Below are 144179 nucleotides of genomic sequence, written 5' to 3'. Positions count from 1 at the left end.
ATTGCTTAACACGTTGGAAACATTTAGTCATGTAAATATCAATCTCAATTAATATATATAAACATGAAAAAGTTCGGGTCACAATAGTACCTACCCGTTAAATAAATTTCGTCCCGAAATTTTAAGCTGTCGAAGGTGTTGACGAATCTTCTGGAAATAGATGCGGGTATTTTTTCTTCATCTGATCTTCATGCTCCCAGGTGAACTCGGGTTCTTCAATGAATTGAAGTTTTTCATTGATTTGGATTTCGTCCAACGGAATAGTGAGATCTTCTTTAGCAAAACATTTCTTCAAATTCAAGACGTGGAAAGTGTTATGTACAGCCGCGAGTTGTTGAGGTAGCTCCAGTTGGTAAGCTACTGGTCCAACACGATCTATAATCTTGAATGGTCCAATGTACCTTGGATTTAGTTTCCCCCGTTTACCAAATCGAACAACGCCTTTCCAAGGTGAAACCTTAAGCATGACCATTTCTCCAATTTCAAACTCTATATCTTTTCTTTTACTGTCCGCGTAGCTCTTTTGTCGACTCTGGGCGGTTTTCAATCGTTGTTGAATTTGGATGATTTTCTCAGTAGTTTCTTGTATTATCTCCAGACCCGTAATCTGTCTATCCCCCACTTCATTCCAACAAATCAGAGACCTGAACTTTCTACCATAAAGTGCCTCAAACGGTGCCATCTCAATACTAGAATAATAACTGTTGTTGTAGGAAAATTATGCTAACAGTAGGTGTCGATCCCAACTGTTTCTGAAATCAATAACACATGCTCGTAACATGTCTTCAAGCGTTTTTATCGTCCTTTTGCTCTGCCCATCAGTTTGTGGATGATAGGCAGTACTCATGTCTAGACAAGTCCCCAATGCTTGTTGCAACGTCTGCCAGAACCTTGAAACAAATCTACCATCCCTATCAGAGATAATAGAGACGGGTATTCCATGTCTGGAGACAACCTCCTTCAAATACAATCGCGCCAACTTCTCCATTTTGTCATCTTCTCTCATTGGCAGGAAGTGTGCTGACTTGGTGAGACGATCAACTATTACCCAAATAGTATCATAACCACTTGCAGTCCTTGGCAAATTAGTAATGAAATCCATGGTAATGTTTTCCCATTTTCATTCCGGAATTTCAGGTTGTTGTAGTAGACCTAATGGTTTCTGATGTTCAGCTTTGACCTTAGAACACGTCAAACATTCTCCTACATATTTAGCAATATCGGCTTTCATACCCGGCCACCAAAAGTGTTTCTTGAGATCTTTATACATCTTCACCGCTCCGAGATGTATTGAATATCTGGTTTTATGTGCTTCCTTAAGTACCATTTCTCTCACATCTCCCAACCTTGGTACCCAAATTCTATCAGCCCTATATCGGGTTCCGTCTTCTCGAATATTAAGATGTTTCTCTGATCCTTTGGGTATCTCATTCTTCAACTTTCCTTCTTTTACAACCCCCTGTTGCGCCTCCTTTATTTGAGTAGTAAGGTTAGTACGAATAATTATATTCATAGCTTTTACCCGTATAGGTTCACTGTCCTTTCTACTCAAAGCATCAGCTACCACATTCGCCTTCCCCGGGTGGTATCGAATCTCAAAATCATAATCATTCAACAGTTCAATCCACTTGCGTTGTCTCATATTCAGTTGCTTCTGATTAAATATATGTTGGAGACTTTAGTGGTCGGTATATATAATACTTTTGACCCCATATAGATAATGTCTCCAAGTATTTAATGCAAAAACAACAGCACCCAATTCCAAATCGTGAGTCGTATAATTTTGCTCGTGAATCTTCAATTGTCTAGACGCATAAGCAATCACCTTCGTTCGTTGCATTAATACACAACCGAGACCTTGCTTTGATGCGTCACAATAAATCACAAAATCATCATTCACTTCAGGCAATGACAATATAGGTTCCGTAGTTAGCTTTTTCTTCAATAACAAAAACGCCATCTCTTGTTCATCCTTCCATTCAAATTTCTTCCCTTTATGCGTTAATGCAGTCAAGGGTTTTGCTATTTTGGAGAAATCTTGGATGAATCTTCTGTAGTAACCAGCCAATCCTAAAAATTAACGTATATTGATAGTGCTCCAAATGAACATATATTTAGTAGCAATATCGTTCCAATATGTAAAGTTTTTAAATGTAATTTCCTTATTTTTAGTTGTAATAGTTAAATAAATAAGTGCGAAGACGAAAGACGCAAATCGCTCGAAAATGAAGATTTAAAGACAAAAACGAAGATTTGAAAGACCAAAACGTCCAAAAAGCTCAAATGTACAAGATACAATTCAAAAGGTTCAATTTATTGATGAAGAACGTCTAAAAATGACAAGAGTACAAGTTACAAAACACAAAGTACAAGATATAAAATTGTACGAAAGGACGTTCGAAAATCCGGAACTGGGACATGAACCAACTCTCAACGCTCGACGCAACGGTGTAAAAATTACAAGTCAACTATGCACAAGAATAAAATATAATATTTAAATAATTCATAATAAGAATAATATTAAATAATAAAAAGTTGTTAATTGAGCATAGTTCAGGGGTCGTAAATGAAAATTTGAATTCTAATTTCCCTATAAAACGAACGATATGTTCGATGAATTAGAGAAAGACTTTTTTTTTCGATCAAATTTTTCTATCTCTTTTTTTCTTACTTTTCTATATCAATATCCAATATCTATATTTATAATTCTCTATCATAATGTTAATGTAATCAGATATAACAATAATCTTAATTTTAATTTTAAATTATGATAATAATAAGATTTATGATAGAGATCGTTTGAGTGTGTAAGTCGTTATTATGCTTATTTAAAATGAAGTACTCATGATGTTGGGCTAATTACTAAAATTGGGTTATTGAACTTTGGACCATAATTAAGGTTTGGGCAAAAGACCGACACTTGTGGAAATTGGATTATTGACTATTAATAGATGGGGGGTATTGTCTAATTGAGTGACAACTCATTGGAGTCTGTCGAACCTATCTTCAAATTAATTAACCTAATAATTAATAATGATTATGGTTGTCCTATTTAGTGACGTTCATATGGAATCTGTTATAATCATTTAATTAATCAATTGGGTTGGGTAATTGATTATTCATTCTGATCAAGTGGATGAATTAATATTCATAAACTAATTAAAACAGGGGTGGATTACATACAGTGATAACTGGTGTAATTGTTGACAGAAGTGATAACTGCGTCACAGTTTAAATCCTTAATCAGTTGGAATATTTGACTTCGGGTATAAGGGTAATTTGACGAGGATACTCGCACTTTATATTTATGACCGATGGACTATTATGGACAAAAACCAGATAGATGTATCAAATAAACCAGGACAAAGGACAATTAACCCATGGTAATAAATTAAAATCAACACGTCAAACATCATGATTACGGAAGTTTAAATAAGCATAATTCTTTTATTATATTTCTCATCGTATCTTTATTTACTGTCATTTTATTACTCGCAATTTTATTTTCTGTCATTTTATTTATCGCAATTTATTTTACGCACTTTAATTTTTGTCATTTATTTTTACACTTAAAATCGACAAACCGGTCATTAAACGGTAAAACCCCTATTTTATAATAATACTACTACTTATTTATATATATATATTTACAAATAAACTTAATAATATAGCGTTAACTTCACCAGCTCCCTGTGGAACGAACCGGACTTACTAAAAACTACACTACTTTACGATTAGGTACACTGCCTATAGTGTTGTAGCAAGGTTTAGGTATATCCCATCCGTAAATTAATAAAACTTGTGTCATATTTTGTAGTATTTCCTAGTAAAAATAATACTATTTCGTACCCTCACGCTACATCATCAAGTTTTTGGCGCCGCTGCCGGGGAGCGCTAAAACGCTATATTTTTAATTATAATAACATTGAAATAGAATATAATAATATAATAATATTGAAATAGAATATAATAATATAAAAATATTTAAGAATCTTTACGTAAATTTTAAAAAAAAAAAGTCGTATTTATTAAATACTTCAGGGGTATATTATGTAACTTATAATTAATAATTGCTATCATGTCGCTTTCATGTGAATAGTAAATTAATTAATTAATTTTCATTTACTATTCATGAATAGTAAATGAATTAAAAAAAAAAAAGTTTTTAAAAAAAATTATAATTATAAAAAAATTATTAATTTGTAAAAAAAAAATCGTTTTTTAAAAAAAAAAAAAAAAAAAAAAAAAAAAAATCGTTTTTTTTAAAAAAAAAAAAAAAAAAAAAAATTTCGTTTTTTAAAAAAAAAAAAAAAAAAAAAAAATTTGTGTAAAAAAAAAAAAAAATTCGTTTTTTTTTTAAAGAAAAAAAAAAATCGTTTTTAAAAAAAAAATTTGTAAAAAAAAAAAAAAAAAAATCGTTTTTTTTTTTTAAAATTTAAAAAAAAAAAAACGAAAAAAAAAAAAAAAAAAAACAAAAACGTAAAAAAAAAAAAAAAAAACGTAAAAAAAAAAAAAAAAAAAAAAAAAAAAAAAAAAAAAAAAATTTTATTAAAAAAAAATATATATATTTTTAAAATTTTGTCTATAAAAAAAAATGTTTTTTTTTTTAGTTTTATTACCTTTAGATTTTTAGACTATAGTCGCAACTTTTAGTATTAAGTTTAGTTTTTGCCATAGTTATTTTTACTTCTAGAATTTTTAGGCTTTGCCGTAAAATCCCTTAAGTGCTTATTCCTTAGACTAAGTTTTAGGTGCTTTAGAATTTTACGACGCCGTATTTCGCACTACTTTCTTATTTTTATTTTTCGACGCCTATTTTTCGACCTTTTATTTTTCGACGCGCAATCTATTTCTTTCTTATTTCTCGCCATTCTAGTTTTTAGGACTTAGAATTTTTTTCTACTTCTTATCTAAATTTCTTAAAATTACGAAAATTTATTTTAAGTGGTTAAATTAATAGACATCAAAATTTTCTGGTTCGTAGTAATAGTTGGATTTGTACGTGGACCGGGTTATTGGAGCCAAACAGTCCTCAATTATATTGAGACCAAACGAATCCTGCCCCTCTGCTGCATCTTTTGGCTATTCGAAACGTGGGCAAAATCAGAAAAGTCTATTAATTGGATAACTTATTATAATTTTTCTTTCCTTTTAAAAACTAATAGGATATTCAGTGAATGCACCGAGCAAGACGTTCACCACCTTTTGTACGTTCACCACCTGTAACTAGATCAAGACATTTAACAAATATAACCGCCGTTGATTTCTCTTTAGAATCGTCATCCAGTAGACCAAGTACTTTAGTTCAAATTTCCGATAATCCATTTTTTGAACCCGACTTCACAATTAAGAACCCGGAGCATATTCAAGGACAATTCCAAGATCCTGAACCACTAATTATTCCTCCTGAGCCACAAACCATTAAATCAGAATCCTCTAGTGATTCGTATTCAACAAATTCAATTATGGAAGTAACGGAACCTCTAAGTATGGAAGATCGAATGAGAGCCACACGCACGGGCCAAGGTCACGCCATTATTAAGCCAGAAGTTAATGCGTCAGATTATGAAATCAAAGGACAAATTCTACACATGGTAACTAACCAATGCCAATTCAGTGGTGCACCGAATGAAGATCCTAACGAACACCTTCGTACGTTTAAAAGAATTTGTACACTATTCAAAATCCGAGAAGTGGAGGATGAACAGATCTATCTCATGTTGTTTCCCTGGACTTTAAAGGGAGAAGCCAAAGATTGGTTAGAATCGTTACCTGAAGGGGCGATTGACACATGGGATGTTTTAGTTGAAAAATTTCTTAAACGATTCTTTCCGGCATCCAAAGCCGTGAGACTTCAAGGAGAAATTGTTACGTTCGCGCAAAATCCAAATGAAACATTATATGAGGCGTGGACAAGATTCGGAAGGATGTTGAGAGGATGTCCTCAACACGGATTAGATACTTTTCAAATAGTACAAATCTTCTATAAAGGCGTAGACATCGCCACACGAAAAGACATCGACATAACAGCTGGTGGTTCCATTATGAAGAAAACCGCAACTGAAGCTTACAAAATTATTGATAACACAGCCTCCCACTCACATGAGTGGCATCAAGAAAAAGATATCTTTCGATCATCTAAAGCGGCTAGAGCCGATTCTAGCCATGACTTTGATTCCGTTTCAGCAAAAATAGATGCTTTCGAAAGACGAATGGAAAAGATGAATAAAGATATTCACGCAATACGAATCAGTTGTGAGCAATGCGGTGGACCACATTTAACGAAAGATTGTCACATTGAACCAACGATGGAACAACGAGAGAATGTTTCCTATATGAACCAAAGGCCGGAAAATAATTATCAGAATAATTATCAACCGCCAAAGCTAAACTTTAATCGAAATCAAAACATTCTTTACAATCCAAATGGACCCAACAACAACTCGTACAACCAACAAGGTCCGAATAACCAACCAACTCAAAAGAACACTTTCAATCAACAAAGACCTGGCTTATATAAACCACAACAACAAACCGAAGAGAAAAAGTCAAATATGGAAGACGTGGTATTCAAGCTAGTTGAATCTCAAACACAATTTATTGAAACTCAAACCCAAACGAACGAGAGGTTTGATCAGTCATTAAGAACTCAACAAGCTTCCATTTTGAATCTAGAAAAACACGTAGGTACTCTTGCTAGCATGATGAGTGAGAGGGAACAAGGAAAGCTACCGAGTAATACTGAAGTAAATCCTCGGAATGAGAATGTTAATATGGTTTCAACGAATTCTGAAAAACCAGCACCAGAAGATGGGAAGGTTTTAGATGAGAGTAACAATGAAGAAGTTACACCACCACCACCCGAGTATGTAAAGCCAGTGGTGGCACCATACAAACCACCCATCCCGTTTCCAAGAAAAGGAGTTGAGTATGAGCAAGTGATAGGTAATAAAGATTGTGATACCTCTGGAAAGAAGAAGAAGAAAAAGAATAAGAAAGTGCAAGAAACAAAAGCCGTAAATATAAACCCGGTGAAGACAGTTCCACCAAAACCTCCACCTAGGGTAGGTGATCCGGGTGAATTTATTGTTCCTTGTCTACTTAGTGATTGTGTCATGTATGATGCACTAGCAGATTTAGGTGCAAGTGTAAGTGTTATGCCTCTTTCCTTATATAAGAGATTAGGTGTAGGTAAGTTAAGTCCAACGGATATGAGTGTTCGACTCTTTAATCAAACCATTAAGCACCCAGTTGGAATTGCTGACAACCTACCCGTTCAAGTAGGCAATTTAACCTTTCTAGTCGAATTTATTGTCATTGACATAGAAGAGGACCCAAACGTTCCTCTAATTTTAGGTCGACCATTCTTTGCGTCCACCGGGGCGTTATTTGATGTAGGAAATGGAAGAATGACACTTAAAAGTGGTAACAAATCTATCACCTTTATGATTCGAAAGTCTAAATCTCCACCAACTAAAACCGTTGAACCAGTAAAAACGATTGGTAATAACCATGTTGTTTTACCAACTCCAACGGTAGTGCTTAACAATAATAAAACGCCTAAGTGTGGGGAAAATGAAGTAAAACCTAATGATGACTTGATAATAAAGAACCCCGTTGTTGATACGAAATTAAATGACCCCGTTATTAACAGTTCAATGAAGAAACTTTTTAAACGGGCTATCGATGCTAGAAGTAAGGGGAACTTTAAGTTATGTAACCGGTTAGTATCCAATCTGTCGCCTAAAGAAAAGGCGAAACTAGTTGAATTTTGGGATATTACGGAAGAAGCCGGGCACTGGCTTAAAGAAAAAGTCACAGATAGGCAAGTTGATTATGGACCAAAAGAAATTGACGATGAAGTTAATCACAATTTCGACACCACAGCTACCTAAGTGTGGGGAGATTCAAATGTTCTAAAAAGAAGACGATGTTATCTAGAATTAGTTATTCTGTTCTCGTGTAGTTCCGAGAATGGAATCCGATTGGTCTTTTCCGCTAGCAGACACTAAAGAACTAGTTTTCTCCCCCCATTCTGAATTTTTGTTTTTTTTTAGGTTTTATATGAAATTAATATGCTTTTAAGTTTTGTGTGATATTTAAAAACAAAATTTACTTTAATTCATTAAGTTGAAAAAATGATTTCTAAAATTCGTCGTAAGTTGAAGACTAGGTCATTAAGCCGAAATTGCTTTACCCGAGGGCGGGGCGACAAATTTTGTTATCATTATTTTTAATTTTATTGATTTAAAGTATGCCAAAAATATTATACTTTATAAATTTTTGAAAAGTGGGGTTATAAACCAAACTTCAAATATATATATATATATATATATATATGTTTGTATTTTATCTTATGTACAAAACAGGGTAAAACAACGCACTTTCAAAGACTGTCATGAAGTTCAGCAAAAGCTACTGATTTTGACAAGACGCAAAAAAAAATCAAATGTGAAATAACAATATGTTTGCAAACTCGGTATTTTTAATAACTTTTCTACGCTAATCACCCTCATGAATTTATAATTGTAGTCTGATTTCATGCAAATGAGGGCATTGCATGATCTCAAGTGTGGGGAAGGGTTATAAATTCTCTCGGGTTTACACTTGGCTTATTTTCTAAATATTATGAAAATTTTAAAATTTTTTAACTAAATGAATTCAAAATCATGTTTATACATATTTATGAACGATAAAACTAGGTGTTAATGCCGAAATTATCGTTACCTCGGAAAGGACATAAATTGAGAAACAACCTAAAATGCTTGAATTCATTTAAAATGGAATAAATGAGAATAAAAAGGCAAAGAAAGAAACTAAGTGTGGGGAGAATGTACCAAGTTATTCAATTAAAAATTATCTATCACATATCTTTGTACAAGATTATTGTAGGTACTTTTGTTTTGGATGATACTAATCAGTTTTACCCGGTTTACTGTAATATATTTGAAAGAAAGATGGATCTACACGATGAATCAATTCCATCATTAAAAGGAAGTAAAGTCTTCCTAAAAAGACACGCGCTTCTTGATTTAGGTCAAGAAGTTGTCGTCCAGACCAGCTGTAGGTTGACGAAAAATCTAGAAAAGTCATCTCTAAAATCAGCAGGAAATCCACGGACCTCAGCATCAAACAGGGTCGCCAAGTGGTCAGATTTATCCTAACCATGAGAAGGATTTATCTCGTACAATGGGGAGGCACCGTGCAAATTAGCTTGATAAGACTAATGAATCAGATCCCCAGAAAGGATAATCTCCTTAAAGATTAAAAATCAGCTTTTAAGACTGATATTACTCAATCCTTGAGATTGACCTTAAAGATTGAGAATTCAAACTCATGGAATTCAATGATATCTAAACTCGAGCTTGAACGAGAAAATATTTTGATCAAAAATACAAACCGATTTGTTTTCTGAAAACCCATTTTCAATGCGTTCATTACCATTGAACGTAAAATCCTAGGAATTCACCTGGAATTCATTAGGTCACCTGAACCAAATCGGGTGTCAACCGTAAGAACGGTGGTTGCATAGCATGGTCGGAGACAGGACCTTGTGCCAGACCGAAAAATCATAGGATGATCTTTACTATCGCTCCTACCAAGGATAGTTCTAGCATCCGACACGTTAAAAGACCATAATCATCTGCATATCACGGGACATTGCCTTAACAGTTTCTTGTTCATCGCTTTCCTTTACAACCGGACGGTAGTTTGCCGAAAGGTAATATACGGAACACGTAAACTGGATGTGTGCTTTCCGATACCGGGATAGCAGTGGATTACACAAACCTAAATGTTTTTAGCCAAAATATTGATCCACAAATATATTTTGCAACACCAATGGTGGATCAAATCAGAAAACTTATCTAGGGTAAAATCTAGCTTGAATTTTCAAAAGATCAAATGTTTTCATAAAGATCCAATTTCCTTAAAGGATCTAAATTTTTATAGTCATGTGGGACTGTAAACCGCCTTTCAAATGTGCACTTTGCTTTGGAAACCGAAAGTAAATCGGCTATTTGATTGCAAGTGTCGTTGACCTAAACCCGAGGCAACTGTGGATGACACACCCACCTTTAACCATCATTACTGTCATTGTTTATACCGCTATATCAAAATCACTGATGTACAAAGTGTGATGAATAAAAAAGTGATTCATGTATGTTTTTATTTCAAGTTCTGTATTGCTTGAGGACAAGCAACGCTCAAGTGTGGGGATATTTGATAGTGCTCCAAATGAACATATATTTAGTAGCAATATCGTTCCAATATGTAAAGTTTTTAAATGTAATTTCCTTATTTTTAGTTGTAATAGTTAAATAAATAAGTACGAAGACGAAAGACGCAAATCGCTCGAAAATGAAGATTTAAAGACAAAAACGAAGATTTGAAAGACCAAAACGTCCAAAAAGCTCAAATGTACAAGATACAATTCAAAAGGTTCAATTTATTGATGAAGAACGTCTAAAAATGACAAGAGTACAAGTTACAAAACACAAAGTACAAGATATAAAATTGTACGAAAGGACGTTCGAAAATCCGGAACTGGGACATGAACCAACTCTCAACGCTCGACGCAACGGTGTAAAAATTACAAGTCAACTATGCACAAGAATAAAATATAATATTTAAATAATTCATAATAAGAATAATATTAAATAATAAAAAGTTGTTAATTGAGCATAGTTCAGGGGTCGTAAATGAAAATTTGAATTCTAATTTCCCTATAAAACGAACGATATGTTCGATGAATTAGAGAAAGACTTTTTTTTTCGATCAAATTTTTCTATCTCTTTTTTTCTTACTTTTCTATATCAATATCCAATATCTATATTTATAATTCTCTATCATAATGTTAATGTAATCAGATATAACAATAATCTTAATTTTAATTTTAAATTATGATAATAATAAGATTTATGATAGAGATCGTTTGAGTGTGTAAGTCGTTATTATGCTTATTTAAAATGAAGTACTCATGATGTTGGGCTAATTACTAAAATTGGGTTATTGAACTTTGGACCATAATTAAGGTTTGGGCAAAAGACCGACACTTGTGGAAATTGGATTATTGACTATTAATAGATGGGGGGTATTGTCTAATTGAGTGACAACTCATTGGAGTCTGTCGAACCTATCTTCAAATTAATTAACCTAATAATTAATAATGATTATGGTTGTCCTATTTAGTGACGTTCATATGGAATCTGTTATAATCATTTAATTAATCAATTGGGTTGGGTAATTGATTATTCATTCTGATCAAGTGGATGAATTAATATTCATAAACTAATTAAAACAGGGGTGGATTACATACAGTGATAACTGGTGTAATTGTTGACAGAAGTGATAACTGCGTCACAGTTTAAATCCTTAATCAGTTGGAATATTTGACTTCGGGTATAAGGGTAATTTGACGAGGATACTCGCACTTTATATTTATGACCGATGGACTATTATGGACAAAAACCAGATAGATGTATCAAATAAACCAGGACAAAGGACAATTAACCCATGGTAATAAATTAAAATCAACACGTCAAACATCATGATTACGGAAGTTTAAATAAGCATAATTCTTTTATTATATTTCTCATCGTATCTTTATTTACTGTCATTTTATTACTCGCAATTTTATTTTCTGTCATTTTATTTATCGCAATTTATTTTACGCACTTTAATTTTTGTCATTTATTTTTACGCTTAAAATCGACAAACCGGTCATTAAACGGTAAAACCCCTATTTTATAATAATACTACTACTTATTTATATATATATTTTTACAAATAAACTTAATAATATAGCGTTAACTTCACCAGCTCCCTGTGGAACGAACCGGACTTACTAAAAACTACACTACTTTACGATTAGGTACACTGCCTATAGTGTTGTAGCAAGGTTTAGGTATATCCCATCCGTAAATTAATAAAACTTGTGTCATATTTTGTAGTATTTCCTAGTAAAAATAATACTATTTCGTACCCTCACGCTACATCATCATATATGCTTCGGAGTTTTTGGGGTTTCCCACTTTTCAACGATTTCGATCTTTGCTGGGTCCACCTGGATACCTTCTTTGTTCACTATGTGACCGAGGAATTGAACTTCTTCCAACCAAAATGCACACTTTGAAAACTTAGCGTACAGTTTTTCTTTCCTCAACACTTCTAGCACTTTTCTCAAATGTTCTTCGTGCTCTTGATCATTCTTTGAGTAAATAAGTATGTCATCGATGAAAACAATGAAAAACTTGTCAAGATATGGCCCACACACTCGGTTCATAAGGTCCATGAACACAGCTGGTGCGTTAGTCAATCTAAACGGCATAACCATAAACTCGTAATGACCATAACGCGTCCTAAAAGCAGTGTTTGGAATATCATCCTCCTTTACTCGCATTTGATGATATCCAGAACTTAAATCGATTTTCAAATAAACCGACGAGCCTTGTAGTTGATCAAATAAGTCGTCAATTCTCGGCAGTGGATAACGGTTTTTGATGGTAAGTTTATTCAACTCCCTGTAGTCAATACACAACCTAAATGTACCATCCTTCTTCTTGACAAACAAAACATGAGCTCCCCATGGTGATGTTCTTGGTCGAATGAAACCACGTTCTAATAGTTCTTACAGTTGGCTTTGCAGTTCTTTCATCTCGCTGGGGGCGAGTCTGTAAGGAGCACAAGCTATTGGTGCATCTCCTGGTACAAGATCTATTTGAAATTCAACAAATCGATGTGGAAGTAGTCCCGGTAATTCTTTCGGAAATACATCGGGAAATTCTTTTGCGACGGGAACATCATTGATGCTCTTTTCTTCAGTTTGTACTTTCTCGACGTGTGCTAGAACAGCATAGCAACCTTTTCTTATTAGTTTTTGTGCCTTGATAGTGCTCCAAATGAACATATATTTTGTAGCAATATCCTCTCAATATGTAAATTATTTAGTTGTAATTGTCTTATTTTAAGTTGTAATCGTTTATATTAAATAAGTGCGAAGACAAAAGGCAAAAAACGAAGATTTGAAGATGCAAACATCCAAAATGCTCAAATGTACAAGATACAATCCAAGTGGTTCAATTTATTGATAAGAAACGTCTAAAAATGACAAGAGTACAAGTTGCGGAACGCAAAGTACAAGATATTAAATTATACGAAAGGACGTTCGAAAATCCGGAACCGGGACCTGAGCCAACTATCAACGCGCGACGCAACGGACCTAAAATTACAAGTCAACTATGCACAAGAATATAATATAATATTTAAATAATTATATAAATTATTTATATATTATATATATATATATATATATATATATATATATATATATATATATATATAATAAATATGTCGATAAAGCTAGGATCCCAAATTTGGTGAGCTGGCCTAGGGAACTCCGCACTCGCAGAGCTGTGAAGGCTTAAACCTCCGCACTCGCGGAGCAGCCAAAATCAGAAATGTCCTATAAATGCAACGAGCTTCTGCCGAGTTTTAAACACAAAAAAATAATAATAATAATACTCCTCTGTAATAATATATATATATATATATATATATATATATATATATATATATATATATATATATATATATATATATATATATATATATATATATATATATATATATATATATATAGTATAGTGTAGTTTTATATTAGATTAGTTTGGGTTATGTAAAGGTTATTTTACGAGCTCTAAAGTCGAAACTCTGTCCGTGTACCACTACGCTAATAACACCCACTGTAAGTTATGTTTATGTTATTTTCATTAATGTCTCGTAGCAAAGTTATTATTATGCTTATTTAATGCCGAAGTAATCATGATGTTGGGCTAAATACTAAAATTGGGTAATTGGGCTTTGTACCATAATTGGGGTTTGGACAAAAGAACGACACTTGTGGAAATTAGACTATGGGCTATTAATGGGCTTTATATTTGTTTAACTAAATGATAGTTTGTTAATTTTAATATAAAGATTTACAATTGGACGTCCCTATAAATAACCATATACACTCGATCGGACACGATGGGCGGGATATTTATATGTACGAATAATCGTTCATTTAACCGGACACGGGAATGGATTAATAGTCTATGGAATTATTAAAACAGGGGTGAAATTATGTACAAGGACACTTGGCATAATTGATAACAAAGTATTAAAACCTTGGATTACACGCAGTCGATATCCTGGTGTAATTATTAAACAAAGTATTAAGAACTTGTTACAGTTTAAGTCCCCAATTAGTTGGAATATTTGACTTCGGGTATAAGGATAATTTGACGAGGACACTCGCACTTTATATTTATGACTGATGGACTGTTATGGACAAAAACCAGACGAACATATTGAATAATCCAGGACAAAGAACAATTAACCCATGGGAATAAACTAAAATCAACACGTCAAACATCATGATTACGGAAGTTTAAATAAGCATAATTCCTTTATTTTCATATTTAATTGCACTTCTAATTATTTCACTTTTATTTATTGTTATTATATTTAATTGCACTTTTAATTTTCGTACTCTTTAATTATCGTAATTTTATTTTATTGCACTTTTATTTATTGCAATTTCATTATCGTTATTTACTTTACGCTTTAAATTAAGTTGTATTTATTTTTAATATTTTACATTAGGTTTTAACTGCGACTAAAGTTTTAAAATCGACAAACCGGTCATTAAACGGTAAAAATCCCCCTTTATAATAATAATATTACTTATATATATTTGTATTTTTATAAATTAAAACTAATATAGCGTTAAGCTTTGTTTAAAAGATTTTCCTGTGGAACGAACCTGACTTACTAAAAACTACACTACTGTACGATTAGGTACACTGCCTATAAGTGTTGTAGCAAGGTTTAGGTATATCCATTCTATAAAAAAATAAATATCTTGTGTAAAATTGTATCGTATTTAATAGTATTTCCTAGTAAAATATAAGCTATTTCATATACACCTCGCATAACATCAAGTATTTTTGGCGCCGCTGCCGGGGAACTTAAACGCCGAAAGCGCAACGCTAAAAATAAGAAAAAAAAAGTTTTTATAAAAGTTTTTGTTAAGTTCTTTTTATAAAAATATAAGTTTTAAAAATAATAAAAATATAAAAATACAAAAAGAAAAAAAAAATATTTATATTTTTAAGAGTTTATAATATTTATATAGTAAATAAGTATTTTTATTTTAGTTTTAAAATTAAATTTTTATTTAAGTTATATTTATATTTTTTATATTTTATAAAACAGAAAAACAGAAAAAGTAAAAAAAATAAAAAAAAAAAAAATCTGAATCTGCATAAAAATCGAACCTTTCTCAGCTGAAACTGAACCCTTCGCGACTCGCGGAGTATTTGAACTGGGTTCATCCGCACTCGCGGAGGTACCCTGACACGCCTGATAAACCCTAGTTTCGCATTTATTACGGTGTATTATTATTTATTATAATTAAACCCTAATTAGGTTTTTAGTATTTTATTATTTAGTTTATTTTTATTAATTAATTTGTATTTTTAAGTTTAATTAGTTTAAATAAATATATAAATTAATACTTTTATAAAATAAATAATATAAAAATAATATTTTTATAAAAATTATAATTTTATAAACTTTAAGTTTATTTTTATATTTTGTATCTTTTTATTTTTTTAGCATAATTTGTAAATTTTTTTTATCGTTCGTACTTAGTTTTAAATATAGTATTTGCCATAATTATTTTTATTTCTAGATTTTTAGGCTTTGCCATAAAATCCCTTAAGTGCTTTTTCTTTAGACTAAGATCTAGGTGCTTTAGAATTTTGCGACACCGTTTTTAGTTTTTAGTTCCTTTTTAAGTTATTGCCATTTGGGATATAGTATTTCTTGTAAGCTTTAATATTTTTAGACGCAACTTTTAATTCTTAGTTTTTAGTTCCTTTTTAAGTTTCGACACGCTACTTTCTTATTTTTATTTTTCGACGCCTATTATTTTTCGCCTTTTTATTTTTCGACATTTTTCGACGCGCTCTTTTTCTTTCTTATTTCTCGCCATTCTAGTTTTTAGGACATAGAATTTTTCTATTTCTTCTCTAAAATTTCTTTAAATTTCAACGAAAAATTATTTTAAATGGTTAAATTGATAGACATCCAAATTTTCTGCTTCGTAGTAATAGTTGGATTTGTTAGTGGCTGAGTTGTGAGATTCCGATTTAAAGGGTTCTGGCTCCCTGCTGCATCTATTGGCTATTCGAAACGTGGGCAAAAGCAGAAAAGTCTATTAATTTGATAACTTATATAATTTTTATTTTTATAACTAATAGGATAATTAAGTAAATGCACCACATTGTAGCTAAAATTTGGTAATAAGCGCATTATGGAAAATCTCGAGAATATTTTGGAAACTCTTTATGACATCCGAAATCAATTTAATTAATACTCTCAAACGGGTATTGATGACAATTCGTTCGGTCAATCTTGGATCACGAATGACGAAACAATAACTGGTTGTGAAATCTGTGGAGATTATCACTCAACATGGGAATGTTATTATTACGTTCCTATGGAAAATTATGCGCCCATGGAACCTGAATGGAATGATTATAAGGAATACAATTCTAATTGGGATTATTTCCAAGAATATATCTAAACTCAACAACCAAAAGACGAGAAAAATTATGTGCCTGAAAATTCTTTAGATTATATGAAAATCAAACTCGAAGAACTTGATTCTCAAAATGAACAATTGAGAGAGTTTGTAAATCGGCAAGCTGAAACTCTATCAGATTACACACCTGTTGATCTGAGGAGTCGTGTGCAAGAAAATCTCATATCATCGAATTTTGATGAATTCGAGAGCTCCGAAATCACCAACTATCCCGATGATACTTTTTATTCAGCTTTACCAATTTCACAACATATCGACACATTAGCCTCAACCGACGAAATCATCGATCCATCTATGGATGAAGAAGAAGTAAGGGAGACAAATTTGTACTCTTGGGAAAATGATAACGTTGAAAACTTTACCCCCAAGATCAAAGTGGTGGGACCGATAAGTACCGTTAATGAAGAAGAATCTACTTCGATCCCGAAATTCACCATTCCACAACCTTCCAACCCAATATTCTCAATAGATGAGTCATCTATCGAAGATGAACTACAAGCTGTAATAGATAATGACACCTCGGATTTCACCCAATTGGGTAATAGAGGTGAAACCTTTAATCCCGAGAATAAAAGGAAGGAAATGTTAGGAATTATCCACCCTATAATATGTATGTCGGTGTATATCAATCCATTTGACCAAGAACCAGAAAAGAGACATATCCATTTACTAAAAGCTACACTTAAAAAAGAATTAAGTAGTGACGATCGGGTGATTCTAAACTTTAAACCCATTGATATATTATACACCACCCGAGATGTAAATAACTGGCTCACTATTCTAATTCGTGGAACTTATTCTACCGACTTCACATGTCGTCAGCTAAGTGTGGGGAAGTCTAACCCCACATAACGTTAAATTAGGGGTTAGGGTTAGTGCATAACTCGTTAATAAACATGCATGATGAGTAAGGGTAAAAGACGCATTTTCAAAAATTAGCAAACAGTTCAGAAAAGCAACCATTCTTGAAGAAAAACATGTGTGATAAAACAAGAAGGAATGAACGATGAGGCGCGCCATCTATCATTCGACGAGCTTTGTAATTACAAACTAGGTATTTTCAATCACTTTTCTACACTAATCACCCTCATGAATTTATAATTAGAGTCTGATTTCATGCAAATGAGGGCATTGCATGATCTCAAATGTGGGGATATTAGGGTTATAAATTCTCTCGGGTTTATACTTGGCTTATTTTCTAAATATTGTGATAATTTTAAAATTTTTCAACTAAATGAATTCAAAATTATGTTTATACATATTTATGAACGATAAAACTAGGTGTTAATGCCGAAATTATTGTTACCTCGGAAAGGACATAAATTGAGAAACAACTAAAACGCTTGAATTTATTTATTAAGATATAAAAAGACGCATGAAAAAAGCCAAGTGTGGGGAGAATGTACCAAGTTATTCAATTTAAAAAATATCTATCACATGTTTCTGTAAAGTTATTGCAGGTGCTTTTGTTTTGGACTAAATTAACTGTTTTACCCGATTTATTGTAATACATTTGAAAGAAAAGATGGATCTACACGATGAATCAATTCCATCATTAAGAGGAAGTAAAGTATTTCGAAAAAGACATGCGCTTCTTGATTTAGGTCAGGAAGTTGTCATCCAGACCAGCTGTAGGTTGACGAAAAATCTAGAAAAGTCATCTCTAAAATCAGCAGGAAATCCACGGACCTCAGCATCAAACAGGGTCGCCATGTGGTCAGACTTATCCTAACCATGAGAGGATCTGTCTCGTAAAATGGGGAGGGCGCCGTGCAAATTAGCTTGATAAGACTAATGAATCAGACCCCCAGAAAGGATAATCTCCTTAAAGATTAAAAAATCAGCATTTAAGCCTGATATTACTCAATTCTTGAGATTGACTTTAAAGATTGAGAATTACAAACTCATAGAATTCGATGATATCTAAACTCGAGCTAGAACGAGAAAATATTTTGATCAAATTACAAACCGATTTGTTTTCTGAAAACCCATTTTCAATGCGTTCATTACCATTGAACGTAAAATCCTTAGAATTCACCTAGAATTCATTAGGTCACCTGAACCAATTCGGGTGTCAACCGTAAGAACGGTGGTTGCATAGCATGGTCAAAGACAGGACCTTGTGCCAGATCGAAAAACTATAGGGTGAGCTTTACTATTGCTCCTACAAAGGATAGTAATTGCATCCAACACGTTGTAGACCATGAACATCTGCATGTCAGGGGACATTGCCTTAATAGTTGCTTGTTCATCGCTTTCCTTTACAACCGGACGGTAGTTTACCGAAAGGTAATATACGAGACAAGTAAACTGGACGTGTTGCTTTCCTAATACAAGGTTAGCAAGTGGGTAACACAAAACCGCAAATGTTGAGCTAAAATTTTCAAATCTGAAACCCACAAAACCCACAAAAATATTTTGCAACACCGGTGAAGGGTTATTCCGGAAAACTTATCTAGGGTAAAAACTAGATTGAATTTTCAAATGATCAAATGTTTTCATAAAGATCCAATTTCCTTAATGGATCTAAATTTTTATAGTTATGTGGGACTGTAAACCACGTTGTTACTATCATTGTTTATACCACTGTATCAAAATCACTGATGTATAAAGTGTGTGAATAAAAAAAGTGATTCGAGTGAAGTGTGATTTTAATTTCAAGTTATGTATTGCTTGAGGACAAGCAACGTTCAAGTGTGGGGATATTTGATAGTGCTCCAAATGAACATATATTTTGTAGCAATATCCTCCCAATATGTAAATTATTTAGTTGTAATTGTCTTATTTTAAGTTGTATTCGTTTATATTAAATAAGTGCGAAGACAAAAGGCAAAAAACGAAGATTTGAAGATGCAAACGTCCAAAATGCTTAAATGTACAAGATACAATACAAGTGGTTCAATTTATTGATAAGAAACGTCTAAAAATGACAAGAGTACAAGTTGCGGAACGCAAAGTACAAGATATTAAATTATACGAAATGACGTTAGAAAATCCAGAACCGGGACCTGAGCCAACTATCAACGCGCGACGCAACGGGCCTAAAATTACAAGTCAACTATGCACAAGAATATAATATAATATTTAAATAATTATATAAATTATTTATATATTATATATATATAATAAATATGTCGACAAAGCTAGGATCCAAAATTTGGTGAGCTGGCCCAGGGAACTCCGCACTCGCAGAGCTGTGAAGGCTTAAACCTCCGCACTCGCGGAGCAGCCAAAATCAGAAATGTCCTATAAATGCAACGAGCTTCTGCCGAGTTTTAAACACAAAAAAATAATAATAATAATAATACTTCTCTGTAATAGTAATAAATATATATAAATATTATATATATATATATATATATATATATATATATATATATATATATATATATATATATATATATATATATATATATAGTGTAGTTTTATATTAGATTAGTTTGGGTTATGTAAAGGTTATTTTACGGGCTCTAAAGTCGAAACTCTGTCCGTGTACCACTACGCTAATAACACCCACTGTAAGTTATGTTTATGTTATTTTCATTAATGTCTCGTAGCAAAGTTATTATTATGCTTATTTAATGCCGAAGTAATCATGATGTTGGGCTAAATACTAAAATTGGGTAATTGGGCTTTGTACCATAATTGGGGTTTGGACAAAAGAACGACACTTGTGGAAATTAGACTATGGGCTATTAATGGGCTTTATATTTGTTTAACTAAATGATAGTTTGTTAATTTTAATATAAAGATTTACAATTGGACGTCCCTATAAATAACCATATACACTCGATCGGACACGATGGGCGGGATATTTATATGTACGAATAATCGTTCATTTAACCGGACACGGGAATGGATTAATAGTCTATGGAATTATTAAAACAGGGGTGAAATTATGTACAAGGACACTTGGCATAATTGATAACAAAGTATTAAAACCTTGGATTACACGCAGTCGATATCCTGGTGTAATTATTAAACAAAGTATTAAGACCTTGTTACAGTTTAAGTCCCTAATTAGTTGGAATATTTCACTTTGGATATAAGGATAAAATGACGAGGACACTCGCACTTTATATTTATGACTGATGGACTGTTATGGACAAAAACCAGACGGACATATTGAATAATCCAGGACAAAGGACAATTAACCCATGGTAATAAACTAAAATCAACACGTCAAACATCATGATTACGAAAGTTTAAATAAGCACAATTCCTTTATTTCATATTTAATTGCACTTTTAATTATCGTACTTTTATTTACTGTCATTTTATTTAAATGCACTTTTAATTATCGTACTTTTTAATTATCGCAATTTTATTTATCGTCATTTTATTTATCGCAATTTCATTATCGTTATTTACTTTACGCTTAAAATTAAGTTATATTTATTTTTAATATTTTACATTAGGTTTTAACTGCGACTTAAGTTTTAAAATCGAAAAACCGGTCATTAAATGGTAAAAACCCCCTTTTTATAATAATAATACTACTTATATATATATTTATATTTTTACAAATATAGTTTTTAAAAATATAGTGTTAAACTTGGCTAAGATCCCTGTGGAACGAACCGAACTTACTAAAAACTACACTACTGTACGAATAGGTACACTGCATATAAGTGTTGTAGCAAGGTTTAGGTATATCCACTCTATGAATAAATAAATAACTTGTGTAAAATTATTTCGTATTTAATAGTATTTTGTAGTAAAAATATAACTATTTTGTACCCCTTCGCTTTAACATCAAGTATTTTTGGCGCCGCTGAAAGCGAAACGCTATAAAAAAAGATTTTTAATTTACTTTTGTAAAATACGTTTTAATTTTTTTTTTAAATACAAAAAAATAAAATAATATATATATATATATATATATATATATATATATATATATATATATATATATATATATATATATATATATATATATATATATATATATATATATATATTTTTAAGAGTTTGTTTAAAATATATAAAATTATAAAGTTTTTATTTTTATTTAAAAATTAATTTTTTATTTAATTTTTATATATATTTTGTATAAATATAAAACAGAAAACAGAAAAAAAAAGTAATCGGGCCAAGGTACTGTAGCATCCCAATTTCTGGCATGGATCCACGGTCCATGCGACCGCATGGCTATATAACACAGATTTCATGCGACCGCATGATGCGAAAAGACAGGTCTGAAACATAAGTTGAACGAAATTAGGGTTTTAATTAATAATAATTATTAATATAAACCTAATTAGGGTTTTAATTATATATTAATTAGTTTTAGTTTTTTAATTTGTATTATTTAGTTTAATTAGTTTTATTAATATATAAAAATTAATACTTTTATAAATAAATAATATAAAAATAATATTTTTATAAAAATTGTACTTTTTACAACTTTAAGTTTATTTTTATATGTTGTATCTTTTTATTTGTTTTAGCGTAATATTTGTATTTTTCGTTCGTATTTAGTTTTAAGTCATAGTTTTTGCCATAGTTATTTTTATTTCTAGATTTTTAGGCTTTGCCGTAAAATCCCTTAAGTACTTTTTCTTTAGACTAAGATTTAGGTGCTTTAGAATTTTGCGACGCCGTTTTATAAATTTTAGTACTTTTTAAGTTATTGCCGTTTTGGATATAGAATTTCTTTAAGCTTTAATACCTTTAGACGCAACTTTTAATTCTTAGTTTTTAGACTTTTAAGTTTCGACGCGCTACGTTCTTTTTATTATTTTTTGACCTTTAATTTTTCGACGTTTTTCGACGCACTTTTTCTTTTTCATCGACGCTCTAGTTTTTAGGACATAGAATTTTCTATTTCTTCTCTAAAATTTCTTTAAATTTCGACGAAAAATTATTTTAAGTGGTTAAATTGATAGACATCCAAAATTTTCTGGTTCGTAGTAATAGTTGGATTTGTTAGTGGCGAGTTGTGGGCTTCCGATTTAAAGAGTCCTGGCTACCTGCTGCATCTATTGGCTATTCGAAACGTGGGCAAAATCAGAAAAGTCTATTAATTTGATAACTTATATAATTTTTATTTTTTATAACTAATAGGATATTCAGTGAATGCACCGAGCAAAACATTCACCACCTTTTATACGTTCACCACCTGTAACTCGATCAAGACATCTAGCTTATATTGTCGCCGTTGATTTTTCTTTAGAATCGTCATCCAGTCGACCAAGTACTCCAATTCAAATTTCTGATAATCCATTTTTTGAACCCGACCTCAAAATTGAGAATCCGGAGGATATTCAGGGACAATTCAGAGATCCTGAACCATTAATCTTTCCCCCGGAACCACCAATCATTCAAACAGAGATTGTCGAGGAACAGCCCATTAAATCTGAATCCTCTAGTGATTCAGATTCAACAAATTCAATCATGGAAAATCTGGAACCTCTAAGTATGAAAGACCGAATGAGAGCTAAACGTACTGGTCAAGGTCACACAATTACTCAACCAGACATTAATGCACCAGATTATGAAATCAAAGGACAAATCCTACACATGGTAACTAATCAATGCCAATTTAGTGGTGCGCCGAAGGAAGATCCAAATGAACATCTTCGTACCTTTAATAGGATCTGTACTCTATTTAAAATAAGAGAAGTGGAGGATGAACAGATGTATCTCATGTTATTTCCCTGGACTTTAAAGGGAGAAGCCAAAAATTGGTTAGAATCGTTACCTGAAGGGGCGATTGATACATGGGATGTTTTAGTTGAAAATTTTCTTAAACTATTCTTTCCGGCATCTAAAGCCGTGAGACTTCAAGGAGAAATTGTTACGTTCACGCAGAAGCCAAATGAAACTCTATATGACGCGTGGACAATATTTGGAAAGTTATTGAGAGGATGTCCGCAACATGGTTTAGACACTTATCAAATAGTACAAATATTCTACCAAGGATGCGACATCACTACACGAAAAGACATCGATATAGCAGCTGGTGGTTCCATTATGAAGAAAACCGCAACTGACGCTTACAAAATTATTGATAACACTACTTCCCACTTACATGAGTGGCATCAAGAAAAAGATATCGTTAGATCATCTAAAGCAGCTAGAGCCGATTCTAGCCATGACTTTAATTCCATTTCTGCAAAGATAGATGCTGTCGAGAGACGAATAGAAAAGATGACTAAAGATATCCACTCAATACGAATTAGTTGTGAGCAGTGTGGAGGACCACATTTAACAAAAGATTGTCTCAGTATTGAACAAACAATGAAACAAAGAGAGAATGTTTCATACATGAACCAAAGGCCTGGAAATAATTATCAAAATAATTATCAACCGCCAAGACCAATTTACAATCAAAGTTAGAATTATAACCGAAATGTTCCATACAACAACCAACAAGGTCCTAGCAATCAACAAGTATCCAATAATACTTACAATCAGCAAAGACCTATTTTTCAAAACAAACCACTACAAACCGATGATAAAAAGCCAAATTTAGAAGATATGATGTCGAAGCTAGTTGAATCTCAAACTCAGTTTTTCACATCTCAGAAACAAACCAATGAACAAAATGCTCAAGCATTTAGAAATCAACAAGCTTCTATTCAAAATTTGGAACAAGAAGTAAGCAACCTAGCAAGGTTAATAGGTGAAAGAAAACCGGGAAGTCTACCTAGTGATACAAATGCTAACCTCCGGAATGAAACAGCTAAAGCCATTACCACAAGAAGTGGTATTACACTTAAACCACCTAAAATGCCTGTAATTTATGATGACTCTATTCCTACTCCACAAGAACCACAATCTGATCAAGAGAAGGAAAAAGAACCGGTAGTTGAAAAGGTTAATGAAGATAACACAGTTAAGGCTAAACCTTATGTTAAACCATACCAACCACCACTTCCTTACCCGAGTAAAATGAGAAAAGAAAGACTTGAAGCCGAGCAATCTAAATTCTTGGATATGTTTAAACAAATAAATGTAAATCTTCCTTTCATTGATGTGATATCAGGAATGCTAAGATATGCTAAATTCTTGAAAGATCTAATCACAAATAAAAAGAAAATGGAAGAACTCTAGGCTGTTACTATGAATGCAAATTGTTCTGTAGTGCTGTTGAATAAGATACCAGAAAAACTCTCTGATCCAGGAAGTTTCACGATTCCATGTTTTCTGGGTAGTCTTAGTTCAATAGAAGCATTGGCAGACTTAGCTACTAGTATAAATTTAATGCCGTATTCACTATACGCTAAACTAGACCTTGGAGAATTGAAACCAACACGAATAAGTAAAATATCCTAGAGGGATAATGGAAAACATGCTAGTTAAAGTTGGTACTTTAGTATTTCCAGTAGATTTTGTTATTCTGGACATGAAAGAAGATTCTCGAGTTCCTCTCATATTAGGAAGACCATTCTTAAACACGGCCAAAGCAATAATAGACTTGTTTGGTAAGAAACTGACCCTAAGTATAGAGGACGAGAGTGTTACCTTTTCAGTTGATAGAGCAATGCAACAACCGCAATCTGCAGATGATACATGTTATTATATTCAAACTATAGATTCACATGCAGAATTGTTAGAAGAATTTTCAGAATTACAAGGAACAGGAGAATGTTCTTTAGGAGAAGGAACTGAACCAATTGATGAAACTGAAATGTTAGCTACACTTATGGCTAATGGATATGAACCAACAACAGAAGAAATTCAAATGCTAAAAGAAGAAGACAGATATCGATATAAATCATCGATAGAAGAACCACTGACATTAGAGTTAAAGCCACTTCCAAACCATTTAGAATATGATTATTTAAATGGTGAATCTGAATTACCTGTAATAATATCGTCTTCTCTTACAGAAAATGAAAAATCTCAACTCATTTCTGTGCTAAAAGCTCATAAACCAGCTATTGCATGGAAGATTCATGACATTAAAGGAATAAGTCCTTCGTATTGTACACATAAAATACTTATGGAAGAAGGTCATAAAACGTATGTGCAACGCCAAAGAAGACTAAATCCTAATATGCAAGATGTTGTTAAGAAAGAAATTATTAAACTGCTAGATGCAGGTTTAATTTATCTAATTTCTGATAGTCCATGGGTAAGCCCAGTTCAATGTGTACCAAAGAAGGGTGGCATGACTGTCATCACAAATGAGAAAAATGAGCTTATTCCTACTAGGACTGTAACAGGATGGCGTGTTTGTATTGATTATAGAAAATTAAATGACGCCACCAGAAAAGATCACTTTCCCTTACCTTTCATTGATCAAATGTTGGAAAGATTAGCAGGAAATAGTTACTATTGTTTTCTTGATGGTTTTTCCGGATATTTTCAAATCCCAATCGCACCCGAGGATCAAGAGAAAACCACATTCACGTGCCCTTATGGTACTTTTGCTTACAAACGCATGCCATTTGGACTTTGCAACGCCCCTGCAACCTTTCAAAGGTGCATGATGGCGATTTTTCATGACATGATAGAAGAATGCATGGAAGTTTTCATGGATGACTTTTCAGTCTTCAGTGAGACTTTTAAATCATGTCTAGTTAATCTTAAACGAATGCTTATTAGATGCGAACAATCAAATCTAGTTCTTAATTGGGAGAAATGCCATTTCATAGTTAAAGAAGGCATCGTTCTCGGTCATAAAATTTCAAAGGAAGGAATTGAAGTGAATAGAGCTAAAGTAGATGTAATTGCTAAACTTCCACATCCCACCAATGTTAGAGGAGTTAGGAGTTTTCTAGGGCATGCCGGTTTTTATCGACGTTTCATAAAAGATTTTTCTAAAATTGCCACTCCTATGAATAAACTCCTAGAAAAGGATGCTCCATTCATCTTTTCAGATGAATGTATCAAATCTTTTAATATTCTTAAAGAAAAACTCACTAATGCACCGATCATGATAACTCCAAATTGGAATCTACCGTTTGAACTAATGTGCGATGCAAGTGATTTTGCAATGGGAGCCGTTTTAGGAAAAGGATTGAAAAACAATTTCAACCTATTTATTATGCTAGTAAGACGTTACAAGGAGCACAAACGAATTATACAACTACTGAAAAAGAACTCCTTGCCATTTTCTTTACTTTTGACAAATTTCGTTCATATCTCGTTCTAGCAAAAACGGTGGTCTATACCGATCATTCTGCTCTTAGATACCTATTTTTAAAACAAGATGCCAAACCAAGATTAATCCGTTGGATCTACTCTTACAAGAGTTCGATATTGAAATCTGAGATAAAAAGGGAGCAGAAAATCTCGCCGCTGATCATCTTTCTCGTCTTGAAAATATTGAATTAGAAGTTCTAAATGAATCGGCCATACAAGATAACTTTCCTGATGAATATCTATTGAAGATATATTATAGTGAAATTCCATGGTTTGCAGACTATGCAAACTACTTAGTATGTGGATTCCTTGAAAAGGGGCCGTCGTACCAAAAACGAAAGAAATTCTTTAGTGATATAAAACACTATTTCTGGGAAGATCCACATTTGTTTAAAAGTTGTCCCGATGGAATAATACACCGATGTGTATTCGGAGATGAAGCCAGTCAAATCTTAAACCATTGTCACACAGGACCAACAGGAGGGCATTATGGGCCTCAGCTCACAGCAACAAAAGTTTACGATGCTGGATTCTATTGGCCTACAATTTTCAAAGATGCACACCTTCTTTGCAAATCCTGCGATGCTTGTCAAAGGGCCGGAAAAATAAGTCTACGTGATGAAATGCCACAAAATGTCATTCAAGTATGTGAAGTATTTGACATTTGGGGTATTGACTTTATGGGTCCATTTCCAAAATCTCATAATAATCTCTACATTCTCGTTGCCATTGATTATGTATCTAAATGGGCGGAAGCACAAGCTCTCCCAACTAACGATGCACGAGTTGTAGTCAACTTCTTAAAACATCTTTTTGCTAGGTTTGGAACACCGAAAGCTTTAATAAGTGATCGGGGTACTCATTTTTGTAACAATCAACTTGAGAAAGTTCTCAAAAGATATGGAGTAACTCATAAAATCTCAACCGCTTATCATCCACAAACAAGTGGACAAGTTGAAAATACCAACCGAGCTTTACAACGTATTCTAGAGAAAACCGTAGGATCAAATCTGAAGGAATGGTCCATGAAATTGGAGGATGCACTCTGGGCTTTTAGAACAGCCTACAAAACTCCAATTGGAACCACACCTTTCAGACTCGTTTATGGAAAAGCATGTCATCTTCCAGTAGAAATTGAGCATAAAGCATTTTGGGCTTTGAAGACACGTAATCTTGATTTACATGAAGCTGGACGTCTACGGTTAAGCCAACTAAATGAATTAGAAGAATTAAGACATGAAGCATACGAAAATTCGTTAATCTATAAGGAAAGAACGAAGAAATGGCATGATAAAAGAATCAGAAGTTCAAAAGAATTTAAGGAAGGAGACAGAGTTCTTCTTTTCAATTCACGATTCAAGCTATTTCCTGAAAAATTGAAATCAAGATGGTCTGGACCATTCGTAGTCAAAAGAGTTTTCCCGTACAGAATAGTAGAATTAATAAATTCAAATGGAATTGAATTTAAGGTTAATGGTCACAGAGTTAAACATTACATAGATAATCTAATGGAAGTTGAAGATGAAGTTAATCACAATTTCGACACCACAGCTAACTAAGTGTGGGAAGGTTCGAATCTTTTTAGGGTAATAGTTATTTCTGTTAGAGTTAGATATTCTGTTATCGTGTAGTTTCTGAGAATGGAATCCGAATGGTCTTTTCCTAGCAGACCCTAAAGAACTAGTCTTCTCCCCCCATTCTGAATTTTTATTTTTTTTAGGTTTTACGAGATGAAGAATTCCTTTGATCTGAACCATGGTCTAATGCTACACGCTATGATTACTAAACATAATAATGACACCCTTCTGAGTGAACTGGTATCATTCATAAGAGAAAAAATGGACGAAGTAAGAAAAGAACTCGGAAAAGATCATCATAAGATACATTTTGGTAAAGGAAAATCAAAATCTGTAACAAAAAGAAGAGCACGACACCTTGAAAGATGTTATAAATGCGGAAAATGGTCACACGAAGGTAAATGTTCAAATAATCAAACATATTCAAATACCGAATTTGTTACTCTATGCAGAAAAGGACCATTCATATGTTTAGAAGAAAAGATATTGAAGATTCGAGGTTATGCTTATGTAGCTATGGAGAACCAAATCACACGACTCTCATATGAGTCGGCTAAAGCAGGTCTCTGAGAATTCTTTCTCATAGGTAAGTATGTACAGTTTTTATTTATTTTTATTGCTTTTAACCTTTTGATAATAAATGCTGAATCGTTCGCTATAAAGTATTAAATTGGTATTTAATAAAATTAGGTATGCGTAACCGAAATTATTAATATCATACAAAAATTTATTACATCACTGCGAAATTTACCGTTTATTCTTAAGGTATAAATATATTTAATCAATCAACCCAAAATATTTCAGAAATTCGTCAGGAGTAAAACTAGGTAATATAGCCGAAATTACTTTACTGAAAAGAAGGGCGTATATTTTTGATAATATTTGATTGATTAAAGTGGGATAAAAGACCAAAAAGATTTTTAATTTTAATTTTAATTTTTTTATTTTTTAAAATTAATATATAAATATTAAATTATTATTGTAAACTTTTTAAAATCAATATATTTAAGTTTGTACATATTTAAAAAAAATAATATTTTTAATATAAGTTTGTATGTATAAAAACAAAAATATAATATAAATTTGGTGTGAATTTTTAATTTTATGCATTTTAAATTTAAGTTTGGCGTGAATTTAAAAACAAAAAATTACTTTATTTCACTAAGTTAAAAATTTGATTTTTAAAATTCGTCGTGAGTTGAAAACTAGGTCGTTGAACTAAAATTGCTCTACCCAAGGGAGGAACGAGAACTTTTATTATCATTATTTTTAATCTTATTGAATTAAAGTATGCCAAAAATATTTAAAAAACCCAAAAATCTTTACTTTTAAAACAACGCTTAAAAATGACAAATTTTAAAATTTTGTCGAGGGACGGACTAGGACAACGATCCGAAAAGACCTCGTCCTAGGTAACAAGGAAAACAAAATTTTTAAAATTTAATTAATTATTTGTTTTAATAAGTTAAGGTTTTATATATAAAAAAAAAAAAGGGACCTCATGCGATCGCATGAGATTTACCCTGTAACCTCATGCGATCGCATGAGGCAGGATATCTGGGCAGAAACATAAAGGCACGAGCTCTCTGTTCTGCCTTCTCCAACACACACATACATACGAACACATACACACATATCACCCTAAAATCACCAATTTTCACCCAAATTACACCAAATTTCTCACAAAACTTCGCTACAATCATGCCTAGGTTCGGATTTTTCAACAAGAAGGTAAAAATTACACCCCTAAACTCTTAAAATTCTTAGTTTTTATGATAATTACCAATATTTTACGTAATTTGATTTTGTTAATTTCTAGTGTAAGTAGAGTTAAATTGTTAGTATATTATGCATGTATAACCTAGATTGATGCTATTTAACATGATTTGAAGCCAAAAACTTCAAAAATTTTAGGAATCTAGGGTTTGTGTTCTTGAGTAATTTGGGGCTTTTTGATATAAACAGGTTATGGCCGATTTTTTTCATGAATTATTGCTAAATTAAGTAGTGTAACATGTTTAGGTAGCTAAATGATCCAAACTTTGATCCTAAACATGATTTTTGAGAATTAAAGTGGACTTTTTAGGTCTAAAATTCATGAACTTGATTAAATTGATGTAAATGCCATTTGAAACTTGTTGAATTACTAGTAATGGTTATTTTAACATGTTATTTGAGTAGAATGCTTATGAACTTTGTAAACCTTTTCATATATGCTTATTTGAAAAAGTATAGAATTGTGAAAATTGTGAAAATGTGTATAAGTTTAATTTTGATTAAACATGTTATTGTAATTGTTTCAAGTTGTTATTTTGCTAACACTAATGCATATTTAGATGCACAAATTTTGTGTTTAATGTGTTTTGCAGAGAAATACCGATACTGATGGTGCATCATCATCATCTAGACAACCTGCTCCAGAACCTGAACCAGAAATGCAATATGAACCGGAGCAACAACAGGAACAACAACAACAACAACCTGATCAACACGTACCTTATTATGATCCGCAACAAGAATATGTTGATGCCTACGTAGTATTTCCGATGCATCCAATAGTACAACACCCAACAATTCATGAAGAACAGTTGCATCCTAATCTGAGATTTAATCGAAGCTGGAAAGATTACCTAACATATCAAAGTAACAAATTCAAACTGGTACCGAAAAATGTAGAAGTGCCAAGGGTAATCGATTGGGAGCCTTTGGAAAGGGTCCAACTAGCTAACTGTGTTAGACTGCTACTGATCCAAAGGTATGGCAGCTCTTCTTTTCCCGATTGGGAACATTTATTCACTACTCGTAGGCCTGTATATAAAGAATGGTACGTTGAGCTTATGAGTACTATAGCATTAAATGCGGATGTAGATAGGTTAGATGATAGAAGTTTTCTTAGATTTATACTTGGCCGTAGGATGTATAGGATGTCCATGCTGGACATGGCCAGGGCTTTACAGATATATGCGCCCGCTGAATTACTATTACCCGATTGTACAAACTTGATTTATCATGGTGAAAGGGTAGATAGGAATTTTGATGCTAACGCCGTCTGGAGGCGTATGTCAGATTATAATGTTTTTGGGTGGGCAGGAACACACTCCTACTTACATATTAACAGAGCCGAGCTTCATATAATTCATAGATTTCTGGCTAACTCGATTACACAGAGTGGTCACAACAAGGAGAAAATGACCTTACATGATTTATTTTACCTTAAGTGTATTCGAGACCTAAGAGGCTTTGTTAATATCCCTTACTGTGTTGGTTTTTATTTGTCTAAGATGGTGGAAGGAATACAGGAAGGGGGAGTAATAGGAGGAGGTATTTTTGTTACTCTCATTGGAGAGTATTTGGGTGTAGATAGGGATCAAAGGAGTCCACTTTTGGTATGTAGGGAACAGGTTGAGCCTTTAGGATTGAGGGTCTATCAGGGTGCTAAGGTATTAAAGAGCAGACGCAACCAGGCAGTACCCTATGATGGTAATCATCCACAGGTAGAGAGAGGTTCAGATGAGGAAATGGAGGAAGCGGATGACATTAGGGAGGCTATGACTGACGTCTACCAGCGTATAGATGAGGTAGAAATGACAAACGAGGATAGATTTAGTCGGTTAGAGCAGTGGCAAGCTCGGAATGAGTACGAGCATTCTAGGCAACGACAGCATGATAGATGGGACTATCATCAGCGTCAGATCATGAGTCGGCTATCACCTTAGGATCACTACGTACCGACCCGACCCGCTTACTATCCTCCACACCAGCCCGAGATGAGACCACCATTTACTCTCTACGAACCTAACCAGGTCTACCAGTACACCTATCACCAACCATGGAACCCGACCGACGACATGAACTGGAACCCCTATTCAGATTGATATAGTTCCCGTTGGTGATTTCTATGATTTTTAATTTTTTTTATTATTTCTATTTATTTATGTTTAAACCTATGATATTGTGATACTTTTATTGTAATGTTTAATATTTTTATTATATTGTACTAATATTTCATATTTGATTTGAAAATGAGATGTTAAGTCCCATTTTAAATTACCATGCATGTTATTATTTGTATGTATGTATATTGTCAATTGTACATAACAGGGTAAAACAGCGCATTTTCAAAGACTGGCATTAAGTTCAGCAAAAGCTACTAATTTTGACGACAAAATAAAAAACAAATGTGATTTAACAACAAGACGAAATGAACAAATGATGTGCACCATTTATCATTCAGCAAACAAACGCCAATATGTTTGGAAACTTTGGTAAAATTTAATCATTTTTCTACGCTAATCACCCTCAATAATTTAAATTGTTACTGAGTTCTTGCAAATGAGGGCATTGCAAGATCTTAAGTGTGAGAAGGGATTAAATTCTTTCGGATTTTTAAAATTTTAACTTATACACCTGGTTACCATTAAAAATACTAGTAACGCAGTAGTTGTATTAGAATCTAGTGCTCTCTGATAATAAAGAACAGCCCTAGTCTTATATACTGACTACCCAATTCTAGTAAAATTTTTCAAAATTTTCAAATAAATGAATTCAAAATCATGTTTATACATATTTATGAACGATAAAACTAGGTGTTAACACCGAAATTATTGTTACCTCGGAAAGGACATAAATTGAGAAACAACCCAAAATGTTAGAATTCATTTAAAATGGAATAGAGGACAATAAAAAGGCAAAGAAAGGAAAATAAAAGCTAAGTGTGGAAAATTTTACCAAGTTATTTAAAACATATATCACATATTTTTGTACAAATAACTGAAGATACTTTTGTTTTGGACAATTTTATCAGTTTTACCCAATTTCTTATAATATATTTGAAAGAAAGATGGATCTACACGATGAATCAATTCCATCATTAAAAGGAAGTAAAGTCTTCCGAAAAAGACACACGCTTCTTGATTTAGGTCAGGAAGTTGTCGTCCAGACCAGTTGTAGAGTCTACGAAAAACCTTGAAAAGTTTTCTCAAAAATCAGTTGGAAATCCACGAACCTCAGCATCAAACATGGTCGCAAAGTGGTCAGACTTATCCTAACCATGAGAGGATCTGTCTCGTAAAATGGGGAGGGCACCGTGCAAATTAGCTTGATAAGACTAATGAATCAGACCCCCAGAAAGGATAATCTCCTTAAAAATCAAAAATCAGCTTTTAAGACTGATATTACTCAATCCTTGAGATTGACTTTTAAAGATTAAGAATTACAAACTCATGGAATTCAATGATATCTAAACTCGAGCTTGAACGAGAAAATATTTTGATCAAATTACAAACCGATTTGTTTTCTGAAAACTCATTTTTAATGCGTTCATTACCATTGAACGTAAAATTCTAGGAATTCACCTGGAATTCATTAGGTCACCTGAACCAAATCGGGTGTCAACCGTAAGAACGGTGGTTGCATAGCATGGTCGAAGATAGGACCTTGTGCCAGACCGAAAAATTATAGGGTGATCTTTACTATTGCTCCTACAAAGGATAGTAATTGCATTCGACATGTTATAGACCATAATCAAAAGCATGTCACGGGACATTGCCTTACCAGTTCCTTGTTCAACGCTTTCCTTTACAACCGGACGGTAGTTTACCGAAAGGTAATATACGGAGCAAGTATACTGGACGTGTTGCTTTCCTAATACAAGATTAGCAAGTGGGTGACACAAAACCGCAAGTTTTGAGCTAAAATTTTCAAATCTGAAACCCACAAAATCCACAAAAACAATTTTGCAAACACCGGTGAAGGGTTATTCCGGAAAAATTATCTAGGGTAAAAGCTAGATTGAATTTACAAAAGATCAAATGTTTTCATAAAGATCCAATTTCCTAAAGGATCTAAATTTTCATAGTCATGTGGTACTGTAAACCACAACATTACTATCATTGTTTATACCGCCATATAGAAATCACTGATGTACAAAGTGTGAAGAATAAAGAAGTGATTCTAGTATTTTTATTTCAAGACTATATTGCTTGAGGACAAGCAACGCTCAAGTGTGAGAATATTTGATAATGTTAAAAATGAACATATATTTCATAGCATTATCCCTCAAGAAAGACAAGCTTTTAGTTTCAATTGTTCTATTTACAAGTGATATCCGTTTAAATAATAAAAGGTGAAGACAAAAGACAGATTCGATGATTTGAAGACGCAAACGACCAAAAAGCTAAAAAGTACAAAGTACAATCAAAGTGGTTCAAATTATTGGTGAGAAACGTCTCAAAATTACAAGGGTACAAGCCGCAAAATGCAAAATACAAGATATTAAATTGTACGAAAGGACGTTTGAAAATCCGGGACCAGAGTCAACTCTCAACGCTCGACGCAACGGACTAAAAATTACAAGTGAACTATGCACATGAATATAATATAATATATAATTAATTCTTAAAATTATAAATATATTATATTATTATATAAAACCGTCGGCAAGGTAGGAAACAAATCAATGTGAGCTGGATTTACCTTCCATGCAATCGCATGGGATTAACACTCCTAGGCTATGCGATCGCATGGCCTACTTTTTCTGGCCACATTCCTATAAAAGGCAGGCTTTGCTCGAACTCTAAACACATCTTTTTCTTTCTTCATCTCTCAACGTATTATATATATATATATATATATATATATATATATATATATATATATATATATATATAATTTTAATTTTAATTTTAATTTTAATAATAATAAGGGTATGTTAGCGAATGTTGTAAGAGTGTAAGTCGAAATTCTGTCCGTGTAACGCTACGCTATTATTAATCATTGTAAGTTATGTTCAACCTTTTTAAATTAATGTCTCGTAGCTAAGTTATTATTATGCTTATTTAAGCAAGTAATCGTAATGTTGGGCTAAATATTAAAGACAGTGTAATTGGGCTTTGTACCATAATTGGGGTTTGGACAAAAGAACGACACTTGTGGAAATTAGACTATGGGTTATTAATGGGCTTTATATTTGTTTAATTAAATGATAGTTTGTTAATTTAATATAAAGATTTACAATTGGACGTACCTATAAATAACCATATACACTCGATCGGAAACGATGGGCGGGATATTTATAAGTACTAATAATCGTTCATTTAACCAGACACGGGAATGGATTAATAGTCTATGGACTTATTAAAACAGGGGTGAATTATATACAAGGAAAATTGGTGTAATTATAGTTTAAGTCCCTAATTAGTTGGAATATTTGACTTTGGATATAAGGATAAAATGACGAGGACACTCGCACTTTATATTTATAACTGATGGACTGTTATGGACAAAAACCAGACGGACATATTGAATAATCCAGGACAAAGGACAATTAACTCATGGTAATAAACTAAAATCAACACGTCAAACATCATGATTACGAAAGTTTAAATAAGCATAATTCCTTTATTTCATATTTAATTGCACTTTTAAGTATCGCACTTTTATTTACTGTCATTTTATTTAAATGCACTTTTAATTATCGTACTTTTTAATTATCACAATTTTATTTATCGTCATTTTATTTATCGCAATTTCATTATCGTTATTTACTTTACACTTAAAATTAAGTTATATTTATTTTTAATATTTTACATTAGGTTTTAACTGCGACTTAAGTTTTAAAATCGAAAAACCGGTCATTAAACAGTAAAAACCCCCTTTTTATAATAATAATACTACTTATATATATATTTATATTTTTACAAATATAGTTTTTAAAAATATAGCGTTAAACTTGGCTAAGATCCCTGTGGAACGAACCGAACTTACTAAAAACTACACTACTGTACAATTAGGTACACTGCCTATAAGTGTTGTAGCAAGGTTTAGGTATATTCACTCTATAAATAAATAAATAACTTGTGTAAAATTGTATCGTATTTAATAGTATTTTGTAGTAAAAATATAACTATTTTCTACCCCTTCGCTTTAACATCAATCTCTTTAATGTAAAGTTGTGCAAGTTTCTCCATTTTGTCGGTTTCCTTCATGGCGAAGAAGTGGGCGGATTTGGTGAGACGATCTACAATAACCCAAATAGTATCATAACCGTTCGCCGTTCTTGGTAGTTTTGTGATAAAATCCATCGTTATTCTTTCCCACTTTCATTGTGGGATTTCGGGTTGTTGAAGTAATCAGGACGGCCTTTGATGTTCGGCTTTGACTTTGGAGCAAGTTAGGCACTTTTCAACATAAGTAGCGACGTCCCTTTTAATGTTCGGCCAACAATATTGTTCTTTGAGGTCATGGTACATCTTATTGGCACTGGGTTGAATCGAATACCTTAACTTATGGGCTTCGTCTAGAATAAGGCTTCGCAAGTCCCCATAACTAGGCACCCAAATTCTTCCGGCGAAATATCGGAGTCCGCTCTCCTTAACTTCGAATCGAGAGGCGAGGACGTTCAAGCGTTCGAGAGAGATGTTTTCATCCTTGAGAGCCTCGTCTTGGGCTACACGAATTTAATTATTGAGATTGGTGTGGATGGTGATGTTTAAAGCTCGGACACGAAGAGGCACCATTATTTCCTTTCGACTTAAGGCATCGGCTACTACATTTGCCTTTCCCGGATGGTAATGAAGCTCACAATCGTAATCGTTTAAAGTTTTAATCCACCATCGCTGTCTCATGTTTAGTTTCTTTTGGTCGAAGATGTGTTGGAGGCTTTTGTGATCTGTGAAGATGGTACTTTTGGTTCCATAAAGTGTGACGACCCGGAAATTTTTGACCAAATTTAAACTTAACCTTTATATGTTTCCGACACGATAAGCAGAATTTGTAATGTTGAATCTCAAAAAGTTTGGAACTACATTCATGTAATCAATTACCCTTTGACCGTGTTTGACGATTCACGAACAATTATGAGTATATAGATATGTATATATAATATATAATATTAACTGAAAACATTAACAAAGTATTAGATATATGATACTTTACATGAACGTATTTGTTTCGATATATTTATCGACAGAATTAAGAGATAATATCAAATGATTGAATTATCAGATACATTATGATATGATTATGGGCCTATGTTATGAGGTCCACTGTGATTTAAGAAATCTATTCTTTTTGACAACATTCGGAAAATGTTAAAGTGATTTATAAGTAAGAACAAATGTGTCAATTAACGTGAACTAGACAAGGGTTAGTGAAAATTCCTGTTTAATTTCCAAGGCATGTTTTATAATATTTTCCTCGTGACCTTGATAAGATAACTATGTTAACTTTCATTTTATTTAATATAAAAATAAGAACGTGGAGTGTAAATAACTTAGATGTTGGATATCGACAAGTTAAGTAACTCGACATTTTTCATTAAGATGATTTCATGCGTTTATTCAACCTTTGGACTTTATCCCATGCTTCACCAACAGACTGTAATTTAAAAACTTGAAACCTATTATGAATATATATAATTCTACTTTTCTAAAATGTTTTATGATATAACGATTTCCATTATTTTAACCTTTTAACAAAATGATTCTTAAATATATTTAGTTTTGGAAAACAAAATTATCATATTTATTTGATTTAGTTTCAAAAGTACAAAAAACGTTTTCAGTTTAAAAAGAACTTTATTATTAAAACGTATATATCTTTTATAAATATCTAGAACCACTTTTGACAACTCATTACTTAACCAGTATGATAAAGATAACGATATTTATATTTTATTTTATTAAATATATATAACGATTTAAATTAATATTATATATATTTATACGCGTATTATACGTACATAGTTTTATACTTTTACTATACTTTAACTTTACCTTTACTTTACTTTTACTTTACTTTAACTTTAATAATTCATACTTTAATAATTCACTTTAATAATTCATACTTTAATAATTCACTTTAATAATTCACTTTAATAATTCATACTTTAATAATTCACTTTAATAATTCACTTTAATAATTCATACTTTAATAATTCACTTTAATAATTCATACTTTAATAATTCACTTTAATAATTCATACTTTAATAATTCACTTTAATAATTCACTTTAATAATTCATACTCTAATAATTCACTTTAATAATTCACTTTAATAATTCATACTTTAATAATTCACTTTAATAATTCACTTTAATAATTCATACTTTAATAATTCACTTTAATAATTCATACTTTAATAATTCACTTTAATAATTCAAAAATCTATTATAAATAGAATTCAATAGGTTTCATTATTTCATAGAAACTTGAAAATATATTTCTCTAAACTCTCTCAATCGATTTACATATATATATATATACATATATATATATATATATATATATATATATATATACATATATACATATATATATATATATATATTTGCTCTGTATTATTTCAAGATATTATTAGTATACATAAAATATTACGACGGAGTGCTGTCCGAGTGATTTCAAAATAGTTTTTTTTGAATGAGTCGAAGCTAAGGAAATTATGGGTTATAGCTATGGAGGTGATGGGTATGGTTCATGGGTATGCTCGTGAGGTCAATCTAGTGTTTATCATCTCCGTTGCGTCTACGTACTTTCCTGCAATATTGAATCTCAATATTGATACGTTCGTGAATCCGAGGCCAACCTTGCACTTGTTAAATGACGTTATATGTATTTTTACTACGAAATACAATATGGTGAGTTTCATTTGCTCCCTTTTATATATATTTTTGGGACTGAGAATACATGCGCTGTTTTTATAAATATTTTACGAAATAGGCACAAGTACTAAAACTAATTCTACGTGGGTTTAAACCAGAAATATACCCTTAGCTTGATAACATTAAACTACTTGTCTATGTACGGTAGGCGCGAATCCTAAAGATAGATCTATTGGGCCTGACAAACCCCATCCTGACTATGGGATGCTTTAGTGCTTCGAGGTTATTTTAAACACACCTGATCTGGTGTACTTCAGAGGGTAAAACATGAACATTAAGGCTTGTTACCGGGTGCCTACAACTTATAGAATACTTTTATACACTTGTGAGTGTACATATATTTATAAACGGAAATATTGTGGTCTATTAATATATTGAAATGATTGTTATGATAAACCTATGAACTCACCAACCTTTTGGTTGACACTTTAAAGCATGTTTATTCTCAGGTATTAAAGAAATCTTCCGCTGTGCATTAGCTCATTTTAAGGATGTTACTTGGAGTCATTCATGGCATATTTTGAAAGACGTTGCATTCGAGTCATTGAGTTCATCAAGATTATTATTAAGCCAATTATAGTTAGATGTATTATGAAATGGTGTGCATGCCGTCAACTTTCGTTGTAAATAAAGGTTATCTTTTAAAAATGAATGCAATGTTTGTAAAATGTATCATATAGAGGTCAAATACCTCGCAATGTAATCAACTATTGTGAATCGTTTATAATGTATATGAACGGGTCCTTTCAGTTGGTATCAGAGCGGTGGTCTTAGCGAACCAGGTCTGCATTAGTGTGTCTAACTGATAGTCGTTAGGATGCATTAGTGAGCCTGGACTTCGACCGTGTCTGCATGTCAAAAGTTTTGCTTATCCATTTTGTCAGAAATTACCTGCTTATCATTCTTAGTCTAGACACATCTTATTGCATTGATTGCATGAATAGTGTATAGACAAAATTCATATCTTAGCGTATCTGCTAATTCATATCTTAGCGTATCTGTTACTGTAAACTTTGCCTGACATATTCCGTAAATTCCTCCGTAATCTACGAAACCTTTTGCTCTATATAATTAGAATACCACCCGATAGCCGAAAAATCATTTCATATCGAAAAATCCTTTATTCAATCCAACGAAAAGGAATTTGTCATTAGTTCAAGTCCCTCGAATTCCGATATGGAATCCCACTCAAGTTCCGAAAGCAGTGTGACCAGAATGGATCAACCAATTAGCCATCATCTATTATGGATGAATTGGGGATGGGTTCGTAGCCTCCTCAATAATTGGAGACAAGAAGAAGGTGATCCCTTCCATCCACCACATTGCCCTCTTGGCGAAGAACCTGAAGCACTTACCGGCGAACCTATCCGAAACACCATTTTCTCTCTCATTTCCAGAGTATCTCGTCATGATTACATACTACACCAAATTCTAGATCTTATTTATCCGCTCGTCCGAACCGACAATCACCTCGGTGTAATAGAAGAAGTCAACGAGCTTCTCGCTCGGGTAGTGGCTTTGGAGAATATGGTGCAAAGGTTACAAACACCAGCAGCACCACCAGCAGCATAACCAGTACCACCATCAACAACATCAACAGTACCATTACCACCACCAACAACAACCGCATCGCAAACCTCAACTTCACAATCTGTCCCACGAGCATCGACGTCATATGCCATGTAGATACCAAGGAATACCACAACGATGAAGTATTGATTCATAACTTCATTGGGGAACATTCTATGACGATTATGTAATTTCTAAAGTTTAGAAATTATCTATCCTAGCCTTAACCATAAATCAAATGAGTTTAATTTAATATTAACTCATTAAATCTATAATACATCTGAAGAAATATACACATATATATTTCCATAAAGACTGTAATAAAATTCTTTTGTACAAAATATTAATTGTGAAATTTTTTTTAAACGGGTAGGTAATACCTGAGAGATATATAAATTCACAATTAATATGTTACATTCTTCGAATCTGATTCAACAAGTCATCCATTATACTCCCTACTTTCACAACAATATATATTCTTTTATAGAAATCAAAACAACCATACTCATTCAAAATCTAATTACATATTCTGATTTTGAAATCTCAGAATTCGATTCAAGATATAACCGAAATCATCACTCTTAGATTCATACATCTTTCAAAACTATACTTTGACTTCAAAACTGTCCTAGAACCTCATTTCTATTCATGGAACTCACAAAAATATTTGTATCATTCAAAATCTTAGAACATCATATGTATATTAACAATTACAATATGTGTTCAAACACTTCGAAATTCCTAAATACATGCGAGATGATGATCCAACCACACATTACCCACTGTCATGCACCAGAAAAGCTCTCGAAACCAAAGTTATAGTTTAACACGTATCCATGTCAGATCCTTTGATATTTATTACCAAATATAATTTTTCAATCGCTTTCCAAAATAGACAGTTTTGTCTCAGCTCCAGTAAATCACCTTCATTTGTTTATACGAATAAACCCTTCATCATGGTTACCGGGGAACCTTTCATATCTCGCCACATTAGCAGTAAACTTATCAAAAACTTCATTAACCTTCGACTTAAGCCTCTCCAAAAAGCCACTATACTTATTCATTAAAACCCCATCATGTACTCACCTACATCCTGTAACAATAATTGTCACACCAACTACTGGGAATTAGCAATCAGTATTTTGAATTTCGTGACAATTTTACGTTAAAAGTTATATGTATACATATAACGTCTATCTCCTAGACTTACATACTTCGAATGTGAATTTTCTGAAAAACATCCCAAACTATGAACTAGTTCTCCGAAATTGGAAAAATGCTGATGAAGCAGCAAAAACTGTAAACGAATTTAACAGTCAAAAGTTTGATGATAAAGAATAGTATGATGGTAAAGCTGAAAAAAAGAGAAGGTTTGAAACTGGAAAACGGATTGAGCAGACCATGAAGGAGGCTGTGGACAAATCACAAAGACTAAACCTGCCTTCAAAGGATCCAAATGATTCAGTGTCTACTGAAATCATTAGCAAACACCTTACTTCTTATTCTAAACCTTCACAGACAAATCTTCTTCATCATCCATCTATGTTAAGAATTCTAAGATATTATCGTATCTTTTATTATAAATATCTTCGATATTCCTGAAGATATTTTCACAACTATTCTTATCTGAAATCTTTTATCTCTTCGCAATATCTGCGTTACAACATAAAAAGAAACTGTGTTAGTTTTTAAATTCTGAAAAGAAAAAAAAAATTTCGAATTTAAAATAGGAATGTTTTTAAAGTAGTGTTGGGAACTGAAGCATGAGTTAGTATAATATAATGACACTTGATCAACGTGATTATATTACAGTAAGTCATGCTGAGTTTCTAATGGAACGTGATGATTCACAGAACATACCGTCATCATGTACTATTTACACGACTCTTACATTCTACCCAATTTCCAAACATATTAAGAACATATCATCTTGATAGCTCTATATTTTCAGATATTCTGGTAATTTGCCAAATCAAGATCATGCCATTACGATATTCTTCTTGGAACATTAACTATGTTCATCCAAAAATTCTTATCTACGAATTCTGGACCATTATCCGCTTGACTTAAGGCCGGGAAGAGAAAACGAAAGCATGAAGCTCCGAAATATAATGGAGAATATAAAGCCCGATAACAACCCCGAAATTATAAACCGTGTATATCAATGTGTATAGCAATATAAAGACACGGGAGAATGAAAAACACAATAACCCCAAGGTAATGGTAGAAGAAAATAACTTCCTCCGGTGGTAGATGAAAAAGAAGAATGACAGATATGAAAGTTAAGAGTATATCAAGAATCAATACTGGATGAAGCATATTAACGAATGCTTTAAAGTATGAATTAGGGAGAAAGACTAGAAGGTGTGAGCTGTGGAAATAAAGAAACGAAGGGGGTGGATTTATAGTAAAATATCAGACAGAGAAATCGAGACAGATTATCGCATTTAATCAAAGAAGATCATGATTTCCTTAATCGCCGAAGAACCCAATCTTATTGCAAAGATTTTCTTTAAATCCCATAAATTCTGGAAATCAATCATAACTACGTCATCGGTTAAAACAAATATACGTTTACTCATTTCACTCTCTTGCGATAGCTTCACTTATACTCTTCGCGTAATCAAATTGTTTTATCTATATTACTCAATGATGACAAAACTCTATTTATCAACTCATATTCATCATGAAAACATTTTTATAGTTAGCCATGACGACCTCGATCAAATTTCGGGACGAAATTTCTTTAACGGGTAGGTACTGTGACGACCCAGAAATTTTCGACCAAATTTAAACTTAATCTTTATATGTTTCCGACACGATAAGCGGAATTTGTAATGTTGAATCTCAAAAAGTTTGGAACTACATTCATGTAATCAATTACCCTTTGACCGTGTTCGACGATTCACGAACAATTATGAGTATATAGATATGTATATATAATATATAATATTAACTGAAAAATTAACAAAGTATTAGATATATGATACTTTACATGAACGTATTTGTTTCGATATATTTATCAACAGAATTAAGAGATAATATCAAATGATTGAATTATCATATACATTATGATATGATACCGGGCCTATGTTATGAGGTCCACTGTGATTTAAGAAATCTATTCTTTTTGACAACATTCGAAAAATGGTAAAGTGATTTATAAGTAAGAACAAATGTGTCAATTAACGGGAACTAGACAAGGGTTAGTGAAAATTCCTGTTTAATTTCCAAGGCATGTTTTATAATATTTTCCTCGTGACCTTGATAAGATAACTATGTTAACTTTCATTTTATTTAATATAAAATAAAGAACGTGGAGTGTAAATAACTTAGATGTTGGATATCGACAAGTTAAGTAACTCAAAATTTTTCATTAAGATGATTTCATACGTTTATTCAACCTTTGGACTTTATCCCATGCTTCACCAACAGACTGTAATTTAAAAACTTGAAACCTATTATGAATATATATAATTCTAATTTTCTAAAATGTTTTATGATATAACGATTTCCATTATTTTAACCTTTTAACAAAATGATTCTTAAATATATTTAGTTTTGGAAAACAAAATTATCATATTTATTTGATTTAGTTTCAAAAGTACAAAAACCGTTTTTAGTTTAAAAAGAACTTTATTATTAAAACGTATATATCTTTTATAAATATATAGAATCACTTTCGACAACTCATTACTTAACCAGTATGATAAAGATAACGATATTTATATTTTATTTTATTAAATATATATAACGATTTAAATTAATATTATATATATTTATACGTGTATTATACGTACATAGTTTTATACTTTTACTATACTTTAACTTTACCTTTACTTTACTTTTACTTTACTTTAACTTTAATAATTCATACTTTAATAATTCACTTTAATAATTCATACTTTAATAACACAATCACAATCATTTGTGAATAAAAAAGGCTGCCCCGGGAGAGTGAGTTTGTATGCCTGTTGCTTCTTTTGCCTCTCCATCCCTCGAGAGGATGTGCAGCAGGCCGGCGAGCGCCGGTGAAGAACACAAGGAAAGCAGGAGTTGATGAACAGGAGAAGGCCGCAATACATCTACCTTAGAATCTTGTATAAGAAAGGAAAGATTTAAAAAAGCAGACTAGAGGGGTGTGAAGAGTAGGGGGATCTCTTGTGCAAAGCAGAGACAGTTAGAGTTCTGACTATAGCTGCAACCTATCTCATAGTATCATGGGTTCAAATCCCATTTCCTCCGGAACAAAGCTTTTTCTTGAAGAGTTTGGGGGTCGCTGTGCCTGCTTTAGCAAGATAATACCATCGAATCTAGAAAAGTAAGTTTGATCGAGGATTGGAGAGGAGAGGTGGAAGAAAAGGCCTTACCCAGCAGCCAAGTAAGCTATCCACTTTAATAATTCATACTTTAATAATTCACTTTAATAATTTACTTTAATAATTCATACTTTAATAATTCACTTTAATAATTCACTTTAATAATTCAAAAATCTATTATAAATAGAATTCAATATATTTCATTATTTCATAGAAACTTGAAAATATATTTCTCTAAACTCTCTCAATCGATATATATATATATATATATATATATATATATATATATATATATATATATATATATATATATATATATTTGCTCTGTATTATTTCAAGATATTATTAGTATACATAAAATATTATGACGGAGTGCTGTCGAGTGATTTCAAAATAGTTTTTTTTTTTTAATGAGTCGAAGCTAAGGAAATTATGGGTTATAGCTATGGAGGTGATGGGTATGGTTCATGGGTATGCTCGTGAGGTCAATCTAGTGTTTATCATCTCCGTTGCATCTACGTACTTTCCTGCAATATTGAATCTCAATATTGATACGTTCGTGAATCCGAGGCCAACCTTGCACTTGTTAAATGACGTTATATGTATTTTTACTACGAAATACAATATGGTGAGTTTCATTTGCTCCCTTTTATATATATTTTTGGGACTGAGAATACATGCGCTGTTTTTATAAATGTTTTACGAAATAGGCACAAGTACTAAAACTAATTCTACGTGGGTTTAAACTAGAAATATACCCTTAGCTTGGTAACATTAAACTACTTGTCTATGTACGGTAGGCGCGAATCCTAAAGATAGATCTATTTGGCCTGACAAACCCCATCCTGACTATGGGATGCTTTAGTACTTCGAGGTTATTTTAAACACACCTGATCTGGTGTACTTCAGAGGGTAAAACATGAATGTTAAGGCTTGTTACTGGGTGCCTACAACTTATAGAATACTTTTATACACTTGCGAGTGTACATATATTTATAAACGGAAATCTTGTAGTCTATTAATATATTGAAATGATTGTTATGATAAACCTATGAACTCACCAACCTTTTGGTTGACACTTTAAAGCATGTTTATTCTCAGGTATTAAAGAAATCTTCCGCTGTGCATTAGCTCATTTTAAGGATATTACTTGAAGTCATTTATGGCATATTTTGAAAGACGTTGTATTCGAGTCATTGAGTTCATCAAGATTATTATTAAGCCAATTATAGTTAGATGTATTATGAAATGGTGTGCATGCCGTCAACTTTCGTTGTAAAGAAAGTTTGTCTTTTAAAAACGAATGCAATGTTTGTAAAATGTATCATATAGAGGTCAAATACCTCGCGATGTAATCAACTATTGTGAATCGTTTATAATGTATATGAACGGGTCCTTTCATAAAGGTAGTGTCTCCACATTTTAAGTGCAAAGACAACGGCTCCGAGTTCGAGATCATGTGTCGTGTAGTTCCGTTCGTGGATTTTCAATTGTCGGGAGGTATAAGCAATAACCTTCTTTTGTTGCATCAATACGCACCCAAAGCCATGTTTCAAGGCATCGCAATATACAAAAAATCATCAATGCCTTCGGGAAGCGACAAGATAGGGGCGGTGGTTAACTTTGTCTTCAAGATTTGAAACGCGGATTCTTGTTCGGTTGACCAAATGAATTTCCTTCCCTTTTGAGTTAACGCGATTAGAGGACGTGCAACCAAAGAGAAATTTTCGATGAACCTACGATAATACTCGACGAGGCCCAAGAATTGTCGAATGTGAGTAGGAGTAGTAGGGGTTTCTCATTTACTAATGGCTTCGATTTTCGCGGGATTGACCTTAATACCTTGTTCGCTTAAAACGTGACCAAGAAATTGAACTTCCTTCAACCAAAATTTACACTTGGAGAATTTGGCATAGAGTCGTTCTTGTCTCAAGAGTTCGAGAACAAGTCAAAGGTGTTGTTCATGCTCTTCTTCGCTTTTAGAATAGACCAAGATGTCATCAATGAATACAATAATGAACTTGTCGAGATACGGTTTGCACACGCGGTTCATAAGATCCATGAATACCGCCGATGCATTAGTTAGACCAAATAGCATGACAAGGAATTCGTAACTACCATAGCGAGTCCGAAAAGCGGTTTTAGAGACATCCTCCCCTTAACCCTTAGTTGATGATAACCCGAGAGAAGATCGATTTTTGAATATACACAAGACCCTTGTAGTTGATCAAAGAGGTCGTCGATGCGCGGAAGAGGATATCGGTTCTTAACCGTCAATTTGTTTAGTTCACGATAGTCGATGCACAATCGTAGGGATCCATCCTTCTTCTTAACGAATAAAATCGGAGCGCCCCATGGTGAATGGCTAGGTTGGATAAAACCACGGTCAAGTAGTTCTTGAATTTGACTTTGCAATTCTTGCATTTCGGATAGAGCAAGTCTATACGGTGTACGTGCTATGCGTGTGGCTCCCGGAATAAGATCGATTTGGAATTCTACTTGCCGATGAGGTGGAAGACCTGAAAATTCGTCGGGGAATACATCGGAAAAGTCACTAACAATTGGCACATCATTGATATGCTTCTCATCAGTCTCGACTTACTTAACGTGGGCTAGGATCGCGAAACAACCTTTACAAAGGTATTTTTCAACTCTAATGCACGAGATGATATTGTGTTGGATCTTACGGTCGAATTAAATTGGTGAAGATGGCGAGTATATGGAACAGTTATATAACGGATTACATATAAACATGTTTCAAATAATTCAGAAAAACAGAAACACTTGAATGGTTTGAGGGGTTGTAGGATTTACGTGAGGTCTCGAGTTCAAGCCCGGTTGATGCCTTTTCTTTTTCTAAAGCTATTCCTTTTGAAGTATAATCTCCATTACTATTATTATTATTTTTATTGCTATTATTATTATTATTATTATTATTATTATTATTATTATTATTATTATTATTATTATTATTATTATTATTATTATTATTATTATTATTATTATTATTATTATTATTAATTATGTTATTGTTATCATGTTAAGTATTATCATCATTGATATAAATATTACTAATGTTATTATCATTAACCAAGCTAAATATTATTATTATCATCATTATTATTATTATTAATACTATTATTATTTTGATTGTTATTGTTATTATAGTTATTATTATTATTACTAACATTAAGTATTAGAATTATTATTTAGTATTATTGTTATTATCATTAATATTAATAGCATTTTCATTACTAATAGTAGATTATCACTGCATATTATTATTAATAAGTATTACTATTACTATTATGATTTGAATTATGAATTGATGTTATAGAAGCTTTAGTTATTGGATCACAAATTAAACATGAAAATCTTGTTTATGATTAACATAAGTATTGATATTAATATTATCACTAGTAATGAAATTGCTATAATAATAATTATTATTATGTATTATGTATTTTTATAAAAATTATTATATTCATTATCATTATTAATAAACTTTGTATTTAAATAAGAATTTCTGTTATTAACATTATTATAGATTTAACATTAAAACTATCATTAATATTATTATTAATAAAATCACTAATATCATTATCATTATTATTAACACTAGTATTATCATTATCATTATTTTAATCACTACTAATATTAATTTAGTATTAATATAATTACTATTTAAACAAACAAATGAACTATATATATATAAAATATTTGATACATATAATGTAACAAAAGTATATAGTAATAATGAAATATATAAATTAATAATATAAAAATTATATCAATAATAATAATCTATATATTGTTAGATTACAAGTATATGTTTTAATAAATATACGAATGATATAGGTTCGTGAATCCGAGGCTAACCTTGCACTCGTTCAATGACGATATATGTATTTTTACTATGAAATACAGTAGAGTGAGTTTCATTACTCCCTTTTTAAATGCTTTTGTAATATATATTTTTGGGACTGAGAATACATGCGCTTTTATAAATGTTTTACGAAATAGACACAAGTAATCGAAACTACATTATATGGTTGAATGGATCGAAGCCGAATATGCCCCTTTTAACCTGGTAATCTAAGAATTTGGTAACAGACCCCCAAATTGACGCGAATCCTAAAGATAGATCTATCGGGCCCAACAAGCCCCATTTTGGAATTTGGAATGCTTTAGTACTTCGAAATTTATTATGTCCGATGGGTGTCCTGGAATGATGGGGATATTCTATATGCATCTTGTTAATGTCGATTATCAGGGTTCAATCCATATGAATGATTTTTGTCTCTATGCATGGGACGTATATTTATGAGAAATAAAAAATGAAAATCTTATGGTCTATTAAAATGATGGAAATGATTATTTATGTTAAACTAATGAATTCACCAACCTTTTGGTTGACACTTGAAAGCATGTTTATTCTCAGGTATGAAAGAAATCTTCCGCTGTGCATTTGCTCATTTTAGAGATATTACTTGGAGTCATTCATGACATATTTCAAAAGACGTTGCATTCGAGTCGTCGAATTCATCAAGATTATTACTAAATCAATTATAGTTGAATATATTATGAAATGGTATGCATGTCGTCAACTTTCGATGTAAAGAAAGATTTTTTTTTTAAAAATGAATGCAATGTTTGTAAAATGTATCATATAGAGGTCAAATACCTCGCGATGTAATCATATGTTATTGTATTCATTCTTATGGATTAGGACGGGTCTTTACATGTGGTATCAGAGCGGTGGTCTTAGCAAACCAGGTCTTGCATTAGTGTGTCTAACTAATAGTTGCTTAGATGCATTAATGAGTCTGGACTTCGACCGTGTCTGCATGTCAAAAGTTTTGCTTATCATTTCGTGTCGAAAATTACCTACTTATCATCCTTAGGAAATTATCTGCTTATCATTCCTAGTCTAGACACATCTTACTGCATTGATTGCATGAATAGTGTATAGACAAATCCATATCTTAGCGTATCTGTTATTGTAGACTTTATCTGACACGTTTCCTTAATTTCCTCCGTAATCTACGGGATCTTCTGTACTATATTAGATATTCTATATAATTAGAATATTATCCGATAACCAAAAATCATTTCATATCAAAAATCCTCTAACTGATCATAAAAGATGGATCCTACACCTAGCTTGGATTCCATTAGTTCTCGAAGCAATTTCGAGATGCGTATTGAAGTAGACTTCGAAGTCAATGAACCCGAAGTGTCTCCACCATTTAGCTATTTTTCTTTCTGGAGGAGATGGGGGTGGGTCCGAGACTTACTCACTCGATGGAGAAATGAAGAAGGTGAGCCCTACCACGAACCAAACTTACCTCCTAACATCGGAGAAAACGATGTACTCACCGGTGAACCTATGCGCAACACTGTATTCACCCTTCTTGCTAAAGTTTTCCACCTTGAAGGTCGCATTACTGCAATCTCAGAAAATATTCAACCTCTACTTCCGAATACCAATCGAAGAGGAATATTAGAAGAAGTTAGGGAACTTCAAATTGATAATCAAGATCTATCGAATCAGATGAGTGGATGGATAGAAATGATAGAGGGTAGGATAGAAACCCTGACAAGAATGGTACGTGATCTACAAGCTATACTTACTACACCAACATCATCACCAACCTCAACACCAATAACACTTGTAGCATCGACAGCAACAGTACCACCATCAGCAGCACCAGCAGCATAACCGGTACCAACAACAACAACATCATCACACGTCTCAACCTCGCAATCTATACCTCAAGCATAATCATCGTTCTACGACTCGTTCTACATAAACTATCTTCGTTCTTCATGGCGATTATGTAATCTCTAATGTTTTAGAGATTATGTACTCTAGTTCTAGCCGTAAATCTGATGAGTTTAATATCACATTGACTCATTAAATCCATGATTACATCTGAAGAAAATATATATGTATATATGTTTTCATAAAGATTGTAATTAAAAATTCTTTTGTACAAACTGTTAATGGTGAAAATATTTTAACGGGTAGGTAATACCCGAGGAATATTTAGATTTCACATTAATAAATTACACTGTACCTTCTTCGAATCTGATTCAACAGTCATTTACTATCCTATTTACATCCACAGATATACGAATCCGTTCACCACGAAATAACCAGTTTCATTCAATTTCATATTTGGATTTTGACTTATCAGAATCCAACAAGTGGCATAATGAAGAAAACATTGGACAAAATAAAATTTGTTAGAAACAAACAAATCAACTATGAGAAATTTTGTTAAGAATCCATGCTAACTGTTCCTAGCTAACTGATTACATTTTATTTATCGCAATTTATATTCCCGCAATTTTATTTATCGTCATTTAAATTCTGTTATTTATTTTACGCACTTTAAATATCGGGACACGTATACAAGGTTTTGACATATTATATCTATATATATTATTTGGAATAATCATAGACACTCTATATGTAGTAATGATCGAGTTAGCTATACAGGGTTGAGGTTGATTCTACAATAATATATATACTTTGAGTTGTGATCGAGTCTGAGACATGTACACGGGTCACGATACGTGTTAATTAATTCGAATATTAAATATATATATATGAATTATTGGACTGTTACTGTGGACTATCGACTGTGGACTAATAACATTGGACAATTAAAATGAATTAAAATATTGATTATAACATATGAAACTAAATATTTCTTCAAGTTTGCCACTTGATCTCATCTTAAACCTCATTTGTATCTTGACGATTACAATCTGCATTCAAACCTTTCATGATTCTTGAAAACACCTCAATCGAAAGGATGAACCAACCGTACTTTACCTACGGAAGAAAAGATTGATGCATATAGTTATGCACCTGAAAAACTCTCGAAAACTGAGTAAACGTTTAACACGTAGCTGTGCTAATTCCTTTAACGTTGTTATTACCGAAAATAACTTTGCAATCTCTTTCCAAATTAGCAAATTTTGTCACAGCTCCAGCAAGTCAACTTCGACTTTTATTCGAATTAGCCTTATTATAGCCTTGATATATAAGTCTGCCTTTCGTCATCGTTATCGGGGAACCTTTTATATTCTGCCACATTAGCAGTAAACTTACCAGTAACTTCATTACTCATTGGCTTAAGTTTCTTCGAAGAACCATTATATTTGTTCATTAAAACCTTATCATATATTCGTCTGCATCTTGTAATGAGTATTGCCATACCAATTACATGAAATAAGCAATCAGTATTTTGAATCTCGCAACAATTCTACAACAACAGTTATAGGTATACATATAACCTTTATCTCTTAGAATTATGACCTTCCATTCTGAAATTTTGAAAAGCACCCAGTCTACGAATCAATACTCAGAATGCTGAAAAAGCTGAATGAAGCAGTAAAAACTGTAAATGATCTTAACAGCCAGAAGTTTGATAATAAAGAATAGTATGTTGGAAAAGCTCAGAAAAGTTGGAACTAGAAAACGAATTGAGCTAACCACGAATGAAGCCAAGGACAAATACAAGGACCAAACCCTATATTCAAATAATCCAGATAATTCTGTATCCAATGAAATCTTTAGAGAAAACCTTGCTCTATACTCATATTAAATCTTGTGAAAAAAAATTTCTTCATCAACCTTCGATCTTAGAAATTCAGAAAATATCATCATAAATATCTTCGATATTTTCGAGGATATTTTCATAATTATTCTTATCTGAAATCAGCTATCTCTTTGCGCTATCTGTATTACATCATAAAGGAAACTGTTTTAGTTTCTAAATTCTGTAAACTTTCGAGTTTAAATTCTGAATGTTATTGAAGTAGTGTTGGAAATTGATGCATGAGTTAGTATAATATAATGACACTTGATCAACGTGATTATATTACAGTAAGTCATGCTGAGTTTCTAATGGGATATGATGATTCACAGATCATAACGTCATCATGTGTCATGTTACATAACTCTTTTATTCTGCTTAATTTCTGAACATATCAAGAAAGTATATTCTTGATAGTTCTATTCTCAGTGATTCAAGTAATTTGACAAATCAAATTGTGCGATTACGTTCTTTCTTGTTTAGAACATTAAGATCATTCGAAACTCCATACTTACAAATTCTGGACCATTACTCGCTTTACTAGAGATCGAGAAGAGAATAAAAAGGTAAAGAGCTCCAAAATATAAGAGAAAATATAAAGCCCAATTACAACACGTAGGTTACAAACCGTGGATATTAATACGAATATCAATATAAAAACACGGTATAATTAAGAATAGTATCACCCCAAGGTAATAGTAGAAGTAAACAGATTCCTCCGGTGGAAGTTGAAAAAGGAGAATGATTGTTGCGATAGTAAGGATAAGGACAAGGATCAGAACTAGATTAAGCATTTTCACAAATCTTTTGGATGTATAAACTAAGAAAGAAAGTATAAGAATGGTGAGAACAATGGAACAGAAGAGCTTAATTTATAATGGAAATATCAGACAGAGTAATCGAGGCAGATCACCGTATTTAATTATAGAGATCTTAATTTCCTTATTCGCTGAAGAATCAAATCTTTCAAATTTCGAAGATTTTCTTTAAATCCCTTGAATTCCGGAATTCAACCATGACTACGTTAAAAGTTATGATGAAACTTATTTTCCTCATTCCACTAACTTGTGATAGCTTCACCTATACACTTCAAGCAACCGAATCCTTTTATCTACATTATTCACTAATGATAAAACTCTATTTATCAACTTGTATCCGTCATGAAAACCTTTTTATGGTTAACCATGACGACCTCACTCAAATTTCGAGACGAAATTTCTTTAACGGGTAGGTATTGTGACGACCCGGGAATTTCCGACCAAATTTAAACTTAACTTCATCTGATCTCGATACGATAAGTAAAGTCTGTAAAGGTGAGTCTCAAAATTTTGGAACTGTTTATATGAAATCAGTTAACCTGTGACTATTCCCGATGATTCACGAACAATAGGGTGGAAATAAATAAGTAAATATATATATATATATATATATATATATATATATATATATATATATATGTAAATATAAATATAAATATAAGTGTATATATTAAATTGAATTAATATAATACCATTTAATCATTTGAATTAAATACGTAGAGTAATATACAAAATAATTAAAATGTTATTAAAATAGATATATATAAATATATATATATGAATTCAGTACACAATTAATATGATATGTATGTTGTAGTATATCTAATATAGATAGATATTAAATGTTCAAATGTATTACTATAAGTATTACTTAATTAATAAAATGTAATATCATTACATTAAATTTAATTACGAGTTAATATATAGTTACTATATTACTTTCATTATTAATATTGATATCAGTATTATTAATAGTATTAATTTAATATAGTATATATATATATATATATATATATATATATATATATATATATATATATATAAGATTTGATATGAATAAATTGTTATATCAAAATTAATATTATTACTTTCATTATTAGTATTAATATTATTATTTGTATTATTAATATTGTTATAAAAAAATTGAAACATGTGTTATGTTAATATTAGTATTATTATTAGATATTATCAATTAGAGTTATTATTATTATTATTATAAGTTATCAATATTATTATTATTAGTAAAAAAATAATATAACTTATTAATATTATCAATAATAACATTCTTATTAACAATTATTGTGATCATTATTATTATTAATATTATTATTAGTATGATAATATTAATCGTATTATTATTTATTATATCATTTTTTTATAGATTATATTATTATTATTAGTATTTTGATTATTAATAATATATATTTATATATATAACTAAATACGTATAAATATATAACAGCTAATGAATATATAACGGATAAATAAAGGAACTCGGATATATTGCATAAAGTTATACACATGACGGTAATACAGCACGTAATAGTTAACCACAATCAATTTAGTTTAATTACTGCTCCTGATTGGTACTATATCTGTTACATATTCGAATTCCATACAGCTATACAACAAATTCTGTTATCGATCTATCTCAGTTTTCACCTTTTTAATATTTTCTATCTGCTACAATTATTAAAGAATGAATTCGTTATACAAATAAATCAACAAATGTAGTAATGTACATATTTGAATATCCTTTCATTATCAAAAATCAATTCGACAATCAGCTTCTTTTAAATCAGTTAAAGCCTTCAAATTTTTTTAAAACATTCAAACCGACGCCTCTGTTCTTGTTCATTATTCTCAAACCTCGATCTCGAAAACCATTTCAAAATCTATGATTGCAGTTCTGTTAGGAATCTTTACTTTAAGCTATCTGCAAGATTTGAACCTCCAATTCGTTTTATTGATTTCAAATTTGGGAGTCAAAGCTTACGAGTAAAAAGTCAAACGGAGGTTTAAAGATCAAATTGAGTATTTATAGTTTGTTTCTGTTAAAATTTATGAATTCTAAAGTTTCTGTGAATCATTTAAAACACTTTTCATTTTGTAATTATCATCTTAACGCGTCTGAATTTCAAAAATCAAGTTTTGGGTTTAGTGTTCTTCGTGAACTGAAACAGATATATATTTACGTTTATAATCTATTTTATTTTTTTTCTTTTTCCTCTTCTGATAATTCAAGTCTAACACATATGCGTTCTATTTAAAATTCCAAGTGATGAATCAAAATTGATATTGTGTTGGATCTTACGGTCGAATTAAATTGGTGAAGAAGGAGAGGATATGGAACAATTATATAACGGATTACATATAAACATGTTTCAAATAATTCATAAAAACAGAAACACTTGAATGGTTTGAGGGGTTGTAGGATTTACGTGAGGTCTCGGTTTCAAGCCCGGTTGGTGCCTTTTCTTTTTCTAAAGCTATTCCTTTAGAGGTATAATCTCCATTACTATTATTATTATTTTTATTGCTATTATTATTATTATTATTATAATTATAATTATTATTATTATTATTATTATTATTATTATTGTTATTCTTATTATTATTATTCTTATTATTATTATATTATTATTATTATTATTATTATTATTATTATTATTATTATTATTATTATTATTATTATTATTATTATTATTATTATTATTATTATTATTAATTATGTTATTGTTATTATGTTAAGTATTATCATCATTGATATAAATATTACTAATGTTATTATCATTAACCTAGCTAAATATTATTATTATTATCATCATTATTATTATTAATACTATTATTATTTTGATTGTTATTGTTATTATAGTTATTATTATCATTACTAACATTAAGTATTAGAATTATTATTTAGTATTATTGTTATTATCATTAATATTAATAGCATTTTCATTACTAATAGTAGATTATCACTGCATATTATTATTATTAATAAGTATTACTATTACTATTATGATTTGAATTACGAATTGATGTTATAGAAGCTTTAGTTATTGGATCACAAATTAAACATGAAAATCTTGTTTATGATTAACATAAGTATTGATATTAATATTATCACTAGTAATGAAATTGCTATAATAATAATTATTATTATGTATTATGTATTTTTATAAAAATTATTATATTCATTATCATTATTAATAAACTTTGTATTTAAATAAGAATTTCTGTTATTAACATTATTATAAGATTTAACATTAAAACTATCATTAATATTATTATTAATAAAATCATTAATATCATTATAATTATTATTAACACTAGTATTATCATTATCATTATTTTAATCACTACTAATATTAATTTAGTATTAATATAATTACTATTTAAACAAACAAATGAACTATATATACATATATATATATATAAAATATTTGATACATATAACGTAACAAAAGTATATAGTAATAATGAAATATATAAATTAATAATATAAAAATTATATCACTAATAATAATCTATATATTGTTAGATTACAAGTATATGTTTTAATAAATATACGAATGATATAGGTTCGTGAATCCGAGGCCAACCTTGCTACTCCCTTTTTAAATGCTTTTGCAATATATATTTTTGGGACTGGGAATACATGCGCTTTTATAAATGTTTTACGAAATAGACACAAGTAATCGAAACTACATTATATGGTTGAATGGATCGAAGCCGAATATGCCCCTTTTAACCTGGTAATCTAAGAATTTGGGAACAAACCCCCAAATTGACGCGAATCCTAAAGATAGATATATCGGGCCCAACAAGTCCCATTCTGGAATTTGGAATGCTTTAGTACTTCGAAATTTATCATGTCCGATGGGTGTCCCGGAATGATGGGGATATTCTATATGCATCTTGTTAATGTCAATTATCAGGGTTCAATCCATATGAATGAATTTTGTCTCTATGCATGGGACGTATATTTATGAGAAATGAAAAATGAAAATCTTGTGGTCTATTAAAATAATAGAAATGATTATTTATGTTAAACTAATGAACTCACCAACCTTTTGGTTGACACTTGAAAGCATGTTTATTCTCACGTATGAAAGAAATCTTTCGCTGTGCATTTGCTCATTTTAGAGATATTACTTGGAGTCATTCATGACATATTTCAAAAGACGTTGCATTCGAGTCGTCGAGTTCATCAAGATTATTGCTAAATGAATTATAATTAAATATATTATGAAATGGTATGCATGTCGTCAACCTTCGATGTAAAGAAAGATTTTTTTTTAAAAAACGAATGCAATGTTTGTAAAATGTATCATATAGAGGTCAAATACCTCGCGATGTAATCATATGTTATTGTATTCGTTCTTATGGATTAGGACGGGTCTTTACATCTTTCGAGCCTTCGGGTCTCTTCGCGTGAAAAGTATTCGGTGATCATCTTTTCCTTTAAGTCGGACCAAGAGAGAGCGTGGGCTTCATCGGTGCCCACCGATTGTACATACGTATTCCACCATGTGAGAGCGATACTAGCGAAAGTGTGGGTGGAATATTTGACCTTGTCTTGGTCCCGACAACTGCTTATGCTAAAAACGGCTTCCGTTTGCTCAAACCATCGAGTGAGAGCAACTGGTCCTCCAGTCCCATCGAAAGTGTGAGGTTTGCACCCCATGAAAGCTTTGTAGGAGCATCCCTCATTTGAGTTACCGGCTCCATTGTTGTTACTGTTGTGGTTGTTGTTATTGTTGTTGTTGGATGAGTGTCCGGCCATGGCCGCATCTACGGCGGTGGCTATCATTCGTTGAAGAGCTTGTTCGGGAGTTTCATTGCGTGGAATTCAGCGAGGAGGCATTGTTCCTTCAAGACACAAGAATATCGTTGATTAGTATTCTCAATAATACTAATCGTGATATGAAATAAAGATAGAAAATTTTTCATGACTCGCCCTAAATTCTTTATGTTATAATGTCAGAACGTCCATATGAGTCACCGTAATATAATCTCGGAAATTATATTACCCTAATTCATATGTGCATTCGACATTACCTCATAAAGTCAAGGTGGCGTGTCAATCAAATTAAACTACGTGAGATTAAGATGAAATAAGAGTTATATACGAATAGAAGAGTTCGAGTATAAATGCACAAGTAGTCAAGTAATTCCTACTTCAAGTCTATATGCCGGTTGTAGTCTAGACTCACTAATGTACCCTATGACTCGGGGTTGACACCAATGAACTCTAAATCCCTACAACCAACACTTTGATACCATCTGTAGCGACTCGACAAAATTGTCATTGACGGCGCCGTCTACTTAGGTCCCGTTACATGGTCATAAGTCTTTAAAATGACGTTTGATCAAAATATGTCGCATTCATTTCAAATGTAAAGATGTTTCGAGTTTACAAAAGTAGTTTAACAACTAGTGACGTTACAACGTTTTAAGTACAAATGAAACCTATGCGACACAGTTAAAAATGTAAAGTCAAAAGATGCTCCATGTATGCATGTATACTCGACATCCAAGCAAGTATCAAAATAGTGAGCGGAAGCATGTAACACATATCGTTCAAGGACCTGAGAAAAACATAGAAAATCTGTCAACGAAAAAAGTTGGTGAAATCATAGGTTTAGTAAGTAAGTAAGTTGAACCACAAAGTTTAGTATAAGTTGATTATTCCAATCGTTTGAATTCCTTAGATATTGTTGTTTATCGAGCACCCAATTATCAAAGCTTAACTGTATCATTTACATCTGCATAATAGTGTTAGAAAATACACCGTAAAGAATATATCTCATCCAAATAACGGTAGCGAACCGTCCGAATGAGGGTTAGTCAAACCCGTATGGATCCACACAACATAAGTTTTCGCTTACACCCAAGTGTAACTAATGATAATTGAATTGAGGATTATTGTTCAAACTCGTTCGTGAAATATTTGTTTTCGTACTTGCGTTCAATTTTGTAAAACGAAACGTTTATGTTTTCTCATCCCAAATATAAGTATAAAAGAGTAAAGTGGGACTATGATCTCACCTTGAGTGCACGAATGTAAATGTACTTCACAAAGTAAACGTGTGCAAGAAAGAATGCTAGTCTCAACCTAAACAATAGGTTGTATCAATATCGGTAAGCATGAAGTCGGTCAAAGTGTCCAATTAGTCCTATGGCTCATTACGACTCGATTATATATAGCATGTGAATCACGTTGTAAAGTTTCATGCAAGATACAAGTATAAAAGCACGCTAGAACGATCGCATAAATATTTGGTTAAGTTTGAATGAAAGTCAACTTTGGTCAAGTCAAAGTCAACAAAAAAGTCAACACATTCGGGTCGGGTCTCGGACAATTTTCTGAGTTTTATAATCATATATGAGCATGTTAGAACAAGTTACATGTTAATCGGAGGTGCATATCATAGTTAGAATTAAACGGTAATTGACCAAGCAACGCAGAATCTGATAGTTCATTTGGACGGCGTCCAGATTGGCTGGACGGCGTCCAGATGTGAAGGACTGGACGGCGTCCCAAATGTTTGGACGGCGTCCAAACACATGATCAGTTGCAGCTGCTGAATTTTCACAAGTGCACAAACTAAACTTTAATCAAACACATTTTATGATCCGAAAACATTCCAAAACATGCATCTTATATCACCGGAAAGGTATTTTGACGAGGAATGCAACTAAACACAATTCATCAATCAATTCGAAATTTATAACAACCAAAACCCGCATTAAATGTTCATCATTTATTACGTTCAAGTTCATAAATGCACATTGATGATTCGGGAATTGAATGCACACATATAATACGCCGTTTCGTAGGTAATTACGCATACAATACAACTAAACACTTACAAACAACATTGTCAAGCTGATGTGTGCGAGGTGTACTAGAAAATAGTATTATTTTTACAACGAAATACTATTAAATATGATACAATTTTACACAACATATTTATTTATTTATAGAATGGATATACCTAAACCTTGCTACAACTCTTATAGGCAGTGTACCTAATCGTACAGTAGTGTAGTTTTTAGTAAGTCCGGTTCATCCACAAGGAAAATTAAACAAGCTTAATGCTATATTAGTTTTAAATTATAAAAATACAAATATATATATGTAATATTATTATTATAAAAGGGGTTTTTACCGTTTAATGACCGGTTTGTCGATTTTAAAACTTTAGTTGCAATTAAAACCTAATGTAAAATACTAAAAATAAATACAACTTAATTTAAAGCGTAAAGTAAATAACGATAATGAAATTGCGATAAATAAAAATGCGATAAATAAAAAGTATGACAATTAAAGAGTACGATAATTAAAAGTGCAATTAAATACAATGACAATAAATAAAAGTGCGATAATTAAAAGTGCAATTAAATATAAAATAAAGGAAATTAAATATGAAATAAAGGAATTATGCTTATTTAAACTTCCGTAATCATGATGTTTGACGTGTTGTTTTTTTAGTTTATTCCCATGGGTTAATTGTCCTTTGTCCTGGATTATTCAATATGCCCGTTTGGTTTTTGTCCATAACTGTCCATCGGTCATAAAATTAAAGTGCGAGTGTCCTCATCAAATTTTCCTTATTTCCGAAGTCAAATATTTCAACTAATTGGAGATTTAAACTATAATTACACCAATTTTCCTTGTATATAATTCACCCCTGTTTTAATAAGTCCATTGACTATTAATCCATTCCCGTTTCCGGTTAAATGAACGATTATTAGTGCTTATAAATATCCCGCCCATCGTGTCTGATCGAGTGTATATGGTTATTTATAGGTACGTCCAATTGTAAATCTTTATATTAAATTAACAAACTATCATTTAATTAAACAAATATAAAGCCCATTAATAGCCCATAGTCTAATTTCCACAAGTGTCGTTCTTTTGTCCAAACCCCAATTATGGTACAAAGCCCAATTACCCAATCTTAATAATTTAGCCCAACATCATGATTACTTCGTCTTAAATAAGCATAATAATAACTTAGCTACGAGACATTAAATTAAAAATAACATTAATCATAACTTACAGTGATTTAAAAATAGCGTAGCGTTACACCGACAGAATTTCGACTTACACCCTTACAACATTCGCTAACATACCCTTATTATTAGAATTTAAAATTAAAATTAAAATTATAATATAAATATATATATATATATATATATATATATATATATATATATATATATATATATATATATATATATATATATTTAGGTATGATAGATAGAGAGATAGGATGGATTTATGTTTCGTGCAAAGCCTGCTTTTTATAGGCATGTGGCCAGAATTTCAGGGCCATGCGATCGCATGGCAAATATGCCTACAGGCCATGCGATCGCATGGTGGTAGGTATCAGCTCAAAATTCTTTGTTTTCTTGTTTGTCGATGTTTATAATATAATATATAAATAATTTATATAATTATTTAAATATTATATTATATTCTTGTGCATAGTTGACTCATAATTTTTAGTCCGTTGCGTCGAGCGTTGAGAGTTGACTTTGGTCCCGGTTCTGGTTTTTCGAACGTCCTTGCGTACAATTTAATATCTTGTATTTTGCGTTTCGCGTCTTGTACTCTTGTAATTTTGAGACGTTTCTTATCAATAATTGGAACCTCTTTGATTGTACTTTGTACTTTTGAGCTTTTTGGTCGTTTGCGTCTTCAATTCGTCGAATCTGTCTTTTGTCTTCACCTTTTATTATTTAAACGAATATCACTTGTAAATAGAACAATTGCAACTAAAAGCTTGTCTTTCTTGAGGGATAATGCTATGAAATATATGTTCATTTTTAGCATTATCACAAGCATTTAATGCATCAAAAGCTCATAATTAAGTCTATCAAACCCTAACCAAAATCACCAAATCAATAATCATGTTAGTGACGTTTTCTTAATCAACCTACACATCAAAATGAAGCTAGTGATTCTAGTAACACATTTAATACATGAACTTTATCATAACAACAACATTTAATCATCCAAAACTCAAGCTTAAACACACACTTTTCAAGTTCGTGCTAGTTACACTAAAACAACGAGATCGAGCATACAAATCATATTTTCATGTTAGACTCGAGCCATAGACACTAACTAACACTTTTATAAGTCTAAAAAATCAAGAACATAAAATCTAGTGTTTTTAAAAAGTTACCCAAAGGAGATGAAGTTGGTATGGATTCGAAGAGAAAGTTGCAAGGATTCCAAATATGTAATTTGTTTTGATGAACACTTTCTAGATCGAATTTAGATGATGAATTTGTGTATTGGGTGTTTGAGAGAAAAAGTTGAAGTATTAGATTTTGGAGGAGGTGAATGAATGTATGAGGAAGAAGTTGACCATTTGACCTAGTCACATCTTTGGTCACTTGGCAACATTAGTCCCTCAAGTTTAAAGCGGGTGCGTGAATTACCTAAACGAAATATTTTAAAACGCGTATTAACGGAAGATGTTATAATTATATAACGGACTTTAAAATAATTGGACGAAAAGTAAACGGAAAAAGGCGAGATGTTACAGTGGAAGTCAACAACCACAAGTTCGGTTTTGTACAAGTCATAAACAAAAAGGAAAAGAAGTTGCTAAAGAACCACAAAATAAAAAATTGTGGACTCCACCTGAAGAAATTTGGTTGGCGTCATGTTGGATTGATTGTTCGGAAGATAGTGTTCATGGTAACTCATAAAGAGGTTCGGCATTTTCGGCTAAAGTTCGTAATAAGTTTAACAGTAACAATTCCGGTTATTTACAAAATGACGATCAATTAAGTGGGAAATGGCGTCATATGGATAAGGCGTGCAAAGATTTTACTGCCTTATATAATGAAGAAGAACGTAACCCAAGGCGTAGCGGTCTAAACGAAGAAGACGTGTATAATTTAACGGTGCAAAAATAGCAGCAAGGGGCAGCGAAGTCGTAGGCTTATAAGGATGTTTGGGAATTCTTGAAGAAGAAGCCGAAGTGGTATACACCACTTGCAATTGGTGGAAGTGGTGTGCGTAGAAGAAGCGGTCCGCAACTTGAACTCGAAGATTGTCACACCCCCAGTTAGGGCCTGGGTGAAATGTGACTTAATATCAAATCAACCAACATATTATAATATACGAGAACAATACTAAATGATAAAACAAACTTTATTGAGCACGCAGCGGAAAATGAAACGTAGTTACAATGATAGGAGTAACAATAATGGAAATGTTCACATGTAGAAGTAATAAATGCGATATCTCTTGATCCTATGTCCAAGTAGCATCACATAAGCAGTAAGTATAAGAGCTTGAATCAAACAGCACCTGAGACAAAACATGCTAAAGTGTCAACCAAAAGGTTGAGTGAAGTTCATAGGTTTAACAAATAACTTTGACCGTTTGTTTTAGACCACAAGATTTAATTTGTAAGGTTGATCTCCCGCAGGATCAAAAAGTTATGCCAGTGCGTGATATTTAGACTAAACGTTCAAGTTTGCCCCATGACAAGTTAGTTCTACTTGTCGGTTTAATTTCATTATCAAGCAATACAAAGATAACATCAAATGTATCGGGGACGTTACTCCCGATAGGCCTACCCCCAATAACTAAGCATGCCGCAGCACCTAAAAATATCACTGTAGGGACTTAGTCGGACATAGCCGGGTATAGCATAGTTTTAGTTGGTACTTGTGTCTAAATTGTAAATAGTAAAAGCAGCATGTGTCTCACCCCAATAAGTATAAAAAGTAAATTGAGCTCAAGTAAAGTGGGGCTATAAAAATCACCTTAGTAAGTAGAGAGAGAGTTATTCCTCAGAATAAAGAGTTGAACGAGTGAGCAGGAAAGTCAACCTATTGACATTTAAGAGTAGTTAAGTGTTTTGCCCATGTTTAAGTTTAAGTATGTGTTTAAGTATAGTTTGTTTTACTAAGTTTCTATTCCTAGTAAGTTACTATTTTTATAATGTTTCCATTTTTAGAAAGTTTCTTATTTTACTAAGTTTCTATGACTATAGAGTTTCTACTTTTATGAGTGTTTTTCATTTTAGGATACTTGCCATATTAGATAAGCTTCCAATCACCCCTTTCCCTTCGAATGGCTAATTTAGATCTAGGGGCTTGAGCCATAGGACCCTTTAAATCGGAAGTCCAAACCCTCTGCCTAGAATCTCGTAGAAACCATTCGTCAAGAAAGTTCGAAGATCTATACATCTCTAATACATATCCCAAAATATTTTTGTGCTACAATATAAGTAGTAGGTTATAGGTGCTAGTAATAGTAATAGTGTATACATGTTAAGTACTAGTATAAGTAGTATTAGGGTTTAAGGTTTTAATATGTATATGTATATATAATTCGTATATATACATAAAAATATTTTTTTTTTTTACATGTATATATGTATATATAAATCTAGGAGTGTTTATGTATATACTTATGAATAACAAGTTTATAATATGAATATGAATTAACAAAGATTAAAGTTTATGTAAATAGTTTAGGGTTTATGTTATACCTTTGAAGATTCAAGATAATTAACAAAGAAAAGATGAACACGATGAAGATGGAAGATCAAAGCCTTAAAAATCTTGAAGGACTCCTTGAAGATTCTTGAAGAACACGAAGAACAAGCTTGAAGATCCGAATACCACAAGAGAGGGAGAGGGAGAGATTGTTTTTGAGAGAGGATTTTGGTGTGATTTGTGAATGAGAAACTAGGAGTTTATATAGTGCAAGTATTAGAGTGTTAGTCAACATAAGGATGTTCTAATTAATGATTTTATTTTATTTTATAATTTTTAGTCAACAATAGGTGGTACTAGTTTATATATATATTATTTTAATTTTTAGTCAACATAAGGATGTAATTGTTTAAGATTCTTTAGTCTCATTATTATTACTATTATTACTATTATTATTTTTTACATTTACTACATGATAAGTATTATTTTCTTTTTACTAATTCATGACTTGTATATATTTAGTTCTCAATTGTTTTATTATTTATATAAATGTCAATTTTTATTTATTACTTATAGGTTATCAGTTATAATATTACATAAATGCATAAATTTTAATTAGCAGTGAGTGTCGACTAACAGTTTATTATTTTCATCTTTTATTAACTTGTCAATTATTGCACAAAGTTAATTAATATGTTTTCTAACTCTTAATACTTAACAATTGTTGATTAAAGTTTAATCATTAAGTTTTGATTATATTGTTTGGGCATTTAATATTGGAAAAATATATAATGGAAAAATGAGGGTCGTTATAGTACCTCCCCGTTATTGAAAACTTCGTCCCGAAGTTTTTAGGTAGTTTTCTCGTTTGCATCAGCAGTTGAGAAGAGATGGGGATATTTCCGTTTCATATGGTCTTTGCGTTCCCAGGTATATTCGGGGCCTCTACGCGAATTCCACCGGACTTTAACGATAGGTATATTGCTTTTACGCGTTTGTTTGACCTCTCCTTCCATGATTTCTATAGGTTCTTCAACGAAGTGCATTTGCTCATCAATGCGGACATCATCCAGAGGAATAACGAGTGTGTCATCGGCAAGACACCGTTTAAGATTTGAGACATGAAACACATCATGTACTTGACTAAGTTCGGTTGGCAGTTCTAATCGGTATGCCACGGGACCGACTCTTTTAGTGATTGTGAATGGTCCAACATATCGTGAACTGAGTTTACTTCGCTTACCGAAGCGGACAACACCTTTCCAAGGGGATACTTTCAACATGACTTTATCTCCAACTTGGTATTCGATGTCTTTTCGTTTCTTATTGGCATAGCTTTTCTGTCGGCTACGGGCAGTTTCTAAACGTTGCTTGATTTGAACGATCTTTTCGGTAGTTTCGTGAATAATTTCAGGACCAGTTAAATGTCTGTCCTCAAGTTCATCCCAACACAAAGGGGATCTACACTTCCGTCCATATAAAGCTTCAAAAGGTGCAGCCTTAATGCTGGAGTGATAACTGTTATTATAAGAAAATTCAACCAAAGGTAGATGTCTATCCCATCCTTTGCCGAAATCGATTGCACAAGCACGTAGCATATCCTCCATAGTTTGAATGGTTCGTTCACTTTGACCATCGGTTTGCGGATGATAAGCTGTACTCATGTCGAGTTGAGTTCCAAGAGCAGATTGTAAAGTTTTCCAAAATCTAGAAACAAATCGACTATCGCGATCAGAAATGATCGAGATAGGAACACCATGACGTGAGACGATTTCTTTAATATAAAGCTGTGCTAATCTCTCCATCTTGTCGGTTTCCTTGATTGGTATGAAATGTGCAGATTTAGTAAGACGATCAACTACGACCCAAATAGTATCGTTACCGTTCGAAGTCTTAGGTAACTTAGTAACGAAGTCCATAGTGATACCTTCCCACTTCCACTGCGGAATGTCGGGTTGTGTCAATAGACCAGAAGGCTTTTGATGTTCGGCCTTGACTTTCAAACAAGTGAGACACTTACTAACATAAGTAGCAATATCGGCTTTCATGTTAGGCCACCAGTAGAATTCCTTCACATCGTGATACATCTTACTGGAACCGGGATGGATAGAATATCTAGTCTTATGTGCTTCATCCAAGACTAGTTCGCGAAGATTACCAAAACGAGGAACCCAGATTCTATTGCCAAAGTACCGTGTACCATTAGCTTTCACTTGAAGTTGGTTCTCAAAACCAATAGGTCCTTCACCTTCGATAAGTGTCGGTCTAATAGCTTCCAATTGAGCTTCACAGATTCGTGAAATAAGATTCGATTTGATTTTTAGGTTTAAAGCACGAACACGTTTAATATCGTCTTTTCGACTAAGGGCATCGGCAACTACATTCGCCTTGCCAGGATGATATTTCAGCTCACAATAATAATCGTTCAATGTCTCGAGCCATCGACTTTGCCTCATATTCAGCTGTTTTTGATCAAAGATGTGTCGAAGACTTTTATGGTCAGTGTACACCGTAAAGTGATTACCATAGAGATAATGTCTCCATATCTTTAATGCAAATACCACGGCACCTAACTCTAGGTCATGTGTGGTATAGTTTACTTCATGTTTCTTCAACTGTCTAGATGCATAGGCGATAACCTTCTCTCGTTGCATTAAAACACAACCAAAGCCATGCTTTGAGGCATCGCAGTAAACAACAAAGTCGTCGGTACCTTCAGGTAAAGAAAGAATCGGGGCTGTGGTCAACTTCTCCTTCAGAATCTTGAAAGCAGATTCCTGTTCTTCGGACCACTCAAATTTCTTCCCTTTTTGAGTCAGCTTTGTAAGAGGTTTGGCAATGAGAGAAAAATCTTTTATAAACCTTCGATAGTAACCGGCAAGTCCCAAAAATTGACGAATATGCTTTGCAGTCTTTGGTATCTCCCAGTTCTGAATAGCAGTAATCTTAGCTGGATCGACATGTATTCCGTTTCTATCAACAACATGTCCGAGAAATTGTACGGTTTTGAGCCAAAACTCGCACTTAGAAAATTTAGCATAAAGTTGTTCCTTTCGTAAGAGTTCAAGAATCATGCGCAAATGTTGCTCATGCTCTTTCTCATTCTTCGAATAGATCAAGATGTCGTCAATGAATACGATGACAAATTTGTCAAGATACGGTTTACAAACACGATTCATGAGGTCCATGAACACGGCAGGAGCATTAGTTAAACCAAAAGGCATGACACAGAATTCATAGTGCCCATAACGAGTGCGAAAAGCAGTCTTAGGAATATCGGATTCCTTGACCTTGAGTTGGTGATAACCGGATCTTAAATCAATCTTTGAATAAACACTTGACCCTTGAAGTTGGTCAAATAGATCATCAATACGTGGCAACGGATAACGGTTCTTGATAGTAAGCTTGTTAAGTTCGCGGTAATCAATGCACATCCTTAATGTACCATCCTTCTTTTTAACAAACAGAATAGGAGCTCCCCAAGGGGACGAGCTTGGACGAATGAAACCTTTATCCAATAGTTCTTGGAGTTGGTTGGATAATTCCTTCATTTCGGAAGGTGCTAAACGGTATGGTGCTTTAGCAACAGGAGCAGCACCAGGAGTTAAATCAATTTGGAATTCAACTTGTCGAGGAGGTGGAATACCCGGAAGATCTTCGGGAAACACATCGGGAAAGTCTTTAACTACTGGTACATCTTCAATTCGCTTCTCTTTCGATTCAATCAGATTAACGTGGGCTAGAATAGCTGGATAACCTTTCATAAGGTATTTACGGGTTTTAATACAGGAGATAATATTGAGATTGGAACCACTCTTTTCACCTTGGATAATAAGAGTCTCTCCATTTCCTAATGGAACATGAACGGTTTTATCGTAACACATGATCGCAGCTCTTAATGGACGTAACCAATCCATTCCAACTACGACATCGAAACTTCCTAGCTCGACCGGCAAAAGGTCTATCTTAAATTCTTTGCTGGCTAAGATTAGGTTGCAGTTTTTATAAATTTTATCAACTTTCATGATCTTTCCATTGGCTACTTCTACTAATCGTTTAGTTTCTAAGGGTTGAGGCTTTTCAGTAAATAGGGTACAAAATTCATTAGATACGTAACTTCGGTCGGCACCAGTATCGAATAAAATAGTTGCGTAGCAATTATTGACGAGATACGTACCCGTGATGACCTCATCTTCATCTCGGGCTTCAGCAGCAGTAATAACAAATGCACGACCCTTTGCAGCAGTAGTATTGGCTCCAGTAGCAGGATTATCTCTCTTCTTAGGGCAATTTGGACTAATGTGTCCCTTTTCCCCACAAGTATAACAAGTAGGAGGAGCTTTGGCAGGAACAATAGATTTATTCTTTGGAGGAGTCCTACACGTCTTAGCTACGTGTCCCACTTTCTTACACAACGAACAAGTGGCAGTGCACTGCCCCGGGTGATGCCTTTCACAACGAACACAAAAAGGATAAGTGCCCTTATAATTCGTCCTTGTACTATCCATAAGCTTTTTACTAACATTCTGAGTTGAACCTTGAGACGGCTCAAACTTCCTCTTACCATCATTACCCTTGGTTTCAACTTGCTTATTGGCCGACGCCCTTCTTCTCTTGGCCAACATGAGATTTTGTGCCATGAGAATCACAGCATCCAAAGTAACCTTCTCAGCAGCAATAACATTCCCTTGAACATCCTCGGGAAGACCTTCAATATACCGCTCAATTCTTCTAGCTTCAGTAGGAAACATTTCAGGACATAGAGTAGAAAGCTCCAGATAACGATTGGTATAATTCTCAATGTCAGTACCCTTGACCCTGAGTTCCCAGAACTCAGCTTCAAGCTTCTGAACTTGACTCCTTGGGCAGAATTTGTTGACCATCATACTTTTGAGTTCGTCCCATGGAATTGCATTAGCATTATCAATTCCTACGGACTTGGCATAAGCAGTCCACCAAGTTAAAGCATTACCACCCAACGAGCTAGTGGCATACTTTACTCGATCATCATCACCACAGTTGCAAATACGGAAAATAGATTCCATCTTTTCGAACCAACGAACTAGTTCGACAGCTTCTTCGTTTCCCTTAAAAGCGGGAGGGTGACAGTTTGTGAAGTCCTTGTAGGAACAAGGTTTTGGTTGAGTATTAGCATGATTAGCTTGGGCGTTGCCTTGGGCAGCAGCGAGTAACTGTTGGAATTGCTCAGTAGTTAACACAACGTTGTTAACGGTAGGTGCAGCTGGACGAACCATGATGTCACTACATAAAAGTGAACATATATTTGATAAGTTTAACAAGTTATAAGTTTGAGTAATCACAAGTATGAATAAACTAAAGTATTGATATCGCATGATATTAATAAAACACTTTATATTATTAGAACGAGGCATTAAATAAGCCTTTATTACACGATTCGGAAATAGAAATTGTTTAAGGCACAGCCTTTACATAGATGGAAAATAGGAAAAATAACTAGGAAATATTAAGATTGAAGTAGTCTTCATATTTCGTCTCCAACCTTCTTCATAAACTCCTCAACTTTCTCATTTTTCGACTTTTGTTTCTCATAGAGATACTCGAAGTTGTCATAAAGGTTGGTAACACGACTGTTTACGGCATTAGTGTTGTACTCTCTTATGGCAAGTTGTTCGTCGACTCGACCTTTCTCCATTTTCATTCGGACATCAACATCCTCCTTGAGGTAAGCAAGTGATTGCTTTCCCCAGCGAGTGTTGCGTTCTTCCTCGCACTTTAGCATCAGCAACTCCTTTCTTAGCTCGACGTTTTCTTTCATAAGTTTCTTCATTCGACGATCCGCTCTTTCCATGTGGCGAAGTAGACCTCCAATGTTTCTCTCGGTATCGTTTCGTAATCTCATGATTTCATACTTAGGACCATCATAAAAAGGAGATCGGGCTCTCTTCCTTGATGGACCAACTTCTTCATGCCGTTTTCCCTTATCTTGGGTTCTCGGAGTTGGGTAGTATTGAGGAGACCCATGTGAATCTAAAATAGTATTCGGGCTATAATTCAGCGGTGGTGAAGCAGGATTATAAAGAGGACTTCGAACTGGTCTCGAAGTTGAAGAGTGTCCAACACCTACTTCGGTGGTAGGGTTGTGAGTTGCTTTGTTGGACTTGTTAACGCTTGAGCTTGACATCCTATCATTAGGAAAGAGACCTTGATTAGAATCTTTGAGTCAAGTTTATTAAAGCATAATTGTTAAGATTATACGACAATCCTAAGTGCTTTAAGTCCAAGGCAGGAAAGGTTATAGTTTCCTAGATTGCTAAGGCACCCTAGCTAACAAGTAAGGCACACATAAAAATGCAATCCTGGTTCTCTATAACAGCCTGGTTTGCTCTGATACCAATCTGTCACACCCCCAGTTAGGGCCTGGGTGAAATGTGACTTAATATCAAATCAACCAACATATTATAATATACGAGAACAATACTAAATGATAAAACAAACTTTATTGAGCACGCAGCGGAAAATGAAACGTAGTTACAATGATAGGAGTAACAATAATGGAAATGTTCACATGTAGAAGTAATAAATGCGATATCTCTTGATCCTATGTCCAAGTAGCATCACATAAGCAGTAAGTATAAGAGCTTGAATCAAACAGCACCTGAGACAAAACATGCTAAAGTGTCAACCAAAAGGTTGAGTGAAGTTCATAGGTTTAACAAATAACTTTGACCGTTTGTTTTAGACCACAAGATTTAATTTGTAAGGTTGATCTCCCGCAGGATCAAAAAGTTATGCCAGTGCGTGATATTTAGACTAAACGTTCAAGTTTGCCCCATGACAAGTTAGTTCTACTTGTCGGTTTAATTTCATTATCAAGCAATACAAAGATAACATCAAATGTATCGGGGACGTTACTCCCGATAGGCCTACCCCCAATAACTAAGCATGCCGCAGCACCTAAAAATATCACTGTAGGGACTTAGTCGGACATAGCCGGGTATAGCATAGTTTTAGTTGGTACTTGTGTCTAAATTGTAAATAGTAAAAGCAGCATGTGTCTCACCCCAATAAGTATAAAAAGTAAATTGAGCTCAAGTAAAGTGGGGCTATAAAAATCACCTTAGTAAGTAGAGAGAGAGTTATTCCTCAGAATAAAGAGTTGAACGAGTGAGCAGGAAAGTCAACCTATTGACATTTAAGAGTAGTTAAGTGTTTTGCCCATGTTTAAGTTTAAGTATGTGTTTAAGTATAGTTTGTTTTACTAAGTTTCTATTCCTAGTAAGTTACTATTTTTATAATGTTTCCATTTTTAGAAAGTTTCTTATTTTACTAAGTTTCTATGACTATAGAGTTTCTACTTTTATGAGTGTTTTTCATTTTAGGATACTTGCCATATTAGATAAGCTTCCAATCACCCCTTTCCCTTCGAATGGCTAATTTAGATCTAGGGGCTTGAGCCATAGGACCCTTTAAATCGGAAGTCCAAACCCTCTGCCTAGAATCTCGTAGAAACCATTCGTCAAGAAAGTTCGAAGATCTATACATCTCTAATACATATCCCAAAATATTTTTGTGCTACAATATAAGTAGTAGGTTATAGGTGCTAGTAATAGTAATAGTGTATACATGTTAAGTACTAGTATAAGTAGTATTAGGGTTTAAGGTTTTAATATGTATATGTATATATAATTCGTATATATACATAAAAATATTTTTTTTTTTTACATGTATATATGTATATATAAATCTAGGAGTGTTTATGTATATACTTATGAATAACAAGTTTATAATATGAATATGAATTAACAAAGATTAAAGTTTATGTAAATAGTTTAGGGTTTATGTTATACCTTTGAAGATTCAAGATAATTAACAAAGAAAAGATGAACACGATGAAGATGGAAGATCAAAGCCTTAAAAATCTTGAAGAACTCCTTGAAGATTCTTGAAGAACACGAAGAACAAGCTTGAAGATCCGAATACCACAAGAGAGGGAGAGGGAGAGATTGTTTTTGAGAGAGGATTTTGGTGTGATTTGTGAATGAGAAACTAGGAGTTTATATAGTGCAAGTATTAGAGTGTTAGTCAACATAAGGATGTTCTAATTAATGATTTTATTTTATTTTATAATTTTTAGTCAACAATAGGTGGTACTAGTTTATATATATATTATTTTAATTTTTAGTCAACATAAGGATGTAATTGTTTAAGATTCTTTAGTCTCATTATTATTACTATTATTACTATTATTATTTTTTACATTTACTACATGATAAGTATTATTTTCTTTTTACTAATTCATGACTTGTATATATTTAGTTCTCAATTGTTTTATTATTTATATAAATGTCAATTTTTATTTATTACTTATAGGTTATCAGTTATAATATTACATAAATGCATAAATTTTAATTAGCAGTGAGTGTCGACTAACAGTTTATTATTTTCATCTTTTATTAACTTGTCAATTATTGCACAAAGTTAATTAATATGTTTTCTAACTCTTAATACTTAACAATTGTTGATTAAAGTTTAATCATTAAGTTTTGATTATATTGTTTGGGCATTTAATATTGGAAAAATATATAATGGAAAAATGAGGGTCGTTATAAAGATGAAGACGATGATGTGATTGGCGAAAACCAAACAATCAATCTCGGGGAAGATCGGTTAACCAACCTCCGGGAGCTATTTGGAGACGATGTGATTCAACGTCCAATGGAAAGAGAACGATCGAAGAAGGCTGCTAGAAAATCCGGTTCGTCTGATGTAGGTACCTCATCACGTGGTACGAACTCTTCAAGATTTGACGAGTTGGCTGAAATGTCCCGTTCTTATTGATTAAAAACGTTCCATATTAATTGATTTCGTTGCGAGGTTTTGACCTCTATATGAGACGTTTTTCAAAGACTGCATTCATTTTAAAACAAACCATAACCTTTATATCATCAATAAAGGTTTAAAAAGCTTTACGTAGATTATCAAATAATGATAATCTAAAATATCCTGTTTACACACGACCATTACATAATGGTTTACAATACAAATATTTTACAACAAAATAAGTTTCTTGAATGCAGTTTTTACACAATATCATACAAGCATGGACTCCAAATCTCGTCCTTATTTAAGTATGCGACAGCGGAAGCTCTTAATAATCACCTGAGAATAAACATGCTTAAAACGTCAACAAAAATGTTGGTGAGTTATAGGTTTAACCTATATATATCAAATCATAATAATAGACCACAAGATTTCATATTTCAATACACATCCCATACATAGAGATAAAAATCATTCATATGCTGAACACCTGGTAACCGACATTAACAAGATGCATATATAAGAATATCCCCATCATTCCGGGACACCCTTCGGATATGATATAAATTTCGAAGTACTAAAGCATCCGGTACTTTGGATGGGGTTTGTTAGGCCCAATAGATCTATCTTTAGGATTCGCGTCAATTAGGGTGTCTGTTCCCTAATTCTTAGATTACCAGACTTAATAAAAAGGGACATATTCGATTTCGATAATTCAACCATAGAATGTAGTTTCACGTACTTGTGTCTATTTTGTAAATCATTTATAAAACCTGCATGTATTCGCATCCCAAAATATTAGATTTTAAAAGTGGGACTATAACTCACTTTCACAGATTTTTACTTCGTCGGGAAGTAAGACTTGGCCACTGGTTAATTCACGAACCTATAACAATATATACATATATATCAAAGTATGTTCAAAATATATTTACAACACTTTTAATATATTTTGATGTTTTAAGTTTATTAAGTCAGCTGTCCTCGTTAGTAACCTACAACTAGTTGTCCACAGTTAGATGTACAGAAATAAATCGATAAATATTATCTTGAATCAATCCGCGACCCAGTGTATACGTATCTCAGTATTGATCACAACTCAAACTATATATATTTTGGAATCAACCTCAACCCTGTATAGCTAACTCCAACATTCACATATAGAGTGTCTATGGTTGTTCCGAAATATATATAGATGTGTCGACATGATAGGTCGAAACATTGTATACGTGTCTATGGTATCTCAAGATTACATAATATACAATACAAGTTGATTAAGTTATGGTTGGAATAGATTTGTTACCAATTTTCACGTAGCTAAAATGAGAAAAATTATCCAATCTTGTTTTACCCATAACTTCTTCATTTTAAATCCGTTTTGAGTGAATCAAATTGCTATGGTTTCATATTGAACTCTATTTTATGAATCTAAACAGAAAAATTATAGGTTTATAGTCGAAAAAATAAGTTACAATCATTTTTGTAAAGGTAGTCATTTCAGTCGAAAGAACGACGTCTAAATGACCATTTTAGAAAACATACTTCCACTTTGAGTTTAACCATAATTTTTGGATATAGTTTCATGTTCATAATAAAAATCATTTTTTCAGAATAACAACTTTTAAATCAAATTTTATCATAGTTTTTAATTAACTAACCCAAAACAGCCCGCGGCTACGACGGCGTAAATCCGGTTTTACGGTGTTCTTCGTGTTTCCAGGTTTTAAATCATTAAGTTAGCATATCATATAGATATAGAACATGTGTTTAGTTGATTTTAAAAGTCAAGTTAGAAGGATTAACTTTTGTTTGTGAACAAGTTTAGAATTAACTAAACTATGTTCTAGTGATTACAAGTTTAAACCTTCGAATAAGATAGCTTTATATGTATGAATCGAATGATGTTATGAACATCATTACTACCTTAAGTTCCTTGGATAAACCTACTGGAAAAGAGAAAAATGGATCTAGCTTCAACGGATCCTTGGATGGCTCGAAGTTCTTGAAGCAGAATCATGACACGAAAACAAGTTCAAGTAAGATCATCACTTGAAATAAGATTGTTATAGTTATAGAAATTGAACCAAAGTTTGAATATGATAATTACCTTGTATTAGAATGATAACCTACTATAAGAAACAAAGATTTCTTGAGGTTGGATGATCACCTTACAAGATTGGAAGTGAGCTAGCAAACTTGAAAGTATTCTTGATTTTATGTAACTAGAACTTGTAGAATATATGAAGAACACTTAGAACTTGAAGATAGAACTTGAGAGATATCAATTAGATGAAGAAAATTGAAGAATGAAAGTGTTTGTAGGTGTTTTTGGTCATTGGTGTATGGATTAGATATAAAGGATATGTAATTTTGTTTTCATGTAAATAAGTCATGAATGATTACTCATATTTTTGTAATTTTATGAGATATTTCATGCTAGTTGCCAAATTATGGTTCCCACAAGTGTTAGGTGACTCACATGGGCTAATAAGAGCTGATCATTGGAGTGTATATACCAATAGTACATACATCTAAAAGCTGTGTATTGTACGAGTACGAATACGGGTGCATACGAGTAGAATTGTTGATGAAACTGAACGAGGATGTAATTGTAAGCATTTTTGTTAAGTAGAAGTATTTTGATAAGTGTATTGAAGTCTTTCAAAAGTGTATAAATACATATTAAAACACTACATGTATATACATTTTAACTGAGTCGTTAAGTCATCGTTAGTCGTTACATGTAAGTGTTGTTTTGAAACCTTTAGGTTAACGATCTTGTTAAATGTTGTTAACCCAATGTTTATAATATCAAATGAGATTTTAAATTATTATATTATCATGATATTATCATGTATGAATATCTCTTAATATGATATATATACATTAAATGTCTTTACAACGATAATCGTTACATATATGTCTCGTTTAAAAATCATTAAGTTAGTAGTCTTGTTTTTTACATATGTAGTTCATTGTTAATATACTTAATGATATGTTTAATTATCATAGTATCATGTTAACTATATATATATCCATATATATGTCATCATATAGTTTTTACAAGTTTTTAACGTTCGTGAATCACCGGTCAACTTGGGTGGTCAATTGTCTATATGAAACATATTTCAATTAATCAAGTCTTAACAAGTTTGATTGCTTAACATGTTGGAAACATTTAATTATGTAAATATCAATCTCAATTAATATATATAAACATGGAAAAGTTCGGGTCACTACAGTACCTACCCGTTAAATAAATTTCGTCCCGAAATTTTAAGCTGTTGAAGGTGTTGACGAATCTTCTGGAAATAGATGCGGGTATTTCTTCTTCATCTGATCTTCATGCTCCCAGGTGAACTCGGGTCCTCTACGAGCATTCCATCGAACCTTAACAATTGGTATCTTGTTTTGCTTTAGTCTTTTAACCTCACGATCCATTATTTCGACGGGTTCTTCGATGAATTGAAGTTTTTCGTTGATTTGGATTTCATCTAACGGAATAGTGAGATCTTCTTTAGCAAAACATTTCTTAAAATTCGAGACGTGGAAAGTGTTATGTACAGCCGCGAGTTGTTGAGGTAACTCAAGTCGGTAAGCTACTGGTCCGACACGATCAATAATCTTGAATGGTCCAATATACCTTGGATTTAATTTCCCTCGTTTACCAAATCGTACAACGCCTTTCCAAGGTGCAACTTTAAGCATGACCATCTCTCCAATTTCAAATTCTATATCTTTTCTTTTAATGTCAGCGTAGCTCTTTTGTCGACTTTGGGCGGTTTTCAACCGTTGTTGAATTTGGATGATCTTCTCCGTAGTTTCTTGTATAATCTCCGAACTCGTAATCTGTCTATCCCCCACTTCACTCCAACAAATCGGAGACCTGCACTTTCTACCATAAAGTGCTTCAAACTGCGCCATCTCAATGCTTGAATGGTAGCTGTTGTTGTAGGAAAATTCTGCTAACGGTAGATGTCGATCCCAACTGTTTCCGAAATCAATAACACATGCTCGTAGCATGTCTTCAAGCGTTTGTATCGTCCTTTCGCTCTGCCCATCAGTTTGTGGATGATAGGTAGTACTCATGTCTAGACGAGTTCCTAATGCTTGCTGTAATGTCTGCCAGAATCTTGAAATAAATCTGCCATCCCTATCAGAGATAATAGAGATTGGTATTCCATGTCTGGACACGACTTCCTTCAAATAGAGTCGTGCTAACTTCTCCATCTTGTCATCTTCTCTTATTGGCAGGAAGTGTGCTGATTTGGTGAGACGATCAACTATTACCCAAATAGTATCAAAACCACTTGCAGTCCTTGGCAATTTAGTGATGAAATCCATGGTAATGTTTTCCCATTTCCATTCCGGGATTTCGGGTTGTTGAAGTAGACCTGATGGTTTCTGATGTTCAGCTTTGAGCTTAGAACACGTCAAACAGTCTCCTACGTATTTAGCAACATCGGCTTTCATACCCGGCCACCAAAATTTTTTCTTGAGATCCTTGTACATCTTCCTCGTTCCAGGATGTATTGAGTATCTGGTTTTATGAGCTTCTCTAAGTACCATTTCTCTCATATCTCCAAATTTTGGTACCCAAATCCTTTCAGCCCTATACCGGGTTCCGCCTTCCCAAATATTAAGATGCTTCTCCGATCCTTTGGGTATTTCATCCTTTAAATTTACCTTTTTTAAAACTCCTTGTTGCGCCTCCTTTATTTGAGTAGTAAAGTTATTATGAATTATTATATTCATAGATTTTACTCGAATGGGTTCTCTGTCCTTCCTGTTCAAGGCATCGGCTACCACATTTGTTCCCCGGGTGGTAACGAATCTCAAAGTCGTAATCATTCAATAATTCAATCCACCTACGCTGCCTCATATTCAGTTGTTTCTGATTAAATATGTGTTGAAGACTTTTGTGGTCGGTATATATAATACTTTTGACCCCATATAAGTAGTGCCTCCAAGTCTTTAATGCAAAAACAACCGCGCCTAATTCCAAATCATGCGTCGTATAATTTTGTTCGTGAATCTTCAATTGTCTAGAAGCATAAGCAATCACCTTCGTTCGTTGCATTAATACACAACCGAGACCTTGCTTTGATGCATCACAATAAATCACAAAATCATCATTCCCTTCAGGCAATGACAATATAGGTGCCGTAGTTAGCTTTTTCTTCAATAACTGAAACGCTTTCTCTTGTTCATCATTCCATTCAAATTTCTTCCCTTTATGCGTTAATGCAGTCAAGGGTTTTGCTATTCTGGAAAAGTCTTGGATGAACCTTCTGTAGTAACCAGCTAGTCCTAAAAACTGGCGTATGTGTTTCGGAGTTTTCGGGGTTTCCCACTTTTCAACAGTTTCTATCTTTGCCGGATCCACCTTAATACCTTCTTTGTTCACTATGTGACCGAGGAATTGAACTTCTTCCAACCAAAATGCACACTTTGAAAACTTAGCGTACAATTCTTCCTTCCTCAATACTTCTAACACCTTTCTCAAATGTTCACCGTGTTCTTGGTCATTCTTTGAGTAAATAAGTATGTCATCAATGAAAACAATGACAAACTCGTCAAGGTATGGTCCACACACTCGGTTCATAATGTCCATGAACACAGCTGGTGCATTAGTTAAACCAAACGGCATGACCATAAACTCGTAATGACCGTAACGTGTTCTGAAAACAATCTTTGGAATATCATCTTCTTTCACCCGCATTTGATGATACCCGGAACGTAAGTCAATCTTTGAATAAACAGACGAGCCTTGTAGTTGATCAAATAAGTCGTCGATTCTCGGTAGTGGGTAGCGATTCTTGATGGTAAGTTTGTTCAACTCTCGGTAGTCGATACACAACCTGAATGTACCATCTTTCTTCTTGACAAACAAAACAGGAGCTCCCCACGGTGATGTGCTTGGTCGAATGAAACCACGCTCTAAAAGTTCTTGTAATTGGCTTTGCAGTTCTTTCATCTCGCTGGGTGCGAGTCTGTAAGGAGCACGAGCTATTGGTGCAGCTCCTGGTACGAGATATATTTGAAATTCAACCGATCGATGTGGGGGTAATCCCGGTAATTCTTTCGGAAATACATCGGGAAATTCTTTTACAATGGGAACATCATTGATGCTCTTTTCTTCAGTTTGTACTTTCTCGACGTGTGCTAGAACAGCATAGCAACCTTTTCTTATTAGTTTTTGTGCCTTCAAATTACTAATAAGATGTAGCTTCGTGTTGCCCTTTTCTCCGTACACCATTAAGGGTTTTCCTTTTTCTCGTATAATGCGAATTGCATTTTTGTAACAAACGATCTCTGCTTTCACTTCTTTCAACCAGTCCATACCGATTATCACATCAAAACTCCATAACTCTACTGGTATCAAATCAATCTTAAATATTTCGCTAACCAGTTTAATTTCTCGATTCCGACATATATTATCTGCTGAAATTAATTTACCATTTGCTAATTCGAGTAAAAATTTACTATCCAAAGGCGTCAATGGACAACTTAATTTAGCACAAAAATCTCTACTCATATAGCTTCTATCCGCACCCGAATCAAATAAAACGTAAGCAGATTTATTGTCAATAAGAAATGTACCCGTAACAAGCTCCGGGTCTTCCTGTGCCTCTGCCGCATTAATATTGAAAACTCTTTCGCGGCCTTGTCCATTCGTGTTCTCCTGGTTCGGGCAATTTCTAATAATGTGGCCTGGTTTTCCACATTTATAACAAACTACATTGGCATAACTTGCTCCGACACTACTTGCTCCGCCATTACTCGTTCCGACACCATTTGTTCCTTTCGTTCTATTAACCCCTGGTCCGTAGACCTCACACTTCACCGCGCTATGACCATTTCTTTTACACTTGTTGCAAAATTTAGTGTAAAACCCCGAGTGATACTTTTCACACCTTTGGCATAGCTGCTTCTGATTGTTGTTGTTGTTGCGGTTATTATTGTTGTTGGGATGATTGTTGTAGTTGCTGTTGTTGTTGTTGTTGTTGTTGTTGTTGTTGGGCCGTTTGTTGTAGTTCCGATTGATGTTGCGATTGTTGGGATAATTGTTGCGATTATTGTTGTAATTGCTGTTGTTGTTGTATTGGTGATTCTTATCACCGTTTTCCTCCCACTTTCTTTTGACTTGCTTCACATTGGCCTCTTCAGCAGTCTGTTCTTTAATTCTTTCTTTAATCTGGTTCACTAGTTTGTGAGCCATTCTACATGCCTGTTGTATGGAGGCGGGCTCGTGTGAACTTATATCTTCTTGGATTCTTTCCGGTAATCCTTTCACAAACGCGTCAATCTTCACTTCCTCATCTTCGAATGCTCCCGGACACAATAGGCACAATTCTGTGAATCATCTTTCGTACGTGGTAATATCAAATCCTTGGGTTCGTAACCCTCTAAGTTCTGTCTTGAGCTTATTGACCTCGGTTCTGGGACAGTACTTCTCGTTCATCAAGTGCTTGAATGCTGACCACGGTAGTGCGTACGCATCGTCTTGTCCCACTTGCTCTAGATAGGTATTCCACCATGTTAACGCAGAACCTGTGAAGGTATGCGTAGCGTACTTCACTTTGTCCTCTTCAGTACACTTACTTATGGCAAACACCGATTCGACCTTCTCGGTCCACCGTTTCAATCCGATCGGTCCTTCGGTTCCATCAAATTCCAAAGATTTGCAGGCAGTGAATTCTTTGTAGGTGCATCCTACACGATTTCCTGTACTGCTAGATCCAAGGTTATTGTTGGTATGTAGCGCAGCCTGTACTGCGGCTATGTTTGAAGCTAGAAAAGTACGGAATTCCTCTTCATTCATATTCACGGTGTGTCGAGTAGTCGGTGCCATTTCCTTCAAAATAGTCAAATGGAACAAGTTAATCATACAGAATATTAAGAGTAGTTAATAGTATTTCGTAGCATAATATGAACTCATTTATAAAAGCTTTTTCTTCATATTAGCGTTTTATAAGTTTAAATCCGGGTAGTACCTACCCGTTAAGTTCATACTTAGTAGCTAATATACAATTCAACTACTACAATTCTATATGAAAAACTGATTATAATAATATTTCGCGTTCAAACTTTTACACAATATTTTACAAACTTACAATACCGCTTATTTTACATATAGCATGAAATATAGCACACAATAAATTTGATACAAGATGGTTGTGAAGATAATTCTAGCTAGTACACAAGTCGTTCAGCAAAGGCAATAAAGACACGTAATTCATATGTCCAGAAACAAGTCATGCATTCTGGTTTTACTAGGATTACTTCCCATCCTTGGTCTTGTGGAACATAACCGTTATGGCCGTTGATAAGACAGCGTGTTATAACGTCGTCAAAGGGACGAGGGTTACGTAATGTCCAACAGTCCCGTAACAATCTAAAAACCTCATTTCTTACCCCAATTACCGACTCCGTCACTTGTGGGAACGTTTTGTTTAATAGTTGTAGCCCGATGTTCTTGTTCTCACTTTGGTGAGAAGCGAACATTACTAATCCGTAAGCATAACATGCTTCTTTATGTTGCATGTTAGCTGCTTTTTCTAAATCACGAAGTCCAATATTCGGATATATTGAGTCAAAATAATTTCTTAACCCATTGCGTAAAATAGCATTTGGCTTCCCCGCAATATATGCGTCAAAGTAAACACATCGTAACTTATGGATTTCCCAATGTGATATCCCCCATCTTTCGAACGAAAGCCTTTTATAAACCAAGGCATTCTTGGAACGTTCTTCGAATGTCTTACAAACTGATCTCGCCTTAAATAGTTGTGCCGAAGAATTCTGACCAACTCTAGACAAGATTTCATCAATCATGTCTCCGGGTAGGTCTCTTAAAATATTGGGTTGTCTATCCATTTTGTGTTTTTATACTGTAAAATAAACAAGAGTTAGATTCATACAATTTTTACATATATCATAAAGCATAAGCACACTATATTACATATATTACACCACACGAATACAACTATCTTATTCCGACTCGCTTGTTTCTTCTTCTTCTTCGGTTTTGGTTCGTTTTGCCAAGTTTCTAGGGATATATGATGTTCCCCTAATACGAGCCGTCGTTTTCCACATTGGTTTAGAAAAACCTGGTGGTTTAGAGGTTCCCGGGTCATTGTTACAACTTAAGGACTTCGGGGGTTGACGATACATATAAAGTTCATCGGGGTTGGAATTAGATTTCTCTATTTTTATGCCCTTTCCCTTATTATTTTCTTTTGCCTTTTTAAATTCAGTTGGGGTAATTTCTATAACATCATCGGAATTCTCGTCGGAATCCGATTCATCGGAGAATTGGTAATCCTCCAAATATTTTGCTTCCTTGGCGGAAACACCATTGACCATAATTAACCTTGGTCGGTTGGTTGAGGATTTTCTTTTACTTAACCGTTTTATTATTTCCCCCACCGGTTCTATTTCTTCATCCGGTTCCGATTCTTCTTTCGATTTTGATTCTTCTTCCGGTTCCGACTCTTCTTTCGGTTCCTCTTCGGGAACTTGTGAATCAGTCCACGAATCATTCCAATTTACATTTGACTCTTCATTATTATTAGGTGAGTCAATGGGACTTGTTCTAGAGGTAGACATCTATCACATAATATCAAACGTGTTAAGAGATTAATATATATCACGTAATATTCACATGTTAAAAATATATAGTTTTCAACAAAATTTGTTAAGCAATCATTTTTCAAGTAAACACGGTCGAAGTTCAGACTCACTAATGCATCCTAACAAACTCAATAAGATACACTAATGCAAAATTCTGGTTCTCTAAGACCAACGCTCGGATACCAACTGAAATGTCCCGTTCTTATTGATTAAAAACGTTCCATATTAATTGATTTCGTTGCGAGGTTTTGACCTCTATATGAGACGTTTTTCAAAGACTGCATTCATTTTAAAACAAACCATAACCTTTATTTCATCAATAAAGGTTTAAAAATCTTTACGTAGATTATCAAATAATGATAATCTAAAATATCCTGTTTACACACGACCATTACATAATGGTTTACAATACAAATATGTTACAACAAAATAAGTTTCTTGAATGTAGTTTTTACACAATATCATACAAGCATGGACTCCAAATCTCGTCCTTATTTAAGTATGCGACAGCGAAAGCTCTTAATAATCACCTGAGAATAAACATGCTTAAAACGTCAACAAAAATGTTGGTGAGTTATAGGTTTAACCTATATATATCAAATCATAATAATAGACCACAAGATTTCATATTTCAATACACATCTCATACATAAAGATAAAAATCATTCATATGCTGAACACCTGGTAACCGACATTAACAAGATGCATATATAAGAATATCCCCATCATTCCGGGACACCCTTCGGATATGATATAAATTTCGAAGTACTAAAGCATCCGGTACTTTGGATGGGGTTTGTTAGGCCCAATAGATCTATCTTTAGGATTCGCGTCAATTAGGGTGTCTGTTCCCTAATTCTTAGATTACCAGACTTAATAAAAAGGGACATATTCAATTTTGATAATTCAACCATAGAATGTAGTTTCACGTACTTGTGTCTATTTTGTAAATCATTTATAAAACCTGCATGTATTCTCATCCCAAAATATTAGATTTTAAAAGTGGGACTATAACTCACTTTCACAGATTTTTACTTCATCGGAAAGTAAGACTTGGCCACTGGTTGATTCACGAACCTATAATAATATATACATATATATCAAAGTATGTTCAAAATATATTTACAACACTTTTAATATATTTTGATGTTTTAAGTTTATTAAGTCAGCTGTCCTCGTTAGTAACCTACAACTAGTTGTCCACAGTTAGATGTACAGAAATAAATCGATAAATATTATCTTGAATTAATCCACGACCCAGTGTATACGTATCTCAGTATTGATCACAACTCAAACTATATATATTTTGGAATCAACCTCAACCCTGTATAGCTAACTCCAACATTCACATATAGAGTGTCTATGGTTGTTCCGAAATATATATAGATGTGTCGACATGATAGGTCGAAACATTGTATACGTGTCTATGGTATCTCAAGATTACATAATATACAATACAAGTTGATTAAGTTATGGTTGGAATAGATTTGTTACCAATTTTCACGTAGCTAAAATGAGAAAAATTATCCAATCTTGTTTTACCCATAACTTCTTCATTTTAAATCCGTTTTGAGTGAATCAAATTGCTATGGTTTCATATTGAACTCTATTTTATGAATCTAAACAGAAAAATTATAGGTTTATAGTCGAAAAAATAAGTTACAATCATTTTTGTAAAGGTAGTCATTTCAGTCGAAAGAACGACGTCTAGATGACCATTTTAGAAAACATACTTCCACTTTGAGTTTAACCATAATTTTTGGATATAGTTTCATGTTCATAATAAAAATCATTTTTTCAGAATAACAACTTTTAAATCAAAGTTTATCATAGTTTTTAATTAACTAACCCAAAACAGCCCGCGGTGTTACTACGACGGCGTAAATCCGGTTTTACGGTGTTTTTCGTGTTTCCAGGTTTTAAATCATTAAGTTAGCATATCATATAGATATAGAACATGTGTTTAGTTGATTTTAAAAGTCAAGTTAGAAGGATTAACTTTTGTTTGTGAACAAGTTTAGAATTAACTAAACTATGTTCTAGTGATTACAAGTTTAAACCTTCGAATAAGATAGCTTTATATGTATGAATCGAATGATGTTATGAACATCATTACTACCTTAAGTTCCTTGGATAAACCTACTGGAAAAGAAAAAAATGGATCTAGCTTCAACGGATCCTTGGATGGCTCGAAGTTCTTGAAGCAGAATCATGACACGAAAATAAGTTCAAGTAAGATCATCACTTGAAATAAGATTGTTATAGTTATAGAAATTGAACCAAAGTTTAAATATGATTATTACCTTGTATTAGAATGATAACCTACTGTAAGAAACAAAGATTTCTTGAGGTTGGATGATCACCTTACAAGATTGGAAGTGAGCTAGCAAACTTGAAAGTATTCTTGATTTTATGTAACTAGAACTTGTAGAATATATGAAGAACACTTAGAACTTGAAGATAGAACTTGAGAGATATCAATTAGATGAATAAAATTGAAGAATGAAAGTGTTTTTAGGTGTTTTTGGTCGTTGGTGTATGGATTAGATATAAAGGATATGTAATTTTGTTTTCATGTAAATAAGTCATGAATGATTACTCATATTTTTGTAATTTTATGAGATATTTCATGCTAGTTGCCAAATGATGGTTCCCACATGTGTTAGGTGACTCACATGGGCTGCTAAGAGCTGATCATTGGAGTGTATATAATAATATTACATACATCTAAAAGCTGTGTATTGTACGAGTACGAATACGGGTGCATACGAGTAGAATTGTTGATGAAACTGAACGAGGATGTAATTGTAAGCATTTTTGTTAAGTAGAAGTATTTTGATAAGTGTATTGAAGTCTTTCAAAAGTGTATAAATACATATTAAAACACTACATGTATATACATTTTAACTGAGTCGTTAAGTCATCGTTAGTAGTTACATGTAAGTGTTGTTTTGAAACCTTTAGGTTAACGATCTTGTTAAATGTTGTTAACCCAATGTTTATAATATCAAATGAGATTTTAAATTATTATATTATCATGATATTATCATGTATGAATATCTCTTAATATGATATATATATATATATACATTAAATGTCTTTACAACGATAATCGTTACATATATGTCTCGTTTAAAAATCATTAAGTTAGTAGTCTTGTTTTTTACATATGTAGTTCATTATTAATATACTTAATGATATGTTTACTTATCATAGTATCATGTTAACTATATATATATCCATATATATGTCATCATATAGTTTTTACAAGTTTTTAACGTTCGTGAATCACCGGTCAACTTGGGTGGTCAATTGTCTATATGAAACATATTTCAATTAATCAAGTCTTAACAAGTTTGATTGCTTAACATGTTGGAAACATTTAATCATGTAAATATCAATCTCAATTAATATATATAAACATGGAAAAGTTCGGGTCACTACAGTACCTACCCGTTAAATAAATTTTGTCCCGAAATTTTAAGCTGTTGAAGGTGTTGACGAATCTTCTGGAAATAGATGCGGGTATTTCTTCTTCATCTGATCTTCACGCTCCCAGGTGAACTCGGGTCCTCTACGAGCATTCCATCGAACCTTAACAATTGGTATCTTGTTTTGCTTAAGTCTTTTAACCTCACGATCCATTATTTCGACGGGTTCTTCGATGAATTGAAGTTTTTCGTTGATTTGGATTTCATCTAACGGAATAGTGAGATCTTCTTTAGGAAAATATTTCTTAAAATTCAAGACGTGGAAAGTGTTATGTACAGCCGCGAGTTGTTGAGGTAACTCAAGTCGGTAAGCTACTGGTCCGACACGATCAATAATCTTGAATGGTCCAATATACCTTGGATTTAATTTCCCTCGTTTACCAAATCGTACAACCCCTTTCCAAGGTGCAACTTTAAGCATGACCATCTCTCCAATTTCAAATTCTATATCTTTTCTTTTAATGTCAGCGTAGCTCTTTTGTCGACTTTGGGCAGTTTTCAACCGTTGTTGAATTTAGATGATCTTCTCTGTAGTTTCTTGTATAATCTCCGGACCCGTAATCTGTCTATCCCCCACTTCACTCCAACAAATCGGAGACCTGCACTTTCTACCATAAAGTGCTTCAAACGGCGCCATCTCAATGCTTGAATGGTAGCTGTTGTTGTAGGAAAATTCTGCTAACGGTAGATGTCGATCCCAACTGTTTCCGAAATCAATAACACATGCTCGTAGCATGTCTTCAAGCGTTTGTATCGTCCTTTCGCTCTGCCCATCAGTTTGTGGATGATAGGTAGTACTCATGTCTAGACGAGTTCCTAATGCTTGCTGTAATGTCTGCCAGAATCTTGAAATAAATCTGCCATCCCTATCAGAGATAATAGAGATTGGTATTCCATGTCTGGAGACGACTTCCTTCAAATAGAGTCTTGCTAACTTCTCCATCTTGTCATCTTCTCTTATTGGCAGGAAGTGTGCTGATTTGGTGAGACGATCAACTATTACCCAAATAGTATCAAAACCACTTGCAGTCCTTGGCAATTTAGTAATGAAATCCATGGTAATGTTTTCCCATTTCCATTCCGGGATTTCGGGTTGTTGAAGTAGACCTGATGGTTTCTGATGTTCAGCTTTGACCTTAGAACACGTCAAACATTCTCCTACGTATTTAGCAACATCGGCTTTCATACCCGGCCACCAAAATTTTTTCTTGAGATCCTTGTACATCTTCCCCGTTCCAGGATGTATTGAGTATCTGGTTTTATGAGCTTCTCTAAGTACCATTTCTCTCATATCTCCAAATTTTGGTACCCAAATCCTTTCAGCCCTATACCGGGTTCCGTCTTCCCGAATATTAAGATGCTTCTCCGATCCTTTGGGTATTTCATCCTTTAAATTTCCCTTTTTTAAAACTCCTTGTTGCGCCTCCTTTATTTGAGTAGTAAGGTTATTATGAATTATTATATTCATAGATTTTACTCGAATGGGTTCTCTGTCCTTCCTGCTCAAGGCATCGGCTACCACGTTTGCCTTCCCCGGGTGGTAACGAATCTCAAAGTCGTAATCATTCAATAATTCAATCCACCTACGCTGCCTCATATTCAGTTGTTTCTGATTAAATATGTGTTGAAGACTTTTGTGGTCGGTATATATAATACTTTTGGCCCCATATAAGTAGTGCCTCCAAGTCTTTAATGCAAAAACAACTGCGCCTAATTCCAAATCATGCGTCGTATAATTTTGTTCGTGAATCTTCAATTGTCTAGAAGCATAAGCAATCACCTTCGTTCGTTGCATTAATACACAACCGAGACCTTGCTTTGATGCATCACAATAAATCACAAAATCATCATTCCCTTCAGGCAATGACAATATAGGTGCCGTAGTTAGCTATTTCTTCAATAACTGAAACGCTTTCTCTTGTTCATCATTCCATTCAAATTTCTTCCCTTTATGCGTTAATGCAGTCAAGGGTTTTGCTATTCTGGAAAAGTCTTGGATGAACCTTCTGTAGTAACCAGCTAGTCCTAAAAACTGGCGTATGTGTTTCGGAGTTTTCGGGGTTTCCCACTTTTCAACAGTTTCTATCTTTGCCGGATCCACCTTAATACCTTCTTTGTTCACTATGTGACCGAGGAATTGAACTTCTTCCAACCAAAATGCACAATTTGAAAACTTAGCGTACAATTCTTCCTTCCTCAATACTTCTAACACCTTTCTCAAATGTTCACCGTGTTCTTGGTCATTCTTTGAGTAAATAAGTATGTCATCAATGAAAACAATGACAAACTTGTCAAGGTATGGTCCACACACTCGGTTCATAAGGTCCATGAACATAGCTGGTGCATTAGTTAAACCAAACGGCATGACCATAAACTCGTAATGACCGTAACGTGTTCTGAAAGCAGTCTTTGGAATATCATCTTCTTTCACCCGCATTTGATGATACCCGGAACGTAAGTCAATCTTTGAATAAACAGACGAGCCTTGTAGTTAATCAAATAAGTCATCGATTCTCGGTAGTGGGTAGCGATTATTGATGGTAAGTTTGTTCAACTCTCGGTAGTCGATACACAACCTGAATGTACCATCTTTCTTCTTGACAAACAAAACAGGAGCTCCCCACGGTGATGTGCTTGGTCGAATGAAACCACGCTCTAAAAGTTCTTGTAATTGGCTTTGCAGTTCTTTCATCTCGCTGGGTGCGAGTCTGTAAGGAGCACGAGCTATTGGTGCAGCTCCTGGTACGAGATCTATTTGAAATTCAACGGATCGATGTGGGGGTAATCCCGGTAATTCTTTCGAAAATACATCAGGAAATTCTTTTACAATGGGAACATCATTGATGCTCTTTTCTTCAGTTTGTACTTTCTCGACGTGTGCTAGAACAGCATAGCAACCTTTTCTTATTAGTTTTTGTGCCTTCAAATTACTAATAAGATGTAGCTTGGTGTTGCCCTTTTCTCCGTACACCATTAAGGGTTTTCCTTTTTCTCGTATAATGCGAATTGCATTTTTGTAACAAACGATCTCTGCTTTCACTTCTTTCAACCAGTCCATACCGATTATCACATCAAAACTCCCTAACTCTACTGGTATCAAATCAATCTTAAATGTTTCGCTAACCAGTTTAATTTCTCGATTCCGACATATATTATCTGCTGAAATTAATTTACCATTTGCTAATTCGAGTAAAAATTTACTATCCAAAGGCGTCAATGGACAACTTAATTTAGCACAAAAATCTCTACTCATATAGCTTCTATCCGCACCCGAATCAAATAAAACGTAAGCAGATTTATTGTCAATAAGAAACGTACCCGTAACAAGCTCCGGGTCTTCCTGTGCCTCTGCCGCATTAATATTGAAAACTCTTCTGCGGCCTTGTCCATTCGTGTTCTCCTGGTTCGGGCAATTTCTAATAATGTGGCCCGGTTTTCCACATTTATAACAAACTACATTGGCATAACTTGCTCCGACACTACTTGCTCCGCCATTACTCGTTCCGACACCATTTGTTCCTTTCGTTCTATTAACCCCTGGTCCGTAGACCTCACACTTCACCGCGCTATGACCATTTCTTTTACACTTGTTGCAAAATTTGGTGCAGAACCCCGAGTGATACTTTTCACACCTTTGGCATAGCTGCTTCTGATTGTTGTTGTTGTTGCGGTTATTATTGTTGTTGGGATGATTGTTGTAGTTGCTGTTGCTGTTGTTGTTGTTGTTGTTGTTGTTGTTGTTGGGCCGTTTGTTGTAGTTGCGATTGATGTTGCGATTGTTGGGATAATTGTTGCGATTATTGTTGTAATTGCTGTTGTTGTTGTATTGGTGATTCTTATCACCGTTTTCCTCCCACTTTCTTTTGACTTGCTTCACATTGGCCTCTTCAAAAGTTTGTTCTTTAATTCTTTCTTTAATCTGGTTCACTAGTTTGTGAGCCATTCTACATGCCTGTTGTATGGAGGCGGGCTCGTGTGAACTTATATCTTCTTGGATTCTTTCCGGTAATCCTTTCACAAACGCGTCAATCTTCTCTTCCTCATCTTCGAATGCTCCCGGACACAATAGGCACAATTCTGTGAATCGTCTTTCGTACGTGGTAATATCAAATCCTTGGGTTCGTAACCCTCTAAGTTCTGTCTTGAGCTTATTGACCTCGGTTCTGGGACGGTACTTCTCGTTCATCAAGTGCTTGAATGCTGACCACGGTAGTACGTAGGCATCATCTTGTCCCACTTGCTCTAGATAGGTATTCCACCATGTTAACGCAGAACCTGTGAAGGTATGCGTAGCGTACTTCACTTTGTCCTCTTCAGTACACTTACTTATGGCAAACACCGATTCGACCTTCTCGGTCCACCGTTTCAATCCGATCGGTCCTTCGGTTCCATCAAATTCCAAAGGTTTGCAGGCAGTGAATTCTTTGTAGGTGCATCCTACACGATTTCCTGTACTGCTAGATCCAAGGTTATTGTTGGTATGTAGCGCAGCCTGTACTGCGGCTATGTTTGAAGCTAGAAAAGTACGGAATTCCTCTTCATTCATATTCACGGTGTGTCGAGTAGTCGGTGCCATTTCCTTCAAAATAGTCAAATGGAACAAGTTAATCATACAGAATATTAAGAGTAGTTAATAGTATTTCGTAGCATAATATGAACTCATTTATAAAAGCTTTTTCTTCATATTAGCGTTTTATAAGTTTAAATCCGGGTAGTACCTACCCGTTAAGTTCATACTTAGTAGCTAATATACAATTCAACTACTACAATTCTATATGAAAAACTGATTATAATAATATTTCGCGTTCAAACTTTTACACAATATTTTACAAACTTACAATACCGCTTATTTTACATATAGCATGAAATATAGCACACAATAAATTTGATACAAGATGGCTGTGAAGATAATTCTAGCTAGTACACAAGTCGTTCAGCAAAGGCAATAAAGACACGTAATTCATATGTCCAGAAACAAGTCATGCATTCTGGTTTTACTAGGATTACTTCCCATCCTTGGTCTTGTGGAACATAACCGTTATGGCCGTTGATAAGACAGCGTGTTGTAACGTCGTCAAAGGGACGAGGGTTACGTAATGTCCAACAGTCCCGTAACAATCTAAAAACCTCATTTCTTACCCGAATTACCGACTCCGTCACTTGTGGGAACGTTTTGTTTAATAGTTGTAGCCCGATGTTCTTGTTCTCACTTTGGTGAGAAGCGAACATTACTAATCCGTAAGCATAACATGCTTCTTTATGTTGCATGTTAGCCGCTTTTTCTAAATCACGAAGTCCAATATTCGGATATATTGAGTCAAAATAATTTCTTAACCCATTGCGTAAAATAGCATTTGGGTTCCCCGCAATATATGCGTCAAAGTAAACACATCGTAACTTATGGATTTCCCAATGTGATATCCCCCATCTTTTGAACGAAAGCCTTTTATAAACCAAGGCATTCTTGGAACGTTCTTCGAATGTCTTACAAACTGATCTCGCCTTAAATAGTTGTGCCGAAGAATTCTGACCGACTCTAGACAAGATTTCATCAATCATGTCTCCGGGTAGGTCTCTTAAAATATTGGGTTGTCTATCCATTTTGTGTTTTTATACTGTAAAATAGACAAGAGTTAGATTCATAAAAAAATACTTATTAATACAAGCAATTTTTACATATATCATAAAGCATAAGCACACTATATTACATATATTACACCACACGAATACAACTATCTTATTCTGACTCGCTTGTTTCTTCTTCTTCGGTTTTGGTTCGTTTTACCAAGTTTCTAGGGATATATGATGTTCCCCTAATACGAGCCGTCGTTTTCCACATTGGTTTAGAAAAACCTGGTGGTTTAGAGGTTCCCGGGTCATTGTTACAACTTAAGGACTTCGGGGGTTGACGATACATATAAAGTTCATCGGGGTTGGAATTAGATTTCTCTATTTTTATGCCCTTTCCCTTATCTTTTTCTTTTGCCTTTTTAAATTCAGTTGGGGTAATTTCTATAACATCATCGGAATTCTCGTCGGAATCCGATTCATCGGAGAATTGGTAATCCTCCTAATATTTTGCTTCCTTGGCGGAAACACCATTGACCATAATTAACCTTGGTCGGTTGGTTGAGGATTTTCTTTTACTTAACCGTTTTATTATTTCCCCCACCGGTTCTATTTCTTCACCCGGTTCCGATTCTTCTTCCGGTTCCGATTCTTCTTCCGGTTCCGACTCTTCTTCCGGTTCCTCTTCAGGAACTTGTGAATCAGTCCACGAATCATTCCAATTTACATTTGACTCTTCATTATTATTAGGTGAGTCAATGGGACTTGTTCTAGAGGTAGACATCTATCACATAATATCAAACGTGTTAAGAGATTAATATATATCACATAATATTCACATGTTAAAAATATATAGTTTCCAACAAAATTTGTTAAGCAATCATTTTTCAAGTAAACACGGTCGAAGTCCAGACTCACTAATGCATCCTAACAAACTCGATAAGATACACTAATGCAAAATTCTGGTTCTCTAAGACCAACGCTCGGATACCAACTGAAATGTCCCGTTCTTATTGATTAAAAACGTTCCATATTAATTGATTTCGTTGTGAGGTTTTGACCTCTATATGAGACGTTTTTCAAAGAATGCATTCATTTTAAAACAAACCATAACCTTTATTTCATCAATAAAGGTTTAAAAAGCTTTACGTAGATTATCAAATAATGATAATCTAAAATATCCTGTTTACACACGACCATTACATAATGGTTTACAATACAAATATGTTACAACAAAATAAGTTTCTTGAATGCAGTTTTTACACAATATCATACAAGCATGGACTCCAAATCTCGTCCTTATTTAAGTATGCGACAGCGGAAGCTCTTAATAATCACCTGAGAATAAACATGCTTAAAACGTCAACAAAAATGTTGGTGAGTTATAGGTTTAACCTATATATATCAAATCATAATAATAGACCACAAGATTTCATATTTCAATACACATCCCATACATAGAGATAAAAATCATTCATATGTTGAACACCTGGTAACCGACATTAACAAGATGCATATATAAGAATATCCCCATCATTCCGGGACACCCTTCGGATATGATATAAATTTTGAAGTACTAAAGCATCCGGTACTTTGGATGGGGTTTGTTAGGCCCAATAGATCTATCTTTAGGATTCGCGTCAATTAGGGTGTCTGTTCCCTAATTCTTAGATTACCAGACTTAATAAAAAGGGACATATTCGATTTCGATAATTCAACCATAGAATGTAGTTTCACGTACTTGTGTCTATTTTGTAAATCATTTATAAAACCTGCATGTATTCTCATCCCAAAATATTAGATTTTAAAAGTGGGACTATAACTCACTTTCACAGATTTTTACTTCATCGGGAATTAAGACTTGACCACTGGTTGATTCACGAACCTATAACAATATATACATATATATCAAAGTATGTTCAAAATATATTTACAACACTTTTAATATATTTTGATGTTTTAAGTTTATTAAGTCAGCTGTCCTCGTTAGTAACCTACAACTAGTTGTCCACAGTTAGATGTACAGAAATAAATCGATAAATATTATCTTGAATCAATCCACGACCCAGTGTATATGTATCTCAGTATTGATCACAACTCAAACTATATATATTTTGGAATCAACATCAACCCTGTATAGCTAACTCCAACATTCACATATAGAGTGTCTATGGTTGTTCCGAAATATATATATAGATGTGTCGACATGATAGGTCAAAACATTGTATACGTGTCTATGGTATCTCAAGATTACATAATATACAATACAAGTTGATTAAGTTATGGTTGGAATAGATTTGTTACCAATTTTCACGTAGCTAAAATGAGAAAAATTATCCAATCTTGTTTTACCCATAACTTCTTCATTTTAAATCCGTTTTGAGTGAATAAAATTGCTATGGTTTCATATTGAACTCTATTTTATGAATCTAAACAGAAAAATTATAGGTTTATAGTCGAAAAAATAAGTTACAATCATTTTTGTAAAGGTAGTCATTTCAGTCGAAAGAACGACGTCTAGATGACCATTTTAGAAAACATACTTCCACTTTGAGTTTAACCATAATTTTTGGATATAGTTTCATGTTCATAATAAAAATCATTTTTTCAGAATAACAACTTTTAAATCAAAGTTTATCATAGTTTTTAATTAACTAACCCAAAACAGCCCGCAGTGTTACTACGACGGCATAAATCCGGTTTTACGGTGTTTTTCGTGTTTCCAGGTTTTAAATCATTAAGTTAGCATATCATATAGATATAGAACATGTTTTTAGTTGATTTTAAAAGTCAAGTTAGAAGGATTAACTTTTGTTTGTGAACAAGTTTAGAATTAACTAAACTATGTTCTAGTGATTACAAGTTTAAACCTTCGAATAAGATAGCTTTATATGTATGAATCGAATGATGTTATGAACATCATTACTACCTTAAGTTCCTTGGATAAACCTACTGGAAAAGAAAAAAATGGATCTAGCTTCAACGGATCCTTGGATGGCTCGAAGTTCTTGAAGCAGAATCATGACACGAAAACAAGTTCAAGTAAGATCATCACTTGAAATAAGATTGTTATAGTTATAGAAATTGAACCAAAGTTTGAATATGATTATTACCTTGTATTAGAATGATAACCTACTGTAAGAAACAAAGATTTCTTGAGGTTGGATGATCACCTTACAAGATTGGAAGTGAGCTAGCAAACTTGAAAGTATTCTTGATTTTATGTAACTAGAACTTGTAGAATATATGAAGAACACATAGAACTTGAAGATAGAACTTGAGAGATATCAATTAGATGAAGAAAATTGAAGAATGAAAGTGTTTGTAGGTGTTTTTGGTCGTTGGTGTATGGATTAGATATAAAGGATATGTAATTTTGTTTTCATGTAAATAAGTCATGAATGATTACTCATATTTTTGTAATTTTATGAGATATTTCATGCTAGTTGGCAAATGATGGTTCCCACATGTGTTAGGTGACTCACATGGGCTGCTAAGAGCTGATCATTGGAGTGTATATACCAATAGTACATACATCTAAAAGCTGTGTATTGTACGAGTACGAATACGGGTGCATACGAGTAGAATTGTTGATGAAACTGAACGAGGATGTAATTGTAAGCATTTTTGTTAAGTAGAAGTATTTTGATAAGTGTATTGAAGTCTTTCAAAAGTGTATAAATACATATTAAAATACTACATGTATATACATTTTAACTGAGTCGTTAAGTCATCGTTAGTCGTTACATGTAAGTGTTGTTTTGAAACCTTTAGGTTAACGATCTTGTTAAATGTTGTTAACCCAATGTTTATAATATCAAATGAGATTTTAAATTATTATATTATCATGATATTATCATGTATGAATATCTCTTAATATGATATATATACATTAAATGTCTTTACAACGATAATCGTTACATATATGTCTCGTTTAAAAATCATTAAGTTAGTAGTCTTGTTTTTTACATATGTAGTTCATTGTTAATATACTTAATGATATGTTTACTTATCATAGTATCATGTTAACTATATATATATCCATATATATGTCATCATATAGTTTTTACAAGTTTTTAACGTTCGTGAATCACCGGTCAACTTGGGTGGTCAATTGTCTATATGAAACATATTTCAATTAATCAAGTCTTAACAATTTTGATTGCTTAACATGTTGGAAACATTTAATCATGTAAATATCAATCTCAATTAATATATATAAACATGGAAAAGTTCGGGTCACTACATTGGCTTCGCAATGGTCCGACAAAAAGGACAAAGAAGTGGAGAGGCGAAACAGTGTTATGAATGCAATTGTAGAGGAAGAACGAACACGATCGGCAATGGAAGTCATTAAATTATTTAAACTTAATTTAGCCGATATCGCCGATCCGAAAGAAAGGAAATCCGCTTTAAGGATCAAGAAAAAGATGGCCAAGAAATACAAAGATTATATCAAGCTTTCAAGTGACGACGAGTAATTTATCTTTTATTATAAACGTACGTTTTAATTTCTATGAATTTAATAAAGTAATTGTATTAGGATTTTTTAATTATCGTAATTTTTAATTATTAGGACTTTTAGAAGTTGTAATGGTTTGATTTTTATTAATTTTTAAAAAATGTGTTTTTATAAATTTTTATTATTTATGTATGTAATATTTTTATAAAAAAACAAACAAGTTAAAAAAATAAATCAAACTAAAATGAAAAAATAAATTAAAAAGTGGGACCAATTTAACTCATCACACAACCATCACGTCTACCACTACAAACTTCATCGCGCCATCACCTTTGCCATATCAACACTATTATACCCCACAAAAACACCAATCATGCCCCGACACCATTAAAAATGGTCTTAGATTAGGACATTTACACACAAACACACACACACATATATATAAATTAATTTAAATTGCTACATTTAAAGATTTATGTGTGATGATAATCAATTTTATTTTTTATATTATATTTATGTTTTTTAACGTGGTCATTTGTTATTACTTATTACTCCTTTCATCCCATCTTAAGTGTCTACTGTTGACTTTTTAAAGTCTTTCTTTGTCAATTTTGACCGTAAATATTTTTATTTGTGTTATATAATATTTGATGAAAATTATATGGAATGAAAACATATTTAAAACTCAATTCATTTATATAGTTTCCATGAAATATTATATATCACAAATAAAAATATTTACGGTTAAATTTTACGAAAAAAAACTTTGAAAAGTCAACAGTGGACATTTAAGATGAGACGGAGGGAGTAGTATATTATTGGTTTAGGTAGGTGGAAGGTTGGAAGTATTTGCCTTTTTATTTGATATCATGTTAATATCACGTGATATTTTGTTGGGGGTAGATAACAAACAAGAACAACACCCTAAATAAGAAATACATGACAACAACCAAAGTAAGTTGTGATGTCTACAAACTAAAACGGTGATATAACCATTTGATCTTCTATATATAGACGCGCTGATAACACCCACATATCTATATACTTTGCTTTCTCGTGGTAAAATGAAATCCTAATTTTTCCCTCATAAATGAGTCTGATATTTTCACAATGATTCCGTTGTCCGAAAGACTTTCAATTGAAATTCGGCTGTTATTTGAGCGCTTGAACGAATCCAATTCAGAATCTGTTTATCGCCAACTCTCTCAGGTATCCATACATGTATATATAGTTGTATAGTTGAATTAAATGATTGTTTCTTATCATCGGTAAATGATTTTATTATCATTTTATCTGTTTGTTTTCTAGCGATCGATCTACTTAAAAGATAAAACCGTAGTTGTTTGATTGGGATTGTTTGGAAAGTTACGAATGGAAATGTGTGTGTGTGTGTGTGTCATAATTATAGGTAGGAAACTCATGCTTATACACGCACAATATTTGCAGAACCTGGACTAGTGACTTTATTAAGCATGCTCATAAAGTTTTGTTAAGGCTTATAAAACAAATTACTATGTGAACATGATGAGATAAAAATCTTTTTTTGATACAAAAATTTATTTGGGGGGAAAGAATTGATGAAAGTAGCACTGAAGCAGCCAAACAAACATATATGTTTATGATAAAAACGAAATATGAGCTCGTGATAAAGAAAAAAAAACCTAAAATATACTAGGCAATGTAATTTAATGAAGTGGCATCATTGATACTTTTTGATGATGTTTGCACTCTAATGTAATTTATGATAGCGTGAGGAGTTATCGGTTTGAATATCTGGGTGGGTGCCCGGAGAATCAAAAAGGATGTGTGCATTATCACTATGAAAATCCATTTTATGTTTAGGTGTTGACGCATCTTCAGGAAATAAGTGCGGGTATTTTAGCTTCATCTGATCTTCAAGCTCCCAGGTGAACTCGGGTCCTCTACGAGCATTCCATCAAACCTTAACAATCGGTATTTTATTTCGCTTAAGTCTTTTAACCTCACGATCCATTATTTCGATGGGTTCTTCAATGAATTGAAGTTTTTCATTGATTTGGATTTCGTCTAACGGAATGGTGAGATCTTCTTTAGCAAAACATTTCTTCAGATTCGAGACATGAAAAGTGTTATGTACCCCGGCGAGTTGTTGAGGTAAGTCAAGTCGGTAAGCTACTGGTCCGACACGATCTATTATCTTGAATGGTCCAATGTACCTTGGATTTAGTTTCTCCCGTTTACCAAATCGAACAACACCTTTCCAAGGTGAAACCTTAAGCAGGACCATCTCTCCAATTTCAAATTCTATATCTTTTCTTTTAATGTCTACGTAGCTCTTTTGTCGACTTTGGGCGGTTTTCAACCGTTTTTGAATTTGGATGATTTTCTCTGTAGTTTCTTGAATTATCTCTGGACCCGTGATCTGTCTATCCCCTACTTCAATCCAACAAATCGGAGACCTGCATTTTCTACCATAAAGTGCTTCAAACGGTGTCATCTCAATACTCGAGTGATAACTGTTGCTGTAGGAAAACTCTGCTAATGGTAGATGTCGATCTCAACTATTTCCAAAATCAATAACACATGCTCGTAGCATGTCTTCAAGCGTCTGTATCGTCCTTTCACTCTGCCCATCAATTTGGTTGCAATGGGTTTTTAGTCACTTTTATTTGTGTGGATAGTTTTGGATGGGGATATATTTTTTTAATATCATTTGAAGGTGGCTAAGTTATAGTTTTGTTTTGGTGCAAATCTTATTGTATGAAGTTTTCAATTTGTTATTGTTTTGTTTAAGTGACCTTAGTTTAACGATTTTGAGTACTCATCTAATCGGTTCTTTTTGTTCATTTTGTGACATCGTATGCAGTATGTTGATTATGGAACGGACAGAAGAATTTTACTTTTGGAGAACTGCTTGAGTTACTATAATGTTCTACACATTTTCTGTTATGTTAAAGTGATATTCCACCCCCGAGATACTTACACCTTCATTCAACCGATAGTAATAGTATAAGAAACAAACATGTCAACTCCCAGCCACAGTAAACTGTTAAAATACAATGCAAATTTGGAATAATATGGAATTTGTAAATATGTATGGAAAAATATCTAGATATTAATATGTATAAGAAAATATCTAGATATTAATATGTAAAAGAAATATCTAGATATTTATATGTAGAAAAATTTAGATAATATAGATATTTGTAGGTGAGAAATATCTAGATATTTATCCATGAAAATATCTAGTTTCTAGAATGTTCCATGAAGTAGTATAAATATAGGTGGGTGTTTCATTTGTGTAATGTGTGAAGTTGTGAGAGTGAAATAAGAAGTGAGTTGTGAAGAAGAGAAGAAGAGTGTGAGTTAGCGAAAGTAGAGAAGATAAAGCTTGTAAGTAATATTGTAATTGTAATTTAATATAAGTGTTTTTGTTAAGTTTCCCGATCAAGCCTTAGTTTGTGTTTAAGTTCTTAGTGCACTTTTGTTGTTCTTATTATATGGTCGGCTCTGCCGCCTAAGTAATACATGGTCGGTTATACCGCCTAAAGATATATGGTCGACACTGTCACCTAAGTACATTGTGCACTAAGGATTTATAAAATTAAAGGCTAACCAACGTCAAAGTGTTGGTGTAGTGAGTCTAGTATAGACTAGATCCTCTATAGTGGGTGTGTTGGGCTCGTCGAAGCTTCCAACAATTGGTATCAGAGCGGGTCGTTCGGGATCATTTCTAGTGGAGGAAATCGGTAAACGTTGGACGTTTACATCGACTTGTTTTCACCAAGGCTCTAAGGGAGATTCTGTCGGAGCACAGTTAGGAACTGTGAAAGCTCATCGGTCAGGGACCAAGCTTATTGGACGTTGGACGTCATGATGGCAGATCTTGCAAGTACGAGCAGTGGAATCAAGAGTCTCAATAACCACAACTATGGTTATTGGCGGACTTGTATAGAATCTTACCTACAAGGACAGGATTTATGGGAAATAGTTGCTGGCAGTGATACAACGCCTCCACCGAAAGAAAATGCGAAGCCTTGAGAAAATGGAACATCAAGGCCGGGAAGGCTTTATTTATATTGAAGACTACAATCGAGGAGGATCTATTGGAGCACATCCATGACGAGAAAACACCAAAGGCAGCATGGGAAACTTTTAAAAAATTATTTTCAAAGAAGAATGAAGCACGACTCCAGCTCTTGGAAAATGAGCTCGCAGGTATCTCACAAGGAAGTCTATCTATTTCTCAGTATTTTACCAAGGTGAAATCTATTTGCCGTGAGATATCTCAACTTGCTCCTGAAGAGAAAGTGAGTGATGCAAGGATGAAGAGAATTATCATCCACGGCTTAAGATCCGAGTATAATGGATTTATAGCCGCTGTGAGAGGATGGCCTACTCAACCATCATTAATAGAGCTGGAGAATCTATTGGCAAATCAAGAGGCATTAGCCAAGCAGATGAATGAAGTAACCGTAAAAGACGGAGAAGATGCACTCTTCACCAATAAAAAGAAAGCAACATCTCGAAGACAGGAGGCGATGAAAGAAAGTAAGACATATGGGTGGAAGGGTCACCCAAAATCAAAAGGCAACGCTTCAGGGGGAGCTCAACAAGGAAGAAGAGATCATCGCCAACAATACGGGGAAAATGATAAGAGAAAGAATGGTGAATGCTTCAATTGTGGCAAGAAGGGTCATTTTGCTCGAGAATGTAGATTCCCCAGAAGGCGAACTTTCGAAGGAAATGTGGCCGCCGCAAGAGATGAGAAGAAAGAGGTCACATTCGAAGCAACCATTAATGAGAAAACATGGGATGCAGAAGCTGGACTCTCTATTGAAGCTGACATAGATGATCAAGCTCTTACAACAACTTTAAAGTCAAAAATAAACTACAAAGATGATTGGATCATCAATTCTGGGTGCTCAAATCATATGACCAACGATGGGACAAAGCTGCAAGAAATGGAGGATTACAAAGGAAAGAGAGTCGTGTTGACAGCCGACAATTCAAGGTTATCTATTTCTCACATTGGAAAGACAATAATTTTAAATGAAGGAGGCTCTCATAAGCTCCAACTCGAGAAGGTGTATCTTGTCCCTGGCCTAAAGAAGAATTTACTGTCAGTACCACAATTAACAGCAGAAGGGAACTATGTGCTCTTTGGACCAAAAGATGTGTCCGTATTCAAGAGAGTGAAGGTGGTTGGCAATCCAATTATGCAAGGAAGAAGAATAGAGTCGGTCTATGTACTATCTGCTGAAACAACATATGTGGATAAGACTCGAAAAAATGAGACAGCTGATCTTTGGCATGAACGTCTTGGGCATGTGGGCTACAACAAGTTAAAGGAGATGATGGTAAAACACATAGTAAATGGGCTTCCTCAAATTGATATCCGAACAGATACAATATGTGCTGGATGTCAATTTGGCAAAGCTCACCAATTGCCATTCAAGGAGTCAGCGCATCAGTCCAAGACACCACTAGAGCTCATACACTCAGATATTTTCGGCCCAGTGAAACAAACATCACTTGAAGGTATGAAATATATGGTGACATTCATTGATGACTTCTCAAGATATGTGTGGGTTTACTTCATGAAGGAGAAGTCGGAGACTTTTCTGAAGTTTAAAGAGTTCAAGAACAAGGTAGAAAGTGAGCTCAATACTAAAATTCGATGCTTACGCACAGATAATGGAGGAGAATATTTATCAACTGAGTTCAATATCTATCTTAAGAAGCACAAGATCAGAAGGCAATTAACTTGCCCTAATACTCCACAACAGAATGGAGTGGTAGAACGTAAGAATCGTCATCTTGCTGAAACCTGTCGAAGTATGCTTCATGGTAAGAATGTACCAGAAAAATTTTGGGCCGAATGTATGAGGACGGCTTCATACGTGATTAACAGACTCCCACAAACAAAGTTGGGATATATTTCACCATATGAAAGATTATGGAAGATCAAGCCAACCATCAACCATCTCAAGGTTTTTGGATGTGTATGCTACATCTTCGTACCAGATCATCTACGAAGCAAATTTGATAAGAAGGCAATTCGGTACATTTTTGTCGGTTATGATGAATCAAGAAAAGGATGGAGATGTTGTGATCCAAATAATGGAAAGTGTCATACATCAAGAAATGTGGTATTTGATGAAGCTTCTTCATGGTGGTCACCTCAAAAGATAGAGCTTCCAGAATCTCATGGATTAGAAGAAGTTCCAGAAGAGAAAGAAGAACATAAAGAGCACATATCGGATCCAATTAAAGAAGGAGATGGATCGTACTCTAAGGAAACGAGTCCATGGAAAACTGGGGTACATCAATCTACATCCGAAGAGGTTCGTCCAAGCCAAATGGATGCCGAGGAGCATGTGCAAGAATTACGGAGATCAACAAGGCCGAGGCAACCTAATCCGAGGTATGCCAATGCTGCTCATGTAGATGAATCAATACCTATTGAGCCTTCCACTTATGAAGAAGCAGCACAAAGTCAAGAATGGCGGAAAGCAATGGAAGAAGAAATTAATGCACTAAAAGAAAACCAGACATGGAGTTTAGTTCCAAAGCCAAAGGATGTAAAACCATTATCTTGTAAATGGGTTTACAAGGTGAAGACTCGATCAGATGGCTCCATTGAAAGGTATAAAGCTCGACTTGTTGCTAGAGGTTTTTCTCAACAATATGGGCTGGATTATGAAGAAACGTTTAGTCCAGTGGCGAAGATCACAACAATTCGAGCTCTACTAGCTTTAGCCGCTAGCAAATCTTGGAAGCTGTGGCAGATGGATGTCAAGAACGCTTTCTTACATGGAGAACTTGACAAAGAAATTTATATGAAGCAACCAATAGGCTTTGAGAACAAGTTCCATCCTGACCATGTCTGCAAATTAAAGAAAGCACTATACGGCTTAAAGCAGGCTCCAAGAGCTTGGTACGGGAAGATTGGCGAGTTCTTAGTACAAAGTGGTTTCACAGTTGCTCCTTCAGATTCTAGTTTATTTGTGAAACAAGATCAAGGAAAACTAGCCATAGTGCTAGTATATGTGGATGACTTAATCATCACGGGAGATCACTATGAGGAGATCCAAAGAACAAGAGAGAATCTGTCTATCAGATTTCATATGAAGGAGCTTGGAGAACTCAAACATTTTCTTGGACTCGAAATAGAGCAGAAAAGAGAAGGATTATTTCTGGGACAACAGAAATATGCGCGAGATCTTTTACAAAAGTACGGAATGCTTAATTGCAAACCTATCTCAACTCCGATGGATCCGAATACAAAACTACGAGCAGATGAAGGAAAAAGTCTTCAAGATGTTACCATGTATCGAAAGTTGGTCGGAAGTCTTATTTATCTCACATTAAGCCAACCAGACATATCTTATGCAGTTGGAGTGGCTAGTCGGTACATGAGCAATCCAAAGAAGCCACACCTTGATGCTGTACGACGCATCTTAAGGTATGTTAAAGGCACTATTAACTTTGGTATTTTATACAAGAAAACAAAAGAATGTCACGTGACTGGATATTGTGACACTGATTATGCTGGAGACTATGATACACGACGATCAACAACTGGATACGTGTTTAGTATTGGATCAGGAGTAATATCATGGTGCAGCAAGAGACAACCAACTGTACCCTTGTCAAGCACTGAAGCAGAATATCGATCGGCATCGTCAGCAACACAAGAAATTACATGGTTGAAACAACTAATGGAAGATCTTCATCAATCAACAGACTATCAAGTAGAGCTTTTCTGCGATAACTTATCAGCTATACGTCTAGCAGAGAATCCAGTCTTTCACGCAAGAACAAAACATATAGAAGTACACTATCACTATGTTCGCGAGAAGGTCCTTGAAGGGGAGATCAAGATGGTGTCAACAAAGACAGATGAACAGGTAGCAGATATATTCACCAAGAGTCTAAGTAAACCGAAGTTTACAAAATTCAGAGAAGCACTTGGAATGGTCTGCAAGACATCGTTGGAAGAAAATTTGCATTGAGGGGGAGTGTTAAAATACAATGCAAATTTGGAATAATATGAAATTTGTAAATATGTATGGAAAAATATCTAGATATTAATATGTAAAAGAAATATCTAGATATTTATATGTAGAAAAATTTAGATAATATAGATATTTGTAGGTGAGAAATATCTAGATATTTATCCATGAAAATATCTAGTTTCTAGAATGTTCCATAGAGTAGTATAAATATAGGTGGGTGTTTCATTTGTGTAATGTGTGAAGTTGTGAGAGTGAAATAAGAAGTGAGTTGTGAAGAAGAGAAGAAGAGTGTGAGTTAGCGAAAGTAGAGAAGATAAAGCTTGTAAGTAATATTGTAATTGTAATTTAATATAAGTGTTTTTGTTAAGTTTCCCGATCAAGCCTTAGTTTGTGTTTAAGTTCTTAGTGCACTTTTGTTGTTCTTATTATATGGTCGGCTCTGCCGCCTAAGTAATACATGGTCGGTTATACCGCCTAAAGATATATGGTCGACACTGTCGCCTAAGTACATTGTGCACTAAGGATTTATAAAATTAAAGGCTAACCAACGTCAAAGTGTTGGTATAGTGAGTCTAGTATAGACTAGATCCTCTATAGTGGGTGTGTTGGGCTCGTCGAAGCTTCCAACATAAACTATTCTTAAAGGTCATAGAAATTGAAGTCGAAAATAACAACAAACAAATTGATACACAACAATCACCGAAAAAACTTGAAATCTCCGAGATAAAACGTAACTATTCTTTAAATATTGAGAAGAGTGAATGTCACGGTCAGCACGGTCTCCAGACACTAAGGTAATTAGTGCCGACTATTTTATAGAAATTAGTAAAAGGTCAGGTTAAGGGTGTGATATCTGTCGAAGTTTAATATTTTTGTTAGAAATTACTAGTGATTTTTATTTATAGTACTCCGACTTTAGCTAATTTGTATAGGTAATTTATCTCTTTATATAAATGCTGACAAATTATTTTGCAGTCAAGCATTAAGAACGTATACACAACACATACATATTTTTTTTACTCATATTAAGAATTTGATTCAACATACTCTTTTAGAGTAAGTTTGAATCAAATTTTAAGTCTCAACTCTAAATTATCCTCTTAGAACTGTTACTTGTTTTTTATTTGACATTATCTTTTTTCTTTTCTAAAAATTAAACTATTTATAAGATTGGCGAATGATACTCTTATTAGCTTTCCAGACTATAGGAGTAGTTTATGGTGATATCGGGACATCACCATTGTATGTATAATCATGTACCTTCACAAATGGGATCATACACGAAGAAGATATCATTCGCGTTTTGTAATCATATTTTATACTACGACACTAATTTTGATCATTAAGAATTATATATTTAATGTCATAGTGTAAATTATGATTGACAAAACGCAAATGACATCTTTTCGTGTATGATCTCATTTGTGAAGGTCTTCAATATACATATAATGGTGATGTCCCAAGATCACTGTAAACTACTCCTATACTTTGGAAAGCTAATAAAGTATCACTCGTCAGTCCTACAAATAGTTTAATTTTTTTTAAAAAAGTAATGTCAAATAAAAACAATAGCAATCTAAAAAGGGATATTTTAAGTGGCTTAAAATTCAATTCAAACTTACTCTAGAAGTATATGTTGTATCAGATTCTTAATATCAGTAAAAACTTATGTATATGTAGTGTATACATTCTTAATGCTTGACCGCATACTAATTTGTCACTATTTATATAAAGAGATAAGTTACCTATACAAAATTGATAAATTCAGAGTATTACAAAAGTTATCAATTATTTCTAACAAAAGTAAAAAGCGTATAGATTTCACACTCTTAACCTGCTGTTTCAGTAGCTTAAAAAAAGCCGACTTAATTACCTTATTGTCATGGGGACCCTGCTCAACGTGAAGTTCATTCTTCGCAATACATAAAGAATAGTTACGTTTCAACTTGGGGATTTTAAGTTTTTCAGTGATTGTTTTGTATCGATTAGTTTGTTGTTATCTTCAACTTCAATTTCTGTAACCTTTGAGAATGATTTACTGGGAGTGGGAGTTGACATGTTTTCTTCTACTGTCGCTAGGTTTGAATGATCGGAAAGTGAAATATCACTGTAATGTAGAAAAAAAGGTGTAGAGTTCTAGTTCTTATATTGACTGAGAGTTCGGATTTTGCAAAAGATGGACACTTCCCGTGAAAGTTGAACTAATAGGTTGTAACTAACTTTTATTTATGGATAATATTTCACATGTAAATGACTCCAAATCACATGGGTAGTAATTACTTTATGGTAATAATGTAGAACTAGGTGTAACTAACTTTTATTTATAGATAACATATTTCAAATGTAAATGACTCAAAAAATAAAATTGGTAGTTATTACTTTACGATAATAGTGTAGGCGACTTTTGTATTTAAACATTGAAAATCAATGAAACACGCAAGCATTATTCCTTTTATGGTATCCAACCTATCTTTCACCCTGTAAAAAATTTTAGCACTTTCAAATACGTAACCAATTGATTTCTTGATTTCGTGATACCTAAACGGATAATCGTTCATAAATTTTAAAGAGATATGTAAAATTCTATGAATCAATACCAGAAATTAAACCAAACACTTTGAAACTTTAATATCAAAACCAAGATTTAGATTACAAAGATTGTTCAAAGTATGATGAACAATCAACCAAAACACAATAGCTATAGTGATAGGCACAAATCGAATACTAATAACAAGATCAATCAATCCAATTAGTGTATTGGATTGAGAAATGATACAATAGAGCAGATGTATGATTGAGTGAAATAAGATGATAATGAGATGATAAAAAACTAAACCCTAATCTGCTCTATATTAAGAAGACCACTATTAGTCTTATCTCTCACAACATGCCAATCAATATCGAAATGTTTAGTCCTCTCATGATGTACAGGATTAGCATATATTTGTATAGAAGGATTATTATCACAATTCATCACAATAGGAATCAAATTGGTAAGTTTTAGCTCACTAAGTAAATTAACAATCTAAAAAATTTCACAAGTACAAGCAGCCATTGCCCTATATTCTGCTTCAACAGAAGACCTTGACACAGTTGGTTGCTTTTTACTTTTCCATGATATTAGACAATTACCAAGAACATACAATAACCAGATATAGATTTGATTAATTAGGTTCTTTCCCTAGTCAGAGTCAACACATGAATTTAAGTTCAAATTATTACTTTTATTATACCACAACCCTTTTCCAGGACAACCTTTTAAGTATCTTAGAACTCTAAATGCAAGATTAAGATGAGACGGTTTAGGATCATGCATAAATTGACTAAGTATATGCACATCATAGCTTATGTCAGGTCTGGTAATAGTGATATAAATGAGTTTACCAACTAATTTTTGATATATTGTGATGTTATTTAGAAACTTTTCACTATCACTACCTACATTAATATTAATAATATATCAATAGAGAACAAGATTTTACTATTCACTATAATTGTTTATTAAAAAAGGATTGTTAAGCTCAATAGGTGTAGATATAAGTTTAGCAGCTAATAGACCAAACTCATTAATTAGCTCCAAACAATATTTTCTCTGAAATAGATAAATAGAATCAGAAGATTGAATAACCTCAATGCCAAGAAAATACTTTAATCTACCAAGATCTTTGATAAGAAATTTAGACTTAAGAAACTCTTTAACAGAATCAATTTCATCTTTGTTATTACCAGTGATGACTATGTCATCAACATAGACAGGAAGAATAATAAAGATGTTATCTTTGTCTTTGATAAACAGAATAATCACATTTGCTTTGGACAAAATCATTTTCTAATAAACAGTTACATAACTTTTCATTCCATTTTCTATGTGCTTGTTTTAGTCCATACAAAGACTTTTCTAATTTGCACACTTTTATTTCAGCTTTATTATAATAACCCTGAGGCAAAGTTATATAGACTTCCTCATTAATTTCCCATAAAGAAAAGCATTGTTAATATCAAGCTGAGACAATTTCCATCCTTTATTAACAGCTAGAGTGATAACACTTCTAATTGTTACCATTTTTACAACTAGAGAAGATGTCTCATAATAGTCAATACCTTCAGTTTGACTATATCCTTTAGCAACAAGTATTGCTTTAAACCTTTCTATTTCACCAGTAACTTTATATTTTATTTTATATATCCACTTACAGCCTATATGTTTTCTATGAGGTGGAAGATCAGTTAAAGTCCAAGTTTTATTCCTATGCAATGCCTTCATTTTAGAGTTCATTGCATCAACCCACTTAGGGGTTTTAGATGCCTCAAAATAATTTGTTGGTTCAATTTATTTGTTTAAAGAAGCAGTAAATGAGAAGTTTCTTTTATCTAAATTAGCATAATTAACATAACTTTCAATGCCAAATTTATATTTTGCAGAAAGAACATAATCATTAAATTTCCTTGGTAAAACAGACTCTCTTGTGGATCTTCTCAGATTAACATTAGGTGGTCATGAACCTCATTTCCCTCAGTAAGATTATCATTTTCCTGATCGGGAGAAATGATGTACTCATCATCAATAGATTTTGCAGATGTATCATCTACTTGATGTATCACCTACTTTGGTAGATTTAGGAGTACTACTAGTACCATGTCCATCACTAGAATGATCATAATGTGGAGTATGATCATTTGAACTAGATACATTAGTAGATGGCTCACTATTACTGCGTCTATACTACCTTCATTATTCAGATTCTGATTATTATGGGATCTTGAGAAGATTGCCCATCTTGAGAGTTATCTAAATCAAAGAAAGAAATAAGATCGGAATCATTATTAATTGATTTGTAGATTTCATTTTTAAAGGAAAAATATTTTCATAAAATTTGACATCTCTTGAAAAAATAAAAGTTTTAGATTCCAGATTGTAAAGTTTATATCCTTTTTGGTAATTAGAATAGCCAACAAAGATGCATTTGTTAGCCCTTGAACCAAACTTATCATGTTTATTTAAAATCTTTGAAAAGCAAAGACATCCAAAAACCCTTAGATGGTTTAAAGAAGGTGGCCTGCCATATATTATTTCATATGGAGACTTTCCTTTTAGGACAGAGGAAGGGGTTCTATTAATATTTCATATATTATTTCATATGGGAAGGTTTTGCCTTCTATTTATTCCAAGTGTTTCTTCACGGTTAAAATTATCATGACTGGCTACATGATGCCGATTACGTGTGTGTCATCCAGGCTCTCAATCTAGCCATTCGTCCGACATGGTGTAACGACCCGACTTTTTCGACTTGCTTTTGTGCTTTGTGCCTTCACGAAACTGCATATTTGTGCGTACTAAGCTATATTATACTCTGGGATCTTACTACATGTGGATTACTTTCGTTTATATGTTAAAATGTGTCATTAAGTATGTAGGTTACTTAACTTGATCCCTGGAAGCCTTTACGACCGTTAGTGTCACTTAACGTTTAGAATGAGCTATGTTTGTCGGTACACATTTAACTTTGGTCATAATCGAAATATTATGACTACGAAATACTAATTGTTATTTTATAATAACAATTAATTGGGCTTTTTGGATGCTTAATTACGCTTAGTAATTTACTAGAACATACTAGTTAGTCTTGTTGGACTTTCTACCTTGTTGGACTTTAGCCCATCCTACTCTAGCTAGTGGACTATTTAATTAGCCCAATTATTAGTGGATTATGACCCAATTATATGTAAGACAAATGCCCATTTATAAAAGCCAACATACTAGTATTTTTGCTTACCATTATCCTTAATGTTGCATGAGATCCTAACAATAATCACAACCTTTAGACCACTACTAATCAAAAAGCAACTTGCCCCCCCCCCCCCCTTTTGTCCCCCCAAAGTCGACGGCTAAAGGGCCTCCCCACCCCTATAAATATCAAGCCATTTCCTCACATTTCACACTTGATTTCATTCTCATTTTTCACACACTTGTTCTCTTATTTTCTCTCTAGTCTTTCTCACTCTAAAACTTGTAAGTTTCTTGATTTTCTTCTTCTTCTTCCTTTCTTGGTCACGACATCATCATCATTGGAAGATCAAGCTCTTTAGCTTTTAGATCTTGTTATATCTTGTAGATTCAAATTTGGATTTGAATCCTTCAAGAACATGGAAGATTCAAGCTTCCTAGCTTTGAATCTTCACTTATTTTGTTAGATCTAAATCTTTTAGCTTATAATCTTTGTATTTTGTTGTAAAGATCCAAACTTGTGTTTGTGATCTTCATGTAACTTGAAGATCTAGCTTCATGCTTCAAGGATCTCCAAGAACAACCAAGATTCAAGCTTTCTAGCTTTGAATCTTCATTTCTTTTGTTGGATCTAAGTTTTCTAACTTATGATCTCATTATTTTGTTATAAAGATCAAAACATGTGTTTATGATCTTCATGTAACTTGAAGATCTAAGCTTTATGTTTCAAGATCTTCAAGAACACCAAAGATTCAAGCTTTCTAGCTTTGTAATCTCATAACTTGTGTGAAAAGGATCCAAGCTCTCTAGCTTAGGGTTCCATTACTTTATTTGATCAAGTTTGTGTTCATACTTGTTTGATTGAAGGAAAGTTTGTAGCTTTAGTTGTAAATAGAACTTGTATTTGTGTTAAGACTAAGAATATGATGTAACCTTGGTTCATCATCCTTCTAAAACTCTTAAGTGAGTTGTATTCTTACTTGGTCTTAACATATTGTGTGTTGATGGTTGAATCTTGGTCAAAGTGATGCTAACACATCAATGAGTTGTACACTTGAAGCTACAAGCATCAAGGATGAGAACTGTGATGAGCATCAAGCACCAAGAAACCCACCGGAGCACTTGTTTGCTATTTTTAGGGGTCTGATCTGACTCCTGGACTTCTGGAAAATTGATTTTCAGTTAGTTCGTTTCGATTATATGACTTTTCGTTTAGGCCTCGCCTAAATTCGATATACGGTTTAGGATTTATAGCCTTCCGAAAGTCACTACGCCTTTGTAACGACGTGCTGAAAATTCTGACCTACTCGCATTTAAACCGTCGCCACGGTCAAAAAAAGACGAGTTAGATTCTGAAAATTGGTCAGTGGTTAGAGGACTCACATACGGAGTCATGGCCACTCACTACGCATCTTTTCGATTTGTATAGAGGTCGTAACAGCTGTTCAAAATCAGCCTTTTGTTTCGATCTCTATTCTTGTTAAACTTACTTTATCTTTGATGATGATGATGATGACACTTAAACTTAATTTATGCACTTTTAAACTTATGGGGACAACATACTGACCTAGTGACCTTTGACTTAGGTTGACGACCTTTCGTACCGACTTACTACCTGCATACGTTTCATATCCACTTTTACTAATTATTCACTGTGAGTTATAGCATCCCTTTTTACTTAAACTATTTTTGGGACTGAGAATACATGCACTTTTTATGTTTTACATACTAGAAACGAGTACTTAAACTTTATATATGTGTGGGTAACATAACGGCACAAAGATTTCTCTTAGCTCGGTAACGTTTAATCATTGGTTTCCTAACCGTGAACGTGAATCTTAGATATGGATCCATAGGGTTTGACATCCCCACTCTGGCTAGTCGCGCTAGCATTCAACGGGTGTTTAATACTTCGAGGGCAAACGCACTCGCCAAGTGCACTTTTAGGGGGTGATATACATACGTTAAGTCTAGTTACCGGGTGCCCACGGTTAAGCATATACTTTTCATACTGATTTAAACTGCTGATTGAAGCACTGAAATCTAGTCGTCTACATTACTTTACTGATTACAAACTATAGCTCACCAACATTCGTGTTGACTTTTAAGCGTGTATTTCTCAGGTGCTTAGACGATGTTGCTTCCGTTGTTAGACTTGTTGTCTTGGTGTTATAGACTTGCTGTTATGGACCTGCTGTGTTAGATTTCCGCTGCATTACTTAGAGATGTCTCAATCATGAAACTTTTATTTTGCATTCGTAACATATGTTATTTTCAAACAATGGCTTTGTAACGACCTTTGGGTCACATACTTATGTTAACGCTTCTATTCATAGGAAGCACGTTATCTTTTGTAAAACGCTATATTTTTATGAATGCAAAACTGGTTTTCAAACAGCATATAGTGTTTGACCTTGTAATGATCCTGTTGTTGATGAACCGTACACGATGGTTTTGTACGGGGTGTCACATTTGGTATCAGAGCATTGGTTGTAGGGAATTAGGTTGCATTAGTGAGTCTAGACCAGACCGAGTAGGATTCACTAATAGGACTAATCTACAACTTGCTTGTTTACCTGTTTCTGCGAAACTGCTGCATGCTACTATATTGTATTACTACATGTCACTGTTACTACCACTGCATGCTACTGCTTACTCTTACTGCTATGTGAACTTACTGTATGCTACTACTTATTCTTGTTACTGCATGCTACTACCTGCTTTTGCATGTTACTTCTGTTTAGAACTGTTTTCATTACCATGTCCTGTACTGCTGTAGACGACCTAGGCTGCTGTAGTGCCTGATTACGTGCTTGCTATATGTCTTACTGACATGGAAAAAGTTATTTTTCCAGATGTCAGACATGCCGCCCATGACCTTTGACTTCGAGAGTGAGTCAGAGACGACTGCTGCCTCGCCTACTATTGTTGCTGACACACCATTACCCTCCGGCGACTCTGGCGATTCTTCATCCGGAGATAGTAGATACGTGCTTGACCTGATGGACATCTCATATGGAGACGAGGATCCCGAGGAGATTCCAGCACCACCCAGCCCTAGACTCCCGGGGCCACAACACCATTCCGGTAGTACTGTGATACCTGGGAGAAACGAAGACGGTCCCTTCCGTAACGAGCGTAGACATTGGGCTAGACGCATCGCTGACAGACGTGTCTTACCGATTACACTTGGTAGATATCGACTTATGACCACAGACCAGACACTTCTCCTGCCCGCGATGATCCTGCATTACCTTCCGACGATTCAGACGGTTCATCATCTGACGACTCCAGCGAGGAGGATCCCGAGGAGGATTCTGAGGAGGACCCTGAGGAGGATCCCATGCAGTCGCCCTCTACCCCGCCGAAGAAGCGGTACCGCTTCAATGGTACTGTTATTCCAGGGGTTAATGGAGGTAAGTCGTTCGTAGACGCACATGGACAGTTGGTTAGGGTCACAGGCTCACAGCCCGTAAGCGGGCCGTACCGTATCACGCCGATCCATTCGTGCGTAAGACTGCCCGCACTGTGCCGTCTACATCTGCATCATCTGGACCATCTGCACCACCGGCGCCACCTGCACCATCTGCACCACCTGCCCCACCAGCATCCCTCGTCGTCGAGGAACTGACGAGGGAAGTGCATGCCCTCCGTGCTCGGGTAACTGAGCTTGAGGAGTAGATGTCCCTATTGATGGACATCATTTACCCACCTTCACCCTAGGACTATTGTATTGGATTTCCTTATGTATTCCATTTGTAGTTTCCTATTTTTCATTAATGTAATGTACGAACCTCATGCCATTGTACGTAACTTTCTTATTATGAATGGAACTACTGTTTCTTAATTATTGTACGGCATTTTATTACATTTTGGCTTTTGTGCTACCTGCTGCTTGTTGCCATGCTTAGTTATCGTGTATTGTGTTATCTCCGTACTGTTTACCTTATGCTATGACGAAACCGATTATTGGATTTTGACTTAAGTCGAAATTTTTGTTTGGCAGATCGATGGCAAACGGAAGAGGTCCGAGAGAAATCCCCACCGCAGCTCAGATTGAGGAGATGATAGCTGCTCGAGTAGCCGCAGCTATGGTGAATGCCAACCCCCAAGCTCCACCGGCTAACCCGAACTTCCAGAATGGGTGTACTTACAAGGAGTTCCAGAGCTTCAAGCCCCACAATTTCAGTGGAACAGAAGGGCCAGTTGGCTTAACAAGATGGTTTGAAAAGTTAGAATCTGTGTTCCGTGTGAGTAACTGCTCCGAAGCAAACATGACTAAGTTCGCATCCTGCACACTATCGGATAGCGCTTTGACTTGGTGGAATACGTTTACCCAGGCTCAGGGAATTGACGAAGCTTATGCTACACCATGGGAAGAGTTTAAGAGAGCTATGATCGAGGAGTACTACCCCAGAAGAGAAATTCAGAAGATGGAAGCGGAGTTTTGGGAACTGAAAGTTGTAGGAACTGACCTTGATGGCTATAACCGAAGGTACTTGGAGTTAGCCCTGATGTGTCCCATAATGGTTACTCCTGAGTTCAAACGCATGGAACGGTATCTGTGGGGTCTCCCCAAGGAAATTCAGGGAAATGTCACTTCATCGAAACCAGCGAATGTCCCGGAAGCTATGCGCATTGCGCACACCCTGATGAATCAAATTACCTGCCAAGAGCCAGAGAAGGCGAAATCAGAATCGGGAGCTAGTAATGGGAAACGTAAGTGGGACGGAAATAAGGGAAAAGGTTTTTACCAGAACCCAGCTAAGAGGTATGAGAATTTCAAAGGGAACAACGACTGGAGGAACCCGAACCCGAATCCTAACTCAAACCCTAACTACAAGGGCACCCTTCCTCAGTGTAAGAGATGCTACAAGTATCATACTTGATAATGCAACGTAGTGTGTGAGAAGTGCAAAAGGATTGGACACATCGGCAGAGACTGTAAGAGCACCGCCCCAGCTGTGAGGACAAACCCAAATGGACCAAGGAAGTGCTATGAGTGCGGACAGCAGGGCCACTTCAGGAATGAATGTCCCAACAAGAAGAAGGATGGCGGGCCAGCATGTGGAAGAGCCTTCAACATGAACGCAAGAGATGCCCACGAGAATCATGACTTGGTTACAGGTACATTCACTATCAATAACCTATTAGCTTCTATTCTATTTGATACTGGTTTCGATAGGAGTTATGTATGTAGACACTTTTGCTCTAAGATAGATTGGTCGTTAGTTCCTTTGGAGGAGAGTATGCTTGTTGAGGTAGCCAATGGAAAACATGAGAAAGTTGACCAAATTGGCCGAGGAGGTATTATCAACCTAGCCGGAGTGGATATTGAGATTGATCTAATACCCATCAAGTTGGGAAGCTTTGATGTGATTGTCGGTATGGACTGGTTGTCCGAGGTAAGAGCCGAAGTTATCTGCGGAGAGAAGATTCTTCGTATACCACGCGAAGATGGTGAGCCTCTGATCATTTACGGGGAGAGATGTAGTCCAAAGTTGAACCTTATTAGTTGCTTGAAGGCATAAAAGGTTATGAAGAAGGGGCTTTTTGCTATTCTGGCACATGTGAAGAAGCTAGAAGTTGAAGAGAAGAGCATGGATGATGTACGAATTGTGAATGAATTTTCCGACGTCTTTCTAGAAGAGTTGCCTGGATTACCGTCGCCGAGATCAGTGGAGTTTCAGATTGATCTAGTGCCAGGAGCTGCACCTATATCTCGCACACCTTATCGAATTACACCTTACGAACTGCAAGAGTTGCAGAGTCAACTACAGGAATTGCTAGACCGTGGATTTATCCGACCGAGTTCATCGCGTTGGGGCGCACCTGTTTTGTTTGTGAAGAAGAAGGACAGATCTTTCCGCATGTGTATCGACTATCAAGAGCTGAACAAATTGACGATCAAGAATCGGTATCCTCTTCCTAGAATTGACGATCTTTTCGATCAGCTGCAAGGATCCAGTGTTTACTCCAAGATCGATCTACGGTCAGGTTATCACTAGTTGAGGGTGAAGGAGAGCTATGTACTTAAGACGGCGTTCCGAACACGTTATGGTCACTACGAGTTTCTGGTGATGCCATTTGGCTTAACTAACGCACCTGCCGTGTTTATGGATCTCATGAATCGTGTATGCAAGCCATATCTGGACAAGTTCTTTATCGTCTTCATAGATGATATCCTCATCTATTCCAAAAGTGAAACAGAACATGAGCAACATCTTCGACTCGTGCTAGAACTCTTGAGACAAGAGCAACTTTATGCCAAATTCTCTAAGTGTGAATTTTGGTTGAAGGAAGTTCAATTTCTCGATCATATCGTGAGCAATAAGGGTATCAAAGTCGATCCCGCAAAGATCAAAGCCATCAGCAAGTGGGAAACTCCCACTACTCCTACTCATATCTGCCAATTCTTAGGCCTCGCCGATTATTATCGAAGGTTAATTGAAGGTTTCTCTCTGATTGCGCGTCCTTTGACTGCATTAACTCATAAGGGGAAGAAGTTCATTTGGGAAACTGAGCAAGAATCTGTATTCCAAACCCTGAAGCAGAAGTTAACCACCGCACCTATTTTGTCCCTTCCTGAAGGCAGTGATGAATTCGTTGTGTATTGCGATGCCTCCCTACAAGGCTTTAGGTGTATTGATGCAACAGAAGAAGGTTATTGCTTACGCCTCCCGACAACTAAAGATTCACGAGCGAAACTACACAACTCGCGATCTCGAGCTTGGAGCTGTGGTCTTCGCACTAAAACTGTGGAGACACTATCTTTATGGGACTAAGAGCACTATCTTCACCGACCACAAAAGCCTCCAACACATCTTTGATCAAAAGCAACTGAATATGAGACAACGTGAATAGATCGAGACGTTGAACGACTATGATTGTGAACTCCGTTACCATTCTGGCAAGGCAAATGTTGTAGCTGATGCCTTAAGCCGAAAGGAGGGAACGATACCTCTTCGTGTTCGTGCCTTGAACATCACCATTCTGACGAATCTCAACAGCCAGATCCGCGTAGCTCAAGATAAGGCTCTCAAGGAGGAGAATATTGCTCAAGAGCACTTGAACATTCTCGTTTCTCGATTTGAGGTCAAGGAAACTGGACTCCGATACTTTGCCGGAAGAATCTGGGTGCCTAGTTATGGGGATTTACGAAGCCTTATTCTAGACAAAGCCCACAAGTTAAGGTATTCAATTCATCCAGAAGCTGGTAAGATGTACAACGACCTCAAGGTTCAATATTGGTGGCCAAACCTCAAAAGGGATGTTGCAGCATATGTTAGAAAGTGTTTAACTTGTTCCAAGATCAAAGTCAAACATCAGAAGCCGTCTGGGTTACTTCAACAACCCGAAATCCCGCAATGGAAGTGGGAAGGAATAATAATGGACTTCATCACGAAGATACCGAAGACGGTAGGCGGTTATGATACCATCTGGGTTATCGTTGACCATCTTACCAAATCTGCACACTTCCTAGCCATGAAGGAAACTGATACGATGGAGAAACTCGCGCAACTATACATAAAGGAAGTTGTATCTCAGCACGGTGTACCCTTATCGATTATTTCAGACCGAGACGCTCGTTTCGCTTCCAGATTTTGGCATTCTTTACAAGAAGCCTTGGGAACACGTCTAGATATGAGTACTACGTATCACTCGCAAACTGACAGACAGAGCGAATGCATGATTCAAACCTTGGAGGACATGTTGCGTGCTTGTGTAATTGATTTCGGAAAGGCTTGGGAGAAGCATTTGCCGCTAGCCGAATTCTCTTACAACAACAGCTATCACGCAAGCATTAAGGCTGCACCTTTTGAAGCATTGTATGGCCGTAAATGTCGTTCTCCTATCTGTTGGGCCGAAGTAGGTGAAAAACAACTCACCGGTCCCGAACTCGTCCATGAAACAATCGAGAAGATTTTCCAAATTCAAGCGAGGCTCAAGACGGCCTGAAAGGACCCGTTCATACCGATTATAAACGATCCACAATGGTTGATTTCATTGCGAGGTATTTGACCTCTAAATGTTAATTTTACAAACATTGCATTCGCTTTTGAAAGACAAACTTTCATTATATCGAAAGTTGACAGCATGCATACCATTTCATAATATATCCAACTATAAATGACTTAATAATATTCTTGATGAACTCAACGACTCGAATGCAACGTCTTTTGAAATATGCCATGAATGACTCCAAGTAATATCTTTAAAATGAGAAAATGCACAGCGAAAGATTTCTTTCATACCTGAGAATAAACATGCTTTCAAGTGTCAACCAAAAGGTTGGTGAGTTCATTAGTTTATCATAAACAATCATTTCTAACATTTTAATAGACCACAAGATTTAATTTTCATAGTTAATTGCAGGAACACTCATCTGCAAAAATCATAATACAGGAACACTCATCTGTATAAAAATCATTCATATGGTGAATACCTGGTAACCGACATTAACAAATGCATATAGAATATCCCCAAATATACAGGTAAACTCATCGGTATATAAAATCGAAGTACTAAAGCATTCATAACCTGGATGGGGTTTGTTAGGCCCATAGATCTATCTTCAGGATTCGCGTCAATTAGTGGCGTTCACTAATTCTTATGTTACCAAGCAAAAGGGGTGATATTCAATAAGATAATTCAACCATAGAATGTAGTTTCAAGTACTTGTGTCTATTTCGTAAAACAGTTATAAAATCAGCGCATGTATTCTCAGTCCCAAAATATATATTGCAAAAGCATTTAAAAAGGGAGCAAATGAAACTCACAATACGATATTTTGTAGTAGAAATATGCATACGATGGAACTGAACAATGCAAGGTTGGCCTCGGATTCATGAACCTATATCAATTATATATATTAAAACATATAATCGTAAACAAACAAGTTTATATATATATATATATATATATATATATATATATATAATTATTTTGATATTCTTGATATATATCATTATACATATCATATTAGTATGTATATCTAATATATAGATACTTGTATATATAATATTATAAATATAATCAATGTTTGTCATAATATATTACAAATATAATAATATGTATTTTTTTAAGAAAATCATGATATATGTAATATTATAGTATTTGTAGTAGTTATAAAATAATCCTTTAAAAGTTTTAACAATATTGTCAATATGTAAAGTAATAATAATAATGATAATAAATTAAGAGTTACATTATTTTTTATAATAAAAATAGTAATACTGATAAACATATTAATAATAATAATGATGATACTTATTTTATGATAATAATAATAACAATAATGATAATAATAGTAATATTGATATTAATAATGATATATTAATAATAACAATATAATCATGATAATACTTTCACATATATATATATATATATATAATGACCATATCCTTCAGCTTAATTATAATTATTTTATACTTTTATCCTAAACGTATTAATAAACATATTAGATTTACATTTATAACCATTTTTATCATATTTAACACCATTATTGTACTTAACATACTTTAAATTATAAACTAAATTTTCTCTTCTTATTTAAGTTATAATCTTAACACATTTATAATGATGATGATGATAATAATAATAATAATAATAATAATATAATAATAATAATAATAATAATAATAATAATAATAATAATAATAATAATAATAATAATAATAATAATAACAATAATAATGATAATAATAATAATAATAATAATGGATATATTACTACCTTAAAAGCTTTTCCAAAAATAAATGCCTCAGACAAGGCTCGAACCCACAACCTCTCGGTTAAACACTCAACCCCATATCCATTGATCCATCTGCTTCTTTCTGAAGTGTATTATACCCGAAATTTATTTAACCCTATTTCTTTCATTTCAGCCCAACAAAAGAAAAGGAACTCGGCCCAAATCACTAATCACGGCCCAATATGTTTACTAGTCTGCTAGGTTAAATTTTATCTGTTAATCATTATAGTGATATACAGCCGTGTTATTTTTGTAATAAAAAAAAATAAAATCGACAGCTTAAACTTTACAGCTCATCGATGGTAACATCTAATCATAATCATCTATCATCTCTGTTCATCGTTTTTATTTTATCATATATCCATATTATTCCATCATCATCCCTTTTCTTTGCGAATTAAATCTAAACAGAAGCAAGTAACAGTTACAGGAAGCAATCGAGTGAAACGGCAGAAAGGAAGATCGAATATCACCAGAATACAAGGATGGTTTATTGGGTTTTCGGTTTGGACAGGAGAGAAAAAAATACTGTATAGCAGCTGTAGCAATAACAAAATTACATAGAATCAAGTTTGGTGTTGTTTGTGATCCCCGGTTGTTTTTCTGTAGCAAAAGAAACACGAAGCAAGAAGAATAATTGCAGCAGTTTTTTAGGAGGGTTTATGGTTTATCAATGAAAAGAAATAGAAGAAAGGAGTGTAGCAACAGAATGAAACGTGCAGCAGTGGACTATGGTTCGGTTCTTTACTGCAAACATAACTGTAGTACGAGGGGTAATATAGTAGCATAGTGGGCTGTTTGGACTGAAATTTAAACAGAAGTATACAGCAGTAGCTGTAGTGGTTAAAGATGGTGACTGTTTGGCTTCAGTTGTGGTGTATGTGGTTGTGTGTGTGTTAACCAGAACCAGAAACGGACGAGTAGCAGAAGGTGATTGTAAGGTGGTTTTGTAGTGTTTGATGATGATGGTGGTTGAAGATTAATACCCGAAGTAAAAACGTTAATCGGGTTTGGGTGATTTTTGAATAGGAGAGAGAGGTAGATAGAGAGAGAGAGAGAGGAAAAAGATGAGAGAGAGATGGTGGTCCATTAAGGTGGTAGTAGCGGTTTGCCTGAGGTAGTGGTCATTGGTCAAGGGTGAGTGTGAAGGTGGTTCCTACTCGATCACAGTAGTCACAAGTCCTTAGTTTGATGTCTTTTGATATAGCAACAACCTTCATGATTGCTTGGGTCGGATCAACCCAGGTGTACGATGGTATAGCCAAACCAAAAAAAGGTATGAGTGGTGGTTGTTTGTTGATGGAGTTGTGGTGGTGATTGGTGTTTCATGGTGGTGATAGAAGTCAAGGGTGGTGACTGAAAGGAGGTGGGTTTGGTTGTTTGTTTTGATTGTGGTTCTAAGGTGAAGGGTGGTGTTTTCAATATATGTTTGTTATATATATAGAGAAGAAGATGTAGTGGTATGTATATGTATCATGTATATGATGAAAAGCAAAAACAATAAAAATCATATTACTTTCAATTCACGGATGTAATTGCAAGTGGATGATGAGTTGATTGCTTGGTTTGATAGAAAATAGAAAAGAATAAAGGTGGTTGATCATGAAATGTATGTCTATATATAAATATGAAAACAAAATGGCCATTTACATACAGCTCATAATCATGTGATCTTACCTTGTTTTTACTTACCGACACTTTATACTATAATATATAATAGTAATAAAGATAATAATAATAATAATAATAATAATAATAATAATAATAATAATAATAATAATAATAATAATAATAATAATAATATTATTATTATTATTATTATTAATAATTTATGTAGTAATTAAAATCAGTCGTATGTGTTGTGTGCTTGTGCAAGTTGGGCAGTAAAGCAAATGAAAAGTTGAAAGGGAAGTATGTATGAGTGGTGCTCGAATAAACAAAATTTTAAACTCAAGTTGGCCGTAGTTGTGAAAGTTAATCAAACATATGTGTATATATAATAAATATCTATGTAACATAGAATAATGATTGTAATTATCACGAAGGGAATAGAATGAAACAGTGAGCAGCCCTTTTAATCTACCGACAGTTTTATCACGGAGGTTATATCGTTTATTATTTTGCAATTTAATTCTTACAATTAAATCATATATTATTATATTTCAAATTAATATATATATATATATATATATATATATATATATATATATATATATATATATATATATATTAATATATATATACAAATAGTTGTTCGTGAATCGTCGGGAATAGTCGAAGGGTAATCGCATATATGAAATCAGTTCAAAATTTTTGAGACTCAACATTACAGACTATTCTTATTGCGTCAAAAATATTACATCGTATCGAGAGTTTGGTTTAAAATTAGTCAAAATTTTCCCGGTCGTCACACGGCCCGTGATCGTCAAAAGAGCTATGCCGACCTTAAACGTGGAGATCGCGAATTTCAAATCGGCGACCGCGTTATGTTGAAATTCGCACCTTGGAAAGGTGTAATCCGTTTCAGAAAGCGTGGGAAGTTGAATCCGCAATATATTGGTCCTTTTGAAGTCTTGGAGCGTGTTGGACCCGTTGCTTACCGTTTGGATCTTCCGACTCAATTGAGCGCAGTTCACCCCACTTTCCACGTGTCGAATCTGAAGAAATGTCTTGCTGGACCAGAACTTGTCATACCTCTCGAGGAGCCTACGATTGACGACAAACTCCACTTCGTGGAAGAACCTATCGAAACCGTTTTTATCATCTGATTTACAAATTATAAATTAAACAGAAATAAATAAATTTTGAGGGCATTTAAATTACCAAAAAGAAGAGAGAGAAAAAAAATGTAAAAGGAAACTGCAGCAGCAGTTGCTAGCGACGAAGAAAAAAAATATATAACCTCCAACATCAAATCCGATTTCTAGGCTGTTTTGGATTCAAACTTCTACATAAATTAGGTTAGAAATCCTTCCTAGAAACTTTCTATATCCTCAATTTCACTTGAATCATAATAGAAACTTTGAATTTGATTGAAGAACATTTATTGACTTTTTTAATTCAATACTTTGACTCGAAAATTTGTACTTGATAGGAAGAATTGAATATTGAGATTTTGAAGATAGTTTAAAAATGGAATTCCTAGCAGAACTACATTTTTACATTTCGGAAATTGATTTGATTTCAAGATTTTGATTTATAGATGATGATACAGAGATGTTCGAGCTGTAGAGAAAAAAAATTTGATTAATCTTTATATTGCAAAAAAAATAAAAATGGAATAATTGTGTAATTGATACTCACATTAGGAATCGATTGTATTGCTTATATATTGAATTTTTGATCGATTGATTTTTATGACCAATAATGGATTGATAATAATGAAGCAGACAAGGAGATAAAAAGAAGATAAAGACTTGTATTGAATTTTTGAAAACAAGAGTTCACGAGTCCTACATAATATGAGGAAAAAATTTTAACCTGAAAAGGATAATGATAATGATGTGTTATTATATCTGTATCTGTATTTATTATACGAATTAATTTATATTAGTAAATATAATGTTATTAATATTAAAAATACTAATATTACAATAATAATAATAATAATAATAATAATATTAGTGATAATTATAATACATAAATAATTAAAATATTGATATTGATAATAATAACTATAAAATTTATAGCAATAATATTATTATTATTAATAATACTAATATATGTACTAATTCTAATTATTAATTATAATAATACTAATATATATAATATAATAATAATATTAATAATAGAAATACTATATCAACTTATATATATTAAATTCGTATCTATTAGATAATATATTTAGAATAATATTAATAACGCTAGTGTTTATATTAATATTAAAAGTAATAACAATATTATTACATCAACTATATTTATTATTAAATTTAATATATTAGTATTACTTATTTTTGATTATATAACTGTATATTATATAATAACTTATTTTGTGTATTAAATTTAACATATTATAATACAATATTAATTATGTATATAAATCATAACTTATTTATATATAGATTCATTTTAAATTACTACATAATTATTTTGTATTTTGTTACATATTTAATTTTAAGGTTTAAATTATATTTTATTATTATATATCCTTACATTTATATAAATATATATATATATATATATATATATATATATATATATATATATATATATATATATATATATATATATATATATATATTTACAAACAATTGTTCGTGAATCATCAGGAATAGTCAAAGGGTAAATGAATATATGAAACAGTTCAAAAATTTTGAGACTCAACCTAACAGGCTTTGCTTATCGTGTCGGAAACGTTCAAAGATTAAGTTTAAATTTGGTCGGAAATTTTAGAGTCGTCACAGTACCTACCCGTGAAAGAAATTTCGTCCCGAAATTTGAGTGGGATCATTATGGCTAATAATAAGAATGTTTTCCTGATGAATATGAGCTGATAAATAGAGTTTTATTACTGTTGAGTAATATGGATAAGATAATTCGATTATTCGAAGAGTACGAATGAAGCTATCATAAAAGAGTGAAATGAATAATTGCATGTTCGTGTTAACCGGTGACGTAGTCACGGTTGATTTTCGGAATTCAAGGGAATTAAAGAAAATCTTCTAAATTTAAAAGATTTGATTCTTCGGCGAATAAGAAAATTAAAATCTCTATAATTAAATACGGTGATCTGCCTCGATTACTTTGTCTGGTATTTTCACTATAAATGAACTTCTTCCATTCCATTACTTCTCACCATTCCTATACTTTCTTTCTTAGTTCATATATCCAAAAGATTGTGAAAATGCTTAATCCCGTTCTAATCCTTGATATTTTTCCTAATTATCATTTCTGTCATCCTTCTTTTCAATCTTCTACCAGGAAAATCTGTTTACTTCTACTATTACCTTGGGGTGATACTATTCTTAATTCTACCGTGTCTTTATATTGCTATTCGTATTAATATCCACAGTTTGTAACATTCGTGTTGTTATTGAGCTTTATATTTTCTCTTATATTTTGGAGCTCTTTGCCTTTTTATTCTCTTCTCGACCTCTAGTAAAGCGAGTAATGGTCCAAAATTCGTAAGCATAGAGTTTCGAATGAACTTAATGTTCTAAACAAGAAAGGACGTAATAGCACGATTTGATTTGTCAAATTACCAGAATCACTGAGAATAGAACTATCAAGAATATACTTTCTTGATATGTTCATAAGTTAAGCAGAATGAACGAGTTATGTAACATGGCACATGATGACGTTATGATATGTGAATCATCACGTCCCATTAGAAACTCAGCATGACTTACTGTAATATAATCACGTTGATCAAGTGTCATTATGTTATACTAACTCATGCATCAATTTCCAACACTACTTCAAAATCATTCATAATTCAAATTCAAATTTTTCAGAATTTCAGAAACTAAAACAGTTTCTTTTATGATGTAACACAGATAGATTGGAGAGATAAATAATATCAGACAAGAATATTTATGAAGATGTCTTCAGAAATATTGAGGATATTAATAATGAAAGATACGATGATATCTTAGAACTTCTGACGTTGATGGGTGATGATAACGATTTGTTCGTAAAGATTTAGAGTCCAGAGCTGGGTATTCGTTAATGACTTCAGCAGACACTGAATCATTTGGATTCTTTGAAGGTAGATTTTGTCCTTGTGATTTGTCTATAGCCTTCTTCATAGTATCACATAATCCGCTTTTCGGTACTAAATTTTCTAGTGAGCGTTTCCAACACTTCATTCTTTTATCATCATACATTTGTCTGTTAAGGTCGTTTACAGTTTTTGCTGCTTCATTCAGCTTTTTTTTTTTATATTTCAAGTATTGATTCGTAGGCTGGGTGCTTTTCAGAATTTCCGAATGGAAGATCATAATTCTAAGAGATAAATGTTATATGTATACATATAATTGTTGATATAAACATGCTGCAAGATTTCAAAATACTGATTGCTAATTCTCGGTAATTGGTATGGCAATTCTCGTTACAAGGTATGGATGAGTATATGATAGGGTTTCAATGAATATAATGATTTTTCGAAGAGACTTAAACCAATGAGTAAAGAAGTTGCTGATAAGTTTACTGCTAATGTGGTGGAATATAAACGGTTTCCCGATAACGATGACGAAAGGCAACTTATATATCATGGTTATAATAAGGTTTATTCGAATGAAAGCCGAAGTTGATTTGCTGGAGCTGTGACAAAACTGGCTAATTTGGAAAGGGATTGCAATGTTATTTTTGGTAATATCAATACCAAAGGAGCTAGCACAGATACGTGTTAAACGTTTACTCAGTTTCTGAGAGTTTTTCAGGTGCATAACTATATGCATAAATCTTTCCTTCCGTAGATGAAGTGCGGTTGGTTCATCTTTTCAATTGAGGTGTTTTCAAGATTCATGAAAGGTTTGAACGCAGATTGTAATTGTCAAAATATAAATGAGATTTAAGATGAAATCAAGTGGCAAACTTGAAGAATTGTTTAGTTTCATATGTTATAATCAATATTTTAATTCATTTTAATTGTCCAATGTTGGCAGTCCACAATTAGCAGTCCATAATTAGTAATTCAATAATTAATATATAGTTTAATATATAATATTTGAATTAATTAATACGTATCGTGACCCATTTTATACATGTCTCAGACTCGATCACAACTCAAAGTATATATATTATTATAGAATCAACTTCAACCATGTATAGCTAACTCGAGCATTACCGCATATAGAGTGTCTATGATTATTCCAAATAATATATATAGATGCGTCGATATGATATGTCAAAACCTTGTATACGTGTCCCGATATTTAAAGTGCGTAAAATAAATAACAGAAATTAAATGACGATAAATAAAATTACGAGAATAAAAATTGCGATAAATAAATGTAATAATGAATTAACAGTTAGCTAGGAACAGTTAGCTAGGATTTTGTTAGCGTGGATTCTTAACAAAATTTTTCTCACAGTTAATTTGTTTGTTTCTAACAAATTTTATTTTGTCAAATGTTTTCTTCATTATGCCACTTATTGGATTCTGATAGGTCAAAATCTAAATATGAAATTGAATGAAAATGGTTATTCTGCGGTGAACGGATACGTATATCGGTGGTTGTAAGTAGGATAGTAAATGACTGTTGAATCAGATTCGAAGAATGTACAGTGTAACTTATTAATGTGAAATCTAAATATTCATCGAGTATTACCTACCCGTTAAAATATTTTCATCATTAACAGTTTGTACAAAAGAATTTTTTTAATTACAATCTTCATGAAAACATATATACATATATATTTTCTTCAGATGTAATATAGGTTTAATGAGTTAATATGATATTAATCTCATTTGCTTTTCGGTTTGAGCTAGAATAAATAATCTCTAAGACTTTAGAGATCACATAATCGCCGCCTAATAGTTTTTCCAATGAAGTTATGAATCAATACTTCATCGTTGATTTTTATTAGTACTCCTTGGTATCTATGGTGCATACGACGTTGATTGCTCGAGGTACAGATCGTGATGTTGAATCATGGGATGTGAATGTTGTGGATGGTGGTACTGGTTATGTCGGTGATGCTGCTGGTGCTTGTAACCTTTGCACCATATTTTCCAAAGCCACTACTCGTGCGCGAAGCTTGTTGACTTCTTCTATTACACGTTAAGATATGGATTTTGTCTATATACTATTCATGCAGTCAATGCAGTAAAATGTGTCTAGACTAAGAATGATAAGCAGGTAATTTTTTTGACACGGAATGATAAGCAAAACTTTTGACATGCAAACACGGTCGAAGTCCAGACTCACTAATGCATTTTAACAACTATCAGTTAGACACACTAATGCAAGACCTGATTCGCTAAGACAACCGCTCTGATACCAACTGAAAGGACCCATTGACGGCATGCACAATAGTTGATTTCATTGCGAGGTACTTGACCTCTATATGATACATTTTACAAACATTGCATTCGATTTTAAAAGACAAACTTGCATTACATCGAAAGTTGACGGCATGCATACCATTTCATAATATATCCAACTATAATTGACTTAATAATAATCTTCATGAACTCAACGACTCGAATGCAACGTCTTTTGAAATATGTCATGAATGACTCCAAGTAATATCTCTAAAATGAGCAAATGCACAGCGGAAGATTTCTTTCATACCTGAGGCTGAGAATAAACATGCTTTAAAGTGTCAACCAAAAGGTTGGTGAGTTCATTTGTTTATCATAATCGATCATTTCCATAATTTTAATAGAACACAAGATTTTAATTTTATAAATATAATTCCCATAGCAGAATCTTCTCGTCTGCATAAAGGTAAAATCATTCATATGGTGAACACCTGGTAGCCGACATTAACAAGATGCATATAGAATATCCCAAAAATAGAATCCTCTCGTCTGTAAATTAATAATTCGAAATACTAAAGCATCCGTACCTCGGATGGGGTTTGTTAGGCCCATAGATCTATCTTTAGGATTCGCGTCAATTAGGGGTACTGTTCCCTAATTCTTAGGTTACCAAACTAAAGTGGTGATATTCAATTTCGATAATCCAACCATAGAATGTAGTTTCGATTACTTGTGTCTATTTCGTAAAACAATTATAAAACAGCGCATGTATTCTCAGTCCCAAAAATATATATTGCATAAGCATTTAAAAGGGAGCAAATAAAACTCACCATACTGTATTTTGTAGTAAAAATACATATGACGATATTGAACAATGCAAGGTTGGCCTCGGATTCACGAACCTATATCATTTGTATATATATTAACACACATAATTGTAATCGAATAAATTTATATATTATTATTAGTGATGTACTTGTTATATTTAATAATTTATAAGTTTTATTAATTATTTATATATTTTTATTTTATATATAGAATTATTAATATAGTTAAGTTATGTAATTTAAGTATATTTTATATGTAGTGACCCGAACTTTTCTATGTTTATATATATTAATTGAGATTGATATTTACATGATTAAATGTTTCCAACATGTTAAGCAATCAAACTTGTTAAGACTTGATTAATTGAAATAGGTTTCATATAGACAATTGACCACCCAAGTTGACCGGTGATTCACGAACGTTAAAACTTGTAAAAACTATATGATGACATATATATGGTTATATATATAGTTAACATGATATTATGATATGTAAACATATCATTAAGTATATTAACAATGAACTACATATGTAAAAACAAGACTACTAACTTAATGATTTTGAAACGAGACATATATGTAACGATTATCGTTGTAACGACATTTAATGTATATATATCATATTAAGAGATATTCGTACATCATAATATCATGATAATATAATAATTTAAAATCTCTTTTGATATTATAAACATTGGGTTAACAACATTTAACAAGATCGTTAACCTAAAGGTTTCAAAACAACATTTACATGTAACGACTAACGATGACTTAACGACTCAGTTAAAATGTATATACATGTAGTGTTTTAATATGTATTCATACACTTTTGAAAGACTTCAAGACACTTATCAAAATACTTCTACTTAACAAAAATGCTTACAATTACATCCTCGTTCAGTTTCAGCAACAATTCTACTCGTACTCACCCGTATTCGTACTCGTACAATACACAGCTTTTAGATGTATGTACTATTGGTATGTACACTCCAATGATCAGCTCTTAGCAGCCCATGTGAGTCACCTAACACATGTGGGAACCATCATTTGGCAACTAGCATGAAATATCTCATAAAATTACAAAAATATGAGTAATCATTCATGACTTATTTACATGAAAACAAAATTACATATCCTTTATATCTAATCCATACACCAACGAACAAAAACACCTACAAACACTTTCATTCTTCAATTTTCTTCATCTAATTGATCTCTCTCAAGTTCTATCTTCAAGTTCTAAGTGTTCTTCATAAATTCCAAAAGTTCTAGTTTCATAAAATCAAGAATACTTTCAAGTTTGCTAGCTCACTTCCAATCTTGTAAGGTGATCATCCAACCTCAAGAAATCTTTGTTTCTTACAGTAGGTTATCATTCTAATACAAGGTAATAATCATATTCAAACTTTGGTTCAATTTCTATAACTATAACAATCTTATTTCAAGTGATGATCTTTCTTGAACTTGTTTTCGTGTCATGATTCTGCTTCAAGAACTTCGAGCCATCCAAGGATCCGTTGAAGCTAGTGTAGTGACCCGAACTTTTCCATGTTTATATATATTAATTGAGATTGATATTTACATGATTAAATGTTTCCAACATGTTAAGCAATCAAATTTGTTAAGACTTGATTAATTGAAATATGTTTCATATAGACAATTGACCACCCAAGTTGACCGGTGATTCACGAACGTTAAAACTTGTAAAAACTATATGATGACATATATATGGTTATATATATAGTTAACATGATATTATGATAAGTAAACATATCATTAAGTATATTAACAATGAACTACATATGTAAAAATAAGACTACTAACTTAATGATTTTGAAACGAGACATATATGTAACGATTATCGTTGTAACGACATTTAATGTATATATATCATATTAAGAGATATTCATACATCATAATATCATGATAATATAATAATTTAAAATCTCTTTTGATATTATAAACATTGGGTTAACAACATTTAACAAAATCGTTAACCTAAAGGTTTCAAAACAACATTTACATGTAACGACTAACGATGACTTAACGACTCAGTTAAAATGTATATACATGTAATGTTTTAATATGAATTTATACACTTTTGAAAGACTTCAATACACTTATCAAAATACTTCTACTTAACAAAAATGCTTACAATTACATCCTCGTTCAGTTTCATCAACAATTCTACTCGTATGCACCCGTATTCGTACTCGTACAATACACAGCTTTTAGATGTATGTACTATTGGTATATACACTCCAATGATCAGCTCTTAGCAGCCCATGTGAGTCACCTAACACATGTGGGAACCATCATTTGGCAACTAGCATGAAATATCTCATAAAATTATAAAAATATGAGTAATCATTCATGACTTATTTACATGAAAACAAAATTACATATCCTTTATATCTAATCCATACACCAATGTCCAAAAACACCTACAAACACTTTCATTCTTCAATTTTATTCATCTAATTGATCTCTCTCAAGTTCTATCTTCAAGTTCTAAGTGTTCTTCATAAATTCCAAAAGTTCTAGTTTCATAAAATCAAGAATACTTTCAAGTTTGCTAGCTCACTTCCAATCTTGTAAGGTGATCATCCAACCTCAAGAAATCTTTGTTTCTTACAGTAGGTTATCATTCTAATACAAGGTAATAATCATATTCAAACTTTGGTTCAATTTCTATAACTATAACAATCTTATTTCAAGTGATGATCTTACTTGAACTTGTTTTCGTGTCATGATTCTGCTTCAAGAACTTCGAGCCATCCAAGGATCCATTGAAGCTAGATCCATTTTTCTCTTTTCCAGTACGTTTATCCAAGGAACTTAAGGTAGTAATGATGTTCATAACATCATTCGATTCATACATATAAAGCTATCTTATTCGAAGGTTTAAACTTGTAATCACTAGAACATAGTTTAGTTAATTCTAAACTTGTTCGCAAACAAAATTTAATCCTTCTAACTTGACTTTTAAAATCAACTAAACACATGTTCTATATCTATATGATATGCTAACTTAATGATTTAAAACCTGGAGACACGAAAAACACCGTAAAACCGGATTTACGCCGTCGTAGTAACACCGCGGGCTGTTTTGGGTTAGTTAATTAAAAACTATGATAAACTTTGATTTAAAAGTTGTTATTCTGAGAAAAATGATTTTTATTATGAACATGAAACTATATCCAAAAATTATGGTTAAACTCAAAGTGGAAGTATGTTTTCTAAAATGGTCATCTAGACGTCGTTCTTTCGACTGAAATGACTACCTTTACAAAAACGACTTGTAACTTATTTTTCCGACTATAAACCTATACTTTTTCTGTTTAGATTCATAAAATAGAGTTCAATATGAAACCATAGCAATTTGATTCACTCAAAACGGATTTAAAATGAAGAAGTTATGGGTAAAACAAGATTGGATAATTTTTCTCATCTTAGCTACGTGAAAATTGGTAACAAATCTATTCCAACCATAACTTAATCAACTTGTATTGTATATTATGTAATCTTGAGATACCATAGACACGTATACAATGTTTCGACCTATCATGTCGACACATCTATATATATTTCGGAACAACCATAGACACTCTATATGTGAATGTTGGAGTTAGCTATACAGGGTTGAGGTTGATTCCAAAATATATATAGTTTGAGTTGTGATCAATACTGAGATACGTATACACTGGGTCGTGGATTGATTCAAGATAATATTTATCGATTTATTTTTGTACATCTAACTGTGGACAACTAGTTGTAGGTTACTAACGAGGACAGCTGACTTAATAAACTTAAAACATCAAAATATATTAAAAGTGTTGTAAATATATTTTGAACATACTTTGATATATATGTATATATTGTTATAGGTTCGTGAATCAACCAGTGGCCAAGTCTTACTTCCCGACGAAGTAAAAATCTGTGAAAGTGAGTTATAGTCCCACTTTTAAAATCTAATATTTTTGGGATGAGAATACATGCAGGTTTTATAAATGATTTACAAAATAGACACAAGTACGTGAAACTACATTCTATGGTTGAATTATCGAAATCGAATATGCCCCTTTTTATTAAGTCTGGTAATCTAAGAATTAGGGAACAGACACCCTAATTGACGCGAATCCTAAAGATAGATCTATCGGGCCCAACAAGCCCCATCCAAAGTACCGGATGCTTTAGTACTTCGAAATTTATATCATATCCGAAGGGTGTCCCGGAATGATGGGGATATTCTTATATATGCATCTTGTTAATGTCGGTTACCAGGTGTTCACCATATGAATGATTTTTATCTCTATGTATGGGATGTGTATTGAAATATGAAATCTTGTGGTCTATTGTTACGATTTGATATATATAGGTTAAACCTATAACTCACCAACATTTTTGTTGACGTTTAAAGCATGTTTATTCTCAGGTGAATATTAAGAGCTTCCGCTGTTGCATACTAAAATAAGGACAAGATTTGGAGTCCATGTTTGTATGATATTGTGTAAAAACTGCATTCAAGAAACTGATTTCGATGTAACATATTTGTATTGTAAACCATTATGTAATGGTCATGTGTAAACAGGATATTTTAGATTATCATTATTTGATAATCTACGTAAAGCTTTTTAAACCTTTATTTATGAAATAAAGGTTATGGTTTGTTTTAAAAATGAATGCAGTCTTTGAAAAACGTCTCATATAGAGGTCAAAACCTCGCAACGAAATCAATTAATATGGAACGTTTTTAATCAATAAGAACGGGACATTTCAGTTGGTATCCGAGCGTTGGTCTTAGAGAACCAGAATTTTTCATTAGTGTTTCTTATCGAGTTTGTTAGGATGCATTAGTGAGTCTGGACTTCGACCGTATTTACTTGAAAAATGATTGCTTAACAAATTTTGTTGGAAACTATATATTTTTAACATGTGAATATTATGTGATATATTAATCTCTTAACGCGTTTGATATTATGTGATAGATGTCTACCTGTAGAACAAGTCCCATTGACTCACCTAATAATAATGAAGAGTCAAATGTAAATTGGAATGATTCGTGGACTGATTCACAAGTTCCCGAAGAGGAACCGGAAGAAGAGTCGGAACCGGAAGAAGAATCGGAACCGGAAGAAGAATCGGAACCGGATGAAGAAATAGAACCGGTGGGGGAAATAATAAAACGGTTAAGTAAAAGAAAATCCTCAACCAACCGACCAAGGTTAATTATGGTCAATGGTGTTTCCGCCAAGGAAGCAAAATATTGGGAGGATTACCAATTCTCCGATGAATCGGATTCCGACGAGAATTCCGATGATGTTATAGAAATTACCCCACTGAATTTAAAAAGGCAAAAGAAAATAATAAGGGAAAGGGCATAAAAATAGAGAAATCTAATTCCAACCCCGATGAACTTTATATGTATCGTCAACCCCCGAAGTCCTTAAGTTGTAACAATGACCCGGGAACCTCTAAACCACCAGGTTTTTCTAAACCAGTGTGGACAACGACGGCTCGTATTAGGGGAACATCATATATCCCTAGAAACTTGGCAAAATGAACCAAAACCAAACAAGAAGAAACGAGCGAGTCGGAATAAGATAGTTGTATTCGTGTGGTGTAATATATGTAATATAGTGTGCTTATGCTTTATGATATATGTAAAAATTGCTTGTATTAATAAGTATTTTTTTTTATGAATCTAACTCTTGTCTATTTTACAGTATAAAAACACAAAATGGATAGACAACCCAATATTTTAAGAGACCTACCCGGAGACATGATTGATGAAATCTTGTCTAGAGTCGGTCAGAATTCCTCGGCACAACTATTTAAGGCGAGATCAGTTTGTAAGACATTCGAAGAACGTTCCAAGAATGCCTTGGTTTATAAGAGACTTTCGTTTGAAAGATGGGGGATATCACATTGGGAAACCCATAAGTTACGATGTGTTTACTTTGACGCATATATTGCGGGGAACCCAAATGCTATTTTACGCAACGGGTTAAGAAATTATTTTGACTCAATATATCCGAATATTGGACTTCGTGATTTAGAAAAAGCGGCTAACATGCAACATAAAGAAGCATGTTATGCTTACGGATTAGTAATGTTCGCTTCTCACCAAAGTGAGAACAAGAACATCGGGCTACAACTATTAAACAAAACGTTTCCACAAGTGACGGAGTCGGTAATTGGGGTAAGAAATGAGGTTTTTAGATTATTACGGGACTGTTGGACATTACGTAACCCTCGTCCCTTTGACGACGTTACAACACGCTGTCTTATCAACGGCCATAACGGTTATGTTGCACAAGACCAAGGATGGGAAGTAGTCCTAGTAAAACCAGAATGCATGACTTGTTTCTGGACGTATGAATTACGTGTCTTTATTGCCTTTGCTGAACGACTTGTGTACTAGCTAGAATTATCTTCACAACTATCTTGTATCAAAGTTATTGTGTGCTATATTTCATGCTTTATGTAAAATAAGCGGTATTGTAAGTTTGTAAAATATTGTATAAAAGTTTGAACGCGAAATATTATTATAATCAGTTTTTCATATAGAATTGTAGTAGTTGAATTGTATATTAGCTACTAAGTATGAACTTAACGGGTAGGTACTACCCGAATTTAAACTTATAAAACGCTAATATGAAGAAAAAGCTTTTATAAATGAGTTCATATTATGCTACGAAATACTATTAACTACTCTTAATATTCTGTATGATTAACTTGTTCCATTTAATTATTTTGAAGGAAATGGCACCGACTACTCGACACACCGTGAATATGAATGAAGAGGAATTCTGTACTTTTCTAGCTTCAAACATAGCCGCAGTACAGGCTGCGCTACATACCAACAATAACCTTGGATCTAGCAGTACAGGAAATCGTGTAGGATGCACCTACAAAGAATTCACTGCCTGCAAACCTTTGGAATTTGATGGAACCGAAGGACCGATCGGATTGAAACGGTGGACCGAGAAGGTCGAATCGGTGTTTGCCATAAGTAAGTGTACTGAAGAGGACAAAGTAAAGTACGCTACGCATACCTTCACAGGTTCTGCGTTAACATGGTGGAATACCTATCTAGAGCAAGTGGGACAAGACGATGCGTACGCACTACCGTGGTCAGCATTCAAGCACTTGATGAACGAGAAGTACCGTCCCAGAATCGAGGTCAATAAGCTCAAGACAGAACTTAGAGGGTTACGAACCCAAGGATTTGATATTACCACGTACGAAAGACGATTCACAGAATTGTGCCTATTGTGTTCGGGAGCATTCGAAGATGAGGAAGAAAAGATCGACGCGTTTGTGAAAGGATTACCGGAAAGAATCCAAGAAGATATAAGTTCACACGAGCCCGCCTCCATACAACAGGCATGTAGAATGGCTCACAAACTCGTGAATCAAATTGAAGAAAGAATTAAAGAACAGACTGCTGAAGAGGCCAATGTGAAGCAAGTCAAAAGAAAGTGGGAGGAAAACGGTGATAAGAATCACCAATACAACAACAACAGCAATTACAACAATAATCGCAACAATTATCCCAACAATCGCAACATCAATCGCAACTACAACAAACGGCCCAACAACAACAACAACAACAACAACAACAGCAACTACAACAATCATCCCAACAACAATAATAACCGCAACAACAACAACAATCAGAAGCAGCTATGCCAAAGGTGTGAAAAGAATCACTCGGGGTTCTGCACCAAATTTTGCAACAAGTGTAAAAGAAATGGTCATAGCGCGGCGAAGTGTGAGGTCTACGGACCAGGGGTTAATAGAACGAAAGGAACAAATGGTGTCGGAACGAGTAATGGCGGAGCAAGTAGTGTCGGAGCAAGTTATGCCAATGTAGTTTGTTATAAATGTGGAAAACCGGGCCACATTATTAGAAATTGCCCGAACCAGGAGAACACGAATGGACAAGGCCGTGGAAGAGTTTTCAATATTAATGCGGCAGAGGCACAGGAAGACCCGGAGCTTGTTACGGGTACGTTTCTTATTGACAATAAATCTGCTTACGTTTTATTTGATTCGGGTGCGGATAGAAGCTATATGAGTAGAGATTTTTGTGCTAAATTAAGTTGTCCATTGACGCCTTTGGATAGTAAATTTTTACTCGAATTAGCAAATGGTAAATTAATTTCAGCAGATAATATATGTCGGAATCGAGAAATTAAACTGGTTAGCGAAACATTTAAGATTGATTTGATACCAGTAGAGTTAGGGAGTTTTGATGTGATAATCGGTATGGACTGGTTGAAAGAAGTGAAAGCGGAGATCGTTTGTTACAAAAATGCAATTCGCATTATACGAGAAAAAGGAAAACCCTTAATGGTGTACGGAGAAAAGGGCAACACGAAGCTACATCTTATTAGTAATTTGAAGGAACAAAAACTAATAAGAAAAGGTTGCTATGCTGTTCTAGCACACGTCGAGAAAGTACAAACTGAAGAAAAGAGCATCAATGATGTTCCCGTCGCAAAAGAATTTCCTGATGTATTTCCGAAAGAATTACCGGGATTACCCCCACATCGATCCGTTGAATTTTAAATAGATCTTGTACCAGGAGCTGCACCAATAGCTCGTGCTCCTTACAGACTCGCACCCAGCGAGATGAAAGAACTACAAAGCCAATTACAAGAACTTTTAGAGCGTGGTTTCATTCGACCAAGCACATCACCGTGGGGAGCTCCTGTTTTGTTTGTCAAGAAGAAAGATGGTACATTCAGGTTGTGTATCGACTACCGAGAGTTGAACAAACTTACCATCAAGAACCGCTACCCACTACCGAGAATCGATGACTTATTTGATCAACTACAAGGCTCGTCTGTTTATTCAAAGATTGACTTACGTTTCGGGTATCATCAAATGCGGGTGAAAGAAGATGATATTCCAAAGACTGCTTTCAGAACACGTTACGGTCATTACGAGTTTATGGTCATGCCGTTTGGTTTAACTAATGCACCAGCTGTGTTCATGGACCTTATGAACCGAGTGTGTGGACCATACCTTGACAAGTTTGTCATTGTTTTCATTGATGACATACTTATTTACTCAAAGAATGACCAAGAACACGGTGAACATTTGAGAAAGGTGTTAGAAGTATTGAGGAAGGAAGAATTGTACGCTAAGTTTTCAAAGTGTGCATTTTGGTTGGAAGAAGTTCAATTCCTCGGTCACATAGTGAACAAAGAAGGTATTAAGGTGGATCCGGCAAAGATAGAAACTGTTGAAAAGTGGGAAACCCCGAAAACTCCGAAACACATACGCCAGTTTTTAGGACTAGCTGGTTACTACAGAAGGTTCATCCAAGACTTTTCCAGAATAGCAAAACCCTTGACTGCATTAACGCATAAAGGGAAGAAATTTGAATGGAATGATGAACAAGAGAAAGCGTTTCAGTTATTGAAGAAAAAGCTAACTACGGCACCTATATTGTCATTGCCTGAAGGGAATGATGATTTTGTGATTTATTGTGATGCATCAAAGCAAGGTCTCGGTTGTGTATTAATGCAACGAACGAAGGTAATTGCTTATGCGTCTAGACAATTGAAGATTCACGAACAAAATTATACGACGCATGATTTGGAATTAGGCGCGGTTGTTTTTGCATTAAAGACTTGGAGGCACTACTTATATGGGGTCAAAAGTATTATATATACCGACCACAAAAGTCTTCAACACATATTTAATCAGAAACAACTGAATATGAGGCAGCGTAGGTGGATTGAATTATTGAATGATTACGACTTTGAGATTCATTACCACCCGGGGAAGGCAAATGTGGTAGCCGATGCCTTGAGCAGGAAGGACAGAGAACCCATTCGAGTAAAATCTATGAATATAATGATTCATAATAACATTACTACTCAAATAAAGGAGGCGCAACAAGGAGTTTTAAAAGAGGGAAATTTAAAGGATGAAATACCCAAAGGATCGGAGAAGCATCTTAATATTCGGGAAGATGGAACCCGGTATAGGGCTGAAAGGATTTGGGTACCAAAATTTGGAGATATGAGAGAAATGGTACTTAGAGAAGCTCATAAAACCAGATACTCAATACATCCTGGAACGGGGAAGATGTACAAGAATCTCAAGAAACATTTTTGGTGGCCGGGTATGAAAGCCGATGTTGCTAAATACGTAGGAGAATGTTTGACGTGTTCTAAGGTCAAAGCTGAGCATCAGAAACCATCAGGTCTACTTCAACAACCCGAAATCCCGGAATGGAAATGGGAAAACATTACCATGGATTTCATCACTAAATTGCCAAGGACTGCAAGTGGTTTTGATACTATTTGGGTAATAGTTGACCGTCTCACCAAATCAGCACACTTCTTGCCAATAAGAGAAGATGACAAGATGGAGAAGTTAGCACGACTGTATTTGAAGGAAGTCATCTCCAGACATGGAATACCAATCTCTATTATCTCTGATAGGGATGGCAGATTTATTTCAAGATTCTGGCAGACATTACAGCAAGCATTAGGAACTCGTCTAGACATGAGTACTGCCTATCATCCACAAACTGATGGGCAGAGCGAAAGGACGATACAAACGCTTGAAGACATGCTACGAGCATGTGTTATTGATTTCGGAAACAGTTGGGATCGACATCTACCGTTAGCAGAATTTTCCTACAACAACAGCTACCATTCAAGCATTGAGATGGCGCCGTTTGAAGCACTTTATGGTAGAAAGTGCAGGTCTCCGATTTGTTGGAGTGAAGTGGGGGATACACAGATTACGGGTCCGGAGATTATACAAGAAACTACCGAGAAGATCATCCAAATTCAACAACGGTTGAAAACCGCCCAAAGTCGACAAAAGAGCTACGCTGACATTAAAAGAAAAGATATAGAATTTGAAATTGGAGAGATGGTCATGCTTAAAGTTGCACCTTGGAAAGGCGTTGTTCGATTTGGTAAACGAGGGAAATTAAATCCAAGGTATATTGGACCATTCAAGATTATTGATCGTATCGGACCAGTAGCTTACCGACTAGAGTTACCTCAACAACTCGCGGCTGTACATAACACTTTCCACGTCTCGAATTTAAAGAAATGTTTTGCTAAAGAAGATCTCACTATTCCGTTAGATGAAATCCAAATCAACGAAAAACTTCAATTCATCGAAGAACCCCTCGAAATAATGGATCGTGAGGTTAAAAGACTTAAGCAAAACAAGATACCAATTGTTAAGGTTCGATGGAATGCTCGTAGAGGACCCGAGTTCACCTGGGAGCATGAAGATCAGATGAAGAATAAATACCCGCATCTATTTCCAGAAGATTCGTCAACACCTTCAACAGCTTAAAATTTCGGGACGAAATTTATTTAACGGGTAGGTACTGTAGTGACCCGAACTTTTCCATGTTTATATATATTAATTGAGATTGATATTTACATGATTAAATGTTTCCAACATGTTAAGCAATCAAATTTGTTAAGACTTGATTAATTGAAATATGTTTCATATAGACAATTGACCACCCAAGTTGACCGGTAATTCACGAACGTTAAAACTTGTAAAAACTATATGATGACATATATATGGTTATATATATAGTTAACATGATATTATGATAAGTAAACATATCATTAAGTATATTAACAATGAACTACATATGTAAAAACAAGACTACTAACTTAATGATTTTGAAACGAGACATATATGTAACGATTATCGTTGTAACGACATTTAATGTATATATATCATATTAAGAGATATTCGTACATCATAATATCATGATAATATAATAATTTAAAATCTCTTTTGATATTATAAACATTGGGTTAACAACATTTAACAAGATCGTTAACCTAAAGGTTTCAAAACAACATTTACATGTAACGACTAACGATGACTTAACGACTCAGTTAAAATGTATATACATGTAATGTTTTAATATGAATTTATACACTTTTGAAAGACTTCAATACACTTATCAAAATACTTCTACTTAACAAAAATGCTTACAATTACATCCTCGTTCAGTTTCATCAACAATTCTACTCGTATGCACCCGTATTCGTACTCGTACAATACACAGCTTTTAGATGTATGTACTATTGGTATATACACTCCAATGATCAGCTCTTAGCAGCCCATGTGAGTCACCTAACACATGTGGGAACCATCATTTGGCAACTAGCATGAAATATCTCATAAAATTACAAAAATATGAGTAATCATTCATGACTTATTTACATGAAAACAAAATTACATATCCTTTATATCTAATCCATACACCAACGTCCAAAAACACCTACAAACACTTTCATTCTTCAATTTTCTTCATCTAATTGATCTCTCTCAAGTTCTATCTTCAAGTTCTAAGTGTTCTTCATAAATTCCAAAAGTTCTAGTTTCATAAAATCAAGAATACTTTCAAGTTTGCTAGCTCACTTCCAATCTTGTAAGGTGATCATCCAACCTCAAGAAATCTTTGTTTCTTACAGTAGTTTATCATTCTAATACAAGGTAATAATCATATTCAAACTTTGGTTCAATTTCTATAACTATAACAATCTTATTTCAAGTGATGATCTTACTTGAACTTGTTTTCGTGTCATGATTCTGCTTCAAGAACTTCGATCCATCCAAGGATCCATTGAAGCTAGATCCATTTTTCTCTTTTCCAGTAGGTTTATCCAAGGAACTTAAGGTAGTAATGATTTTCATAACATCATTCGATTCATACATATAAAGCTATCTTATTCGAAGGTTTAAACTTGTAATCACTAGAACATAGTTTAGTTAATTCTAAACTTGTTCGCAAACAAAATTTAATCCTTCTAACTTGACTTTTAAAATCAACTAAACACATGTTCTATATCTATATGATATGCTAACTTAATGATTTAAAACCTGGAAACACGAAAAACACCGTAAAACCGGATTTACGCCGTCGTAGTAACACCGCGGGCTGTTTTGGGTTAGTTAATTAAAAACTATGATAAACTTTGATTTAAAAGTTGTTATTCTGAGAAAAATGATTTTTATTATGAACATGAAACTATATCCAAAAATTATGGTTAAACTCAAAGTGGAAGTATGTTTTCTAAAATGGTCATCTAGACGTCGTTCTTTCGACTGAAATGACTACCTTTACAAAAACGACTTGTAACTTATTTTTCCGACTATAAACCTATACTTTTTCTGTTTAGATTCATAAAATAGAGTTCAATATGAAACCATAGCAATTTGATTCACTCAAAACGGATTTAAAATGAAGAAGTTATGGGTAAAACAAGATTGGATAATTTTTCTCATCTTAGCTACGTGAAAATTGGTAACAAATCTATTCCAACCATAACTTAATCAACTTGTATTGTATATTATGTAATCTTGAGATACCATAGACACGTATACAATGTTTCGACCTATCATGTCGACACATCTATATATATTTCGGAACAACCATAGACACTCTATATGTGAATGTTGGAGTTAGCTATACAGGGTTGAGGTTGATTCCAAAATATATATAGTTTGAGTTGTGATCAATACTGAGATACGTATACACTGGGTCGTGGATTGATTCAAGATAATATTTATCGATTTATTTCTGTACATCTAACTGTGGACAACTAGTTGTAGGTTACTAACGAGGACAGCTGACTTAATAAACTTAAAACATCAAAATATATTAAAAGTGTTGTAAATATATTTTGAACATACTTTGATATATATGTATATATTGTTATAGGTTCGTGAATCAACCAGTGGCCAAGTCTTACTTCCCGACGAAGTAAAAATCTGTGAAAGTGAGTTATAGTCCCACTTTTAAAATCTAATATTTTTGGGATGAGAATACATGCAGGTTTTATAAATGATTTACAAAATAGACACAAGTACGTGAAACTACATTCTATGGTTGAATTATCGAAATCGAATATGCCCCTTTTTATTAAGTCTGGTAATCTAAGAATTAGGGAACAGACACCCTAATTGACGCGAATCCTAAAGATAGATCTATTGGGCTTAACAAACCCCATCCAAAGTACCGGATGCTTTAGTACTTCGAAATTTATATCATATCCGAAGGGTGTCCCGGAATGATGAGGATATTCTTATATATGCATCTTGTTAATGTCGGTTACCAGGTGTTCACCATATGAATGATTTTTATCTCTATGTATGGGATGTGTATTGAAATATGAAATCTTGTGGTCTATTGTTACGATTTGATATATATAGGTTAAACCTATAACTCACCAACATTTTTGTTGACGTTTAAAGCATGTTTATTCTCAGGTGAATATTAAGAGCTTCCGCTGTTGCATAATAAAATAAGGACAAGATTTGGAGTCCATGTTTGTATGATATTGTGTAAAAACTGCATTCAAGAAACTGATTTCGATGTAACATATTTGTATTGTAAACCATTATGTAATGGTCATGTGTAAACAGGATATTTTAGATTATCATTATTTGATAATCTACGTAAAGCTTTTTAAACCTTTATTTATGAAATAAAGGTTATGGTTTGTTTTAAAAATGAATGCAGTCTTTGAAAAACGTCTCATATAGAGGTCAAAACCTCGCAACGAAATCAATTAATATGGAACGTTTTTAATCAATAAGAACGGGACATTTCAGTTAGATCCATTTTTCTCTTTTCCAGTAGGTTCATCCAAGGAACTTAAGGTAGTAATGATGTTCATAACATCATTCGATTCATACATATAAAGCTATCTTATTCGAAGGTTTAAACTTGTAATCACTAGAACATAGTTTAGTTAATTCTAAACTTGTTCGCAAACAAAAGTTAATCCTTCTAACTTGAATTTTAAAATCAACTAAACACATGTTCTATATCTATATGATATGCTAACTTAATGATTTAAAACCTGGAAACACGAAAAACACCGTAAAATCGGATTTACGCCGTCGTAGTAACACCGCGGGCTGTTTTGGGTTAGTTAATTAAAAACTATGATAAACTTTGATTTAAAAGTTTTTATTCTGAGAAAATGATTTTTATTATGAACATGAAACTATATCCAAAAATTATGGTTAAACTCAAAGTGGAAGTATGTTTTCTAAAATGGTCATCTAGACGTCGTTCTTTCGACTGAAATGACTACCTTTACAAAAACGACTTGTAACTTATTTTTACGACTATAAACCTATACTTTTCTGTTTAGATTCATAAAATAGAGTTCAATATGAAACCATAGC

This window comes from Rutidosis leptorrhynchoides, chromosome 6 (genome assembly GCF_046630445.1).
Source record: "Rutidosis leptorrhynchoides isolate AG116_Rl617_1_P2 chromosome 6, CSIRO_AGI_Rlap_v1, whole genome shotgun sequence".
Classification (NCBI taxonomy): Eukaryota; Viridiplantae; Streptophyta; class Magnoliopsida; order Asterales; family Asteraceae; genus Rutidosis; species Rutidosis leptorrhynchoides.
This window is presented reverse-complemented; position numbering follows the sequence as displayed.